Here is a 114,815-nt window from a genome sequence, read left to right as displayed (position 1 = left end):
CCACTGAGCAAGGCCAGGGATAGAACCCGCCACCTCATGGTTCCTAGTTGGATTTGTTAACCACTGAGCCACGACGGGAACTCCTGGTTTCAGATGTTTTTAATTATTAAATATATTTAATTATTTCAGAATTTATGTGACATTTATAACTGTCAGCTTTTAAAAATAATTAAAGTGTTCCCATGTGGCTCAGTGGAAATGAATCCAACTAGTATCCATGAGGATGCAGGATCGATCCCTGGCCCTGTTCAGTGGGTTGGGGAGCTGGTGCTGCTGTGAGCTGTGTTGTAAGTCACAGACTCGGCTCGGATCCCACATTGCTGTGGCTGTGGTGTTGGCCAGAAGCTGTAGCTCTGATTTCACCCCTAGCCTGGGAATGTCCACATGCCTCAAGTGCAACTCTAAAAAGCAAAATAAATAAATAAATAAGCTCACTCTTGGCCTGACACTATGCTTAGTACTTTTCATAAGTGATTCAACTTGGATGGGAGAAGCCACCATATGTTCTTCTAGACCAGTGGTCCCTGAAGTCTCCCCACAAACAAAGACGAGTTGGCCTCAGCAGGATAGTGGGCAGCAGTGGTGTAGAGAGAGAGCACAGGCCACTGGGCTCAAAAGAATCCAAGGAAAACAGAACCTGGTGGAGGAGAGTGTGGGGCAAGGCCAGCAACAGAAGAACAAGATGAAGCTCAGTATCAGAAACCAGGCTGCAGGAGTTCCCATCGTGGCTCAGTGATTAACGAATCTGACTAGGAACCATGAGGTTGCTTAGTGGGTTAAGGATCCAGCGTTGCCGTGAGCTGTGGTGTAGGTCGCAGACGCGGCTCAGATCCTGCGTTGCTGTGGCTCTGGCGTAGGCTGGCAGCTACAGCTCCGATTAGACCCCTAGCCTGGGAACCTCCATATGCTGCGGGAGCGACACTAGAAAAGGCAAAAAGACAAGAAAAAAAAAAGAAGAAGAAGAAACCAGGCTGCAGACTGGGATGGGAAAAGCAATCAGAGTAGGAGGTGGGTTCCCCAAAGGGGACCAGGTTCAGCACCCCACTAAGAGGCTAGTGCTACAATACCTAATCCCAGTAAAGCATGTTGTGTGATTTAATCCACATCAGCATCAAGGGTTCTTGAGGCTACACATGAGCTAAGATTGGGGACAGAGGTGTGGAGCTTGAGGCATAGATCTGGAAGTGGATCAGGGATAAGGCCAGTATGATTTACCCATGAGGTTTTGTTTGTTTTTTCTTTTTTCTTTTTTTTCCTTTTTTAGGGCCTCACGTGCAGCAAATGAAAGTTCCCAAGCTAGGGGTTGAATCAGAGCCGAAGCTGCCAGCCTACACCACAGCCACAGAAACACATGATCCGAGCTGCATCTGTGACCTATACCATATCTTGTGGCAACTCACTGAGTGAGGCCAGGGATCAAACCCACATCTTCATGGATACTAGTCAGGCTTTTAACCCTCTGAGCACAACGGGAACTCCCTTCCCATGACTTCTAATAGGGCAGTGCCTGGAAGAATAAGGATAGGATCCAATGCCCTGGGTGATGCTGAGTCAAAGATCTCATCCACAGAGAGGATACGAAAGAGAGCAAGATGGAACAATAGGACTCAAAAAAAGGCCGAGCCCAGGGAAGGGTATCATGGGCAGGGCGAGCAATAATTGCAGAAACAACATATAGGCTCAGTGACTATCCCTGGGCCAGAGACTCCTGGGGCCAGAGCATAAAGCAAAGGCCTGGGAGACAGCAACACAGGAGCTCGGGGAACAGCCCGGGGCCAAAAGAACTTGAACTGCTCCCAATGGGCTCCCTCAAATGAAAGGTGAGTTCCTGTGGGCTGCAGAACAGGATGCTGAGAAAGGCATCCCAAGGTGTCAGTCTGGGAAGTTCCTGTTGTGGCTCAGCGGTAATGAGCCCAGCTAGTATCCATGAGGATGTAAGTATGATCCCTGGCCTCACTCAGTGGGGTTAAGGATCCGGCATTGCCAGGAGCTGTGGTGTAGGCCATAGACATGGCTTGGATCCAGCGTTGCTATGGCTGTGGTGTCAGCCTGCGGCTACAGCTCTGATTGGACCCCTAGCCTGGGAACCTCCATATTCTGTGGGTGCAGCCCTTAAAAAAAATGGTATCAGTCTTAAGGGTCCTGGGCAGAAACCAGATATCTGGAGGCAGGGCAAGAGATGTCAGGACAGAGCAAATGACTTCAGAGTGGAAAGAGGAGACAAGCCTGGAGAAACTCCCCAGTGCCGTGTGGGGCAAGTCACACAAGATTTTATGCCCCCTGGGAAGAGGGTACTAATGACACCACAGCATTCGCTGGTTCAGACAGACTTGGTCCTTCTCCCTCCTCACTCAACCCCACCACCCGCCTTGGGAAGGACCAGCTCAGGATCTGGACGAGGGAGAGTAGCAGTGGGCCTGCTGTAAGGCGCCTATGGGCATGACTCTTTTGCTACAATTCATCCACCCAGGTAGACTTTCCATTTTTCTTCCTTACATGAAATCATCCCTTTATAATTATTGATCAACCACCACAACCTCTACAAGAGCCTTTGTTTTGGGAAAAATGATAAGTGTCTGGGTTTTTTTTTTTTTTTTTTTTGCAGGAGGGGGTTGGCCTTGCCTTTGGCATATGGACATTCCCCAGCCAGGGATCAAACCTGCACCACAGCAGCAACCCAAGCTGCTGCAGTAACAATGCCAGATCCTTAGGTAACCTGTGGTGTCACCAGAAAACTCCCAACAAGGATATATTAATAAAATAGTCATTGTGTGCTCTATTAACAACAACAATAAGAAGGACTAGGCTGATTTTTTTTTCTATTCTTGGCAGGAAAAAAAAAATCATAGCGAGTTCTCTGGTGGCACACTGGGTTAAGGATCTGGTGTTGTCACTTCTGTGGTTTGGGTCACTGCTGTGGCTCAGGTTTGATCCCTAGCCTGGAAACTTCCACATGCCACAGGCATAGCCAAACATTAAAAAAAAAAAAAAAAAAAGATGCATGTTGAGTCCTCCAGGAGTGGGGCCCTTGTATATCTGTTATTCTTTGTTCGATTTTTTTGTCTTTTTAAGTAACTGAGATTTGGGGGTCGTTTGTTACAGCAGCATAATTTACCTTATCCTGGTTGAGCCAACAGAATAGAAGAAAGAAATCAGGACAGGGTTCGAAGATGAAGCCGATTGGAGCAGCAGAGAACAGAGAAAAGGATGCTCTAGAGAATGGATGAGATGCAGAGCCACAGAACCGTACAAGCCTCCGAGCGGCTCTGGTGTCTGATGCGACCATCTTATAGGACACAGAGAGGAGAGCAGGTGAGATGAGACAGAGACAAGGCTGCAGGGAAAGATCAGGGCCAGATGGTGACAAATCTTGAAAATATACTAAGGAGCTGCAGAAAATGAGGAACGAACAAAGGTTTTCCTGAGTAAAACCCTAATGGCATATAGGTTTTAGGAAAACAATTAGCTACAGAGTAGAGAGAGAACAGAGTGAGAGGCTAGGAGAGGACCAGTGAGGAGGTGACAAGTTGAGAGTAAAGTGATGAAAGTGTCAGAGACTAACAATGTTTTTCTGTGAAGGACTAGATGGGAAATAGTTTCAGTTTGATTCACCATGCAGTCTCTGTCCCAGCTACTTAACTCTTCCATTGTAGCATATAAGCAGCCACAGACAATGTGTTCCAATAAAACTCTATTTACCAAAAAAAAAAAAAAAAAAAAAAAAGGCAATGGGAGCCAGATTTGACTCAGGGGCCACTGTTTGCCTTGACTGGACCTAAAGTTATAATAAGAGAGCTACCATTTTTTGAGACCTATCCTGTCCTAGGCACTTTTCAGACAGTATTGCTGATTCCTACGACCTTGCAAGGAGGGATCCTTGGCTCCAATTTACAGATAAGGAAACTGAGGCTGAGAGGTGTTGCTCAGGGTCATATGGCTAGTGTGTGGCAAAGTCAGGTCTGACTCTAGGGCTCAGGCTCTTATCTCAGGCCATCTCCTGGAGGCGGTTAAGAAGGAAGGGATGAGGATATAGAGGGCTGTCAGTTCTCAGGTCCTGAGAGAATTCATTCGTTTATTCATTCATTCATGCCTTCATCCATTCATCCCTTCAACAGATATTCTATCTTATGCTATTTCTGAAGTACTAGGGATTTGAAAAAGAATGAGATGTGATTCCTTGAGTAGCTCAAGGTCTAGCATTTAAACCTATAACTGGATGGGGAAGGTGAAGAAAGGGATGTGTGATTTATTAATAATATCAAGGAAATAAGATGTTGAATTCACTTTCTTCCCTGCCTCTCTCTGTCCTCTAAGCATCCAGAGAGAGCTTCAATTCTTTGGGATCAGAGATACCCAATATTATGACTTTCCTGGTGGCTTAGTGGGTTAAGTTTCTGGCAGAGTTACTGCTGTGGCTTGGGTTAGATCCCTGGCCCAGGAATTTGCACATGCCTTGGGTGCAACAGGAAGGAAGGAAGGAAGGAAAGAAAGAAAGAAAGAAAGAAAGAAAGAAAGAAAGAAAGAACGAGGTAGGGAGGGAGGTTCTTATTGACGGGGAAGGTATTGCGTTCGGGAGGGATTTGAGGGCGGACTTCAGTAAGGAAGTACGGAAGGAAATAAAAGCCAAACAAGACAACGAACGAAAAAATAAAACAGAAAGAAGAAGAAAGAAGAAAGGAGGGCGTTCTTTCTTTCTTTCCTTTCTTCCTTCCTTCCTTCCTTCCTTCCTTTCCCTCCCTCCCTCCCTCCCTCCCTAACCCGCACTAACGCAATGAAAGAAGAAAGTAAGAGAGAGAGGAAAACCGATATTTTTAACTTCCAGCATCAACTTGGATAGGTAGGTGGTTTGCTATGAAACTAGCGAAGCTGGAGTTCCCGTCGTGGTGCAGTGGTTAACGAATCCGACTAGGAACCATGAGGTTGCGGGTTCGGTCCCTGCCCTTGCTCAGTGGGTTAAGGATCCAACGTTGCCGTGAGCTGTGGTGTAGGTTGCAGACTCGGCTTAGATCCGGTGTTGCTGTGGCTCTGGCGTAGGCCGGTGGCTGCAGCTCCGATTCAACCCCTAGCCTGGGAACCTCCATATGCTGCGGGAGGGGCCCAAGAAAGACAAAAAAAAAAAAAGAAACTAGTGAGGCTTAAGCTTCAGGGTCTCGCGCGTCCTTAAAGGAGAGCTTCTAAGGCCCTGTGTCTAATTCTGTATTTTTCTTAAGCGTCACGCCTCAGAAATATGTAGACCTCAGGCTCCCAAATCTGGATCTGCCCTCGAGTGAAGGTTTTCCAAAGCTAAGACTGTGAAATGCAGTTTTTAGGAATTATCAGGGGCTAAGGATCCTGGTTTGGGCTCTGAGGGTTTCTCTCAGGGAACCTAGGTTCCTTGCAGGTTCCAAGTTGTTCCCATTCTGTCCACTTAACATCGGCTGGTCCCACTCCATTTTCCTTTAAAATCAGCCCTGGGCCCAGTGGTTTCTGCTGACTCAACTCCTTGGAATTTAAGACACCCAGGAATTCGAAAATCCTCCCAACAACTTCTGAACAACCTCTTAGTGGGCCATTAGGGCAAGAAAGGACAGGGCAATCCCAGTGGCTCTGGGGGCAGACCCGAGGCCTTGGAGGAACTGAGTGAGAGCCGATGAAGGCAGGCTGAGGACCATCGCAGGGCCTCCTGGGCCAGGGTGTCTGTGGAGCTCATCAGCAGGCTCGTCAGGCACAGGAAATCAAACTCTTCGGAACTGGCTGTTTTACACTCACCCCAGTCATAAGTGACTCAAAACTAGAGGTCTAATTGGTGAAATAATTGGCTCTGGCCATTTGCTCAGAGTCCCAGGCTTTGCCAGGCAAATCCACACATCGTCCCAAATTACAGGCTGGGAATTGGGGTGACCAAGAATGATGCTGAGATCTGTGAAGGGCAGGTCCTATGCCTGAGTGGCCCACTGATGCATCTTCCGCAGCTGGTACAGCCCCTGACCCATGGGAGATGCTCAGTAAAGACTCAGATTGGAGTTCCCTGGTGGCTCAGTAGGTTAAGGACCCGACATTGTCACTGCAGCAGCTAGGGTACCTCTGTATCGAGGGTTCAATTCCTGGACCAGGAACTTCCACATGCCTCAGGTGCAGCCAAAAAAATTTTTTTATTTTTTTATTTTTAAAAAAATCCTCTTGTGGCTCAGTGGTAACGAACTTGACTATTATCCATAAGGACAAGGATTCAATCCCTGGCCTTGCTCAGTGGCTTAAGGATCTGGCAATGCCGTGAGCTGTGGTGAGGTCGCAGATGAGGCTTGGATCTGGCGTTGCTGTGGCTGTGGTGTAGAAGGGCAGCTGCAGTTCCGATTCAACCCCGACCCTAACCCTGGAACTTCTATATGCCACTGGTGTGGTCCTAAAAAAGACAAAAAGCAATAAAATAAAACATTTTATCTCTTTGTTTTTATTTTTAGGTCCTAAAAAGACAAAAAAATAAACTAAAAAAAATTTATTTTTAAATTTTTATTGTTTTTCTTTTTTAGGGCTGCACCCGCAGCATATGAAAGTTTCCAGGCTAGGGGTGGATTTGGAGCTGCAGCTGCCAACCTAAGCCACAGCCGCAACAATACCAGATCTGAGCCGCATCTTCAACCCACACCACAGTTCACAGCAACTCTGGATCCTTAATCCACTGAGCGAAGCCAGGGATAGAAACTTCGTCCTCATGGATAATAGTTGGGCTTGTTACCACTGAGTCACAACAGGAACTTCAAAAAACAAATTTTTTTAAAAAAAGACTCGGAGTTCCTGTTGTGGCTCAGTGGCTAATGAATCCAACTAGGAGCCATGAGGTTGTGGGTTCGATCCCTGGCCTTGCTCAGTGGGTTAAAGATCCAGCGTTGCCGTGAACTGTGGTGTAGGTTGCAGATGCGGCTCGGATCCTGAGTTGCTGTAGCTGTGATGTAGCCCAGGGCTACAGCTCTGATTTGACCCCTAGCCTGGGAACCTCCATATGCCACAAGTGCGGCCCTAGAAAAGGCAAAAAGACAAAAAATAAAAATTATAATTAAAAAAAAAGACTCAAGTTAAAGAAAGGGGATTAGCTGTTCCTGGAAGAAATACCCATTTCTCCTAAGAGGAATCAGCCATCGTTTGGACAGTTCTCTCTAAATGTACAGCTCTGGCCAATAGTAACAGAGCATCTCTGTCCTTGGTCAGTGTGGGAAACACAATGTAATTTCTAACCTTGTGGCCTCCCCTTTTCCGGATTCCATGCAAGCCGAGCACAAGCCTTTTGTTATGACTCAGCACCCACCTTATTAACCCTGACATTCCTGAGCTCTTTTCCAGAGCATCTTTTAACTCCTTGATGTGTGAGGAAGGTGGGTGACACACAGTCCACACCACCTGCAGGGGCTGGCTCATCCACTCTGTGTGGATTCCATTTACTTCACTTTTAAGGGACCTCATTTTCTGATCTTCTGTAGAGCAACCCACCAATCTTCCTCAAGTCCCATTCTTCCCAGGACTTTCCTATGTGGGTTTGTGAGGTTTTTAGTTAGCATATGGTTTTGAGGCTGAGTTGAAGTAGGAAATGCTTCCATGAAGAATTCAGGGGCTGGTGGAGATGAAACATGGTGTGAGGGGGAAAATTTCGGAGTTAGGAGGGTCAGGACCCCTGGGCTCATTTTGAACAAATCGTTCATTTCACAAATTAGCAAAGCACACGAAGCCCTCCATAGCAGCCAAGTTCAGGGCTGTTTGTAAATGAAGAGATGCTCCTTCCCAAGGGCAGCACCTAGCAGAAGGGGGAAGCCTTTAATAGCGATGTTGGCAAATTGTAAAATGAATTGGAAGTATTTAGTGTGGTGATTCTACAACTTTGCATGGCCAGGATCTGCTTGGGTGTTCTTTCAAATGCAGATCCTTGGGCTAGGAAGATTTTCACAGGCAAGGACTCCCCATCAACCCCCCACAAAGGTGATGCTTCTGGAAATATCCCCAGCTAGCTTGAAGGAAGGGATGGGAAAATAGTTCACAAAGGCTGGGGTCTACGGTTTTTTTTGGGGGGGGGGCTGCAGTCTGGGCTAGTTGTGGAATCTCAGGTCCCGGATCAGGGATTGAACCCAGGCCAGAACGGTGAAAGCACCAAATCATAACCCTTAGGCTACCAGGGAACTCCCTACTGTTGGTTTTTAAAGGAGAAAGGAATAGAAATTTACTAGGCACAGAGGCATGATCTCACCTTCCGATTTGAGAAAATGAAGGCCAAGGGGCACAACTGCCAAAGCTCTACCCAAAGTGACAACGTGATCTCTGCTGATGAGACGTCCTACCTCCTGGAGAAAGCTTACTTCACCTGGATTCCCCCTCTCTCCTCCACCCTCCTCCCTGCCCCACCCAGACAGACACAGACACACCCCTTCCTCTAGGCCTCTGACCACACTGGAGTCTTCCCAATTCCCCAAACCATCAGAACCATCCCCTTCACCCTGGGTCCCTCCACTTACCACCTTCTAGTTCCCATTTATTTCTTTTCTTCTTCTTCTTTTTTTTTTTTTGCTTTATAGGGTTGCACTCCCACCATATGGAGGTTCCCAGGCTAGGGGTCTAATCAGAGCTGTAGCTGCCAGCCTACACCAGAGCCACAGCAACAGGGGACCCGAGCCGCATCTGCAATCTACACCACAGCTCACAGCAACGCCAGATCCTTAACTCACTGAGCAAGGCCAGGGATCAAACCCGCAACCTCGTGGTTCCTACTCAGATTCATTAACCATTGAGCCACGACGGGAACGCCCTTTTTTCTTTTTAGGGCCACACCCGAGGCATATGGCAATTTCTAGGCTAGGGTTTGAATCGGAGCTACAGCCTCCAGCCTATGCCACAGCCATAGCAACACCAGATCCGAGCCATATCTGCCACCTATATCACAGCTTGTGGCAATGCCAGATCCTCAACTCACTGAGAGAGGCCAGGGATTGAACCGCATCCTCCTGGATACTAGTCAGATTCTTAACCCACTAAGCCACAACACAAACTCCTAGTTCCCATTTATTTCAATGAGCATCTTCCTTAATCATGAAAAAAAGAAAAGAAACAAAAAGGCTTTGAAACTAATACATGTTCATTATAGAAAATTTCAAAAGGGGGAAATGGCCCTTCATGTCCGCATCATAAGCTCTCTAGACACTCATAACAGTTATCAGAATAGCAATTCAATTAATTTTGTCACAAGAATGTAAATGCCTTGAGGATGAGGACATGATTTTCTTTTTCATCTTTGTATCCTTGGTGAACACAGAGGACTCCCGATAAATATGTATAAGTTGAACAAATAACGTAAATCATTCATATTATACACTGAAGAGTCTGAAATCCATTCAGTCTTTATGTATTTGCTTTATTAGAAAACAAAAATGGCATCATACTGTAGATACATCATTTAGAAAAGACCAATATACGACTGAAGTCTGATTTTCTTTTTTTTTTTTTGTCTTTTTGGGCCGCACCACCCACGGCATATGGAGGTTCCCAGGCTAGGGGTCCAATTGGAGCTGCAGCTGCTGACCCACACCACAGACACAGCAGCGAGGGATCTGAGCTGCATCTGCAACCAACAACATGGTTCACAGCAACACCAGATCCTTAACCCACTGAGCAAGGGCAGGTATCAAACCTGCGTCATCATGGATACTAATCAGATTCGTTTTCACTGAGCCATCTTGGGGACTCCTGAAACCAATGTTCATATTGAAAACATACCACAAGTGTATTTCTAGCTGCTTTGGGTTTGGATAAACCATAATTTATTTAGGTTGTCTTCAAACTTAAATATTAAAAAGAACATTGTGATAAATGTCCTTGTATCTAAAATCTTTGCATGTATTTAAATAGAGCAGGTGAGATGAGATGGCTGTGTCAGAGACTGGGCAAAATTCTATGGGCCTTCAAAATCTTGTTTGGGAATAGTTGTGACAATTCATGTGAATTGTTATTAATAAAATAAACAGATTAAAAAAAAATCAGGGAGTTCTTGGAGTTCCCATTGCGGTTCAGTGGTTAACGAATCTGACTAGGAACCATGAGATCACGGGTTCAATCCCTGGCCTTGCTCAGTGGGTTAAGGATCCAGTGTTGCCATAAGCTGTGGTGTAGGTCGCAGAAGCGGCTCAGATCTGGCATTGCTGTGGCTGTGGCATAGGCTAGCAGCTGCAGCTCCGATTAGATCCCTAGCCTGGGAACCTCCATATGCCATGGGAGCGGCCCTAGAAAAGGCAAAAAAGACCAAAAAAAAAAAAAAAATCAGGGAGTTCCCATGTGGCTCAGATTGTTGTCATTGCTGTGGCTCTGGTTACAGCTGTGGCTTGGGTTCGAGCCCTGGCCTGGGAACATCCACATGCTGTGGACACAGCCAAAACAAACAATCAAACCAGTGGTGGGGGAGGGCCTTAGATAACGTGGTCAGGAAAATCTCTGAGGAAATGGATGATTTTAGGTTAAGGCTGTTAAAGGAAGAATCAGGTACAGACATTCCAGAGACAGAAAAGAAAGGAAACCCCTCTGCAGCCTGGGCAGCCCATCACATGCACTACACAGTGGGGGCAGAAAAAGTAGAGGCAGACCCTGCCAGGATTTGGTAGGACCTTGAGTGACAATCTAGAAGATGGGAAGCATTGAAGGTGAACTTAGAAAGCTCTAAGCAGTGGAATATATGATCCATTTGTAACTCTGAACAATAGCTCCAGGAAAGAAATACATTAGAATATAACAATGTTTACTTCTGGTGGTAAGTTGGGTCCCCCCCCCCACCGCCCCCGTCTTTCCAGGGCCATACCCACAGCATATGGCAGTTCCCAGGCTAGGGGTCAAATCAGAGCTGCATCTGCTAGCCTACGCCACAGCCACAGCAATGCAGGAACCAAGCCGCATCTGTGACCTACACCACAGCTCGGGCAACTTCGGATCCTTAACCCACTGAGCAAGGCCAGGGATGGGACCTAGGTCCTCATAGATGCTGGTCAGAATCATTTCTGATGAGCCACTATGGGGACTCCTGGGTGATAAGTTTTTAAATGATTTTTATTTTATTTTTTTACACTTTTCTATACTTTCCAAAACATCTCCAATAAGTATGTATCACTTTTAAGTTTTAGAAATTTAGCCAAAAAAGGAAAAAAGCTAAGTAGAAGTGGTAAAAAAAAAAAAAAAAACAAGGTGGGGAAGAGTCAGGAGTTGTCACCCTAAGTCTCAAGGAGGGGAGCAGCCTAGAATGGTTTGGTTGCCATGGGGATGGAGAGATAGGGTGAACTTGACCACTGTTTAATGGGTGAAATCCAGTGGTGACTGGCCATGGGAGATAAATAGAAGAGAAGTCTAGGTAACTGCTAGGTTTCATCTTGGGTAATTGACTAGGTCGATGGTAACTCTGCTCAACCCAACAGGGATTACAGGAAGAGCACAACCACGGAGGGAAGAGAGAGTGCTTTCATAGCAAATGAGGATGGCCTACAGCATCGAAAGCCCGGCAATCAGATGAATCATGTTATAAAGCCAAAGGAAAGGAATGACAGTTATTGTAAGAAGCTCGACTATGAAGAATATGAAATAATAGGGCAGTAACCAGAGGGAGTGCAGGTTGGGGTGTTTCTCAGCCAAGGGAAAGGAATGCATAGAGGCTGAGTGGTTGGAAATGTAGATGTTAAGGTGGCTGAAAGAGCATAATGCAAGATACGAGATGAAATAAAGTGGGATCCTAAGCAGAGGTGGGCCTGAACTGGCAAAAGGACATCCCGGTTCTTCTGGGCTGAGGATGATGGCGAGGGCACGAGGTAGTGGGATACACGTGGACAGATGCCCTGGAGATTCAGAGTGGGAAGGGGAAGAAGTTCTTCCTTTTTGAACTTTATTCCCTCTGTGAAATAGAAGGTGAGATTATCTACTGGGGTTGTGGACAGGCACAAGGAGCTAAGTGGTGAAGGTCTATAAAATTCTGAGAATGGTAGAGGCTGCTAGTGGGACAAAAATTGCTTGATGGTACTAGCTCCAAACGCAGTTGGATCCACCAGATTTTGCAACAGCGCCCCCCAACCCCCACTGAATCTATATTTCCATGTTCCATCTTTTTTTTTTTTTTTTTTTTTTTTTTGCTTTTTAGGGCCACACCTGCAGCATACGGAGGTTCTCAGACTAAGGGCCCAACCGGAGCTACAGCTGCCAGCCTATGCCACAGCCACAGCAACAACAGATCTGAGCCATGTCTGCAACCTACACCACAGCTTGCAGCAATGCCGGATCCTTAACCCACCGAGCCAGGCCAGGGATCAAACCTGAAAACTCATGGTTCCTAGTTGGATTCATTTTCACTGTACCACATAGGGAACTCCCTCCATTATTTTTATTTATTTATTTTTTGTCTTTTTGCCTTTTTCTAGGGCCGCTCCCTTGGCATATGGAGATTCCCAGGCTAGGGGTCGAATCGAAGCTGGAGCCACTGGCCTACACCAGAGCCACAGCAATGCAGGATCCGAGCCGTGTCTGCAACCTACACAATTCACAGCAACGCCGGATCCCCAACTCACTAAGCAAGGCCAGGGAACGAACCCACAACCTCATGGCTCCTAGTCGGATTCGTTGACCACTGCGCTACAATAGAAACTCCAGCTCCATTATTTTTTTACATTGTGTCCTGCACCCCAAGCAGATATAGGTGGAGGGAGATTGTCATGCAATTGGTTCAGGAGTGGGGGTTTGCAGAGGTGGTGCAGCTTGAGAATGAGGGGGTCTAGAGAGTTGAAGGTCATGAATGAGAATAATTTTAGTTGACCATTGGGCCAGGAAGAGAATGGGGTTAAAATTAAAAAAAGGAGTTCCTGTTCTGGCACAGCAGAAATGAATCTGACTAGTATCCATGAGGATGTGGGTTCCATCCCTGGCTCGCTCAGTGGGTTAAGGATCTGGCGTTGCCGTGAGCTGTGGTGTAGGTGGCCAAGGAGGCTCAGGTCCCGAGTTACTGTGGCTGTGACCAGCAGCTGTAGCTCTGATTTGACCGCTAGCCTGGGAAACTCTATATGCCAAGGGTGCAGCCCCCCCCAAAAAAAAGAAAAAAGAAAGAAGAAAAAGGTCAAATGGAAGGATCAAGGGATTGAGGTCCTGAAGAAGTAAAAGATTGGGTTAATGGCAGAGCAAGCAAACTGGAGAAGTTGGCAGTTACAATAAAACAGGAAGTCGTGAATTAAGAGCTCTGGGTGTGGTCAGGAGAGGGGACTGGGTGGCTGAAGTGCAGGTGCAGGTGGTTAGGCTTTTAGAAATCAAGGCATGCAAGGCTGTTCTTGAAAATACTCAGGGTGGCAGAATTGGAAAGTTGGAGGCCTTAGTGACCCTGGCCTAGTGACTGTGAAGCACCAGACAGCATAAGCCTTTCTGACCCTTTCCAGGCCTCTAGGAAGGTGGCAGAAAACTTAATTTTGGTTTGCAAAAGGGCCTCTGAAACCCATGGGGGCCCAAATCCTGCTCCACCAATGAGGTATGTGGCCAAGTCAATTAACTTGTGTGTGCCTCACTTGCCTTTACCAGTACAGTGAAGAGATACACACACCCACAAGTAAGGTGCTCATCACAAGGCTCATCACTACTTACGTGTCAACATCATTACTGTTTTTTATTGGAACAAAGGGGCTGTCTCTTAAGGCAAAGATTCTCGAATTTTGGGCCTCAGAATCCCTTTGTGCTCTCAAAAACCATCGGAGATGCCAAAGAACTTTTCAAGAAATGTGGTTATATGTTACTGTTGGGCTTTTTTTTTTTTTTTTTGGCTTTTTGCCATTTCTTGGGTCGCTCTTATGGCATATGGAGGTTCCCGGGCTAGGGGTGCAATTGGAGCTGTAGCCACCAGCCTACGCCAGAGCCACAGCAACATGGGATCCGAGCCAAGTCTGCAACCTACACCACAGCTCACAGCAACGCCAGATCCTTAACCCACTGAGCAAGGCCAGGGATCGAACCCGCAACCTCATGGTTCCTAGTCAGATTCGTTAACCACTGCACCACGACGGGAACTCCCGGTTTTTTTAAATATTAAAATTAAAACTGAGGGAATTCTCTGGTGGCCTAGCAGGTTAAGGTGTTGTCACCGCGGTGGTGCGGGTTTGATCCCTGGCCTGTGAAGTTCCGCATGCCCTGGGTGTGACCAAAAAAATAAAATGGAGGAAATCTTAAAAAATAAATAAATAAATGAAATAATAATAATAACCCATTTCCCAGTAATACAAATATTTTTAAGAAAAATAACTTTTCGCAATACAAAATATTTAGAAGCATGACATTGTCTCATATTTCTGCGAACAGTACACTTAATACTTGGTTGAAGATGGCTTGATTCTCCCACTGCTTCTATATTCTATCTATTGAGATGAGCTATCTCAAGGATATAAGAAAACCCCAATCCTTCAATGACACCCTGAAAGGATCTTGAGGACCCCAGACCACAATTTGAGGATGGTTACTTTAAGCTTTCTTTCAGTTTTTTTTTGTTTGTTTTTTTAGGGCCTCACCATGGCATATGGAGGTTCCCAAGCTAGCACGCTAGGGGTTGAATTGGAGTTACAGCTGCTGGCCTGCACCACAGCCACAGCAAGTGGCTGACCTACACCACAGCTCTTGGTAATGCCGGATTCTTAACCCACTAAGCAAGGCCAGGGATCGAACCTGCATCCTCATGGATGCTAGTCAGATTTGTTTCCCCTGAGCCACAACAGGTACTCCTCTTCCAGCTTTAAATCATTCACGTATTTACCCATTCAATATTACTGGATCCCAGACACAAAAAGGAATCATGTGGTTGCCTGGCTTGGGGGAGTTTAGGCAAGAAAAGAGATAAAAATTTTTAATTATGCACAGCAAATGGAGTTCCCACTGTAGCAATTCAGGTCACTGTGGAGGCACAGGTTCAATCCCCTGCCCAGCACAGTGGGTTAAAGGATTCTGTGTTGCCACAGCTGTGGCTCAGACTCAGTCCCTGGCCTGGAAACTTCCATATGCCAAAGATTTGGCCATTAAAAAAAAAAAGCACAGAATGTGAGCACAGAGAAGTTTACCAGTGTGCCTGAGGGGCAGGAAGGCTTAACAGAGTACAAGGAAGAGCTAGTGCAAAGGCCCAGAGGCAGGAATCAAGACTACAAGAAAGCACAGAGTAAACTGGCAGAGGAAGTCAAAAGTCCTTATGCTGGAAAAGACTGCTGGGCCTTATACGAGAAGTTAAATGTCACCCTCTAAATCACAGGAGGCTGGGGTTACAGACAGGAGCTTGCTTTTTTTTTAAGTCAGGTTCACTGAGGTATAATTTACACAGAAGTGAAATATAATCTTTTAGGTTTACAGGTCTTTAACTTGTGACAGAAGTTACAGTAGACACTAACACCATCAAGACAGAATATTCTCAAAAAGTTCTCTGTAGTCCATTCCCATCTCCCACCCTCTCAGCTGCAGGTAACTACTGAGCTGATTTCTGTCCCCAGTATAAGCTTGTTTGTGTGTGTGTGTTTGTGTGTCTTTTTAGGGCCACACTCTTGGCATGTGTAGGTTCCCAGGCTAGGGGTCCAATCGGAGCTACAGCCACAGCCATGCCAGATCCAAGCTGCATCTGCAACCTACACCACAGCTCAATCCAAAATCTCATGGTTCCTAGTTGGCTTCGTTTCCGCTGAGCCAAGATGGGAACTGCAGATTTTACTTTATAATTATACACTCACAAGAAGTTGCAAAGAGGGTCCATGTCCACTTCCTTCCACAGGTAACATCTTACGGAACTATAGAAAAATACCAAAGCCAGGAAACTGACAATGGTGCAATTAACTGGACTAGACTTTATTCTGATTTCACCTAGGTTTACATGCATTAGCTTGTTTTAAGGAACATAACTAGGCCATAGTATGGAATTGGGGTTGGCAAGGCAAGGGCATAGAAGGAGGAGGACTCAAGGAAGTGCAGGGAAAGGACACGAGGAAGCATTTCTGGAGAAGAGAAATCATTTAATGGACAATTTAGTATGAGTAATCCTTTTTTTTTGGAAATGCAATCTCCTATATGGCAGGATGGCAAGCAGAAGGCAGTTTTAATTGCAGGGCCTGACCTCTAGATGAACTGAGTAATGTTTCCTCCAGTCATGAAAAACCCCAAAACAGGAGTTCCCGTCATGGCTCAGTGGTTAACAAATCTGACTAGGAACCATGAGGTTGCGGGTTCGATCCCTGACCTTGCTCAGTGGGTTAGAGACCAGCATTGCTGTGAGCTGTGCTGTAGGTGGCAGATGCGGCTCAGATCTGGCATTGCTGTGGCTCTGGCCTAGGCTGGTAGCAACAGCTCCATTTAGACCCCTAGCCTGGGAACCTCCATATACCGAGGGTGAGGCCCTGGAAAAGACAAAAAAAAACCCAAAAAACCCCAAAATACAATACGGCTTACTCTTGTTATAACAGGAGAAAATATTTATGGAGTTCAGCTCAGCTAGTTATGGATCTGGCATTGTCACTGCTGTGGCAAGGGTTGAATCTCTGGCCTGAGAATTTGCAAATGTTGCCGGGTTTGGCCAAAAAAAAAGAAAAACAAAGAAAAAAAATTTATTTTCTAGTCAGTGTCTTCATTTTCTTACTTTTGCCTGACTGAAAACAAAACTGTCAAAGTTCTGAGATTTCCTTCAGCTTTAGACAGTCACCTGTATGCTCTTCACAGGATTAGCTAACAATTCCCCAAACCTGAACAAACTGAACTTCTTTGCTTTTTAGGGCACCGGCAGCATATGGAGGTTCCCAGGCTAGCTAGGAGTACAATCAAAGCTACAGCTCAGCCAGCCACAGCCTACGCCACAGCCATGCCAGATCCAAGCCGCGTCTGCGAACTACACCACAGCTCACAGCAATGCCAGATCCTTAACCGACTGAGAAAGGCCAGGGATCGAACCTGAAACCTCAGGTCAGATTCGTTTCTGCTGCGCCACAAGGGGAACTTCACAACTAAACTCTGTACTTACTCTTGTTCCTTCCAGGAGTTGAGCAGTCAGCTCTCCTACCTGCCCCAGCATTTTGTCTGACTGCATTAATGATAATGCCTTAATCTCTGTAATTTAATAGATTGACAGACATCATGTACTCATCACAAAACTATGAAAGGTTGTCTTCTTCACTTTTACAGGCCAAGAAATTAAAGGTCCCCGGATCACACACACACACAATACCGTAAAATGCTTAGAAAGATGCTGGACAAGCATGGAGTAGAAGTCAGCTAGCCTTGTTTGAAGCCCTATTCCACCAGACCCCAATCGTGGCCTGGACGAACATCAACAACTGTGCTGGCTTGAATTCAGGCAAAAGCTCCATATCTGCATTGGAAATATATCTTGTGACAGTCCTCGCTCAAATCCCAGTTTGTTTAAACCTTAGTTTGGCTGATACCTTGTTTATCATTAGTTACTACCAAATACAGCCCTTCTGTAGAGCTGAGCTACCTCATACCTCTTTCCTTGTCTTTAAGAGTTTCTAATATCTCTGAAATCAAGGAGCTTCTTAAAATCAGATTTAATGAAATATGGTAACAAACTGCTTTTACTGTGCTAGATATTTTATACACATTTTAGCACTTAACCCTCCAAATACCTGTTATTTTATTATTAATATTATCATCTGTAATCCTGCTCATTTTAAAATGGGGAAGTCAAGGCACAAAGAGGCTAAACCATTTGCTCCAGGTCACACAGCTAGTAATGGTGGACAGGAATAGAGTGATATCAAAGAAGCAGTACTTTAGAATGCAATTTCAGTAGACTTAGCCTAGGGGCACAGTTCTAGTTTATGCAATAATAATAATAATACACATATACGTATTTTCAAATGAAGGGTAAATTAAAACAACAGCCCAAGTCCTACTGTACAGCACAGGGAACTATATCCACTCTCTTGGGATATTACATGATGGAAGACAGGATGAGAAAAAGTATATATATGAACAGTTGGGTCACTATGCTGTACAGCAGAAACTGACACAACACTGTAAATCAACTACACACTTTAATAAAAATCAGCCCCAAACCAAACAAAAGACAAAGAAAAGGAGACTTGGAAAGATTAAAAAAGCTTGTCCAAGGTTACACAGAGGATATGAAAACCAAAATCCACGGCAAATCTGTCGTGACTCCAAAATGAATCTTTCCACCAAACCACACTACCGACTGCCACGTGGTAAGGGGCAGTATAAGTATCTGATGAATAATGCCTGAAACAAAGTTGACAGGGAAGAGGGTAATAATGTAAAAGAAAAGTGTAAAAGAGATAAAAACGGTTAAGTCGTTTACAGACAGGAAAAAAGCTATAGCACACATTAAACACACACACACACCAACAGTTTTCAGAACAGTGCACTGAGGGTGAGCCAAGCTGCTGGAACAAACTTTGCGTGGGTCCTGCCCGACAGCCGGGCTGGCGGGAGAGAAGTCTTCGAAAGAGGGTACCCGAGGAGCTGGCCTTGAGGCACAGCAGCCAAGCCCGGCCTCCTCCAGGCTGGCCTCCCGCGCCCATACCCTCTCGACCGCGAGTCGCCGGGCCGAGCAAGACCGGACAACGCCCGGAGGCCAGCCGCTTTTTCCTTCAAGACTCCTGCCTTAAAAAGAAACACACACACATGGCCCCAGCCGGACCGCAGTCTCTCCTCGGCGTCGGGGACTGCAGGGCCCTGCCCGCTGTCGACACGGCAGCCAAGCGCCCGAAGGCGGGAGCCCCTCGGGGTCGCAGCTCGCCGCCGAGAAGCATTCGCCGCCGTGGTCGGCCCGGCCCAACAGCGGGGCGGCCACGACCCGGGCCCGGTTAAGCCCCAGGCTGGGCTGGGGGCGGTCCGGCGGCCCTTGGACCACGCAGGCCGGCCGTACCGGCAAGCCACGGACGCAGGCAGCCGGGCATTTCCTCTTCCTCCCTACGCGCTGCGCGGCGGCGCGGCGGCTGCCAGGCGGAGGCCCGGCTCGGGAGCCCGACCGCGGCCTGCCGGCGAGCGCGGGCAAACGCTGCACCCCGAGCCGCCGCCGCCGCGCCGCCTCCACGCCCTCCGACCGCGGGACTCCGGGCGGCTGGGCCCGGCGCGGGCAGCGAGAGGCGGGGCCGGCGTGCGGGCGGCGGAAGGAGGCGGAGGAGGAGGAAGAGGAGGAGGAGGCGGCGGCCGGGAGCCGGGGGAGAGGGGCGGGGGGTGGGCCGGGGGAGGGGAGGAGCGGGATTTGCGGAGCGCGGCGCCGCAGCCGGGAGCCTGCGGGCCGGAGAGTGACCGAGTCACGGCGGGCGCCGGCGGAGCCGCGGCGTCGGACCCGCCTCCTGGAGGAGCTCAGCCCCGGCCAGGCCCGGCCCCATTCCCGCCCCGCGCCGCCTCCCCGCCGCCGCCGCCGCCGCCGCCGCGGGAGCGCTCCCTTGCCCACCCCGCCCCCGCGGCCGAGCCTGGGAGTCGAGTGGGAGTCGGCCGGCCGGCGCGGTCAGCGCCGGGACCCCGCGGGGGACACTGCAGCCGGAGCCCGGGAGGGGCCGCGCCGCCACCGTCTGAACTAGGATGTCCCGACATGAAGGTGAGAGGAGCCCCCGCCCCCACCCCCACCGCCCGGGCCTCGGCCTACCCCGCCCGGGCCGGGCGCCGCAGAGGGCGGCCGGGAAGCGGCGGAGACTTCGGCCGAGCCCGAGCCGGGCCCGAGGGGCGCCGGGCCCGTGTGCGAGCGAGCGAGCGAGGGCGGAGAACCGCGGCGCCGCCGCCGCCGCCACGGCCGCTGCCGCCGCCACGGCCGCGGCCCTGAGCTGGGCCTGGTGCCGGAGGCGGGGCGGCCGGGCTGGCCGGAGGGTTTGCACTGTCATGGGGCGGGGGAGGGGGAGGGGAGGCGGCGGGGCCCGTTACCGGCGGGAGCCCGGCCCTCGGGACTGATACCGGACGCCACGGCCCGCCCGGCCGGCCCCGGAGCCTCGGGGCCCCGGCGCGGCCTAGTGCTCCCTCCGTCCCGGAAGGGCTCGGCGCGGCCGCCGAGCGGGGCCGCGAACGGCGGCAGGAGACAGAGGAGCCGGCCCGGGACCCGGCGGGCGCGTCCCGTCGCCGGGAGACAACGGCGAGTGCCCCTGCCTGCTGGCGACCGCGGGCCGGGCGGGAAGGTTCTGCGGCCGGGGAACGGGAAGCCCCCGCTGCCTGGAGCCCGCCCCGGCCTCGCGGGTAGGCCTCGGTGCGTCCCTGGGCTCGGGTAACCAAGTTCCCGGGGCGGATCCGGCCCGGCCGGGCGAGCAAACTCCCTACTCGGTCACCACGTCGGAGGGAGACGCGCTCCCGGCCCGCCAAGGGCCTCTCGCCCGGCGTGCGCGATCTACCCAAGCCAGGTTTTGGTACATGACCACGGTGAGGTGTATTCGTGGTCAGGGGTCGTTTTGGACTTTGTTTTGCTATTTAAGAACATGATGGGGGTACAGTCGCAAATAAGCGGACAGCTCTAGCCTGGTCCTAGGACACAAAGAGAAAAAATGTTTAGGGCCAGTGTATAGGCGTTGAGCTGGGAAAAAAATAAGTTAACTTCAATTTGCTGCCATATGGTTTAAGGGGGGGGGTTTCTTTGTTTCACTACCACAGGTCTTTAAATAAAAAGTACTAGGAGACTTGGAGAAAAGTTTATCCTGGTAAGGTTAATGCAAGATCTTAGAAGTTGCTTGAAGATATTGTGTACTCTTGATGTTAAAATCCTGTATAGGTGATGTAGGAGTGAAGAAAGTTTAGTGAGTCAGATTCGTGTGTGCATCACACCGTTGGAAGGGAATTCTTAGGGAAATACAGGCCTTAGAATTTCTAGATTGAAAAACTCAGACTGATCAAAATTATATTTAGAGCAAATATCAAGATTTGGATTACTAATTGTAATGTTTAGATTGACTCAGTATGTTGTGTCCAAGGATTCTGTATTTTAAAGTCATGAAACTAATAGGAAACATGCTGTATTTTCTTCACTTACTGTGTCCAAGTGTTGGACCTTTTTAATAAGGTACATAGGCTCATAGAAATATTTAGAAGTCATGCCTCTTTTCCCATTTTTTCCTATTTAATGGAAATACATTTCCTGTCTTGTAATTTAAAATAAGTTGTAGTTAAAGTTATAATCAGAATTTAATTTGGGATATCAAAGTTTATCTTAGACTGTAGTTGTGTGTACATTGACTACCTTCCAGACAAAATGAAAGTGAGCAATGGCTGCAGGCTCTCTTACTCATAAGAACTGGGAGAGTTAAAAATTATAGAATCATAGCAATGGAAGAAGAGTGTTTCAGACTCATTCTCCCTGTTTCAAGAAAGTATCCAGGTACACCCAAACTAAGTATTTTAATTGAATGATGTCCCGGGAAGATTTTTTTTTACACTCAGTAATCTTCTAGAGTAGTTAAAATCCCATTCTTGAATGTAACACAAATTCTGTAATTTAAGCCCCTTTCCCCTTATTTGGTCATATGGAAAGCCATGTGGTCAAGAAACTTACTTTTAGTTACTTATATATTAGGGAGCCTCAGCGCATGAATAGCACACCTTTTCTGATAACTTACAAAGTGACAGATGTTTCTGGAAAAGGAATGTCCCTATAATATATCAGTTTAAGTCTTATAGCCCAGTATTTAACAAGGGATTACTTTTTAAGGGTCTAGTTTATGGCCTGAGGCAGGAACAGCAATCTCATTAAGAATCACATTTAATTCATTAGATAAATATTTTGTGCAAATTTAGTTTAAGTTGCCAATTATTTTCATCAGTAGGAATTTAGCCTATCAACAAATGTAGAGTTGGACTCCCTCGGTACTGTAGTTCTTTTCTCATCCTTTCTTCTTTGGGCCAGCTAATCCTATTTCTTTAGTGGTATGATTTGTGAGCTCTTTTAATCATCTGTCCATCTCCAAATTCTCTGTAGTTCTCATTTTTCTCAGTAGTGTCACCCAGAACTGTTCTGCCTGTAATGTTGTGCTTGCGTTGTGCTTCCTTTTCAGTGCCTTCTTTGTGCATGCAATTTGTTACTTTGTCTTTGGCCCTATCCTAATGAGTTGCACTGTGTTATATACATTGATGTAACTTTGGACAGAACAGCCCCAAGATGGACATCTCTCAAGCTTAGAGTCTGTACCTTATGAAGCAGTGGACTAACTCTCAGAAATCAGATGCAGGTGGGAGCACGGAGAAATCTTCTAGCCCAGAGGTCACCATGCTTTTTACTGTTAAGGGCCAGGTAGTAACTATCTTAGGCTTGGCAAGCTATAAGGTCTCTGTCTGCTCTGCCGTTGTAGTGAAAAAGCAGCTGCAGACAACATGTAATGAATGAGCACAACCGTATTCCAATGAAAACTTTATGGAATGGACATTTGAATTTCATAAAATTTTCATGTGTTATGAAACATGATTCTTCGTCTTAACATTTAAAAAGTAAAAACCCATTCCTAGCTTGCAGGTTGTACAAACACAGGAGGGGGTCAGATCTGGCCCATTTTGGCCTGTAGCCTGTAATTTGCCTACTTTTTTTTTGGTCTTTTGTCTTTTTAGGGCCACACCCGAGGCATATGGAGGTTCCCAGGCTAGGGGTCAAATCGGAGCTGTAGCTGCTGGCCTACACCACAGCCACAGCCACAGCCACAGCAGCAGCAAGGTGGGATCTGAGCTACGTCTGTTACCTACACCACAGCTCGTGGCAATGCCAGATCCTTAACCCACTGAGCAACACCAGGGATCAAACTGTCATCCTCATGGATACTCTTTGGGTTTTGTTAACCACTGAGCCACGATGGGAACTCCTAATTTGCCTACTTTTGCTATGGACTAGAGCTTTAGAGATGATGGAACTGAGATTGTTGGGGGTCCAGAGAGGGCCCTCTCTCCTTGGTATCACGTTATTTCCTTTGGGCAGTGGAGGGTGAGTCGCTGGGCTGAATCAGTTCTGTACCTGTTTCCAGCCGCACCATGTAGATTGGGGTAGAAGTCATTGTTCCCGAGGGATGGGAAACTCCCCACCTTCTCAAACCCTGTCTGAATGGAGATGGCAGTACTTTACACTAATTAAGCCTCCTATTTGCCAGCCAGACTTTTCCAACCAGAATTCCAGGGTCTCTTTTAATTCACTCTATAAGGTTCCTGTCATGTCATTTTACAACATCTGTGCCTGGTCACTTTACATTCACCATACCAACACCGTCTGGTTCCATTTTACACACAGTGAAGTCAATCATTTTCTACTTTATTTATTATTATTTTTACTTTTTGCCTATTTAGGGCTGCAGCTGTAGCTTATGGAGGTTTCCAGGCTAGGGGTTGAATCAGCTATAGCTGCTGGCCTACACCACAGCCACAGCAAAGCAAGAACCGAGCTGAATCTGCGACCTACAACCAAGGCTCATGGCAACGCCAGATCCTTAACCCACTGAGCAGGCCCAGGGATGGAAACTGTGTCCTCCTGGATGCTAGTCAGATTTGTTTCCGCTGAGCCATGATGGGAACTCCCTTCAACTTTATTTGTGAGAGTGTTTTTTAAATGTTTCACTATGTATTTCTTTTAAATATGTTTAAAATATAACTATGTTATTTAGAGCTTAAAATCCATTTCATAGCTTTGTGGATTAAAAAAAACCCATCAAATTACTCACTGCTTATTAGCTAAAATGAAATTATGAATGTCCTTACATGAATTGGAGCATAACTGATTATCTCCAGTTAGGAATACATGTATTACCTTAAATTATTCAACCTTTTTTCTTTCGCTACTGTGTATAATGCACTGGACTTGGTGTGAAGAATGTGGGCATGAATGAATGAGACACAGCTCCTCACCTTAAATCTGGTGGGGAAAACACCTGGGTACACAGATTCTCCAGTATGGTTGGTGTCACAGCAATGCCAGATCCTTAACCCCCTGAGACAGGCCATAAGGAAGGGATCAACAAATTGATGACAAAATAATTACCAACTTTTTTCTTACTAACGTTGCCCAGTTTCAGAGAGGGTGATTTCTAACTTTGTTTCTTGAATGCTCTCCTAGGTTTTTTGTGGCTACTCTTAATTTTAGATTAAATGATTTGAAATTTTGGATTAAATGGTTTGAGATTTCAAGTCGAGTTCTTATCTCTACCTGCTTTTTGAAGATTTCCTATGTAAACATAAATGGACAAGTGATCATAGGATGTTATTCCCTGAAGCATCTGATACTGTTTACTTTCAAAATGTAAATACAAGAGTAGGCAGGTCATTACTCTACTTTTTGAAAGTTGTACAATCTTTTGAAATTGTACCACTCTTTTGTTAGTAAAATTGAAATTCTGTCTTCTCTAAAAAATGTTATTTGATGCTAAAAATGTACACGTAGACAGTCCCAGAGTGAACTGCAATAATTTCGTTTTCAAGATTTGGGGACTGCAAAGCCAGGATTGGCAGTTAGCATGTGATTTTAATGTGGTGACTTTTGCCTTCCTGTGGCAGAGTAAATTGACTCCCACTGAAAAGATTTTTGCCATCATGTCAGTTTTATGATCTGTTAAAAGATTATGACATTCTTACTTAAGACTTTGTCAATTTCAATAAAGGATAGATAAGAATGTAAATATTTTCATTTCTGGGGTCTTGGATTTCATGATTTTGTATGGTGTTGATTTTAAATCCCATTTTCCACGTATATTGACATTATACATGGAAATGTATAAAGCAAGACTACAGCTTGCTTCTCTTTTTAAACTAGAAATTTAATTTGGAAGAAATTCCTTTTAGTCTTGGAATTTTAAGATGTATTAGCAGTAGTCTTGTTTAAAGATTGAAAACTTTTTCACAGTGGAAAATTAGGAAATTTCTGATGTGAAGTGACCAAACAAATCCTTCGCATTAGGCTTGCAGCATTTCAGAGGAGAAATCCATGCCCTTCTGAGTCATAACTTCATTTTCAAAAACATTTTATAACATCTATCATATACATTTGCTGCAGTTTGGATTTTTTTTTAGACTGGGGGTTCCAAAAGTTTTTGTGATTATTAAAGGATCCTTGGGTTATCCTAAAAATAGTGTTTTTTATTTCATTATAAATATTGCTGTGGGGCTACATTCATGAATATGGAAACATTTCCTATCTTTCATACTCATAAATTCTAAAAGTAATGGTATCTGTAATTAATACCTTTGTTAATAAAAGTTTAATTTCATGTTAATTTTATTTTATTTTTTGTTGCTTTTTAGGGCGCACCCACGCTGCATATGGAAGTTCTCAGGCTAGGGGTTGAATCGGAGATGCAATTGCTGGCCTACATCACAGCCACAGCAATACCAGATCCTTAACCCACTGAGCAGGGTAAGGATAGAACCCATGTCCTCATGGATACTAGTAGGATTCGTTTCCGCTGCACCACAATGGAAACTCCTCATGTTAATTTTAGTGTTGTGCTAGGAGCCATGATGTTTCATTTCCTTAAAACGATAAGCTACTCTTTTTTTTCAGTCACTGAAGTTATTTATCTATTTATTTATTGTCTTTTTCCCTTTTCTAGGGCCACTCCCATGGCATATGGAGGTTCCCAGGCTAGGGGTCTAATCAGAGCTGTAGCTGCAGGCCTACACCACAGTCATAGCAATGCCAGATCCTTAACCCACTGAGCAAGGCCATGGATCAAACCCCCAACCTCATGGTTCCCAGTCAGATTTGTTAACCACTGAGCCATGACGGGAACTCCTGGAGTTATTTATTAAAACTGAGGAAAGAGCCCCTAAAAGATATCCAGATCAGAGCACTTTTTAAATGTGGTAATTTTTATATATTATCTGTGTCCTGACTCATGTTGGTGATAATGGATAAGGCAGAAGTTTCCCGAGGGAACACATTACCTAGATTCCATGGGGAGGAAGTGAGTGGTCAAGAAAAGAGAGGGTGTTTGGGGGATGGTAAGCTCAAGACCAGGAGGGTGATGGCAGAAGAAAGTGAGGCAGGAGTAGACATGAAGCTTGGAAATGATCTGTAGCCACAGGGAGTCAGAAACAAAAAACCAACACTCATGCTGATGAAATGTCTTAGGACTTGGGTACCAGGAGGTGAAAACTCAGTGTCCTTGGAAACTAGCAAGAGGTGAATTGCCTTGTTAGGCACTTTCCAGGGTGCCCTGCTGCCTTTCTCACCGCCCTCCCAAGGTATTGTTAATCGGTGTTTTTAGCTAGTGACAAAGCAGAGTGTGAGTCCATCTAGCTCATGTATGTGGTCCTTTTCTCTCTTCATGGCTGCAATATCAACCAGCAGTCCAGCAGACTTTGCCAGAAGCCACAAGGGGTATCAGGGAGAGAGTATGGGTGGATCCTTGCAGATGTATCACTGCTGTGAGAAAGAACCAATAGAGTAAGCAGTGAGATCCCGCTGTATAGCACAGAGAACTGTATCTAGTCACTTGTGATGGAACATGATGGAAGATAATGTGAGAGAAAGAATATATGTATGTATGATTGCATCACTTCGCTGTCCAGAAGAGATTGACAGAACACTGTAAGTCACCTATAATGGAAAAGATAAAAATAATTAAAAAAAAAAAAAAAGAACCAACTGAAATTACAAGAATGGGTCAGTCAAGTCACCTTGAGCTTGGAGGGACCCACAGTAAGTGGGTGAAGCCTCTTGACGTCATGACTAAGTAGGTTTGTACATTGTGTATGTGTATGTATATTTTCCTTCTCTTGCTAGTCTCAGTGCCAGTGTCATGAACATTAGATTTTTCCATGGTCAGAGGATCTTCATTCAGAGAGCCACTTTAGATGCTAACTTGGTGAATTGACTATTAGAACAGTCACGAGGTATATTCGACTGTAATTTAGTTTTTGGCTTTGACTTTTGTTTCTTTTGTTCCTTAAGACTCTCCCGCCCTCCCTGCCCACTCAGCAAAGTTAAGTTCCTTCAGTAGCAGTCCTGCCTCATTCTCCAGGCATTTTTTTATGCTGTAATTGTTTACTTGTCTGTCTGCCCCACAAACTACCTGAGGGGTAGGTGTTGTGTCGCACTTATTTGTACCCTCCCACCTAGCCAAGTGTCTGGCCTTTGGGAGGCCCAGGGAACATCTGTGGGTGATTGTTAGAGATGTTATTAATACTTGTCTTAAAAATTGTGAGACTGGAAGACGATCTTCTGTTTTTATCTGGGGGAGCTGGTTAAGAGGGAGAGAGATTGTAGGAAAGACAACTGGGAACTTTCATAGAAGTAAGAGGGGATGAATAAACTATGTACATAGAATGAAAGTAGGGTAGCCGACTCTGGGGGGAATGGCCTGGGATTTAGACTCCAGGTACTGTTTTGTTCTTCTGGCGCTGGTTTCAGATTAGCTGGTTATGGGTTCTGCGTAGAAATTGTGTGTGAGTTTTCTGGCTCATCAGTCATTCATTCGGCGAGTATGTATGGCCTACCTACTCAGGTTCCACTCAGAGTCACTCCAGAACTTGCCGCAGGTTGTTGACCCTTGCTGTAGGATGCCAATATTCAGTAGGTTAGACACACATTTGGGAATTAAATGCTTTCCTGTTGGATAGGTTGTGGCTCTTTTCCAGTGTGCTCAAATTAGTCCTTGAAGTTTATATTTTATGACAGGGTAACTAATCATGCAAATGTTTCAATGTTTTGGCAATGTTTGCACCCTCTCCCCCTTTTTAAGCTTATTTTCATTCGGGTTTCACAATCACTTCTAATTCTGTCCAGCAGTACATTTCTTTCTTTAACACTGTTATCCTTAGACTGAAACACACATCTGCATAGGTAAGTATCTTTTTAATCCTTAGAAAAGAGCTCAAGGGATTAAACATTTACTTTTTGTCTTCAGTATAATTTTTTGCAAAGTCCTAATGGTTGTATAGCAAGTATTGGAGTATCTAGACTCAACTTTTCTTCAGTTATTCTTCCTCAGCCAGCATTCTCCTTTGGCGTTCTCTGTGATTGTAGAGGTTTGGCAGCACAAGCAAATGAGAAGCTTTCCAAATCAGGAGTTAGGGCATTGAAGTCAAATGGGCAGGGATTATATAAAGGAGTGTTACAGATGCATCCCTTCTCTGCAAGATGAAAGACTTACATGCTGGGAGCTAGGGGGTGGTTGGGTGTTGGGAACCAGGTAGTTTTCATCATCAGAGAGCTTATGTTCATCCCTGTTAACACTGCTGGGGATACTGACACGGTTAACTGCAATTGGAAATGAATGTAAACTGTTGATATGTTTGTATAGCTGTAGATATGGATATACATAGTAGTCACAAGAGATGGGACCAGTCTTACTTTCCTTAGGAAGAATGGTGATTAGAACCTTGAGGTTACAGTGGATGGGCAGCTGCCCTATGGTGATCCTGTATTAGGCCAAGATCCAAGGATATTTACTCCTGTCAGACATACTGCATATCTTCATGCCATTCATTGTTCCATGTCATTTTCTGCAAGCATTTTAGAAATCACCCAAAGGAAGAGGAGATAAGCTGATCTACTTGCCAGAGTTGGGGTACACTATCACACTGTCTTGATAGAAATCTAATACAAGTGACATGTAATTTTAAATTCTCTGGTAGGTACAGTAACAAAATTAAGGAGGTCAAATTAATTTTAGTAATTTAATGTTTTAACCCAATGGACAAAATAACATTTCAGCATATAATCAATATACAAATTAATGAGATACTTTTACACTCTTTCTTGCTTTCAAAGCTGTAAAAATCTAGTGTATATTTCACCCATAACACATTGAATGCTAAATGTTCATTAAAAATACCTGGTCTTAGTTGAGAAGCACTTTAGATTCCTACCTGGGGTGTCTGCTAATTCATCTTTTGATTATATACGTCTCTTTTTGTAAGTACTTGTCGATGGAGTATTGCCATCATCTACTTACCAGACTATTCATTAACATTCTGGATTTGTGCTTTCTGAATTTCTCTCCTGAGCCAGATTTTACCTTACTTTTTCACCCTAAAATTATTTTTAACCTACTTTAGCTGCATATTACCATCACAATAGAAACCCACTTTATAAACAGCTACAAATGTATATAAACTCTAATCCCTTTGTGGGCTGTTCAGGTTGATGAGGTGTAAGTAATGGCTTGGGGGTGATTTTAATGTGACTTTGGGGGGTTATTTTAAAGTCCCCTGTGTTGACAAGTGTAGAATTTGTAAAAACTGTTACTAGTCCATTGCAGGTTCTATTATGGTGAATCCTTCATTTGTAGAAAGTGACCCCTAGGCTTGGTAATTTATTGTAGATGTATTTCATTGTAATGAGATTAGATCTCTAGCATCCATCTTCAAAAGCCTCCTGGCATCTAACAATACAAAGACAGGTGGTTATGATTCTTCTTTAAAGTATTTTTAAGGAAACTGATAATGGAGCTAATACTCAGCCCAACATCAAGGTTAGCCACCCATTGGTGACTTCTCTCTTTTACCTGTTTGGCTTATTGTTTGAGCCAGTTAAAACTAGATAGGCAAGTAAAATTAGAGTGTTTGAAAGACAGTCTGTTAAAAATTAAAGACCTAATGTTTTTCTGTCTTCATTTTACTGGAGCAGCAGTTCTACTGAGCAGTCAGTTTTATGGCTCTCCCCCCCACCCCCTTAAGTCCTTCTCTAGGCAGATCACTGGAACGTCGGGAATTTGTGGCTCTTTTTTTTTTTTTTTTTTTAAGATAGTAAAAAAAAAATGCTGGTACTGTCGTTTTGGGGTGCTCTTATCTGTGGTTCTTAATGTATGGTTCAGGACCAGTGGTATCAGCATCACCTGGGAACTTACTGGAAATGCAGATTCTTGGACTCTACCTTAGACCTACTGAATCAGAACTTCTAGGAGTGGGGCCCAGGGTGTTTTAACAGGCTCCTACCTGAACCCATGTATAACCAAAAACATGTTTTTGTGTGTGAGGTGGTTATTCCTGGAGATAGGCACACAGTGGTTGTGGGACTGTTTTTCATGGTATGATGCTAACTAAATGGAAATGAAACTGATGACCTTGGCCTTATTCTTCTTGAATATCATGCTCTTGTCACCTGAGAAGGTGTAGAAGGAGCATAGCTCCCCACTCCAGACTAATTCTATTTGTTTAACTTACTCAACACATATTTATTGACTGTGTGCCTGGGGTTGGGCACTATTCTGGCCACAGGAAAACCATATGAACAAAACAGAGAGGCTTCCCATCCCTCTGACACTCACACTCTATTTAGATGGAACATCGCAGGGGTGTATGGCCGTGGAGGCAAACCTGGCCCACAACCTGTTTTGGTAAATAAAGTTTTGTTGGAACACAACACATGTCCTCATTTCCCAATTGTCTAAGCTGCTTTGTGCTACAGTAGCAGAGTTGAGTAGTTGTGACAGAAAGCTGAACATATTTACTATGCGGGCTTTTGGCAGAAAAAGTTTGTGGATCCCTGGGAAAGACTATAAAAGAATAAATAGGTGATAGAGTGTTAGGAGGTGACAAGTGTTGTGAGAACCCATAGGGCAGGTAAGGGAATAGAGGGTGGAGCCTGTTTTAGATACTGTGCTCAGGGAGAGCCTTTCTGAAGATGGAACTTTAAAAACAAAACAAAACAAAAAACTTGAATTAAATGAAGGACACATAAAGGAGGGAACAGCAGGTACAGAGTTCCTGGAGTGTTCTGGGCACAGTGGTAAGGCCACAATGGCTGGAGGAGAGTGACTGGGAGGAAGGAGTGGGAAGTGAAGTCTGTGTAGCCGGGGCCAACTCTTGCATACCTTGTGTTGTGGGCTGAGGTGAGGACTGTTGAACCGTGAGCGCTCTGAGAAATTTGTTGTGGAAGCCCTTCTGTAGAGAGGTCTTTTGGGCTGTCTATGACAGAGACTGGAAACTAAATACCTAATATAGCACATTCCAGCATTTCCAAGAAACATTTCTTTACCACCTTTCCCCTACAGTCATCACTCTAGGGGTGTCCACTGGGTGAGAGAATGGTAGGATGTAGAGTGCAAAGCTAAGAAAACCTGAGAGTGTTGGAGAGGAGTAGGTGGGACAGCCCCAAGGAGGTCAGGGTTTCTAGAGCAGAAGACCTCCATATGTAAGGTTTGACTTTCCATTCGGTGTGAGAAGTCTGTTTTCTGTAAAAGAAGGATGCTAATTAATGCCTCTTTGGCCTCTTTCCAAGGGTGGTTGTGGAGACAAAAAGCCAGCACATACAAGAATGTTTTCTAAGTTAGATAAAGCACTACACAGATGTAGGGTGATGGTATTTTTATTATGGGGGATAAGATTAGAAAGGAAGACTGGGGCAAGGTGGACAGGAGAGAATTTTGATTGCCACACTAAGGATGGTCTTTTCCTTATTCCATATAGATTATGGGATGGAAGAGTGGGTAGCACATTAGAAGTTTTAAGCAGAGAAAGGGCATGAAGAAGAGTTGTGTGTTTTAGGAAGATTAGTGTGTGTGTGTGTGTATGTGTGTGTGTGTGTGTGTGTGTGTGTGTCGCGGGGGAGGGGGGGTAGGTTGGTGTCTGTGGCAGGGACCAGTTAGAGGCTCTTTGGCAAAATGAGCTTGAAGTTAAAAAGGACCTGAATCAGTCAGTGACAGTAGGAACAAAAAGGAAAAGGATAACTTGAGGTAAAATCTCATTACAAGAGAGCAAGGACTAAAATATCATTTCAGGAAAACCATCCAGGGTGCTGGAAGGATCACAGGTTCTTCTAGTAAGTGGGGAAAATGGGAAGGGAGCGGCAAGGAAAAGATGGGGAAAAGAATAATTTTCAGTTTTGACATTTTGAATTTAAGGTGATGGTAGGCCACTGGGTATAAATCAGGAGTTGAGAAATACCACAGTGAGGCTCAGGAGAGAGATGCTGGCTAGAAAACAGAATTTTATAGCCCCTACACTGAAGCCTGGAGGTTGGCTAGATTTCTAAGGAAGAAAGCATCTAGAGAAGGGAGGATCAGAGGGCTCAGAAAGAACCAGGATTGTGATGTGACTTGGAAGCCACAGAGACCCGTTCTTGCCATTCTTGTCATGCAAGTGCTGACTCCTTTAGATGTAGGCTTCTTTGAATAGGGGTGATGAAGAGGTGGGAAGGGGAAGAAACTAATACTAACCAAGCATCTGCTATAGTAATAGTAGTATTTATTGAGTGCTTACTATCTGTGAGGCACTGTGCTCAGCATTTCACATGTACCAAGTCGTTTATTTCTCATTAACAGTCCTGAGAGGTGTATATTATTATCCCAGTTTTATGGATAAGGAAATTGACATACTGACAAGTTGAGTACCTTGCCTAAGGTCACGTAGTCTGTGATGGAGCTGGAATTCACATCAGCCTGGGACTGATCATTAAGTCCTTGGGGTTCTTAACATTAAGCTATGCTTTGTACCAGGCACTTTACAAACTGGTTCCTACAGCAAAGACCTCAATTGAAAGGCTTAGTAAAATTTCCTAACAACCCAGCAAGATGTTATTCTGTTTTACAAATTAAGAATTTCAGAGAGATTAGCTTATTTGTCCTGGGTCATGCAGGCAGTAACTCAGTTCTCTCAGAAACCAAACATTTCATTCAGAGGTTCGTAAACTTTCTGTACAGGGCTAGATGGCAAGTATGACTTTGCAGGCCATATGGTCTCTACTGCAGCTACTCCATTCTGCTGTCATGGTATGAAAGCAGCTGTAAGACTAAAGATAAACAGATGAGCATGGGTGATCCAATAAATCTTTATTTGTGGACACTGAAATTTGAATTTCATATAATTTTCAGGCATCCCTGAATATTATTCTTTTTAATTTTTTCTTTTCTAAACTTTTTTAAAATGTAAAAACTATTCTTAGCTTGCAGGCTCCACAAAAACAGGTGGTGAGCCAGATTTGGCCCGTGAGCCATGGTTTGCTGACTCCTGCATTAATCCATTCATTCAATAAATATGTATTGAATACCTTCTCTATATGGAAACATTGTGTTGGGAACTGGGAAAGAAAAACAAAGGGAGTTCCAGCCTTCTGAGATGAGACCAGTAGTTAGATGTAATACAGTGTAGGATGAACTCTAATGCATTTATACTTAGAAGGTATAGTGAAGGAACAGATATGACAGGCTTCTCAGTTTCATGAATGAATTTGTGAAGTCATCTTGAAAAGAGTCATATATTTGAGCTGTGTGTGATGTTGGGGAGAGTATCCCATGGAAAGAGACATGAGCAGAAAGAGTTTTACTTTGAGGGGAGGAATAATAATAAAAACAAATTTAGCATTATTTGAGCAGGAGGGGAGGAGCTAATGCCAGGAGATGAATCTTGTCAATAGAGTAATGGAGAGTGAGTTTGTAGGAAATTTTATTTTATTTTTTTTTATAATTTTTTTAATTTTCCCACTGTACAGCAAGGGGGTCAGGTTATCCTTACATGTATACATTACAATTACATTTTTCCCCCAGCCTTTCTTCTGTTGCAACATGAGTATCTAGACAAAGTTCTCAATGCTATTCAGCAGGATCTCCTGGTAAATCTATTCTAAGTTGTGTCTGATAAGCCCAAGCTCCCGATCCCTCCCACTCCCTCCCCCTCCCATCAGGCAGCCACAAGTCTTTTCTCCAAGTCCATGATTTTCTTTTCTGAGGAGATGTTCATTTGTGCTGGATATTAGATTCCAGTTATAAGTGATATCATATGGTGTTTGTCTTTGTCTTTCTGGCTCATTTCACTCAGTATGAGATTCTCTAGTTCCATCCATGTTGCTGCCAATGGCATTATGTCATTCTTTTTTATGGCTGAGTAGTATTCCATTGTGTATATATACCACATCTTCCGAATCCAGTCACCTGTCGATGGACATTTGGGTTGTTTCCATGTCTTGGCTATTGTGAATAGTGCTGCAATGAACATGCGGGTGCACATGTCTCTTTTAAGTAGAGTTTTGTCCGGATAGATTCCCAAGAGTGGGATTGGGGGGTCATATGGAAGTTCTATGTATAGATTTCTAAGGTATCTCCAAACTGTTCTCCATAGTGGCTGTACCAGTTTACATTCCCACCAACCGTGCAGGAGGGTTCCCTTTTCTTCACAGCCCCTCCAGCACTTGTTATTTGTGGATTTATTAATGATGGCCATTCTGACTGGTGTGAGGTGATATCTCATGGTAGTTTTGATTTGCATTTCTCTTATAATCAGCGATGTTGAGCATTTTTTCATGTGTTTGCTGGCCATCTGTATATCTTCTTTGGAGAACAGTCTATTCAGGTCTTTTGCCCATTTTTCCATTGATTGATTGGCTTTTTTGCTGTTGGGTTGCATAAGTTGTTTATATATTCTAGAGATTAAGCCCTTGTCAGTTGCATCATTTGAAACTGTTTTCTCCCATTCTGTAAGTTGTCTTTTTGTTTTCTTTTGGGTTTCCTTTGCTGTGCAAAAGCTTTTCAGTTTGATGAGGTCCCATGGGTTTATTTTTGCTCTAATTTCGATTGCTTTGGGAGACTGACCTGAGAAAATATTCATGATGTTGATGTCAGAGAGTGTTTTGCCTATGTTTTCTTCTAGGAGTTTGATGGTGTCCTGTCGTATATTTAAGTCTTTCAGCCATTTGGAGTTTATTTTTGTGCATGGTGTGAGGGTGTGTTCTCGTTTCATTGCTTGTAGGAAATTTTAAACCTGTATGATTTTCGTATTCTAGAAGGATGGATTTGCCGCATGGAGGGGCTGGGGGGTGTGGACAAATTAGTTACCACAGGATAAAATAATTGCCATACCAAGTACAAATAGGAGACCTATTTGGTGATTGGTTAGGCGTGGTGATTTTGGAATAATGAAAAGTCTAGGAAAACTCTGGTTTTTGGCTTGATCATTTGGGCAGTGCTGTTCATCAAGATGCATATCTAGGACAGAGAAGCATGCTTTGAGGGTGAAGGGTGGGAAGCAAGGAAAAGAGAAGTGACTTCCATTTGTAGCATGTTGGGTTTGAGGTACCTGCTGGATAGCCAAGTGAAGAGGTCCAGGGGCAATCGAACATGTGGGTCTGGAGTGCAAGAGGAAGAGAACTGAGCTGGGATACATCCATAGTAGTGGAGTTGATTGCTCAGTGACAGTGACTACATAGAGATTAAGAAGATGAGGACACAACAACAACAAAAAGACAAAAGACAAAAAAAAAAAAAAAAAGGGAGTTCCCGTCATGGCGTAGTGGTTAACGAATCCGACTAGGAACCATGAGGTTGCGGGTTCGGTCCCTGCCCTTGCTCAGTGGGTTAACGATCCGGCGTTGCCGTGAGCTGTGGTGTAGGTTGCAGACGCGGCTCGGATCCCGCGTTGCTGTGGCTCTGGCGTAGGCTGGTGGCTACAGCTCCAATTCAACCCCTAGCCTGGGAACCTCCATATGCCGCGGGAGCGGCCCAAGAAATAGCAACAACAACAACAACAACAAAAAGACAAAAGACCAAAAAAAAAAAAAAAGATGAGGACACTGCTCATTAAGTCTTTGGGAACACTTATGTTTAAGGAGTAGGAGACTGAAGGGAAGAGCCTGGAGAGTATGAGAATCAGGAGAGAGAGCATTGTTGCTGAAACTTAGGAAGGTGATTTTCTGGAAGGAGCATATGTCCAGTATTGCTGCAGAAAAGTCAGAAAGGAATGAAGTGTTCTTTGGCTGGGACTGTTGGAGTGAGGAAGGTTATGGAACTTAATGAGCCCTTTCCAAGGCATAGGCTAGAGCCCACATTGCAGTGTGTTCAGCCCTGAATGAATAGGAAGAACTGGGAACACCACCTAAAGATTCAGCTATGAAAGAAGAGAGAGATGTCTGTAGCTAAAAGGTAGATACTAAAAACTGGAAAAAGCCACTCATTCACCAAACACTGTGCCAACTACTGGTGTTGAAACTGAGGATGGAGTAATGAAAGAGGAGATTCTCGCTGTAGAACTTATGTTTTTTTAATGCGGAGAGGGTACAGAAAAATATAATTTAATTTTGGTTATGATGAGCATTCTGAAGAAAATATAGCAGGGTATGGGGTTAAAGGTTGAATATGATGGGAGGTGAATGTGTGGTCTGTGTGTCTTAGTTTTTATTTTTTAGTTTTTGGCTGCACTCATGGCATGCAGAAGTTGCTGGTCCGGGAACTGAGCCCATGCCACAGTAGTAACAACACCGGATCCTTTAATTGCTAGGCCACCAGGGAACTCTTTGTGTTTATTTTTAAAAGAGTGGTCAAGAAAGCCTTTGAGAGGAGGTGACTCCTCTCAAGCAGAGACCTGAGGTGTAAAAGCCCTGGGGTTAGAATAGCGTAGGTTATGTGGGGAACAGGGTAGCTGGAGCTGACTAGGAGTAGAGTAGTTGAGGTGGGATAGACTGGGTCCAGACTGAATGAGGTGAGGCCCTTCTTTCCAGTTTATTGTGGTTCATTCCCCAAACCTTTTCTAGGTAAATGTTTATCTGGGGACTTGGGAACCATGTTGTTTTCCTTGCAAAGTAGCAGGAGAAAAGGAGCATAGAGGTAGAAAACCCAATGTGTCTCCTGCTCCAGTGTTGCAGTGATGCAGGTCCGGACCAGGACGGCTCATTGAGGGAATTAGGCCAGTTTGGCAGCTGGATAATGAATTAGTTTATTTTAGTCTTCTTCTCTCCAATAAAATCAAGAGAAGATAGAATAATAGACTTTTGGGTCCAGAAGAAAATCAACCTTCTTCTTTTTTTTTTTTTTTTTTTCCCCAAATGAAATTGCAGTCCAGAAAGGCTGTGTCATACTACTTGAGATCACATTCAGGAGCAGCTTTCACATCACATGACTTTTATTCCGGGCTCCTTTTGTACTGTATATGTTACTGGGATGAAGTTACCCCAAACTATGCTCAGAGTGAGATTATTTATTTATAGATACTCCAAGGCTAGACTTCACTGGATAAAATTTTCTGTTTACTCGAGTTTTTTTCTGATATGCTGAGTAATAAATTTGTCATTGGGATTTTGGGGCCAGATTGCCAGGGTTCAGACCTCAGCTTGGTCACTTTCTTTACTCTGACCTTCGCTAAGTTGTTTATCTCTGTGTATATCATTTCATGAAGTAGACATAATGCTCAAGGTGGTTGTATTTGATGGTTATTATATATAAAATGTTTAGAATTGGCATTCTCGGAGTTCCCGTCGTGGCGCAGTGGTTAACGAATCTGACTAGGAACCATGAGGTTGCTGGTTCGATCCCTGCCCTTGCTCAGTGGGTTAACGATCCAGTGTTGCCGTGAGCTGTGGTGTAGGTTGCAGACGTGGCTCGGATCCCGCGTTGCTGTGGCTCTGGCGTAGGCTGGCGGCTACAGCTCCAATTGGACCCCTAGCCTGGGAACCTCCATATACCGTGGGAGCGGCCCAAGAAATGGCAAAAAGACAAAAAAAAAAAAAAGAATTGACATTCCCTGGCTTGGCATGCCCCGGTGGTGCACCAGGTTGAGGATCTGGCATTGTCACTTCAGCAGCTGGGGTTGTTGCTATGATGAGGATTCAGTCCCTGGCCCAGGAATTTCTGTATGCCATGGGTGCAGCAAAAAAAAGAAAGAAAGAAGGAAGGAAGGAAGGAAGGAAGAAAAAAGTAGTGCCTGACTTATAGTGAGCACTTACTGTTTGAGCCATCTTTATCATTTTCATGTTGGATGTACAAAACAGTTGTCTACCATACTTCTAAATTCTGTGCCTATAATTTATGAGTGTTAGCATTATACAAAGTATATAGGAGAAGATATTGTAAGGCAAGATAAGGTATATAAGGTAAGATATAGTTCCTGCCCTCAAGGAATTTTCATTATAATGGAGAAAGACGTAGGAAAATATAGGAGATACTAAAAGGCTTACCTATTTAAAATTATAGGATAGTGAGAGCTGTGAATAATCCCTTTTCGGACATTCCGTGAATCTGAGTATTCAGATGAAGGCACAGGGAGTAAGGAGAAGAGGTTTGAGCAAGTTTCGTGGATAAAGGACTTGCCTGGAAGCAGATAGACATTCTAGACTAATAGGATAGGCAGAGATGAGTTTGTAATAAGAAGACCAGGGCAGGGAAACACAAGGGAGAATTTGTGAACAGTGAAATGAACGGTTTTGCTAGGGAAAAGGCCCATGAAGGGTATACCAAAACCAAACTTACCTCTTTTTGATTGGGCTTCTAAATTGGTATATTGCAGTGTCACCCTGGATAGTAGCTTTCCTTCATTGGGATGTATGAGACTGTCATTGTCCTTATGGACAGGATAGCTGTATTAGATGATGATGTCAGAGAAATTCATTGCTGATTGAGTAGCTGTCAGAGTGCTGATTCATAGGTTAGTGGCAACCTAAAGAGACGACTAAGGAGCTCACTCTGTGTCTCTTTTTTTCTGTTCTTTTTTTTTTTTTTTGTCTTTTTGCCATTTCTGGGGCCGCTCTCGTGGCATATGGAGGTTCCCAGGCTAGGGGTCTAATCGGAGCTGTAGCCACCGGCCTACACCACAGCCACAGCAAGGTGGGATCCGAGCTGCGTCTGCAACCTACGCCACAGCTCACGGCAGCACCAGATCCTTAACCCACTGAGCAAGGCCAGGGATCGAACTCGAAACCTCATGGTTCCTAGTCAGATTCGTTAACCACTGCGCCATGACAGGAACTCCCTGTTCTAAGATTTTTTTAAAGATGGAGATGAACACTTTGGTAAGACACACACACGCACACACGCACGCACGCACGTGCATCTGTGCACATCCGTGCCATATCATCACACCTCACAAAGTTAATAGTAATTCTTTAGTATTATCTGATACCTGGTTCGTGTTTAGCTTTCCTACTTGTCTCAAAAATGTATTTTTAGGAATTCGAGTTGTGGTGCAGCAGAAACGAATCCAACTAGTGTCCATGAGGATATGGGTTTGATCCCTGGTCTCACTCAGTGGGTTGAGGATATGGTGTTGCTGTGAACTGTGACATAGGATGGCAGCTGCAGCTCTGATTCAGCCCCTAGCCTGGAAACCTCCATATGCTGTGGATGTGGCCCTAAAAAGCAAATAAATAAATAAATAAATAAATAAATAAATTTAAGTTTGGTAAAATCATGGTCCAAACAAGGCCCACATAAGTACATTTGGTTACGTCCTTTAAAATCTCTCTTAATTTGTAACAGCCCTCCCCCCTTTAAAAATGCTATTTATTTGTTGAAGAAGCTGAGTCATTTCTTTGATAGTATTTCTTAAATTCTGGTTTGCATTTTTTTTTTTTTTTCTTTTTTGGCCACACCCACAGCATATGGAAATTCCTGGGTCAGGGATCAAATCCAAGCCGCAGCCCTTATCTACGCCACAGCTGCAGCAACTCTGAATTCTTAACCCACTACTCTTGCCTGGGGATTGAGTCTGTGCCTCCAAAGAGATAACTGCTGGTTCTATAACCTACTGTACCACAGTGGCAACTACCTGGTTTGTATTTTTATGATGCCATTTTAGCATATTCTTCATTTTTCATGTTTAAGTGGTAATCAGTTCTAGAGGGTAGGTTCAGATGTTTATTTCATGGAATATTTCATAGGTGATGTATATTTCATAATACTTCTTACTGTATCACATTAAGAGGCCCATAATGACTGGTGTCTCAGTGGGTTCAAATGTCAGCTGTTCCTCTTTTGGCACTTACTGATGTAAACTGCCTGGATCTGTTGTTTCATAGTGGTTGCAAGATGCTGATTTTTCCATTTTTATTTTTCCTGTTTATTGGAATTTTTTAATAGAGGACTCTGGTTCATATACTTTGAAGAAATCACTATAATGCTCTAATAAAGGAGCATTAAATAAAATGAAATCATGTATAATAAAGTATCTTGCAGGATGTAAATGCTGAAGCATTAGAGGAAATAATGAAGAGGTTAGGTGCTTGTATTTATGTAAGACTCACTGTGAAATATGATAGCTTCAAATGTAGATCCATCCTGGACCTGTTGTTGGCAGTTCACCTTAAACAATGTTACCATCAGTGATGTTTCTTTTGAACACGCTTGGTGTCAAGTTTTAAACAGTTTACTCAAACAGTTGTATTACTAGTGATTTCAGTGTATGTTAAAATCTTACAAAAGATACTTAGTATTTATATGTAAAATTGAGTTAGCTTCTAAGTTAATTATAAAGATGTTTTTCTGTTGCAACCTTTGTTGAGGTAGGTGAAAGGCAGAACAGTTCTTCATTGCTTAGTGTTGTCCATCACTTTGCAGGTTTCTAGAATCCCTGGCATTGACCTCCCAGATGCCAAGATGACACCCAAATTTCAAAATCCCTCTCTGAAATAATATCACACTCTTTAAAAACTGCTAGTCAGGTGAAAATTTTATTAAGACAGGAAGTTAAATAACCACTATGAAAAAAGATTTTCACTTTTTTTTTTTGTCTTTTTGCCATTTCTTGGGCCGCTCCCATGGCATATGGAGGCTCCCAGGCTAGGGGTCCAATTGGAGCTGCAGTCGCCGGCCTTCGCCAGATCCACAGCAACGTGGGATCCGAGCCACATCTGTGGCCTACACCACAGCTCACGGCAACACCGGATCCTTAACCCACTGAGCAAGGCCAGGGATCAAACCCTCAACCTCATGGTTCCTAGTCGGATTTGTTAACCACTGAGCCACGACGAGAACTCCTCACTTTTATTGTAGACGTATCTCTGCTTTTTCTTTATTGGTTTCATCTTGCCTAAAAAGGCTACTTTTTGCCTTTTGACATGCTCAGAGTTTTGTTTTTTGTTTTTGCTTTTAAGACAGAGAAGGTAAAAAAGAAATTGAGAGAATGACTTGAAGGCATATCTGTGGGGAGTAGGGAAGGTGAAAGCATCTGCTTTAGAGAGAGAAGGAGGACTCAGGTGGGAAGTAGATCTCAGAATAAGTCTGAGAGCCCAGGAGAGGCAGGCAGCTAGCATGAGGGACCTGGTAGGAGAGTTGTTGGTCTCTGATGTGTTCAGTTACTGGGGGACCACTTAACAGTGGCCTGCACACTCATTTGACCATGATTTATAGCAAGAAATATGGAGTTCTCATCATGGCTCAGCAGTAACAAGCCTGACTAGTATTCATGAGGATGCAGGATTGATCCCCGGCCTTGCTCAGTGTGTTAGGAATCAGGTGTTGCCATGGCTGTGGTATAGGCTGGCAGCTGAAGCTCTGAATAGACCCCTAGCCTGGGAACTTCTATATAATGCAGATACAACCCTAAAAAAAAAAAAGAAGAAGAAGAAAGAAATGTATTTTTTACAGCACCCAGAAAACACACACACACACAGTGGAAACAAGTTTTATGAAGCAGTACTCTATTTGTAGTGTACTCTGATAATATTCAATTCTATCTTCTTTTCAAGAAATTTTTTTTCTTTTTACTTTCCTTTTTTTTTTTCCTTGCTTTTTAGGGCCACATCTGTGGCATATGAAAGTTCCCAACCTAGGGGTCAAATTGGAGCTACAGCTGCCAGCCTACGCCATAGCCACAGCCACGTAAGATCCGAGCCACATCTGTGACCTACACCACAGCTCATGGAAAGGCGGGATCCTTAACCCACTGAGCGAGGCCAGGCCAGTGATTGAACCTGCAACCTGGTGGTTCCTAGTTGGAGTCATTTCCTCTGGGCCACAACAGGAACTCCTCCAAGGAAAATTTTTAAGAGACAGAAAATAAGAGAGATTTTACTTGATGTGAAGATAACATAAGGAATTAGACCATTATCATGAAAAAATAAAAGTAGTATCACATACTCACTAGTGAGTTTGACCTTGTTTATAAGTGTGGTGTCAAAATAATTTCCTGTGAAATAACCTGGTCTGAAATGAGGAAGAGAAGTCTCATAGAAAACCTGAGACTCCATCATTAGCAACCTGCTTTCAGACTCTGGTACTTAACACCCTGGAGAGCATACCTTTTGATGTGCTTTTGATACTTGATATGCCTTCTATAGGTAATGGGGAGTAGGGGATAGATTAGAAAAAGAAACAGTAACAGCCATGTGGTAAACTTGGAGAGACATTCTTAGAGTAAAAAAGAAAAAGAATAGCAGCCCCCAAATTAATAAGTTTAATATTTAATCTTCACAACATTGATTTCTAATATAGGATAACGTATAGGATGACCTTGATGTGAAATTTTTTAATTTTTAAATTAGAAAAAAAATTTTTTTCAGCCACCCCCACAACATGCAGAAGTTCCCAGGCCAGGGCTGGAACCCATGTCGCAGCAGCAACACAGGCTGCTGCAGTGACAGTGCTGGATCCTTAATCTGCTGTGCCACAAGGGAACTCCATGGTGTTAGTAAAATTTAGAACTCTGTGTTTCATAAGCACTTAATAACAAGACTGTTTGGAAATAAATCTATTCAGAGAAATCTATTACATACTATTGAAAGTTACAGCTATGAAAGCAGTCTGATACAGGTATGCTGTACGGAAAACTCAGCTACTACAAACAGCTTTGTCATCAAATTTTCTGAAATGCTAAAAGTCTTAGTTCTAAATGAAGCAAAATAATCTTTTCTTAGTTTATGGGATAGTAGCATACTTGAAAAGTGTTTACTATAGGAGCAAGAAATATTTTGTGTCGGGGAAAAAATGGAGTTTGGTAGTATGCTGAGATAATTTTCATGGTTTTTTATTTTTAAAAAATTTCCTGCATGAATATCTGGTGGGAGATTTGGAAAAGTCTTGTTGGGATGCTGGGCAGTTCTTTTTGTATTTCCAGACACCTAGCATCTTTGGCATCTTTCTCCAAAAAATGACCCCCATAAATCCCCCCTGAGAATGGTATCTCCCAGGTGAGAGATCTGTGATTAAACTGATTTTAGTGGGTCATGAGCTATAGTTTGAAAAACACCGAGTCCTTTGGGATCCTCCTCAAAACTGGAAGAATAGTCACTTGCAACATTATTGCAAATATAAGACTATTATTTCCCTAATGTTGATAGATCACTTCAGTTAGTTTTGCTTGTTTTTCTTTCTTCATTTTATTTTTCTTTCTACACCTCACTTCAGTTTTCATTCTGGCTTTCAGACTCCAAGATAGGTGTTGATGGCCCTAATAAATTCGTTTGACCTCCAATTTAGTTGGTCACAGTATCCTGTGAAATAATGCAGAAATCCTTTCAAAGGCACATAGTTTGTCTAATCTCCAAACACTGTCCATGCATTGACAGAGCACTCACATTATTTGAGTGTCATTCATTGAACCATCTGCCTCCTTGTTTTTTTCTTTTCTTTTTCTTTTCTTTTTTTAAAAATAGACCTTTTACTCTATAGTAATTTTAGCTTTATAGAAAATTTGCGAAGATGGTCTAGAGACTTCCCATATACCCTTTGCCCAGTTTTCCCAAATGTTAACATGTTACCTTGACACATTTGTCATACCTAAGAAACCAATATTGGTATATGTTATTACTCACCAAACTATATAGATTTACTCAGATTTTACCGGTTTTTCCCACTTATATCCCTTTCCTGTTGCAGATCCAGTCCAGGATACCATGTTGCATGTAGTGCCTCCTGGTTTTGACCTGGATTGCTGCACAGAGAGCAGGTGCCTCCTTCTCTACTGGCTCTGGGTAGAGCCACAACCTCTCCACAGTGCCCCCTCTCTGCCCTTCTGCCCATTTGTCTTTTAGTAGTTTCTCTTGACTTATTTTTTAGATCCTTTCCCATTCTTTCAGTATGCTGTTTAGTTTTTTTTTTTTTCTTGTTTTAAAACAAAACACCCAGAACTGAGTGCAGTTCTTCACATATGGTCTGACGAGAGCAAAATGTTGTGAAAACATCTCACATGACAGTTAATGTAGCCTAAACTTGTTTATTTGCTGGCTTGTGTAGCAACTGCATCCCATATTGGGCTAATACTGAAGCTGAAGCTCTACTTAGTTAATTCACCCAGAGTTTGTTTTTATCACATGAATTGGTCTTTAATTCAAAGGAGAGATTTTTTTTGTGACTCTTTTTAAAAATTCATCATGTTTATTTTGGCACACCCATTTGCCTCTTTGAATTTCTATTTTATCATCCAATGTTTTAACTGTTTCTTTTATGCAAAGCTTATAAGTATGTATTGTGTCATTTTCTAAGATGCTAATAAAAACATGGAATAGAATAGGGTCAAGTACAGGACCTTGCTTACCCTGGCACAAGATGGCAAGTGAAAAGAAGCTGTAGCAAGTATGTAGCTATATAAGGAAGCTTAAAAGTGTTGTTAGCATGGGATGAAGGTCCAATTCGGTCTTACTTCTGTGTTAGCTAGAACTCTCGCAGAATGAGAACAGATGAATTTTTTTGGAGGAGGACTGGTAGGTGAGGGGTCATTCTTGCCTAAGAACAGAACCAGCTGTGATTCATAAGATTGTTAGTTTATCTTTCATCTAACTGATCATGCCTGAACCTTCTACTTTTATGAGCCTTATTTGAATTAGGCCTTTTTATGAATGGCATTGAAAATTTTGGAGGGCTTTAGACACACTGCTTTTTATTACCAAAGTTGTATTTGTGTGTCTTTGTTTTAGTTTACTTTATTGAAGTTTAGTTGATTTACAATGTTGTGTAATTTCTGCTATGCAGCAAAGCTATATACACACATGTGTATATCCACATACGTATACATTCTTTTTCTTATTTTTTTCCATTATGGTTTTTATGATAGTGATCAAGGATTTTTTTTTAATGATATTTCCTTTTCAGTAGTGACTGTTAATGTATTGTTTCCCATTTGCCTTTTTTTTTGTTTTTCCTGTTGGTTTTTTTTCTGTCTTTTCTTTTCCTTTCTCTCGTGTGTGTGTGTGTGTGTGTGTGTGTGTGTGTTTGTGTGTGTGTGTTTAGAGCCACACCCAAGGCATATGGAGATCCCCAGATGCCAGCCTATGCCAGAGCCACAGCAACACCAGATCTGAGCCGCATCTGCAACCTATACCACAGCTCACGACAATGCCAGATCCTTAACCCACTGAGCCAGGAGGCCAGGGATTGAACCCACAACCTCATGGTTCCTAGTCGGATTCGTTACTGCTGTGCCACAACGGGAACTCCCTAGGTTTTTTTTCCTTAATCTTAAGAGCCCGGATATTGTTTGTTATATTTGTTGCAAGTATATATCTCTCTATCTATTGTCATTTGACTTTTTATTGTGGCTGTTTTGCCAATATTAAAGTTTTATACTTACCTATTATCAAATTTACATTGTGCTTCCTTGCCCTCTTTATGGTTTTGAGTTCCTTATATTGTTTAGAAAGTTCTCATACACAAAGAGGTAATAAAAATAGCCTCTTATAGTTTCTTTTAAGTTTACAGCTTAAAAAAAGCCCTAAACATATTTGCCAATTTTAAGATAGATGTCACTCAGTCTTTTTCTTTGAGAATGGAATTTTTATGTATGTGTGAGACCTGTGTCATAGATTCATAAGTGTGAAAGTTGTCTGTATTCAGTAAAAAGATAATAAAATAAAAGACCTTGTATCCATCTATATTAAAAATAGACCATCTCATAGACATGTCCATAACCACTTTCTGAACCTTTGCCTGGTTCACCCTCTTGCTTTTCTTTATAGTTTTACCCCCTGTCATTCTCTCTCTAAGCAGCATATAGTTAGTTGTGAAGCATGGAGTAGTAACTTCCTAGGAGTGGAGGGACTGAACAAAGCCTGCCTTCAACTCCCTCAGAGTTTCCCAGAGCCCTTCTGTAGAAGTCACTGGGTGATGTTATGAGTGAACCTTGTAAAGAATCAGGGCCACCACAGAGGGGGGCCTGGGCTGGACCGTCATCATGTGGATGCAGGTGGATCTCCAGCAGAGATGTGTGTGCTGCTCACCGTGGCCCACCCCAGCCCCCAGGAACAGGTCAGAGCAGAGCACTGGTGGCGTGAAATGAGGGTCCTTAGCTGAGCCCGCCTCCTGGAGGGGAGAGTGTGAACTTCATGAGCCAAGGCCAGGCAAGCAGCTGAGCCTGGCCAGACTCCCTGGGCATTGTTCGGTGCTCAGGTCAAAAAGAAAAAGAATATGATTGTGTTGTGTTGAGGGGATGTTATTCTTGGTAGTTGTGTTCTATAAAGTTGCCCTGAACACTGAATTAGCAAATACTGAACCAGTGCTCCTAGTGGAAATATAGGGTTAGGGTCCCGTGAGTCTTGGGTCACACTTTCATTTACACATCAATGCATGACCTTGTTTTCTGTGTGTTTCTATTGAAAGACATCTTTTTAAATATACAGTTGATTCCTAAACATAGAACTCATAGCTAATTGCACTATGACTCATGCCTGAACACAGTTTATCTAAGACACATTTTCTCTGTAAGACACAGCCTTGTGGTGCTTAGAAACACTAGGCAGCATTTCAGCCCTGCACTAGGGGCTGTTTTAAACAGTGGGATCACCTACAAATAGTACAAAAAGTTGAAAAACATGACCATGAAAAGTACACTTGTTTACAGGATGAACTGAAACAGGAAGGCAGAGAGGCCACTCTTTTGAGCTCAGCTAGGAGTGTGCACATTGGCGACTTGTGTATGAGTGACTGTGAAAGTACCACAAGCATTTCTGTATATGAGTGTGTGTTTATGTCTGTATACACAAGCAAAACAGGGGAAATTAATCCAGGACATTAAGAGTCAGGATAGTAACTTGGGGTAGTTACCAGAAAAAGTTCTGGTAATGTTCCATTACTTGGTCTGGGTGTTGGTTACACAGGATGTGTTCACTCTATAATAACCAATCTGTGTTTATGATTTGTGTGCTTTTCTTTCTTTCTTCCTTTCTTCCTTCCTCTCTTTCTTTCTCCCTCCCTCTCTTCCACACCTGCAGCATGCAGAAATTCCCACAGAGATCTCCTTGTGTGCTTTTTAAAATGGTGCGATACTTCAGTAAACAGTGCAAAACAATTAATACCATGGCCTCAGGATCTGGGTGATGACCATTCAGTGCGTGTGGCTCTTGAGTGTCACTGCTCCAGTGTGGACCAGTCCTCAGCTACTCCACAGCTGTCATTCCAGGGGTTCCCACCTCATATCTTCCTAGTGAATTTAGTTGCATCTCTTATATTGAATCTCCTGTTTCCTGGATTCCATCTCCTTGTTATTTCTTCATCTCACTTGTCTCTAATTTTTGAAGAAAGGGTGCACAAGAATTAATTTTTAAGAACTTAATACATCTGAAAGTATTAATACTGCCCTCATACTTAAATGATAAATTTCCAAAGTATTTTTTTTGTCTTTTTTTTTTTTTTTTAGGGCCACACCTGCAGCATATGGAGGTTCCCAGGCTAGGGGTCCAATCAGAGCTGTAGCCACTGGCCTATACCACAGCCACAGCAACGCAGGATCCGAGCCCTGTCTGCGACCTACACCACAGCTCACGGCAATGCAGGATCTTTAACCCGCTGAGTGAGACCAGGGATCAAACCCACAGCCTCATTGTTCATAGTCAGATTTGTTTCCGCTGAGCCACGACGGGAACTCCTCAAAGTATATAATTTTAATTTGGAAATTCTTTCCTTCAAAATTGTGATGACATTAGTGCATTATCTTTTAGAGTCCAGTGTTCTTGTTGAAAACAACTGATTCTTGACCTTTGTATGGACCTCTCTCTCTTCCCTCCTTCCCCCTTACTTCCTCTCCTGGAGGGTAGTAGAATCTCATTAAGCCTGCTCTTTTGAAATGTGGTTGGTTGCTCTCCTTTTATCCATTGGTTACATTGTGGGTTTTTTCAGTCTGAAGTTCATAACCTCTTTTCTGGGAGGTTTTCTTGAATTGTTCTTTTGATTATTTTCTCCTCTCCGTTTTCTTCCTTTCAGGATTTTTTATTTTAAGAATGCTCAGGATTTATTCTCTCCACTTTGATATATAACATACAGCAGTGTTAATTCTGTTTCTCATGTTAATGCATTTCACCCCTAGTACTTACTGTAACTGGAAGTTTGGACCTTTTGACTGCCTTCATCCATTCCTCTCCCCCACCCCCATCTCTGGTGACCACACATCTGATCTCTTTTTTCTTGATTTATTTGTTTGTTTTTGAAGTATAATTAACCTACAACACTGTGGGTTACACAGTGTTCCTTTTATACAACATAGTGACCCAGTATTTCTCTACATTTCAAAATGATCACCACAGTAAGTCTAGTTACTGTCACCGTATAAAAGTATTACATAGCTATCCACTGTATTCCCTACACTGTATGTTTCATACCTGTGACTTTTTTTTTTGGCAACTGGAAAGTTGTACCTCTTAATCTCCCTCACCTATTTCTTTACTCCCCCCACCACTTCCCCTCTGGCAACCACCTATTTGTTCTCTGTATCTATAACTGTTTCTATTTAGATTTCAGATATAAATGAAACAAAACATTTGTCTTTCTCTGACTTATTTCATTTAGCATAATACTAAGTCCATCTATTTGTCGCAAATGGCAATATTTCATTGTTTTTAGTGGCTGAGTAATATTCCTCTGTGTGTGTGTGTGTGCGTGCAAGTTTGCACACATGTCCCCTCACATCTTTTCTTAATCCATTCTTTTTTTTTTAAAGGGCTGCACCTGTGGCATATGGAAGTTCCCAGGTCAGGGGTCAAATCAGAGCTACAGCTGCTGGCCTGTGTATGCCATAACCATTGCAGTGTGGGATCCCAGCTGCTTCTGTGACCTATACCACAGCTCACGGCAACACCAGATCCTCGACCAACTGAGTGAGGCCAGGGATTGAACCCACAACCTCATGGATACTAGTCGGGTTCATTACCGCTGAGCCACAACAGGAACTCCTTTTATCCGTTCTTGATAATCACTTGGGTTGCTTCCATATCCAGGCTATTATAAATAATGCTATAGTGAACATAGGGGTGCCTGTATCTTTCCTACTTGTTGTTTTCATTTTCTTCGGATAAATACCTTTGAGTGGAATTGCTGAATCGTATGGCAGTAGTGTAGGTTTTAATTTTTTGAGGAATTCCATACTTTTCCACAGGAGCTCTACCAGTTTACATTCCCACCCACAGTGCATGGGGATTTCCTTTTCTCTGTATCCTCGCCAGCACTTATTTGTTGTCTTTTTGATAATAGCTGTAGTGACAGATATGGAGTGTTATCTCCTTGTGGTTTTGATTTGCATTTCCCTGATTATTAGTGCTGGTGGCTATCTGTATGTCTTTGGGAAATTGTCTATTCAGGTTTTAATCAGGTGTTTTTTTTGTTTGTTTTTTGTTTGCTGTTGAGTTGTATAAGGTTTTTTTTTTTTAAATATTTTGGATATTAACCCTTTATGAGATATATACTTTGCAAATATCTTCTCTTATTCAATAGGCAACTTTTTTGTTTCATTGCGCAGAAGCTTTTTAGTTTGCTGTTGTCCCGTTTGTTTTTTTGTGTGTGTTTGTTTCACCTTCGTGAAGAGACAAAGAAACACTGTTAAGACAGTAACAAAGAGCTTACTATTTATGTTTTCATGTAGATGTTTCATGGTTTCAGGTCTTAACATTTAATTCTCTAATCCATTTGATTTTTTTTTTTTTTTTTTTTTTTTTTGCCATGCCCACTGCCTACGCAAGTTCCCAGGTCAGGGATCCAGCCTATGCCATAGCAGTGCCTTGAGCCATGACAGTGACAACGCTGGATCCTTTAACTGATAGACCACCAGGGAACTTCATTAAGTTTATTTTTGTGTATGTTTTGAGAGAATAGTCAGTTTGATTCTTTTGAATGTAACTGTTTAGTTTTCCTAACACCTTTACTGAAGAGACCATCTTTTCCCCATTGTATATTCTTGCCTCTTTTGTGATAGATTAACTGCCCACATAAGTGTGGGTTCATTTCTGGACTCTCTTCTGCTCCATTGATCTATGTGTCTGTTTTTGTCCCTGTGCCATACTATTTTGATTATTGAGCTTTGTAGTATAGTCTGAAGTCAGGGAGCATGAGTCCTCCAGTTTTGTTCTTCTTTCTCAAAATTCTTTTGGCTATTCATGGTCATTTGTGTTTCCATACAAATTTTAAAATCGTTTGCTCTAGTTCCGTGAAAAATAACAAAGGTTGTTTTTTGTTGTTGTTGTTGTTTTGCTTTTTAGGGCCACATAGGCAGCATGTGGAAGTTCCCAGGAAAGGGGTCAAATCAGAGCTGTAGCTGCCGGACTACACAACAGCCACAGCAGTGCGGGATCTGAGCTGTATCTGACCTACACCATAGTTCATGGCAATGCTGGATCCTTAACCCACTGACTGAGGCCGGGGATCAAACCCGAATCCTCATGGATATTAGTCAGATTAGTTTCCACTGTGCCACACAAGAACTTCCCCAAATGTATTTTTTTTTGTCTTTTGTCTTTTTTTGTTGTTGTTGTTGTTGCTATTTCTTGGGCCGCTCCCGCGGCATATGGAGGTTCCCAGGCTAGGGGTTGAATCGGAGCTGTAGCCACCGGCCTACGCCAGAGCCACAGCAATGTGGGATCCGAGCCGCGTCTGCAACCTACACCACAGCTCACGGCAACGCTGGATCGTTAACCCACCGAGCAAGGGCAGGGACCGAACCCGCAACCTCATGGTTCCTAGTCAGATTCGTTAACCACTGCGCCACGACGGGAACTCCCCAAATGTATTTTTGATAAAGATTATATCGAATCTGTAGATAGCCTTGGTTAATATGGTCATTTTAACAATATTAACTCTTCCAGTCCATGAACACAGCATATCTTTCCATCTGTTTGTGGTATCCTAAATTTCCTCCATTAGTGTCTTATAGCTTTCTGAGTACAGGTCTTTTACCTCCTTGGTTAGACTATCCAAGAGGTTTTATTCTTTTTGATACGGTTAAGTGGGATTGCTTTTTAAATTTCTCTTTATGATAGTTGTTAGTGTATAGAAACACGATTGATTTCTGTATGTTAACTTTGTCTCCTGCAGCTTCACTGAAATCATTGATGAGTTCTAATAGTTTTCTCATAGTGTTTTTAGGGCTTTCTATGCATAGTATCATGTCATCTGCAAGAAGGACAGTTTTACTTCTTTCTTTTCAATTTAGAAATCTTTTATTTCTTGTCTGATTGCTGTGGCTAGACTTCCAATGCTATGTTGAATAAAAGTGGTGAGAGTGGGCATCTTTGTCTTATTCCTGATCTTAAAAGAAATGCTTTCAGCTTTCACCACTGACTATGATGTTAGCCGTGGGCTTGTCACATGTGGCCTTTATTGTGTTGATGTCTGTTCCCTCTCTATCCACTTTCTTGAGTATTTTATTATTACTATTTTTAGTTTTATTGGGGTATAGTTGATTTTATTTATTTTTGTCTTTTTAGGGCCACCCCTCGACATATGGAGGTTCCCAGTCTAGGGGTCCAATTGTAGCTGCCGGCCTATGCCAGAGCCACAGCAACATGGGATCCAAACCGCGTCTGTGACCTACACCACAGCCCACGGCAATGCCAGATCCTTAACCCACTGAGCGAGGCCAGGGATTGAACCCGAAACCTCATGGTTCCCAGTCAGATTCATTTCCACTGTGCTACAACAGGAACTCCTGCTATAGTTGATTTTAAATGTTGTGTTAAGTTTACAGCAAAGTAAATCAGTTATACATATTATAAATATATCTATTTTGTTCTTACAAGTTATTACAGAACATGAGTAGACCTCCCTGTACCATACAGTAGGTCCTTGTTAGTTATCTTTTATATAGAGTACTGTGTATGTGTTAATCCCATCCTCCCAATTTATCCCACCCACACACCATCACAGTTTCCCTTTTGGAAACCCTAAGTCTTGTTTTGAAATCTGTGAGTTTGTTTCTGTTTTATAAATAAGTTCTTTTGGGTCATTTTTAATTAGATTCCACATGTAAGTGATATCATATGATAGTTGTCTTTGACTTACTTCACTTAATATGATAATCTCTAGGTCCATCCTTTATTGAGTTTTTATCACAGATGACTGCTGGGTTTTATCAAAAGCTTCTTCTATATCTATTGATAATGATCATATGATTTTTATTCTTCATTTTCTTAATGTGTAACACATTGATTGATTTGTGGATATTGAACCATCCTTAGAGTTCCTGTCATGGCGCAGAGGAAATGAATCCAACTAGGAATCATGAGGTTGTGGGTTCAATCCCTGGCGTTGCTCAGTGGGTTGGGGATCTGGTGTTGCTGTGAGCTGTGGTGTAGGTTGTAGATGTGGCTCAGATCTGGCGTTGCTGTGGCTGTGGTGTAGGCTGGCAGCTGTAGTTCCAATTAGACCCCTAGCCTGGGAACCTCCATGTGCTGCAAGTGTGGCCCTAAAAAGCAACAAACAAACAAACAAAAAAACCCTCCTTGGGATAAATCCCACTTAAACCTAATGTATGATCTTTTTTAATGTATTGTTGAATTTGGTTTGCAAATATTTTGTTGAATTTTGCATCCATGTTTACCAGTGATACTGGCCTGTAATTTTCTGTTTTGTGTGTGATATCCTTGTTTGGTTTTGGTATTAGGATGATGCTGGTCTTGTAGAGTGAGTTCAAAAGTGTTTTTTTCTCTGTAGTTTTTTTGAATAGTTTGAGAAAGATAGATATTAATGTTTGATAGATTTCTCCTGCAAAGCTGCCTGGTCCTAGCTTTTTGCTTGTTGAGAGTTTTATGATTGATTCAGTTTCATTACTGGTAATTGGTCTGTTCATATTTTTTATTTCTTCCTGATTCAGTCTTTGCAGATTATACATTTCTAGGAATTTGTCCATTTATTCTAGGTTGTCCATTTTCTTAGGGCATAATTTTTGTGGTAATCTCTTACGATTCTTTGTATTTCTGTGGTGTCAGTTGTAATCTCTCCTTTTTCATTTCCAATTTTATCGATTTAGGCCCTCTCTTCTTTCCTTGATGAGCCTGACTAAAGTTTTATCAATTTTGTTTATCTTTCCAAAAAAAAGGCCATTAGTTTTATTGATCTTTTTAATTATTAAGTCCCTATTTCATTTATTTCTGCTCTGATCTTTATGACATCTTTTCTTACTAACTGTGGGTTTTGTTTGTTCCTCTTTTTCTAGTTCCTCTAAGTGTAAGGTGATTTTCAGGATATTGAAACTTGTAGATTTGCGTTTCTCTTTAATGCTCTATTCTCTTTCCCTTCTCCACCTTCTTTGTCTAGAAATAATTTAGTTAAGACTTAACTCCAACTCCTCTTTTCAGTAAAATGTGCACATTACTGTGGTTGTCAATAGTTCCTTGAGTTCCCTAGGTCAGAAGCCCTCTATTTTACCCCCCCCCTTTTTTTTTTTGGCTTTTTAGGGCCACACCCACTGCACATGGAAGTTTCCTGGCTAGGGGTCAAATTGGAGCTGCAGCTGCCAGCCTACGCCACAGCCACAGCAACTCAGGATCCAAGCCACGGCAGTGCAGGATCCTTAACCCACTGAGTGAGGCCAGAGATTGAACCTGCATCCTCATGGATACTAGTCGGGCTCATTTCTTCTGAGCTATAACAGGAACTCCATATTTTACCCTCTTTAATGAATAAGCTTCCCCTTTCTACTTGGACTATAGTATCAAAGAGGCAACTTACAAATTTAATTGCTTCTCAAAGAGCTTTTACATCTTTCATTTTTAGGTAGTTCTCCACCCTAACCTAAGTTCCAGTGATACCCGATGCCACCAGTCCTAGACATTGTGTTGAATCTGCTTTGTAGATTGGGTGGTTTCTTTGCCTTCCCCTTTACCCATTCTAGGATTTGGCTTTCTTCAACCTTCTGGCTCAGCTACCACCCATCCTTCTGCTTTCCCACCTCCAAAATTGTGTTGCTCTGCTTATCTTTGTGGAATCGTCTTTTTAAAAATATTAGAACTAAAATTTAAGATTTTCAAAGAAGAATAAAATGAGATCTTACCTTATTATCTGTTCTAGACCTTATTATCACAGAAATCAGGTTCAGTGTCGGATGACGTTGTCCAGTGCACTGTTGTCCAATGCAGTAGTCACTAGCCATGTGAGCCCTTGAAATACAGCTAGTGTGGAATGGAATTTTTAGTTTTATTTTAATAAATTACATTTAAATAATCACATGTGGCTAAGTGGCTACCCTACTGGACAGTGCAGGTCCAGTGCTGGTGAAATAGGAGTGGGAATGTAAGTTCTAGTCAAGGAATCTACTATGTGGAAATTTTTTTCCTGTTTCCTTCTTCTTGATTTATTTACCTATTCATTTACATCATTATGGACGTGTGGATTTCTGTATTATTCAATGGGATTTATTTATTTATTGTGGCTGTGCCTGTGGCATGTGGAAATTCTTCGGTCAGGGATCGAACACATACCACTGCAGTGACAATGCTAGATCCTTAACCCACTGTGCCACAAGGAAACTCCATGGGCATTATTTTTTTATTACGGATTTTATTTAAAAAAAAATTTATTGCCTCGAGTTGTTTTAGTGTCAGGTATACAGCAAAGTGATTCGGCTTTCTTTAATACTCTATTCAGTTATACATATGCATATATCCATTCTCTTTCAGATTCTCTTCCCATATAGGTTATTAGAGAAGGCTGAGTAGAGTTCCCTATATTTCTAGGACCTTATTGGTTTTTATTATTGATTTAGATGATCAAATTGTCCCAGGTTTGAAGAATGGAAACCCCATCAAGCTTTCTTCAGTATCCATTGTTCTTTCTGCAGTATTAATTTTAGAACTAGATATTGCAGGCTCCTCATGAACACACCCTGCCCTACCTCTGGAATCATCCATTTCTCCAAAGAGCTTTAGTTCTTCTTAGTGGAGGATGCTGTTTGGAAACCAAGATCTGATTGCTTCTGGAACAGTGCTGCTTCTAGGCACTGTTGGCTAACAAGGGATTTTAAAGACTAGTAGCTGTTATATTGGACAGTATAAATAAATATATTTCTATCATTGCATAAAGGGAAAAGATGGGGTTACTAGAATTTAAGAGTTCACAGCCCCCTACTTCCCTAGGCCTTTTTTTTTTTTTTTTGTCTTTTTGACATTTCTTGGGCCATTCTTGCGGCATATGGAGATTCTCAGGCTAGGGGTCGAATCGGAGCTGTAGCCACCAGCCTACGGCAGAACCACAGCAACGCGGGATCCAAGCCGCGTCTGCAACCTACACCACAGCTCACGGCAACACCAGATCCTTCACCCACTGAGCAAGGCCAGGGATTGAACCCGAAACCTCATGGTTCCTAGTTGGATTCGTTAACCACTGCGCCACGGCGGGAACTCCCCTAGGCCTTTTTGTACACAGTTGGTACTTGGCCTTCAAGTGGGATACAGCTGGTTAGTGATGAGAGGCCAGAAGAAGTTGATGCTGGAATCCCTCTACTACCAGAGGGATGCCTTCTCTCTCCCTCCATGACCTCGCATCGGCAGAACTTGAGCTAGAAGCCAGCTGCCAAGGGAGTATAAATAATTGAATTTGTAGACCCTACACTGTGGTTTCTCAACCTCAGCACCGTTGATATTTTGGGCCAGGTGCCTGCCCTGTGCTTTGTAGGATATTTAGTAACATCCCTGGCCTCTACCCACTTGATTTGTGTACCCACCCCCCTCCCGAATGTTTCCATACATGGCTGCCTGGACCCTTGGTGGGAGTGGGGGACAAAATGGCCCCTGATTGAGGACAATGTCCTAGGCCAGCATTGTAGAAAAGAATAAGCTTGGAGCTGAGAAACAATGGTAATAACCAGAAACCAGCTTTACTTCACATAGCCTTGAAATGGGAACGAAGGGAGGAGAAATTAACATTCACATGCTTGTTACAGCCCTGCAGTATAGAGATTAGCATATTCTTTTTTTTTTTTTTTTTCCTTCTGGGGCCACACATGCAGCATATGGACATTCCCAGGCTGGGGGTCTAATTGGAGCTGTAGCTGCCAGTCTGCACCACAGCTCACAGCAACACCAGATACTTAACCCACTGAGTGAGGCCAGGGATAGAACCCGCATCCTCAGGGATTCTAGTCGGGTTCATTACCACTGAGCCACAATGGGAACTCCCCCCCCCCTTTTTAAATTTAAATTAGTTGGTGAGGAAAGCAAAAACCAATTAAGTAATTTCTTTGCAGTCAGGTAGAATTCAGATCCTTGATGATAAAGTTATTGTTTATGTGCTGCTCTTGAAGTTTGTTCTTTTAGGTTATTCCCATACTCCTTTTTTAAGTAGGGGCACTGTTCTTTTGAGTGTTGCGTTTTCAAGTCCTTATGGCTACATCGTTATCCTAGATGCATTTGCTGGCTGGTGCCCTACCAGAGACTCACTGCTCAGAATCATGGCGAAAAATGTTCACATATGGGGGGAAGAAGAAACATGAATAATATTTATATTAAAGCCAATGTTTTGTTTTGTTTTTTAGCTTTGGATACTTATACTTGAGAACTAGTTAGTTTGATTTCCTAGTGATTTGCTTCAAACTCTACAAGCGTTGCCTATTTTTCTCATTTTGCCTGTATGTTTAGTCCTTTATGTCTTTCTGTCCCATACTGTTGTGTATGACTCTCCGTGTGATGGAAAGACCTGTCCTCCCTCAGAAGAAGTCTCCCAAAGATCAGCCTGACAGCTTACTGTTCAACTAGCATGTCTCATAATCACCCCAGACCCAACAACTAAAGGTAGGGTAGGTAGCGTGCTTCCTAGCATATGCTCTGCACTTTGAGTTCATTATTCCTTGTCTTCTCCAGAGTTTTCTATCAGTGTGGGTCCCTTTAGTTTAAAACCAGTGAAGGCACTGGAGTAGACATAAAAATAATGTTACAGTTGAAGACCTGTTAGATTTTTAAATTGGTTTGCCTAGAAAAGAGGAGGAAGCAACTTGATTCTCATTTTAAGCTGTGTGGTTGCGTTTCTGAGGGTGGATTTAGAGTAACAGCTCTATGTGAAGGAAACATGGAACAGAAGGGCCTGAAGTTGAATTTCAGTGTTTTGAAGAGAAAGGTGCCTCAGGGACTGCTTAGTATGAAGAGTTGTGTCCGGGTAAGACTAACTGTGGGGCTCTGTTGTACCTTCCCAACTAGAATGAGTCATCTCATATTGCTTTTGCTTGTGGGCGTGTTCCCACAAGTCTCTGCCACTCACTTGTCTATTGTATTTTAATTGCTTGTTTACTTATCTTTATTCCCTATTAAACTTTAAACACTAAGTGGGCATTGTAGGTGCTGGAAAATTGTCATTGAGGTAATGTTTTTAAGGTAGGTTAATGAGAAATTATTTCCTAATATCAATGCAGACAAATCCTTTACACTGTAATAGAAAGGGCTGTCATGTGCAAACTGGGAATTTATCACAAATAAATGTGCAGGCATTTCTGGCTCAAATAAGCATCAAATAGTATGCTTTCTTCTTGTTCCCTATTCATCTTGTTGTTTCTTCCCCTTTCACTCAGATAGTGGCAGAAAGTCAGTTTAAAAGTGGTCAAACCGTAGGCAGAATGTTCCAAGGGGGGCAGACCCCATGAGGTATGTTTCACCCTTGTTTAAAATAACAGTCTTCTGACAAATATATGTAAGTGTTTTTCCAGGCCAGAAGTCCCCTACTGCCCTCTGAACTGTACTCACCAAATACATGATGGGAAGGCATCTAAACAGCAAATTGAGCCTCTTGTCAGTGCCCATTAGTCGCTCTTCACATCTTCTGAGCATCGTCTAGCGTGCCCAGATTGTGACTATGTTTGGGGGTAGTCATTCTGTTAATGCTTACCTTTTTTCTTTTTTTTTTTCCTTCTTTGCTTTTTAGGTTAGCACCAGCGGCATATTGTTGGTTCCCAGGGTAGGGGTCGAATCCTAGGGGGAGCTGTAGCTGCCGGCCTACACCACAGCCACAGCAATGTGAGATCCTTAACCCACTGAGTGAGGCCAGGGATCGAACCTGCAACCTCATGGTTACTAGTTGGATTCGTTTCTGCTGCACCACAACGGGATCTACAGTGAATGCTTACCTCGAAACTCAGTGACTAGTTTATACCTTAGAAAGACATAACAAATAGGGATGTAGAATCTATCTTTGGGGCCAAAAAATGTTAGTTTTAAGTGAAATATTTTAAATGTATAGAAAGAAATAAGACTTTGCAGATATAGATGAATTCTACTTTATACCCTTTTTCCTTTCCTTTCTGTTTCCTTCCTTATCTCTGTACATCCCAGAGGCCATCACTTCTTGGGAGTTGGTATGTATCCTTCCTGTCCACATTTCAATATGCTTTCTATAAATGTATGTATATATCGATAAACTATAATTATAGAGTGTTGCATTGTGTATTTTTATTATTTATTTATTTATTTTGTCTTTTAGGGCCGCACTAGTGGCATATGGAGGTTCCCAGGCTAGGGGTCAAATCAGAGCTGTAGCCGCTGAACTACACCACAGCTCATGGCAACGCCAGATCCTTAACCCATTGAGCGAGGCCAGGGATTGAACGCGTGTCCTCATGGATGCTGGTCAGATTCACCTGCACCACAGTAGCGACAACACCAGATCCTTAACCCACTGAGCCTGATCCACCAGGGAACTCTTGTGTTGCATATTTTTAAATTAACATAAATGATTCCATGTGATATGTATTCTTTTACAACTTGTTTTTGTGGAGACTTAGATGTGATAATAGCAGTTTATTGGAGCTCATAATGTTCTAGAATTTCATTAGGGGATTATGTCATGTGTAATAGGTTATTGATTCCCATGTTCGAGGATGTATGTGTGCCAGATTTCCTTATGTTTGCGAAGACCAAAAATGAAAAATTATATATTTGAGGGTCATACTGATATTCTACTGTGATTTGAAAGAGTGAGATGTGACATATAACTAAAATTATCAGTAGAGGAGGTGGTGATGTTTCTAAACATTTACCAATATATGGATAAATGGATTTTCAGAAAGTTAAGAAAACACGACTATGGAGTAAGAACTTACAAAATAGTGCCTTTAGGTAGAGCTGTGTTTGACTGATCATCAACCTCGGGAAATAAATAAATGTATATTAACATCCACCTTGAAAGTAATTCTTCAACCTCAGGGTTTCATTTTAGAGGGGTTTTGTCCCTTAGAAAATAAAGAATTAAGGGAAGAGCAATAAACATGATATTAAATGTATATCTCCATGCCATAGTATATAAAACATTCTAAAGACATCCCCTTCTGAAATAAACAAAAGCAGACTTCCTGTTCTCAGATGATCTGCATCAATAGGTTCATCTTAATCACTATTTGTCACTTAATGGCTGTGTGCCTTTGGAGCATGTAGCTTGTGCTCCTGTGCCTCAATTTGTTCATCAGGTACCTGGAGCATCAAGATCAGTTAAACACTAATTAATTGGTTATTGAGAGAACATTGCTATGTAGATGATCTGAGGGAGAGTCTCCTCTGTTTTTTCATACCTATTTAAAGTGTTTTAATTTTTCAGACCAGCTCCTGTAGTTTTGAAGTGTGCTAGTATTGGAATGTACTAGTATTCTCCTTTACAAGTCTCTGCAAAATGTTCATGGAATCACTCAATATTTTCATAAAAATGATCACCTTTTCTGGAGTTTCCTGGTGGACTAGCAGTTAAGGATCTGGTTTTGTCACCACTGTGGCTCAGGTCACTGCTGTGGCACAGGTTCAATCCTTGGCCTGGGATCTTCCCAGTATTGCGGGTGTGGCCAAAAAAAAAAAAAGGTAACCTACTCCAAGGGACACTGGCCTTTTGGGAGGACTGGAGCTCTCTGCTTGGCCTGTAGACCTGCCTAGAAAGGTCTGTCTTTCTTTCTTTATTTTGCTTTTTAGCGCCGTACCTGTGGCATATGGTTGTTCTCAGGCTAGGGGTCTAATCGGAACTGTAGCCGCCAGCCTATGCCACAGCCACAGCTAGGGGTCGAATCAGAGCCATAGCTGCTGGCCTGCACCACAGCCACAGTCACGCGGGATCCGAGCCGTGTCTGCCACCTACACCACAACTCACAGCAATGCCAGATCCTTAACCCACTGAGTGAGGCCGGGGATCAAACCCCCATCCTTGTGGTTCCTAGTCGGATGCATTAACCACTGAGCCTCGAAGGGAACTCCCTAGAAAGGTCTTTAAAACAGCAGTAGTTTCTGTTTAGTTGGCATTGTTCAAAGCAACTAAATGGAATTGCACACATATTTTAAAATACTGAGATTTTATTTTTGGTTTTTACCTATAAAATTGTTAACACAAAACTGTGGCTAATAAAAAAAACCCTCTTTACTGAAATTCCCTTGATGGTGCAACAGGTTAGGGATCCAACATCGTCGCTGCTTTTGCTCAGGCTGCAGCTGTGGCATGGGCTGGATCCCTGGCCCCAGAATTTCTCTGCTTGCACCAAATGTGGCCGAAAGCAAAAACAAAACAAAACAAAAAAAACCCCTGTTTCCCAATAACAATAAACATCGTTTATACAGCTGGCAACTAAGCTCACTTAGGCTGATGTTGCTGAACGTTAGCTCATGCCTAGAAGTATTTGGTGCAGCATTTCTACTGACTTAATTTTCTTTTCTCCTACGGGAAACAGGTACCTGTTCAGTCTCTTCCCCCCGCTACTTTCATCATTCACTCGTTCTTACATCAGGAAGTCTATTATAGACACACATTAATCCCTGTTTCCTTCCTCTCTTTCAAGCTCTTATCTAATTACTCCATGAAAATGTCCCTTCCTCTTTTCATCCACTTCATTCATTCAGCAGATACTCACTGAATTCCTGCTTTGTCCCAGGCATTCCTTACACAACTCTTCTTCCTTCATTTAATGTGAGTTGGAAAATAGCTCTAATTATGGCTGAATATGATAGTACACTGAGTAATTTAGAAGCTTCTCCATGTCCAGATAAGAGATTCTGAAAGACTATTGCTAACTAAGGTCCCTCACGAGCAGGTCCATTGTTACTCAGGTGAGTGTCTGTTTGCAGGCCAGGGATGCATTTTCTGCGAAGCAAGAGCAGAGAAACTGTTCTTTTTTTTGCTTTTTAGGGCCACATCTGCAGCATATGGAAGTTCCCAGGCCAGGGGTCTGATCAGAGCTGCAGCTGCCAGCCTACAGCACAGCCACAGCAACTTGGGATCCAAGCTGCATCTGCGACCTACACCAGAGCTCACAGTAACACCAGATCCTTAACCCACTGAGCCTGCTAGGGATCAAACCTGCATCCTCGTGGATGCTAGTCAGATTCGTTAACCTCTGAGCCACAATGGGAACTCCAGAAACAGTTCTTTAAAACCAAGCAAAACAACCAGTTGTTCCAAAATAGACCAAATTCCTCTAAGCTTAAACTTTTAGAGGTGAATTAAACTTTCCTCTTTGACAAGATCCATAAGGAACTCCTTAAGTAAAATGTCTAACCCCTGCCTTTCTGTCCACTTTGTTGGGCAGATATGAGCTGGCTTTGAGTCATCCATAGCCATGAAAGAAGTTTTATTATATTTTCCAACTACCTCATGACTTTGTTGTGAAGATTAATAAAGTAATTTTGAAAATTGTCTGGGACACAGTAAATAATAATGGGAGTTGCTGCTAATACCCACTGGAGTATTAGCTGTACATAGCAAAGACCTTTACTCACTGCTCTTATCTTTGCACACAGTGGATACTCAGTAGGGAAAGACTACTGAGTCTTATTACATATCACCAAACTCGTAGAATTCTACCTGAAAGTAATAAAGTCAAGGTTAGAAAGCTGAGTCCCAGTACAGAAAGGATTGTTTTAAACTGCCAGGTGAGTGTATCACACTTTCAAGTCTACCAAGTGTGAAGAGCACACATAGTTCAAAATCTATTTACCAGGCAGCTCCATGCTTTCCCCTGCTCTAATGTTCCTCTCTGTCTCCCAGTCCTCTTTCCCAAATAGTGCTCTCCCAGCATTCCCTCATTCTCATTTCTCTTTCTCTGCCCCTGGCATCTCTTCAAGTAGAGGTCTTCTCCTGAATGGTATGTATATGTGGCTTTCTGTACCCAGTTTTCTCTCCTCATGAGCCTCTCCTTTTACCAAATGGCATAGATTTAAAAGATAATAAACATGTATAGGCGTTCACTGGTGGCTCAGTAGGTTCAGGATCCAGCTTTGTCACTGCTGTGGCTCATTGTCACTGCTATGGCATGGTTTTCATCCCTGGCCTGGGGACCTCTGCATGCTGCCGTCACAGCCTAAATAAACAAATAAATAAGCAGGCAAGCAAGTATAGAATTACATGTGTATTTCATGGGGGGGGGGGTGTTCTGATCCTAATTCTAAAGATAATTAAGTAGGGCTTTTTTTTTTTCCTTCTTCTTTTTAAGGAAATGAACTCCTAGAGTTACTTTACTATTGGAAGGCATGATTGCTTCTATTTCCCCCTGTGTTTCTTTAAGAGAAGGGGGGAAAGTTTTCTATTCCTGATCTAGGAGTCACAGCTTGTGAAGCATTAGAGTTTATCTCAGATTCCAGCAATTTTGCTTCTAGAAAGATCCCTTCACCATCTTCTTTTTATTTATTTATTTATTTATTTATTGACTTTTTAGGGCCGCAACTGCAGCATATGGAGGTTCCCAGGCTAGGGGATGAATTGGAACTGCAGCTGCTGGCCTATGCCACAGCCACAGCAACTCAGGATCTGAGTCACGTCTGCAGCCTGCACCACAGCTCACGGCAATGCCAGATCCTTAACCCACTGAGTGAGGCCATGGGTTGAACCCGCAACCTCATGGTTCCTAGTCGGGTTCATTTCCGCTGCGCCACAACCGGAACTCCTTACCATCTTCTTTAATTCTGGCTACTTTCACTTTTCACTGAGTGGCAGTACATTTCTTTAATTGCTTCCATGTTCATCTGAGATCCTCTTCAAAAGGCTGCATGTTTTTTCAACTATCTCAATTCAGAGAGCCTCTTTGGGAGTTATCTTTATTATTGTAAAGTTATTTTAGTGTGCAGTTCTCAGTATTGTTCTATAGCATATAACATACATACACACGTACATTTTTTTTTTTAAGTCACACTTATTTAGAGATGTATGGGCCCTGAAGAGAGAGTTTCGTGAAGTAAAAAAGAAGGCCTTCTCTCCAGATTACGTGGTATCTAGGGGTTAAAATAGATTGTCATTGGCTAATGCTGAACAATTCCTGGGCTTATATTCCAGATGGAGTCTTTTCTTTTCACTGTGTATCTTGACAGATAGCTTTCCCTTTACTGACCTTCCCTCCTGCCACCTCTCTGTTCCCTAGTAAAAATTCATTCAAATTAAAAATCTGTGTCAACCTTGGGTTTTTCTTTAAATGATGTATAAATGTATTTATAATATACATATAGTAGTGTATATAGGTTAACAAACCTTTATTTTAGAAAATTAAGAAAGAAAAAAAGACATTTTACTTATTATTTCAGTGGCTTTCTTTTTTTTTGTCTTTTGTCTTTTGTCCTTTTTAGGGCCGTACCCGCGGCATATGGAGGTTCCCAAGCTAGGGGTCTAATCGGAGCTGTAGCTGCCGGCCTACACCACAGCCACAGCAACGCCAGATCCGAGCCTGGTCTGCAACCACGCCAGATCCTTAACCCACTGAGGGAGGCCAGGGATTAAACCCGAAACCTCATGGTTCCTAGTCGGATTCATTTCTGCTGCACCACGATGGCAACTCCTCCAGTGGCTTTTTAAACATCTGTTCCCACTAGGGGGCATTCTTTCCTCTGATTTTAGTTCTTAGCCTTTATGTATTAATTTTACAAAATTCCTAAATACAAAAGTAAGTGTTGTGGATGTGAATGTGTTCAGATACAGTTTTTATAGTTAAGTGTTGTCAGATATATACCATTCTTTTTATGTTAGTTTCACATGTATCAGTGTCAAAATTGAGGTTAAACTATATTTCTTAGCATTTTTGTTTATCTTGTTAGATGAACTTGATCAGATGGGGAATCACAAATATCCCACTATAACTTTTAAGATACAACTTGTAAGAGAACATGGGCAAAACATTCTGACATAAATCATTAGAAATGTCCTCTAAGGTCAGTCTCCCAGGGCAATAAAAATAAAAACAAAAATAAATAAATGAGAGCTAATCAAACTTATAAGCTTTTGCACAGCCAAGAAAACCATTTTTTTTTTTTTTAAGAAATGAAAAGACAGCCTACAGAGTGGGAGAAGATAGTTGCAAATAATGCAACCAACAAGGGCTTAATCTCAGATAATACAAACAACTCATACAACTCAACAACAACAACAACAACAACAACAAAAGAACCCAATTGAAAAAATGGACAGAAGACCTAAACAGACATTTCTCCAAAGACATACAGATGGCCAGTAGGCACATGAAAGACTGCTCAATCTACATCACTAATTATCAGAGAAATGCAAATCAAAGCTACAGTGAGGTATCACCCCACACTCATCAGAATGTCTACAGACATTAGACACTCGTCATTAGTAAGTCTACAGATAACAGATGCTGGAGAGGATGTGGAGAAGAGGGAACCCTCCTACACTGTTGGTGGAAATGTAAATTGATACAACCACCGTGCAAAACAGTATGGAAATTCCTCGGAAAACTAAACATGGAACTACTATATGATCTGTCAGTCCTACTCCTGGGCATATATCTGGACCAAAAAAAAAAACTACAATTCAAAAGGATACATGCACCCATATGTTCATGGCAGCACTATTTACAGTATCCAAGACATGGAAACAACCTAAATGTCTTATTGACAGGTGAATGGATTACACTGGTACCTGTACGCAGTGGAATATTACTTAGCCATAAAAAATAATGCCATTTGCAGCAATATGGATGCAACTAGAGATCCTCATACTAAGTAAAGTCAGAAAGAGAAAGACAAATATCTTATGATATCACTATATGTGGAATTTAAAATATGGTAAAAACGAACCTATCTACAAAACAGAAATAGATTCACAGAACTAGAGAACAGATTTCCACTTGCCAAGGGACATGGGGAAGGGAGCAGGATGGATTAGAAGTTTGGGGTTAGCAGATGCAAACTATTACATTTAGAATGGATAAGCAATGAGGTCCTACTGTGCAGCACAGGGAGCTATATCCAGTCTCTTGGGATAGAACATGATAGAAGAGTTCCCGTTGTGGCTAAGAGGAAACGAACCCTACTAATATCCATGATGATGCGGGTTTGATCCCTGGCTTCACTCTATGGGTTAAGAATCTAGTGTTGCTCTGAGCTATGGTGTAGGTCACAGACATGGCTCAGATCTCCTGTGGCTGTGGCTGTGGCTGGCAGCTATAGCTCCAATTTGACCCCTAGCCCAGGAACTTCCATATACTGCGAAGTGCAGCTCTAAAAAAAAAAAAGCGTGATGGAAGATAATATGAGAAAGAGAATATATATATATGTATGACTGGGTCACTTTGCTCTTCAGGAGAAATTGGCACATTGTAAATCAACTGTACTTTAATACAAAACAAGTTTTGTAAAGATGTAATGTATAGTACAGGGAATATAATATTTTACAATAATTTTGGGGCATAATCTGTAAAAATACCAAGTTACTATGTTGTATACTTGAAACCCTCATAATATTGTAAGCTATACATAATTAAAAATAGTAAATACAATTTTTAAAAAGATGTAGCTTGTGCTTTTTGCCATTTTATAAAGTAGTCATTGAATTTATTTGTGACACAGTATGGCTAAAACCTAGGTTATACAAGGATGAGTTGCATATTTTATTATTTGGTTAACACAGTGTTTGCAGGCTGTATATAATGTAGGGTAAAGGAAACCTAACTTTTTCTTTTTGTCTTTTTTCTAGGGCCGTACCCACGGCATATGGAGCTTCCCAGGCTAGGGGTCTAATCGGGCTGTAGCCGCCGGCCTACACCATAGCCACAGCAACATGGGATCCAAGTCGAGTCTGCGACCTACACCACAGCTCACGGCAACGCCGGGTCCTTAACCCACTGATCGAGGCCAGGGATCGAACCCGCAACCTCATGGTTCCTAGTCAGATTTGTTAATACTGAACCACGACAGGAGCTCCAAGGAAACCATGTTTTTAATCCAGGATATCTCAGTGCTAACTAACGTCTCGTGGTTCTTTAGCCTTGCATCTCAAGGCAGTATTTTTATTTGACAATTTGAACTCTTTATTTCTATTACAACATAGCACTTTTCTCTAGAAATTTTAGTTGTTAAATATATCTTATATCCCATCAGAAGCAATTCCATTCTTCCTATTAAGCAGTTGATACTTTTACATATGCCACATGTATATTCTGTTTCAGATTTTCCTGAGCTTCCTGGTACCAGGTAGAACAACTGTTGTTAACCAAGGGACTGTGCACGTGAAGGAAGAGCTGCTTGTTTTCCCTCATTGGAATTGTAGATCACCTGTAGTGGAAACTAAGGGAGCAGATTTTGTTAGTCTGGGTTATAAAATGAATTCTGACAGATATACTTGGAAGAGATTCTGTTTTAAGTTCCCAGAAGGGAAATCGGGGGGTCCTTCGCAAAGCTAAATGAGATTTAGTAATTCCAAGTGGAAATGGGGGAAGTGGGGTGCTTTTGAGAAACTCTGGCAGCCTATGCATGTTTCCATGCTTTTATTTTGAGACTTTGAGCTACTATCAAAAAAAACAAAAAAAAAACCAAAAAAGGTGGTTTGAAATCTACAAAATAAGATCTTGACTTAAGCTTATGATGACAGATTAGAAGTATTAAATTGGCAAAACTGTTACAATGAGGAGAACTATGTGTGAGAATATATTTTTACTTCCCTGACTTCTTACTCATAGTACATTTATCACCAAAACAAATCTTCTGTAACATACTTGCCACCGTAGATTGTTATAAAGTTACTCTTACTTATAAGAAACCCTGCTGAGAACTTACCTATTATAATGTTTAATGGTAGCACTGATACAGATATGTATTTGAAATAAAGACCTTGAATCACAAAAATTGTTAAATGTCTTTCAGTGTTAAGAAGTTAAAAAAAAAAACATTTTAGAAATGATTCCATCAAAAATAGTTAATAATTTTTTAAAGAGCCCCAATTTCCCTATTTTTGGCCACACCCACAGCGTGTTGTAGTTTCTGGGCCAAGGATGGAACTCCTTGCCACAGCTGTGGCCTGAGCTGCTGCAGTGACAGTGGCAGATCCTGAACCCCCTGTACCATAAGAGAACTCCCAAGAAGCCCAATTTTTTCTTTCTTTTTTTTTTTCTTTTTTGGCCACCCTGCAGCATATAGAGTTCCCAGGTCAGGGATCAGGTGCTAGCCACAGTCTTGACCTTAACCCTGTGCCAGCCTGGGGATCAAACCTGTGTCCCAGCGCCCCCAAGATGCCCCTGATCCTATTGGGTCACAGGAGAAACTCCAAAAGAAGTCCAATTTCTTTTTTTCTTTCTTTCTTTCTTTTTTTTTTTTTTTTTTTGGTCTTTTTGCCTTTACTTGAGCCACTCCCTCAGCATATGGAGGTTCCCAGGGGTCTAATCAGAGCTATAGCTGCCAGCCTACACCAGAGTCACAGCAACACAGGATCCGAGCCGCGTCTGCGACCCACACCACAGCTCATGGCAACGCCAGATCCTTAATCCACTGAGCAAGACTAAGGATTGAACCCGCAACCTCATGGTTCCTAGTCGGATTCGTTAGCCACTGCGCCACGATGGGAACTCCAGAAGTCCAATTTCTTAAAGGGCTAACAGTTACTGAACTCTAGCTGGATTGTAGGTGAAGTCTGATACCGCACCCTATCCTTACCTCTTAGGAGAGCATTTAGATTTAGAATACTTTGAATTTCATCAGAAGAGTAGAACAGGCAACGGGCAGAAATCATTAGCATGTCTCTCCTGAAAATGATGCAGTGTTTGGCAGTGTCACCACCCACAGTCGCCTTAAGCTTTGTTCATTTACATTTGTTGGAGGATAGAAAGAAAGAAAAGTGGGGCCCGCAGGGTAATGTCAGATGGGATATGCCAGAAAGTTAGTGTTCAAAACTGAGCTTCCTTTTCTGGCACCTTTTTAGCTGAGTTCACACTACATTTTGTTTGATAACAGTTATTGTACCATGTCACATTAAACTTTCGTTTGTGAATCTAAGTAGATAGTTACCCCCTTTCAATGTTATTATAGTGCCTGGAAGCTTTTTTCTTTTTTTTGCTTTTTAAGGCCTCACTCGAGGCATATGGAAGTTCCCAGGCTAGGGGTCAAATCAGAGGTACAGCTGCCGGCCTGCAAGCTCACGGCAACACCAGATCCTTAATCCACTCACTGATTGAGGCCAGGGATTGAACCTGCATCCTCATGGATGCTAGTGGAATTCACTTCCGCTGCGCCACAACGGGAACTCCTTTTGTTGTTGTTGTTCTGGTTTTTTTGTTGGAAAGCTATTTTGAATAAGGAAATTTTGCCGTATTATATTGTTTTGCTGATCATTTTTTCAGGGAAGCTTTCTTAGGCCACACCATGTATTTTTTGCTTTATTTTTCTCCATAGCACTTATCTTCTAACTTGCTTATAGCTTTGTTTTAAATACCCATCCTCACTCACTATTTAAGGCTAGCATTCATTCTCTTTTAATTCATTCTGTAATGGGCCTTTGGGTTGTTAAAAGCCCCCCCACCCCTTTTTCTTTTTTCTTTTTTTTGTTTGCAAAACCTGTGAACATTCTTCTGGTGTGCACAGGCACCAGAGGATTCCCCAGGGCATATATTTAAGAGCGAAACTGCAAAATCCTGGGAATTGCACATGTTTAATGTGACTAGAATATGAAGAAAATTTTAGAGTGGTTGTGCTGATTCCTGTTGCCACCAGCAGAGCAGAGTGTTTCTGTTGTTCCTTGTCTTTACCAGCACTTGATATCAACAGACTGCCTAATTGTTAGATGTAAAATGACAGCTCATGATGGTTTTATTTGTACTTCTTTGATGACTAAGGAGATTGAGCATCTTTTCATATATTGATTGGTCATATATGTTTATTATTCTTTGCCCATTGATGTCTTTGTCCATTTTTCCATTAGATGTTCATCATTTTCGTACTGATATGTAAGAGTTCCTTAATGTGTTCTGTATACCTAACTTTGGTCTGTCATGTATGTTGCATTTATCACCAGTTTCTGAGCCTTGTCAGTTCCATCTCTAGGATATTAAAAAATGAAGAAAGTCTTAATTTTAATGTGGTTTAATATATATCTTTATGATTTGGGCCCTGTGTGTGTGTTGTAAGAAATTGTTTCCTAGAGTTACTTTATCCAGCGGGTTAAGGGCATGGCCAGAAAAAAAGAAATTGTTTCCTACTCTGAGCTCATAAAAATATTACCCTCTATTGTCTTCAGAGATTTTTTTTTTTTTTTTTTTTACTTTTCCTTTCACTTTTGTCTTTAAACCGTCTGGAATTGATGGGGGTGGTGGAAATCCGTGGAAGAGATCCAGTTTTATTTTCCCCCTCTATGGATGATCACCTGTTCTGGTACCATTTACTGTCTACTCCTTTCCTCACTGATCTCTAATGACCTTTTACTATCATGAAACAGATTGCAACGTGGGGCTTTCTATTCTGTTCCTTTGGTCAGTTCATCTGTCTCTATGCCAAGACATTTTATCTTAATTACTGTAGCTTTGTATTAGTAGCTCTTGATTTGTTAAGCAGATCCCTCCATCTTGTTATTCTTTTTTTTTTTTTTTTTGCTTTTTAGGGCCGCACCCTCAGCACATGGAGGTTCCCAGACTAGGGGTCCAGTCAGAGCTACAGCTCCCAGCCTGCAACACCAGCTCTTTAATCTGCTGAGTGAGGCCAGGGATCGAACCCACAACTCATGGTTCCTAGTTGGATTCGTTTCCACTGCGCCACAACGGGAACTCCATCAAATGGCATTTTTTTTTGTGTGTGTGGTAAAATATGCATGACCTAAAATCTGTCATTTTAATGCTTTTTACATGTACATTTTGGTGGCATTGGTACCTTTGCATTGTACAACTATTACCATTATCCATTTCCAGAATTTTTCATCATCGCAAACTGAAACCCAGTAAACAGTACCCCCCTTCCACCCACCTCTAGTAAACCACTCTTCTGCTTTGTTTTTTTTCTGTGAATTTGACTAGTCTAAGTACCTCATGTAAGTAGAATCATAAATGGCGTTTTAAAAAATACTTTTATCTCATTTGGAATGAAGAAACCAATTTTATTTAATTGGTTTTTTTATTTAAGCAACCTTGCTTAAAATGCTTTATTCTAAACACTTAGCTGTATTCGGGAGTCCCTATTGTGGTGCAGCAGAAACGAATCCAACTGGGAATCATGGAGTTTCGGGTTTGATCCCTGGCCTCACTCAGTGGGTTGAGGATCTGGCCTTGCCATGGGCTGTGGTGTAGGTCTCAGACGAAGCTCTGATCTGGCGTTGATGTGACTGGCCTAGGCCAGCAGCTGCAGCTCCAATTGGACCCTAGCCTGGGAACTTCCATATGCCACAAGTGTGGCCCTAAAAGGCAAAAAAAATAAAAAAAATAGCTGTATTGGGGTTTTCTGTATAGAAATAAGCATGTCATATATGAATAAAAGGCTTTCCTACCATTAAACCTGCCCATTGAGATTTAAATTGTAATTAATTTTTTTCTTTTTACATTTAGACATTTGGTTCATTTTGTTTTCTTTCCTTTTATTCTGGGCTGCACCAGTGGCATTCAGAAGTCCCTGGGCCAGGGATTGAACCTGAGCCACAGCAGTGACAACTTGAGTCCTTAACTGCTAGGCCATCAGGGAACTCCTTGGCTCATTTTCATATCTGTTCGTTGCCTCTTTTTTTTCAAGCTCCTTTTAACTGTTAAGTATATTTGGTATTCAGTTCTGATACAAACCTTTGCCAGTCTGATTCCACTCTGTTTCTGCTACTTCTTTCTGATGGTGTCTTTTGGTTGGTGGTGGTATCTCGTGTATGAACTCTTATTCCTTGGAATTTTGTTTCTGCCAGATGCTTGGCGGCAGTTCTAGTTCAGGATCACATTAAGTTAAATTCTTGGAAGTTCCCTTGTGGTGCAGTGGGTTAAAGATCTGGTGTTGCCACAGCTGTGGCACAGGCCACAACTTCAACATGCTTTCACTTCCCTGACCTGGGAACTTCTGTATGCTATGGCCAAAATAATAATAATAATAATAATAATAATAATAAAATAAATTCTTCACCAGAGAACCCTTTGGAAGTCTGAATTTAGGCTCTTTACTTATAACCACAAACCAGCCCAGACTTCTTATAAGTCTTTTGTTGTTTTTTGTTTTTTGTTGTTGTTTCATACCTAGTGGGAGGAGAATTTCACAGGCGAGTTTTGTAATCCCTAAGGAGGATTTTTAGCTCACCTGTATACTGAGGGTATATTAGCATCTAAGCTTTGTAAGGAATTGCCTATCAGACACCCCACCATGGTAGACGTTGGTCTTTGCTTCCTATGCTTTGTTTTTCCTGCAATACTGTGAAAATCTAAGCTCAGATTTTTCCAGATAGATGCCCACCTCCTTTAGTGATTCCAGTTACCTGTTCCTCTTTTACTTGGTTTTTTATCCTCTTCCTAGTTCATCAAGACATTTGAAAAGTTGTTCTACATTTTGTCGGACATGAAGTTATTTTCATTAGGAATGTAAATCCAGTAACAAATCCACTATATTGTTGGAAGTTCCCATATCATTTTACTATGTTGTTTCTAGTCATTTTGGAAAGGAAATATGGGGTTAGAAGTGCAGCTTTATAAAAATGAAATGGAGAATGGCCTTTTATGACTGCTAATTAATACTATTTCTTTTTCCTTATAGGTGTCAGCTGTGATGCATGTTTAAAAGGAAATTTTCGAGGTCGCAGATATAAGTGCTTAATTTGCTACGATTACGATCTTTGTGCATCTTGTTATGAAAGTGGTGCAACAACAACAAGGCATACAACTGACCACCCAATGCAGTGCATATTAACAAGGGTAGATTTTGGTACGTATTTATTTAAAATTCTGAATTATCATTTAGAATTGTGTGTATGTGTGAAGAAGTAAAGGCACAGTATTCTAACTCATTCCCAGTAGCATATGTGAGGCACCAAATTCTCTAAAAATAACATGAATCTTACTTTCATATTCCAAGTAATTATTTATCTTAATCATAGTTTATTTATGAAAGCCATTCGGAAATAAATACAACTGGCAAAGTATGAAATAGAAGAGTGCCTCAGTAAAGAAGGAATAAAGCTTAAACTGATTGTTCTTGCTAACAGTACACAAGTATTATTGCTGTAGTTTTCAGGAAGCAGGTTATTTCTGCTGTTGATGCACTGTCAGCTCATAAGAAAAGCTTTAAATATTACCATGCTGTAATTTCTTACTTAGCACTTGTTACTCTCTGTCTTTTTTCAATTTAGATACACCTGTGGCATGTGGAAGTTTCTGGGCCAGGGATCACACATGCTGCTGCAGTGACAGTGCCAGATCCTTAACCCACTGCACCACAATAGAACTCCTATTATCTGTCTTCTTTGATTTGATTATAGCCATCCTAGTGGATGTGAAGTTGTGGTGTCTCATGTAGTTTTGATGCTTGGTTATATTGACCATCTTTCCCTGTGCTGATTAGTTATGTGTATAAATGTCTGTTCAGATCCTCGGCCCATTTTTTAATGGGGCAATATATCTTTTATTATTGAGATATCATTGTTCTTTGTATATTCTGTATACAAGTTCCTTACAGATGGATGGTTTGCAGAAATTTTCTCGCATTCTGTGGCTTATCTTTTCCCTTTCTTGATGGTATGTTTTGAAGCACAAAAGTTTTAATTTTGATGTTAATTTTGTGGGGGGGGTGTCGTATCTAGGAAACCATTGCCTAATCCAAGATCATGAAGAATTAAAACTGTGTTTTCATGTAAGAGTTTTATAATTTTAGTATTTACATTTAGATTTTGATACATTTTGAATTAATTTTTATGTGTAGAATGAAGTAGAAGTCCACCTTCATTCTTTCACACATAGATGTTCAGTTGTCCTAGAATCATTTGTTGAAAAGACTATTCTTTTTTTTATATATTTTTTTGTTTTGGTTTTTTTGTCTTTTGTCTTTTTAGGGCCACACCCACAGCATGTGGAGGTTCCCAGGCTAGGGGTCCAATCAGAGCTGCAGCCACTGACCTACTGTGCCACAGCCACAGCAACACCAGATCCTTAACCCACTCAGCAAAGCCAGGGATCAAACCCAAGTCCTCATGGATGCTAGTTGGGTTTATTAACCACTGAGCCACAATGGGAACTCCAGAAAAGACTATTCTTTATCCAGGGAATTGTCTTGGCACTCTTATTAAAAGTCAGTTGAGGAGTTCCCGTCGTGGCGCAGTGGTTAACGAATCCGACTAGGAACCATGAGGTTGCGGGTTCCGTCCCTGCCCTTGCTCAGTGGGTTAATGATCCGGCGTTGCCGTGAGCTGTGGTGTAGGTTGCAGACGCGGCTCGGATCCCTCGTTGCTGTGGCTCTGGCATAGGCCGGTGGCTACAGCTCCGATTCAACCCCTAGCCTGGGAACCTCCATATGCCGTGGGAGCGGCCCAAGAAATAGCAACAACAACAACAACAACAACAACAACAACAAAAGACAAAAAAAAAAAAAGTCAGTTGACTGCAGAGAAGAGGAAAATTGGGGTGATGTTGGTGAAAGGATACAAAGTTTTGTTATGAAGATGAATAAGTTCTAGAGATCTAATGCACAGCATGTTGATGACCACAGAACAGTATTGTATAGTGTACTTAAAATTTTCCAGGAGGATAGACTTTTTTTCCTTTACCCGTGGCATGCATAAATTTCTGGGCCAGGAACCGAACCTGAGCCACAGCAGTGACAATGCTGGATCCTTAATCTCTAGGCCACTAGGGAACTCTAGGAGGATAGATCTTACATGAAATCTCTCCACACTTATACACACAGTGATAACTATCTAGAGGGAGAGATGGTAATTAGCTTGACTGGTAATCTTTTCACAATGTATACAAGTTTTATAACATGAATATATATAATTTTTATGTCGAAGATACATTATAAAGCTGTTAAAAATGAATTGACCATAAATGTCAATTTTTATTTCTGGACTCCCAATCTATTCCATTGATTTAAATGCCTCTCTGCCAGTACCACAGTGTCTCAATTGCGTAGTAATAATCTTTGAAATTTAAAAAGTGCAAGTCTTCCAACTTTGTTCTTTTTCAAGAGTGTTTGTTTGGGTATTCTAGATCCCTTGAATTTGGGGTGAATTTTAGGATCAACTTGTCGAATTTCTGCAAAGGAGCCAACTGAGATTTTGATAGGAATTGTTTTGTATCTGTAGAGGAGTTTGAAAGTAATGATATTAAACCTGCCAACCCATGAATGTGGTCTTTCTTTTATTTAGGTTATCTTTAATTTCTTTCAACAACATTTTCTATTATTAGAGGATGAATGTTATACTTCTTTTATTAAATGTATCCTAAATGTTTTATTCTTTTCTTATTGTAAATGGAATTTTTTTTTTTTAATTTTATTTTGAGAGTTCCCTGGTGTCTCAGCGGGTTAAGGATCCAGTGTTGTCACTTCTGTGGCTCAGGTTCAGTCTCTGGCCTGGGAACTTCTGCATGCCATGGGCACAGCCAAAAAAGAAAAATAGATTAAAAAATAAAGGTTCCCACATGTTCCCTCTCAGCCAGTATTCCTGATCTTAGGGGGAAGGCACCTAGTCTTTCACCAGTAAGTACAATGTTAGCTGTGTGTTTTCTTGTAGATGCACTTTATCAGATGAGGAAGTGCTATTCTTTAATATAATTATCCCGGAGTTCCCGTCGTGGCGCAATGGTTAACGAATCCGACTAGGAACCATGAGGTTGCGGGTTCCGTCCCTGCCCTTGCTCAGTGGGTTAAAGATCCGGCGTTGCCGTGAGCTGTGGTGTAGGTTGCAGATGCGGCTCGGATCCCGCGTTGCTGTGGCTCTGGCGTAGGCTGGTGGCTGCAGCTCCGATTAGACCCCTAGCCTGGGAACCTCCATGTGCCGCAGGAACGGCCCAAGAAATAGCAACAACAACAACAACAACAAAAAATATATATATATATAATTATCCCCACCAACCCCAAATTTACCTGGCAAGTCTTGTGGACATAATAAATGTCAATATATACATAATGGGTAAATATTTTTGATAGTCTAAATTTCCCTAGAAGTGAATGTGAACGTATCTATCATATAGTAAACACTTTCGTTTTCTCTTCTCACAAAAATAATCATATCCTCTTGAATTAGTTGCTTCTTTCACATTAAATAATGAGATCTTTGTGATGAGGTGGCAAAACATAGTAAGTATACTTAAATTGCATTTCCTTCTGTGGAGAAAATTAGACCTATTCCTTGAGATGTGTTAATCAGGCAAACAAATTATTCCCACAGACTCTTACCAGTTGATCAGTTCTTCAGTAACCAAGTTGGGCAGAGTATGTTGTGGTAGTATACCCTTCAGGTTAGCAATTTCAGGAACTGAATGCTTAGTGTTCTTCCTGCTATATGAACGGTATGTTCTGTGGATGACAGCTCGTCTAGGAGTTAGCATGATGATCATTGTCATCTGTTGTTTTCCTCTGCTTACTCATGTTCCTGTATATGATACATGCTGCTGATTCTTTGCGTTGACATTGGCATTGTCACAGTGTAGACAAATGTAAAGGAAAAAATAAATTACAATAAAATTAGAACCAGATGTGAACTTAGATATGTTTCAGAATTAAATGAAGGGATAAAAAGCTGTTTGCTATAAGGCTACAGTAGCAAGTGGAGAAGAAATTTTGGAAGAGCCTCACAGAGTCTTTGGGAGAGTGAGGATGTTAGTGATGTAATAGAGGTGGTACCTAAGCCCATCTTGACAGAGTGATGTTGGTAGAGATTTCAGGCACACTTTTCTTTTACATTACTATACCATATGATTACATTTTTATATATTTCTTAAAACTAATAATAATTATTTTTCAATGGAACCCCACTCTACTTTTCAGATTTGTACTATGGTGGGGAAGCTTTCTCTGTAGAGCAGCCACAGTCTTTTACTTGTCCCTATTGTGGAAAAATGGGCTATACGGAGACATCTCTTCAAGAACACGTTACTTCTGAACATGCGGAAACATCAACAGAAGTGGTAAGTGAAGCAGCCTTGTGCCTAAACGATGTGGTAAAGCACATGATTTCTAACCTAAATAAAGCCATGTCACTACCATCTACCTCCTGCCCACTGAACTGATGTTATTTGCATGATAATTCTTAAAACGATCTTCTGGCAGCAAATTTTACACATCCTGAGAGACTGTATGTGTACAAGATAAGGCTCCCCATTTGTCCACACCAGCCTTTCTTCCCTTGTTTCTAAAAGCACAATGTGGGGAGTTCCCGTTGTGGCGCAGTGGTTAACGAATCCAACTAGGAACCATGAGGTTGCGGGTTCGGTCCCTGCCCTTGCTCAGTGGGTTAACGATCCGGCGTTGCCATGAGCTGTGGTGTAGGTTGCAGACGTGGCTCGGATCCCTCGTTGCTGTGGCTCTGGCGTAGGCCGGTGGCTACAGCTCCGATTGGACCCCTAGCCTGGGAATCTCCATATGCCGCGGGAGCAGCCCAAGAAATAGCAAAAAGACCGAAAAAAATAAATAAATAAATAAAAGAAAAAAAAATAAAAGCACAATGTGGAATCTTGACCAAACTTAGGAACCTTCTGTAAACATGTTTTGAACCTTCTGTAAACAGGTTTAAAGCACTTCAACCTGCGGCACATCTCTGTTTATAGTATTCTTTTTTTTTTTTTTTGTCTTTTTGCTATTTCTTGGGCTGCTCCTGTGGCATATGGAGGTTCCCAGGCTAGGGGTCGAATTGGAGCTGTAGCCACCGGCCTACGCCAGAGCCACAGCAACGCGGGATCCGAGCCGCATCTGCAGCCTACACCACAGCTCACGGCAACGCCAGATCATTAACCCACTGAGCAAGGGCAGGGACGGAACCCGCAACCTCATGGTTCCTAGTCGGATTCGTTAACCACTGCGCCACGACGGGAACTCCTGTTTATAGTATTCTTGCTCCCTGCTTGATTTTTCTTCTATAAGGAAGCTTACACCAGGAAAATTTAAATCTTTGGTCATATATGAGGTAGTAATTCGTTGCCACATCTCATTGTAACATACCACTAACCTTACTTGATTTTCATCAGATCATATCTCTTGCTTCAAAGGTCAAAGTTTTGAGGTCCCTATAAGTTTTCTCCTGCTCTGATATTTTCCAGTGGCTAGAAGCCAGGGATTCAGAATAATATACAAACAGTCTTGCCTTAAAAGCTTTTTGGATATTTTACTTGACATCTGAGCCAGCATATATCCAACTTGGAGAAATGATGAATGTACCCTGAAGAGTGCCCCCCCACCCCCACCCCTGATTTGGTAACAGTAGATAAAGTGAGCCAGGAGGGCTGGAACTGTGGCTGTGGAACCTGGAGAGTGTGGACACAGGCAGTCAGTCACACATGGCTTCAACTCGTCAGTCCCTAAACGTACTCAAAACAAACTAAGGAGTTCCCATTGTAGTGCAGTGGAAACGGATCTGACTAGGAACCATGAGGTTGCGGGTTCGATCCCTGGCCTCGGTGGGTTAAGAATCTGGTATTGCCATGAACTGTGGTGTAGGCCGCAGATGCGGCTCAGATCTGGTGTTGCTGTGGCTGTGGCTGTGGCGTAGGCCAGCGGCTATAGCTCCGATTAGACCCCTAGCCTAGGAACCTCTATATACCTTGAGGGTGGCCCTGGAAAAAAAAGAACTTACTGAAACTCCAGAGGAACAAAGTAGTATGTCCAAGGATGTACAACTCAAAAGGGGCAGAACAGGTGTTTGAACTCAGCCAGAGTTCCTCTGGGCTGTAGAATCCCTGCTTAACCTCAGACCCATTCTGTCTCCACTATAGCCCTGCTGTTAGAGTTGTGAGGAATACAGGTTCACTTTCAGTCCCACTCACACTGCCAGTTTGATGTTAAAGTTGTTATAAGATTTATAGTTCAAATAGTTGGTAAATTTACATTATGTAGTCCTCAAGTCAAATGCTACCATCTAACGGCTCAGAAATGCTCTGATCTTGCCACTTGGGGAACCTCAGAACACTACCATCATACTTCACAAGTGTTCTTAACTGTTCTTTTTATTCTGCAGAGGTGATTTTGTTGCATTTTGGAACAGTCACAAAAAACGGTGTGGAGAATGCTGATTTGATTACCTTTCTATCCTGGTTCTTGTGGAAAAGTTGAAATAATTTCTCTTTGATTTAATTTCTAAGTTGGGGTATTTATTTACCTAGCTGTAATACCAGGCATTCTTGTATTGTAAACCAGGGATTCTTAAGTCATTATTATATTAGTCAATAGGCCTGAGTATAATATGTGCTTTCATCACCCCATTGGACAACAGCTTAGGTTTCCACATCCAAAATTGGAGAACCCAGTGGAAATTTAAGTGTTCTCCATGACTGAAAAGCCATTCCTTTTTTTCAAATAAGAATCAACCACCAGCAGCCTTGCTTTTTTTTTTCCAGAAAGTAAATACAATGTATTTATACTTTTTTTTTTTTTTTTTTTTCCTGGCCACACGCATGGCATGTGGAAGTTCCCAGGTCAGGGATGGAACCCAAGCCACAACGGTGACAGTGCCAATCCTTAACCTACTGAACCACCAAGGACCTCCTCACAATTTATTTATACTCCATATATAGTTTAAAAATTAAATGCCATCTACAAATGGCTTTGTGGTCTGTCTCTCATAAGTTGTGTTCAGTTATGTGCCTTCATTTAGTTCCCCAACTCTTGGAACATAGATCAAGGCAGAAGCCATACTGTTGTTTTGTTTTGTTTTGTTTCTTTGTCTTTTTAGGGCCACACCCATGGCAAATGGAGGTTCCCAGGCCAGAGATCGAATTGGAGCTGTAGCCACTGGCCTATGCCACAGCAACGTTAAATTTGAGCTGCATCTGCAACCTACGCTACAGCTCATGGCAATGTCAGATCCTTAACCCACTCAGTGAGGCCAGGGATCAGAACCTGAATCCTCATGGATAGTAGTCAGGTTCATTTCCACTGAGCTACGACAGGAACTCCCCATACTGTTTTTTCATATTAGTGTCTGTGGAAATTTTTAAGGATTTCTCCCTCTTGACCAGCTCTTAGTCTGCATGACCACTGCATCTGCCTCTGTTCCCACCTGTAACACACCCAGACCTCTGAAAGTGAAAAATAGCAAGCAGACAAGAATCTTTGATGTGAAAGTACATGATTCTTTGAATCATATAGGTCATGTCCTAGGTCTGGGGCTGGCATTTAGCAGGTGCACCACATATGGCACACTGATTAGTGTCCATGCTGAGGGATTGATGCCTCTTCCATACCAGTTGTTAAATATTTTGAATTCCTCTCAGTGTATATGTGAAGCGTGTTGTCACCTGTGATGTGTTATAGGTATACATAATGTCCAGGTGATGTATTACTACTATGTGTCCCCACTCAACACCCTCCCTGCTGTGTTTTGCCGAGTTATGGTAATTGAAATATTTTTTTAATTCTAGAGTTCAAGAGGGACTCATGTCATTTTGGTAGAGAAGATTCACATAATAAGTGACTGTATCTCCTTTTTTATCTCTGTTTATATTTTTCTTTCTAAATACTCAGTTTGCTCTCTTGCCTTTGACCCTGTGATTCCTGCATGTGCCATCTGTACCTTCCTTTAGGACATAAGGATGTCACTCCTCTCACCAGCATCTCTTTGGAACATTTAAGGGCGAGAGGATATATCACTGCTGATATTACTGTCACTGCTAGTAAGCATTTACTGATACCTGACACAGCCAGAAGACAGCTGTGGAAGGTTAATTTTTAAAACAACTTCGTAGCCCTTGTCTATATTTTTGTCTCCTTTTTCAACTTGTGGACTCTAAGGCCTCAACCTAAGATTTGCTTCTATTTTTAATATTAATTTAAGATTACTCAAGAGGCTTTTGATTTTGAGGTTACAGAGGACCCTTTTAAAACTAGATATTAGGAAAAACAACATCTGATAGAATGCATAGTTAAGCTGATTAAAAATTTTAAAAGCAGGTTGGGTATAGTCTCAGGAGTGTTTTTGTAAACACTAAATCTAATAAAGAGTGTGATTTTTGAAGTTAAGTACAAGTTCTTACAAACCCTCATGGTTATAAAATCTGGTCTTTTGGGACAACTAACTAGATTTTGGTTGTGAGAAGAATTAAGTGGGGAGGTAGCACAGTATATACTTATCCAGATCCATCTACCAGGTAGTACTAGTGAACACTAGAGCTCTGATGGGATTGCAGACATGAAGGATCCTAACATTAAGGAAATGTCAGGAATGTGGAGAATCATTGGGAAGAGCTTTTCTTCTAACATAAAAACATTAAGCAAAACTCCTGAAATTTTTCTTAAATTTTATTTGAGCTGACTTGCCCTGCAGCTAATTAGAAAGCCTTCAGGGATTTTGTTGTTTTTACTTTTTTATTTTATTATTTATTTATTTAGACTTTTTAGGACCTGCACCCACAGCATATGGAGGTTCCCAGGCTAGGTGTCAAATCGGAGCTGTAGCTGCTGGCCTACGCCACAGCCACAGCAACACCAGATCTGAGCCGTGCCTGTGACCTACACCACAGCTCATGGCAACACCAGATCCTTAACCCACTGAGCGAGGCCGGGGATCAAACCCGAGTCCTCATGGATACAGTCCGGCTCGTTTCCTCTGAGCCACGATGGGAACTCCTGAATTTCATTTTTAAAAGACTTTGTTGTGGGGTGGGGGGTGATGGTCATGCCTGTGGCATACAGAGGTTCCTGGGTCAAGGGTCAAATCTGAGCCATGGCAATAACCAATGCCAGATCCTTAATCTTAGGAGCCACCAGGGAACTGAAAAGCCTATTTTAATTCATAGATATGTAGAGCTAACTTCCCAACACATTTATTTCCTTACTAGGAGCAGTAATAGTGGAGTGAACTATAATTTTTTGCAAATTTTCTCATCGAATTTTGTACATTTTCTTAAATATAATGATCTGTTTATCCTTATAACCAGGTAATCCAAAAAGGTAAGCCTTTAAAAGCCAAATACACATTTTTTTTAAATTAGGCTTTAATTGACGTAATGTTTGTATCCTTCTTCAGTAAAGAATGCAGCTGGGATATTCCCACTATGGTGGGTTAACGGATCCATGCCGGAAGTTCCCATTATGGCACAGCAGAAACAAACCCAGCTAGTATCCATGAGAATGCCGGTTTGATCCCTGGCCTCACTCAGTGGGTAAGGGATCCGGCGTTTCTGTGAGCTGTGGTGTAGATCACAGACTCAGTTCGTATCCCACGTTTCTGAGGCTGTGGCGTAGGCCAGCAGCCCCAGCTCCAATTCAACCCCTAGCCTGGAAATTCTGTATTCCACAGATGTGGCCATTTAAACAAAAGAAAAAAAAAAGAGTGCAGTTGGATCTATCTACCTTTTTGTGAACTAACCAATGGTGTTTTATTTAATAATAGTGGAGGAAAACATAGGATTTGAAAAATACAGGTACTACAGGCAACCACATTGCTGCTACTCAACTGCATTTAGCTAGAGAGGTTATAGAAGTTCAGGATTTGGTACTTGCACCATTTGTGCTTTTCATTACTTTTGACTGAGAACACTTTCTATTTTTTAAATCTCTTTTTCTATCTTTGGTATTTGGCTATCTTTGCACATCTTTAATAATAATTATTTTGAACATATTTGCTTGTTTAAAATCAGATAGTAATACTTTTGATTTTAAGACTGATCTAGAGCTTTTGGTATCCCAGAAGATATATATATATATATTTTTGTCTTTTTAGGGGTGCACCCATGGCATATGGAGGTTCCCAGGCTAGGGGTCTAATCCGAGCTACAGCTGCCGGCTTACACCACAGCCACAGCAACGCCAGATCTGAGCCACGTCTGTGACCTATACCACAGCACACGGCAACGCCAGATCCTTAACCCACTGAGCATGGCCAGGGATCAAGCCTGCAACCTCATGGTTCCTAGTCAGATTTGTTTCCACCCAGCAGATTTTTGAGTTGATAGCAGGGAAAAGAATGATAAGAGATACTTTGGGGATTCCAGATTGTTCTAGGATAATCTATAATGTATATGATTGTCCTGATATCTTAAAAGACATTTCTCTAAGAAATCAGTTCCTTAAGGTGATAGGAAGACCGGAGGAGGCTCGCTTGAAATATAATGAAAATGAGATGATAAAACTTTGCGTGAAAGGTCTCATGCCTGGTAATTCAGAGTATATTGTTATCTCTGGGTGGAGTTTTCATTGCTCTGTACTTCGCTGTTGAATTAAACTTCTGTGGGAGAAGGTGAATGGGCCATTTTCAGAATGGGAAGAACTAATGTGAGGGGTAAGAGAGCAGCAGGTGTTAGAGACATTCATTTTGAATTCTTTTTTCCTTTGGCTACTGGTGTGGTTTCTTCTTTGTCCTTTGAAATACCGGTTTGTCCAGTTCAGTGTCCACACAGCTAATTTTTAGTGCATAGAAATGTTTTGCAGGGCTAGCAGAAAAATTTGTAGAAAGAGTGCTATAAAGATAGGAGCTCTCTGATAGCTCTTGGCAAATTACAAGGTAGCTCAGAAGTTCTTCACGTACTTTTCAGCCTTGTCTCTTCCCCTCCTACCACCTCTTTTCCCATCGTGTCCCTCAGGTTAGAAAAACTGGTTAAGAAAATTATTTGAAGGTGCTAATCTCAGTATTCGTAGCTGAGGTTATTTTTTCTAGGAAGTTCTACCAAACTCAGCCTCACTTGACAAACTGGTTATGCTCTTAGAAGAAGAGGATCCAAAGCTTCTGTCATTGCCAGACTCTAAGCTCATTATAAACAACATAAAACCATTAAAGTAGGTAGAGTCATTTCTCATTTTTCACTGAGGTGCTTGCTGGCTTGCCGTTCCTCCCCACACCTCTTCCCCTGCGGCTCACAGAGCTTACTGACAGCATTCAGAGTAAGGGGTTCCTGTTTCCTTTCCTTGCTCTATTTGAAAGTGAGATAAGCTCACCCCAGGAGAGGTGCAAAAAGTAAAGCTTCCATCAGGGTTTTTCTTTTGGTAAGAATGGATATGAATGCTCATATCCAGAGTGAATTGTGGACAGGATAAAGAAATGGGGCAGCTCTGGAGTTCCCGTCGTGGCACAGTGGTTAACGAATCCGACTAGGAACCATGAGGTTGCAGGTTCGATCCCTGCCCTTGCTCAGCGAGTTAACGATCCGGCGTTGCCGTGAGCTGTGGTGTAGGTTACATATGCAGCTCGGATCCCTAGTTGCTGTGGCTCTGGCGTAGGCTGGTGGCTACAGCTCCGATTGGACCCCTAGCCTGGGAACCTCCACATGCCGCAGGAGCGGCCCAAGAAGTGGCAAAAAGACAAAGAAAAAGAAAAAAAGAAATGGGGCAGCTCTGACCCCTTTGCAGATGTTTTTCATTGTAGCTAAGTTATGGTTTTCAAGTTTTATGAATTCTCAGGACATCAGTATAAACATGTAATTTAAATTTCTGTCCAGGAAGCATGTTTAAAACCAAAACTTGGAGTTCCTGTTGTGGCGCAGTGGAAATGAATCTGACTAGGAACCATGAGATTGCGGGTTCGATCCCTGGCCTTGCTCATTGGGTTAAGGATCTGGCATTGCTGTGGCTGTGGCATAGGCCGGCAGCTGTAGCTCCAGTGAGACCCCTAGCCTGGGAACCTCCATATGCCTCCGGTGCAACCCTAAAAAAGCAAAAAAAGACAAAAAAAAACAAAAAAAACTACCAAAACTTTTAATTATTTAGTACTTTTAAATCTTATATAAAAATGTAAGGAAAACTGCAATTTTTGTATTTAACAAAAACTCCCTAACATTCTTTATGCTGCTGTCGGTGTGCTCACTTAAATCATAAAGGAACCTGTATCTGTATTGGCAAAATGGCCAAGTTACATGTAGCTCCAACTTAGATTGTTGTAAAGAAGGCCCAAAAGGAGTTTATTGAAAATGTGGCCTGTGCTTTTTGTATGTTCTCAAGGCAAAACTTTACTTTTATCTTATTTTCATTATATCTGCAGATTTTATTAAACAAATTACTGTTAATTGGCAAGGGATCCAAAAACCTGGACTTATCAATTAGCCTTGGCAGTTGTTAGTTCAGTAGCATGTCGGCTCTTTTTTAGTATAAGGATTAAAATATATCTCGTGTAAAAGGGATTTTTTTTTTTTTTTTTTGGCCAAACCACAGCATGTGGAAGTTCCTGGGCCAGGAATCAAACCCACACCATAGCAGTGACCTAAGCCACAGCAGTGACAGTGCTCGATCCTCAACCCTCTAGGCCACCAGGGAACTCCACTAAGGGGTAAGTTATTAAGAAGAGCTTGAACAGAGAAATATTTCCTGGTCTTTCTCAAGACTTCATACATTCATGGCTTCTCACTGTGTCTCTCGGAGTATTAACTAAGAACATTACACTTATTACGTGAAGTGTGGGGTAGTGCTTTCTGAAGTCATCAAATCCTTGGAGTCAGACATGGTGGCCATGAGCATGACAGATTTAAAACATGGCCTCTACCTGCACTAAAAACCAAACTAGCTCTTCTGACACAGCTGGATAAAAATGTAAGAAGAAGGAGTTCCCGTCGTGGCGCAGTGGTTAATGAATCCGACTAGGAACCATGAGGTTGCGGGTTCGGTCCCTGCCCTTACTCAGTGGGTTAACGATCCGGCGTTGCCGTGAGCTGTGGTGTAGGTTGCAGATGCGGCTCGGATCCCTCGTTGCTGTGGCTCTGGCGTAGGCCAGTGGCTACAGCTCCGATTCAACCCCTAGCCTGGGAACCTCCACATGCCGCGGGAGCGGCCCAAGAAATAGCAACAACAACAACAAAAAAGACAAAAAAAAATGTAAGAAGGAGTCAGGGCTTTGTGACTTGAGGTAGGCCTTGAAAGGGGGGTGTTATTTTGAAAAGTGGACCGAATGAGAAGAGACATGAACCCAAATTCGTTGTTGAAAAAGAACATAGTAGGTGGAGAGGATGGTACAGGATTGATTTGTTATGGAAGTAGTAGGAAATAAAATTGAATGAGCCAAGTGAGGTCAGATAATAGAGAACCTTTAAACTAGACTTGGCTTGGTGGTCAGTCGAGAAGTTAACCCCTATACAGGGGACTGACATTTTCTCCATCATTATGCCACCGAGGCTTTCACTTGGGAAGGGAAGGATGGTAGGGCTTGAGTGATTCTGTGGGACTTTTGAAACGGGATGAACCTTATCATAATAACTATGTGGATGAGCATGGGTCAAAAAAGGATAGAAATTACAAAGAAGCTTTTGCTGCCTGTAATAAGATTACGATTGTCAGAGAAATGATGCCTCAGACATTTAGTGTCACAGAAAGTAACAATAAAAATGGTATAGGGAAATCTACAGCTTTTGTACAGATATTCGTGTTAAAAAAAAGTTTCTTGTAGTTCCCTGGTGGCTCAGTGAGTTAAGGATCTGACATTGTCACTGCTGTGGCTTGGGTCACTGCCATGGTAAAGGTTCAGTCCTTGGCCTGGGAACTTCTGCATGCCATAGGTACAGGGGGAAAAAAAAGTTTCTCATGGATCTAAAATTAGATCAAAGAAATAAATGAATTTATCAAGTTTGTGATCCAGAAGCCTGGTCAAGAAATGCCAGTTGCCAAGGCAGTTATTTCACTTAAGGTGTTGACTGTTAAGAACAAGCATGGTGGGAGTTCCCTTTGTGGTTCAGCAGTTAACGAACCTGACTAGGATCCATGAGGATGTGGGTTCAACCCCTGACCTCGCTCACACCATGAGCTGTGGTGTAGGTCGCAGACACAGCTCAGATCCAGCATTGCTGTGGCTGTGGTGTAGGCCGGTGGCTGTAGCTCTGATTCGACCCCTAGCCTGGGAACTTCCATATGCTGTGAGTGGGGCCCTAAAAAGCCAAAAAAAAAAAAAAAGATAAGAAAAAGAAGAAGCATGGTGTCCCAGAGTCTGAGTTCAAGGGCAGTTTCAAGTCGTCTGAGAAGATGATGCAATGAAGTAAATCCTCATGGTGAGGAACCAGCCTAGCTCAGCAGCATCTGCCTGATGATTTGGTGAAAGGCTAGCCTCTATAATAATGCTGCAGTCCTGTTTCAGTTAAAATCAGGTTCTATGCTGGATCAGATAGACAGTTTTTTTAAATGCATTTTTTAAAATACCAGTGAACAAAATGGGCAAGAAAGGCATTATGAAGCCTATCCCAAAAAGGGGGTGGGAGGAGAGTGAGAGTGAGGAGAAAAGAACTCATCATGTCATGGGAACTTAACTCTCCCTTGTTTTTAAAGCACTCTAGGAGTTCTCTCATGGCAGAGTGGGTTAGATTAAGGATCTAGTATTGTCGCTATAGCCGCTCGGGTTGCTGCTGTGGCATGGGTTCGATCCCTGGCCTGGAACTTCTTTATGGCGCAGACCCAGCTCCCAAAAATTAATAAAATAAAGCACCATGCAGTAGCCAGACAGAGGATGCCATCTGTAGTGGGTGTTCAAGAAAGAGGCTGGGGGAAATCTGAACTTGCTTTAGACTACTTGATAGTTGTATGGCGTTCTTGCTTAAAAACAAAAGCCTAGCATGCTGATTTTAAGTTATTTTTGTATGGACATAACCTGTCACAGGAAAAACGGTTTTGCAAGTTCAGTAGTGCCTTGGTATTTACATGTGAAACGATGACTTGAGAAGGTGTGTTCTAGACGCTGGTGACCACTTATGTTAAGACTCTGCCCTGACTGGTTGCCCGCTGGCCATCGTGCACTGGGACCATGTGGGGAATCGGAAGCCCCGTTGTTTTGGCGTGGGGCTCACCTCACCACATTGGTTTAGGCTTCCCAAAGGGCTGCAGGTAGAAAGCAGGACTGATGTGCTCTGATGTGCTCCCCTGTGGCAGATGAAGCGGGCCGGCCGGGCTCGGGGGTGGAGGGGAGGGAGCTCTGAAGCAAGGGCAAAGATGGCTAAGACTGAGAATGGCAAGGACACTTGTGAATAGGCTGTAGGGGGTAGTACGTAACTCCATCTGCCGTCTGGTGTTTCGTACAATGGGGTAAGTATTTTTCAATACCATGGTCTGTTTAAGCTAGATTTATCAGACTTTCTAATTATAAAAAACACCTGAGACCCTTGTCAAACTCCACATTCCACAAACCTTTCAGAGTCGCTTTCCAGGCAGGGATTAGGAAACTATATTTTTAACAAATACTCGAGATAAATTATATCCTTAGCCAAGTTGAGGGAACATTTGACTTAAGCTAATTCAGTGAGCCTTAATGTTGACAAATTGTTTAAGTTAAGCTAATGTGTTAGCTAAAATCAATGGAATTTTCCTGTTTGAGTGGTAGGTATTTCTGTACCATTGTGGCAGTGGAGGTGTGATAACTATTAAAATTGACAAACTCATAATTTTAGGGTTAATAGTTTATCCTCTGTGTGGAACTTCCCTGTCCTGTAAAAGGTATCAGGTACCATCCTGTGGAGGTAGATGCCTTCAGAGCATGGCCGTATTTGTTCCACGGGGGGCCAGAGTGGTGTCTCGCCCTCTCTCCACTCCCCCCTCTTCCCTTTTGCTCCTGCCCCACTTTGCTCTTGTTTTTCTCTCTTCCTCTTGTTCCCTCCATTATCCCTCAGAAAGTACAGCCTTGAGTTACCAAAGTTTTTATCCTAAAACATGAGTTAGCTCGCTAAGTGTAACATGTAAAAACTTGCAAGGTGACCAGGCCTCTGGTGCCATCAGCACTTGGTTTTCCCTTCCTGGTCCTCATCTGGATTAACTCCAGGTGGCCCAAGGGTGCAACGTCTTCCACTTGGTTCTAATCTTGTCTCTTAATTTTTCTGCACCAGTTGCCAAAATAGAGGACCCTCCCACTCTGTAATTCCTCGTCCTTGGTAGTTTTGTCCCTAGTCACTAGGGAAGTGTTTGTTGTGGTGTTACTTCTCTTGAATGAGGCAGTTTGAATACCTTCATCCTGCCATCAGCTGTCTTACCTCTACAATGAAATCTAAAAGATTTTGAGTTACAGAACTGAAATTAACATAGAGTATTGAAGGGTCTTGATTTTTTTTTTTTTTCCTATTTTACCTCTCTGAGAAAGAGAGGGACATTCTTTGTCTGGTATCCGTATTTCTCTGTTCTGTCCTTCTGGGAATGCATGTTCTCAGTGAGACTTTTTTCATTTACACACATCTTCAGAGAACTGCAACCGCTGCAGCACTTTTATGCACTTCAGGTTATGCATAGAGTTTATCCAAAGGCCCTTCTGAAAGGAAATATCCTAGAAGGAAGATGACTTTTCCTTTTGGTGGTTATTTTCTCTTTGGATAAAAATCTTATGCATGATCTGGAAGTTGTTTCTGCTTCTTTAAACCTTACCGGTCTTTTTGCTTTAAGCAAATATGGTCACAAATCCCAAACAAGAAAGAAATCACACTGTCCTGCATTTCTCAAAAAGAGTTTACAAGACTGACACATGTGAAAAGTAAAATAAGTATATCAGACTCTGCCCCACAGTGTCACAGCACAGAAATGGTACCAAACTCTAAGTTCCTTGTAAAGAGAGAGTTGATAATCTGTAAACTTGTGAACAGATCAAATTACTTTTCTCTCTGACAGAGAAAAAAGTATCTGACCACCTTTCTGGCATTTTCTCAAAAAGGCACAAGCCTGTCTATCTACTTCTTTCTCTCACAGGTTTGTCCCATCCGGGCCTCCTTACTTTCTTTGCACATTGTCATGCTTAAATGTTATTTTTCATGAGAATTTTTAGGTTTTCTTAAGGCTGTTTCCCCGAGTCCTGGGGCAGATGATCAGCACAGCTGACTGACTGCACATAGAGGAACTGGGATCACATCGCTTCTGCTTTCTTGTCATTAGAAAATGGGGATTTGTGTTCGCTTTGGCTCGAGGCATCAGAGTAGTTTGTTCTCCCTCCATATCCCAGGGTTGTCCTTCTGTTCTGCCACTCTCTTCTGCTCTGCTGTGAACTGGCAGTAAGGTCACCCAAAGGCCCAGCTTTACTCCCAGTGAAAGAACCCAGGCAGTGGCACATGTATTGGCCAGATAACTCTTGTATCCTACCTCGGCTCTCCCACCCCTGGAGGGACACAGCTGAAACCTTTAACTGTCCATGTCCTGGGGCTCCATCGTTGTGCTCCTTTGCATCAGACCTCACTTCTTGGCTCTGTTCCTTAAGGTTGAAGTGCTTCATACTTCAAGGCTTGGCTACCACTCTTAGTCCATCATCTGCCCAGCTGGATTTCTGGAAGACCTTTCCTCTGAAAATTCCTGTGCTTTTTTACCCTCTCTCCTGCCTTCTGTTTCACCACTTCTGATGAAACTGCTGTTTCCAAAACCACATTCCCAACCTACCAAGTCTCTTCTGCCTATGGACACATTGTAGTTCTACATCCTCCTTCTCTCCCTGGCCCACAGGGAGGTTACCTTCTACTCCTTGACCTTGCTCTGATCACATGCTTTTGTCCTACTTCCCATCCCTCTGAGAAATGAAGTTTTAAAAATGGTCTCCCTCCCCCCCTGCCCCGCCCCGCCCCTGGTTCCCCCTTGGAAGTTCCATTCATGAATTGATAGAACATATTTGCCTATTATTAATAATCATTGACTTTCTTACTGTACCACATTCAGAATATTTTAAATTTATGCAATTGAATTTTTAATGGGAGTTTTGCTGTCTTGTTTGGCTATTGGTCCTTAAGTCTAGCTTCCTTTGGGGAAGCTTATGTCTCAGCCTTTACCATTCAAGACTGAACTTAGTCAGACATGAATGTGCAGTAAATAGCACATTAAAAACTTCTTTTTATGGAAACTGATTTACTAGACCATGCAGATGAATCAGCCAGAATGTTAGAAGTCTTTGCCGGAGCTCAGGTTTGACCTGTGTGTTTAGTTGTCTGTATGACACTGCCAGATGGTTTGCTTAGTGGAGAGTCACAGCATCGGTGCCTGCGGGTCTTGTTCAGCTTCCACTGCTGTTCACTAGCTCAGGATCTGCTATGGTTTTGCCTGGTTACAACCTGGTCAAGGTAACATTTACAGTAAAATATTCATCCAGAAAGATGTCTGATCAATGTTCATCTGTAAGTAAATCTGCTTTCTTTACTTTCATTTCAGATTTGTCCAATATGTGCAGCATTACCTGGAGGCGATCCTAATCATGTCACGGATGACTTTGCAGCTCATCTTACACTTGAACACAGAGCCCCTAGAGATTTAATATCCTTTTGAGAGGCAACAAGGGAAAAAGTTGTTTGTAACATTTGTTACTTTGATTATTTTTAAGGACAGTATCCCCAAAGAGAAAAACTAACCTCCATGTTGTCCTAGTTGATTTGACCTTTTCCCAAAAGTAACTCAGTGTTGAGATGCAGTTTCTTATCGTTCTTTTTCTGTGCTGTGACTGTTACATGAACCTTGCTCAGTAAGTGAAAGCTCACTTGCTCATCATCTTTAGTTCATTACCGTCAGATTTTTTAAAGACAGTTTGACCAGGTTATGAGTCTTCAGGAGGGTGTTTGCAAACAAGAGAGGAAAATGAAAATGCTCATCCACATTAGGATCGCAATCATTAACTGTACAGAGGATGTGTTTGCTTGCTGCCCCGGTGTCTGCTGCCCTTCCCTAAATGGGCAGGATGGAGGCAGGTGTGCCTCGTGGGGCTTCCTTCCCTTCTGGAGTCTACTTCTCCACGGAGAGCCATCTCCTGCCCAGTCTCTGAGCAGGGTCCAGCTCTAGATTCCTTCCCACTTTCACTTCTGCTTCCCCTCCCAAGCTAATCTCATGACAGTTCCTGGCAGTATTCCCTAGAATCTCCACCAGATGACTGTTCCACCAGGGTAATTAATTTTGTAGACTTAGTGCTTCTGGTTTCAAGTTATGAACTATTACGAACTGTTTTTCTAAAACTGTCACCTATTAACTGAGGGTTCTGTTCTCCTGTAGAGGTTTCAGTGTTCATTGCAACTTGAAACAGTTCAAGAGCTGATCACAACTTTTCTCCCTGACAGACTTCATTCTGATTCTTTGCCTCCTGGCAATCATAATTCAACCTTAGACTTATTTGAGGAAGAAATGTCTGGTGGGGTTTTTGTCCTACAGCTCCCATCCACTCCTCACAGTTCCTAATTTTCTAATGAGAAATATGGCCCTATAGTCAGGGGAAGATAAGTGGAAACTAATGGAAGGATAAAGATATGGAACCTTCCTGAGAAATTAGAATATCATCCTGGCCTGAGCCAGTCTAGGGTGAGTACTGAATGAACCCACGCTCTCCGCAATGCAGGGGACACTGAAAGCAAAATGACAGAAGCGGTGCTTGCTTTCTTTGTTGTTGTTTTTTCCAAGAGAATATGAAAACCCAAACGGGCCATGAATACTTTAGCCTTTGAGTCCTTGTGCATGTTGTATGAAAGAATCCAATAACAGTACCCTGAGGAGTCACACTTGATCCGTGCTTTACTCCATCTTCATGGAGAAGCGAGTCAAAAAATTTAAAACCATGCTGTTATCCTGCACTTTTTCAGCAAGTTCAAGGGCCTCTAGTGAAATTAGTGTCCATTCAGTCAAATATCCCATATTGTCTACATCCATTTTTGTACATTTTTATGAGTCTTTTGTTATTTGGTGGAAGATTAAATTATGTAAAATATAGGAATAAGAGAGGGTATATATTGCATTTTAGATTCCTAACAAGTATGTCCACGAAGTTCTAGAAAGTAGAATGTTGGCATAGCAGTTATCCTGGACATATAACTTATTTTTCAGGTACTTCAAGTGCTGCTATGTGGTAATTTTGATGTGAGTGTCTAGCTTCTAAGCAACCAAACTTTTTTTTTTAACTACTATGATAGAACTCTTCCTAAAGTGCACTTTTTAAAAACAAAATGTTTAGGAGTTTGGGATTAACATACACACACTACTAAATATAAAATAGTAAATTAACAAGGACTTAACTGTATAGCATAGCAAACTCTACTCAATATTCTGTAATAACCTATATGGGAAAAGAATCTGAAAAAGAATGGTTATATGTATAACTAAAATCACTTTGCTGTATATCTGAAACTAACTGTTGTAGATCAACTATATTCCAAAAATTTTAAAGCACTTAATCTAGAAAAAAAAACAAAAATTGAGAAAAACAACAACAAAAATAAAACAAAACAAAATGTGTTGATCATAACATCACTTTCTGTAGAAGCCATGCCACCGTCAAGAATACAGCCAAGAAATAGTGTGCATTATGGTGGTGCCTGAGGGCTTCCTGGAGCTGCTCACCCTGTCCCCATCTGCTGAAGAGCTAGGAGGCCAGCACCAAACTTAACATTTTATAGCTGTTCTGTTGGCTGCTTTTAAAGAAAGTTTCTTCTGCTACAGTGTCTGGCTCCCCCTCCCTCCTCCTTGCACACTCACACTTGCCTGTGTGGAAACACCGTGTTGTCTTCATGAGTTTTGGCAGCTGTTTGCTCCTCAGGACCTTCTTCAGTTTAACTCACACGCAGGTATATAAGGTGGTCGAGGCTGCTAGAAATTTGACTTCTTGATAAATGTGCTGCTACTCTCTGTGTGTCCACTTGACAAGAAATTCAACTGGTTTTCTGTTTAGCAGCAGCACTGAAGAAAAAACAAAACTTGAGGACAGATTAAAGCTAATAGCCAAAAGGAGTCTTTCATTCCTGAATTTATGTTATTTTTACTGTTCCTTTCTCATTACAGATGGTCATTGAGGTTTGATTAGTCTATATATCAGATATAAAACTTGATGGTAATTTTTTGTGGTTACTTTGGTATGAACATATATGGAGTTCAATACTGAGGTCAGGGTAAGGGACTGTCTCACCTTTCACCATGTTAGGCAGTGTTACTCTGGTCCTTGTAGCTATCATCTAGGGAAAAAACTTCTTCCCACATGGAGATATGTTTTTTCCTCATCGAATACACATACACAGTATACACACAGTCACACGTTGCTTTATATTTGAACGTCAGTTTTAGAATTAATGGTCTTCATAGGAGTTCCTGCTGTGGCACAGTGAGATCAGCGGCATCTCTGGAGCACTGGGTCAAAGTTTCAATCCCTGGCCAGGCACAATGGGTTAAAGGATCTGGCATTGCCACAGCTATGTTGTAGGCTGCAACTGTCTCAGATCTGATCCCTGGCCTGGGAACTCCATATGCCACCAGGCAGCCATAAAAGAGAGAAAAAAGAAATAGTCCTCTCATAGAGTTGTGACATTTGTATGCTAAATGAAATGTGCCATTTTTTTTTTTTATCAGCAGATGTGCCTCTTATAAGATTTTTATTTTTTTCTGTTATAGTTGATTTACAATGCCCTGTCACTTTCTCCTGTGTAGCAAGAAATGTGCTATTTTTAAATGCTTAAAATTTAGGAAATCTGCATGTCTATTTTTCAAGGGCTCAAGTGATATTTTTTTTTTTCTTTCTGTGAAATACTTGGGTCCTTTTCTTAACTTTGGAGTTATGATGAATCGAGTGGTGTTCGACATGTACGTAGAATGTTTCACCCCGGCCGAGGATTAGGAGGTCCTCGTGCTCGTAGATCAAACATGCACTTTACTAGCAGTTCTACTGGTGGACTTTCTTCTTCTCAGAGTTCATATTCTCCAAGCAATAGGGAAGCCATGGATCCTATAGCTGGTAAGTTAGTTTCACATTAATAAAGGAAATGGCTGGGGATCGGGGTCTACCTTTAAAATTTCTTGGTAGGATTTGTATTCTTAGCCTCTCAGCACGTTCCTAGGTTCCTTGACAAAATTCCCCTAAATTTTTTAAAATATAAAGTATGTTTACAGTAGACCACATAAAGTAGTTCTTATTATTCCAGTGTTTCTTTAAGTACTTAGAGGTGTAAGATAACAAGGAATTTATGGCCTCCAATGAAACCCAAGAAAATCCTAGATGATTTCAGAGTCAAAAGACCTCCAAAGTTCCAGGGTTTGACCTCCACAGGTACACAGTTAAGAGAACTAATTGACAAGACTAAAGACTTAAGCTCTTCTCCTGGAAGTCAGGTAGGACTTTCTTGTCCTTGCCTTGATTTGAGAACTGTTTTGTTATGGAACACGCATGTTTTAGTAGCTTGAGAAAATCTGACTTTAAAAAAACAATATTTGGGCAGTTCCCATGTGCCTCAGTGGGTTAAGAATCTGGCATTGCTGTAGCTGTGGTACAGGCTGCAACTGCAGTGTGGGTTCTGTCCCTGGCCCGGGAACTTCCACATGCTGTGAGTGCAGCCAAAAAAAAAAAAAAAACCCACCAATATTTGAACATGTGGTCCATAGCCAAGGCACTGGTCTAGTGCATGGCCAACCTGGAAGCCAGCACAGACTTGAGAGCCAAAATTTCAGAAATCACTGTAGCCCGAGATCCTGAAAGACCCCCCAAGCACAGGTGGAAGCCTGTACCCACGGTAGAACATGTCCCTATAATGCTAATATGTGTAAATCTGTGATGAAAGTGGGAACAGTTTTAACTCAGAAAATCTTAAAATGTGAGATATACAGTGTAAAATTTTAATTCCAAATGTACTTTGGGCATTTGGATATGTAGTAAGCCCAAAAAAACTGAGTTTGGGGGATTTTTAAAAATACTTCTTCATCCAAAGGCTCTAAAAGTTATATTCTGGGAACAGAATTCAAAATTGAGACATTTTCTCCACTCGGTTTTTTTCCTGTCAATGAAAAGTAGTTTATGTTAGTGATGGATTATATGAAAATGGTGTTAAGAATCCCTGGGATCCCTTAAAAAAAAAAAAAAAAAGAATCCCTGGGATAAAACAACAATGAGCAATAAAACAGAAATGTGCTCTGTTAATGAGTTTTAATGATAAAGAGCATTTGCCAGCCTGGGAATGTGGAAAAGGCAATTCGTGTGAGCGAAGCAGACCCTCCACTTAGGAGAAGACAATTACTGCACCTCTCTTAGAGGAGAAGGCCGACACACTTGAGCTGAGCATTGTTCAAACAAGAGTCTGGATCAAAACATGCCCCTAAATAGGCTGTATGGTCAGAAGCTAACCTTCTTCACTGGGTGTCACCAGTGGCCCTCACTGCAGTGGTATCCAGGGCTCTCAAACAACAGTACCAGAAGGTTCCAGAGAAAGAAGCCAAAGGCAAGTGTGCGGAGGTCATGGTTAGAAATGGTGCAGGTCTCTTGGATGTAATTCTGATAGTCATTCAATCATTAAATAAATATTTGAGTGCCTGCTGTGTGTCAGGCACTGTTCTAAGATCTGGGAGTATCAGAAACAGTAGACTTAATCCCTGCTTTTCATGGAGCTCACATTGAAAGGGTTTATATTATGATTGGACCGGGAGATGAACCACTTTAATGTGCTAAACTGCTACGAGAAGGCATAACTAAATTAGCCCAGTAAGCAAACAACTTAAAAAACAATTTGCTGCATTTTGCTTAAAAATAATTGTATGTGAGTTGATATTCATATGTATTCACATTCCCCATTCACAGCAACTCCTGCCTCCTGGAGGCATCCTAAAAGGTATTGAGCTCCCAGCTGAAACTGTTGCCACAGGTTGCTTTCCTGTTGATGGTCATTGTTAGTGTTCCTCTTGTAAAAGAATGATCTGTAGCATTTGTTTTCCTCATATTTAAGTGGACGTTAACTGTCTTCATTTCCATTGGCAGAGCTTTTATCTCAGTTATCAGGAGTGAGACGTTCTGCAGGAGGACAGCTTAATTCCTCTGGCCCTTCCGCTTCTCAGTTACAACAACTGCAGATGCAGCTGCAGCTAGAACGGCAGCATGCCCAGGCAGCACGGCAACAACTGGAGACTGCACGCAACGCAACCCGGCGTACTAACACAAGCAGTGTCACCACTACAATCACACAATCCACAGCAACAACCAACACAGCTAACACAGAAAGCAGTCAGCAAACTGTCCAGAATTCCCAGTTTCTTTTAACAAGGTAGTTGGTTTGTTAATGTAACTTTGAGAAGTATGTTTTATTAGCACTATGTAGTCTGAGATGATCTTTTTCTTTTGTGCTTATGTATCGTCTTAAAGCCTCTGCTTTTGAGCAGATTCTTAAAACTCACAGACCTCTAATCAAAACTGCATATCCAGGGAGCTCCCGTTGTGACTCAGTGGTTAACGAACCCGACTAGCATCCACAAGGATGCAGGTTCGATCCCTGCCCTTGCTCAGTGGGTTAAGGATAGGGCATTGCTGTGAGCTGTGGTGTAGGTCACCGATGGGGCTCAGAACCAGCATTGCTGTGGCTCTGGCTTAGGCTGACAGCTACAGCTCCAGTTGGACCCTTGGCCGGGGAACCTCCATATGCCACGGATATGGCCCTAAAAAGCTAAAAGAAAAACAAAAACTGCATATTCAGTATTTCCTTAAAAATATGAAAAACAATAATTTATTTTACGTAAAGTAGGAAAGTTCAAGGTCTTGTTCTAACAAGTGTATCATCAGATATGAATTTCTTTTCCCATGTTGCCCATAAAGCATAACTGCCGTATCATTATATATATGGACATAGGATACATTTAGTATCATAATTAACATTACTGTCTTTTATATTTTTTTTGTCTTTTTTTTTGTTGTTGTTGTTGTTGTTGTTGTTGTTGCTATTTCTTGGGCCGCTCCCATGGCATATGGAGGTTCCCAGGCTAGGGGTCGAATCGGAGCTGTAGCCACCAGCCTACGCCAGAGCCACAGCAACTCGGGATCCGAGCCGCGTCTGCAACCTATACCACAGCTCACGGCAACGTCGGATCGTTAACCCACTGAGCAAGGGCAGGGACCGAACCCGCAACCTCATGGTTCCTAGTCGGATTCGTTAACCACTGCGCCACGACGGGAACTCCATATTACTGTCTTTTTATTGCCAATTTCAATCTCATAAAATATTCAAAGGTACAAGAGAAGATCCTATAAAATAGTGATGGTTTTCTCCTGAGAATTTCTTTCTTTTTTTTTTTTTTTTTGGTCTTTTTTCTAGGGCCGCACCCACGGCATATGGAGATTCCCAGGCTAGGAGTCTAATCAGAGCTGTAGCTGCCGACCTACACCACAGCTCATGGCAACACCGGATCCTTAAACCACCGAACGAGGCCAGGGATCAAACCTGCAACCTCATGGTTCCTAGTCGGATTCGTTAACCACTGCACCATGACTGGAACTCCTCTCCTGAGAATTTCTAAAGAAGTGGGATTTAAATTCTAATTAAAGAATAAAATTACTTAGGAGTTCCCGTTGTGGCTCAGTGGGTTAAGGACCTGATGTTGTCTCTGTGAGAACACAGGTTCAATCCCTTGCCTGGCTCAGTGGGTTAAGGATCTGGTGTTGCCATAAGTTTAGGTCACAGATACAGCTCCAGTTGGACTCCCGGCCCAGGAATTTCCTTATGCCGCAGGTACGGCCATTTAAAAAGAGAGAAAATAAGAATATTTAGCATAGGGAGTTCCTGTCGTGGCTCAGTGGTTAACGAATCCAACTAGGAACCATGAGGTTGCGGGTTTGATCCCTGGCCTTGCTCAGTGGGTTAAGGATCCGGTGTTTCGGTGAGCTGTGGCATAGGTCACAGACGCAGCTCAGATCCCACGTTGCTGTGGCTCTGGCATAAGCTGCCGGCTATGGCTCTGATTGGACCCCTAGCCTGGGAACCTCCATATGCCGCAAGAGTAGCCCAAGAAATGGCAAAAAAAAAAAGACAAAAAAAAAGAATATTTAGCATAGAAAATTCCCATGTGTCACAGTGCATTAAGGATCTGGTGTTGCCGCAGTTGTGGCCTAGGTCACAACTGTGGCTCGGGTTTGATCCCTGGCCTGGGAACTTCCGCACACAGCGGGTATGGCCAAAAAAAAGAAAAGAAAGAATACTTAACACACAACAAAAGTAACTGTGTTAAAAAATGGTTTACTGCAGTGTAAAAAACATGTAGTACACAAGATAAATGACTCTGCTGGATGGAGCAGAGTTCTTATTTGCTTCTGAAAACTCCCATTAGCAGCTCTCCTCATAGGCATTTTCTGTGACTTTTAAAAATATAAGGATTTTAGAAAGCAGTGATGAGTAGACTGAGGCTCAGCAGATAATGAATCTGGACTCATTTGGGCTTTTAATGAAGTATAGAGGAATATAAAGTAAAAATTGTAAAATGGAGAAGAGAATTAGTGTCATATATCAGTTATCTCCAAAATGTGTGTGTGACAATTAGATGTTAGAAGAAAACATTATTTCTGTGTATATTTTATCTTGTACTGTTAAACATCTCTGTTAGTACAGTGGCACATATGTATAGTTGTAAATAACATATTGCAGACACAGAATTTTAAAAATGTTTTCAGAGCCCTGCAAACAGGACCCCTGTCGAGAGCCCCAGCTTTGCCACTTACTAGTTTGCACCTTAGGCCAGTTACTCACTTCTCCAAATCTCGGTTTTATCATAATATCCCATGAATTTTGCCCCATGAGAGTAAGAATTGTTTTGAGGATGAAATGGAATCGTATCTGGCACATAATAAAGGCTCAATTAATGGTTCTTATTATCATTTATTATGCATCTAAGGAGGAGTTTCAAGTGGGGGATTTATCTTTGGATTATCTCTGCAAAGGGAGTAACTGTGCCTCATTATTAACAGAAAATACTGCTTCAACATAAAGAAAGCACAGAACCGCAGATGGATCTGTCCTTCTGCCCTGTACCCTTACCTGTAGGGACTGACCAACAGCAGGCCTGTAATTTGCCAGATCTGGGTACCTGCCTCAGAAAGGAGCCCTGCCAGTGTGCGTCTCTGCTGCGGGCTCGCTGGGCTGGGGACCGAATGAATGTCTTACCCCACTGCCTTTTGGAAAGACATCCTCCCACCTTTGCCCCACTCTGGTTTAATTTTTGTTTCGTGAATTCCAGACTCAGTGAGCTTTTAAGTGGGACTTTTCTTGGTGTAATTATTCTCCACCAGACACCCAGGGCACAGTGTGGGTAGCCTCTGACTACCTTCCTTAGATTCTGGTTCTGGGGGCGCTTCTTGAAGGCCCCCTTCTGTCATCTCATACCATACGTCAAGTAATACCTTGCATTTTATAGACTGCTTCCCACATCTTTCATTGTGTCATTTGATCCTGACTCATAGGGTTTATCTAAGGCAATAGTCCCCTAAAATTTTCCCTGGAATTTTATATATTCTAAGGAATATAAACAGTTACTTGTGTTCAGTTTTTTCCTGAACAAATAAACTTGGACGAAACTAAGTAACAAAAATCGTTTATTATTTATTGTTGGGCTTCTCAGAAGTCCAGATACGTTAAAATGCACACTGTGCCTTCAGGGCACGAGAGAGGGCAGTGCTTCCAAAGGCAGACCCTTGTCCCTGGCCACACAGCTGCCATGTGATGTCATTAGGGCTCAAGCTTTATCTTTGGTCTCTTTGACCAGGGCAGTTCCCATTCCTCTTTTTTTTTTTTTTTTTAATTACTCAAATGAATTTATCACATCTGTAGTTGTATAATGATCATAACAATCTGATTTCACAGGATTTCCATCCCATACCCCAAGCACATCCCCCACCCCCCAAACTGTCTCCTCTGGAGACCATAAGTTTTTCAATGTCTGTGAGTCAGCATCTGTTCTGCAAAGAAGTTCAGTCTGTCCTTTTTTTCAGATTTCACATGTCAGTGAAAACATTTGATGTTGGTGTCTGTCTCATTGTATGGCTGACTTCACTTCGCATGATAGTTTCTAGGTCCATCCATGTTGCTAAGAATGCCGGTATTTCATTCTTTTTAATGGCTGAATAATATTCCATTGTCTATATGTACCACATCTTCTGGATCCACTCCTCTGTCGATGGACATTTAGGTTGTTTCCATGTCTTGGCTATTGTAAATAGTGCTGCAGTGAACATTGGAGTACATGTGTCTTTGCGAATCTTGGTTTTCTCTGGGTAGATGCCCAGGAGTGGGATGATTGGATCAAATGGTAGTTCTATGTTTAGTTTTCTGAGGCATCTCCATACTGCTTTCCACAGTGGTTGCACCAATTTACAATCCCACCAACAGTGTGGTAGGGTTCCTTTTTCTCCACACCCTCTCTAGCACTTACTGTTTGTAGACTTTTGGATGATGGCCATTCTGGCGGTGTAAGGTGGTACCTCATCATGGTTTTGATTTGCATTTCTCTGATAATGAGTGATGTTGAATATCTTTTCATGTGTTTATTGGCCATCTGTATGTCTTCTTTGGAGACTTGTCTGTTTAGACCTTCTGCCCATTTTTTGATGGGGTGGTTTGTTTTTTTGGTATGGAGCTGCAGAAGTTGTTTATAAATTTTGGAGATGTCTCCCTTGTCAGTTGATTCACTTGCAAAGATTTTCTACCATTCTGTGGGTTGTCTTCTCATTTTGTTTAGAGTTTCCTTTGCTGTGCAAAAACTTTTAAGTTTGATTAGGTCCCATTTGTTTATTTTTGTTTTTATTGTCAATACTCTTAAGAGGTGGATCTGAGAAGATGTTGCTGTAGTTTATGTCAGAGAGTGTCTGGCCTATGTTTTCCTCTAAGAGTTTTATAGTGTCTGGTCTTATATCTAGGTCTTTAATCCATTTGGAGCTTATTCTTGTGTTTGGTGTTAGGGAGTGAGTTCCCATTCCTCTTGTCCTGGAACTGATGATGGGACACAGTTTCTTTGGGATCCAAAAATGATTAACCTTTTAGAAAACAATTGTGTCAGTCAGATTTAGCCTTTTGGTAATGGAGCCAACTGATTTTGCTAGCCCCAATTTAAAGATCCTTTCAAGGGAGTTCCCATTGTGGCTCAGCAGTAACAGTATCCAGGAGGATGCAGGTTTGATCCTTGGCCTTGCTCAGTGGATTAAGGATCTGGTGTTGCCAAGAGCTGTGGTGTAGGTCACAGATGCAGCTCAGATCCCAAGTTGCTGTGGCATAGGCTGACAGCTCTAGTTCTGATTGGACCCCTAACCTGGGAATTTCCATTGCTAGTGCAGCCCTAAAAAGGGAAAAGGAAAAAAAAAAAAAATCCTCTTAAGCTTTGCAGTTACTTCTCTCTTTTTTTTTTAGGGCTGCACCTGCGGCATAGGGAGGTTCCCAGGCTGAGTGTTGAATCAGAGCTGTAGTTGCCAGCCTATACCACAGCCTCGGCAATGCCAAATCATAGCTGAGTCTGCCACCTACACCATAGCTCACAGCAACCCTGGATCCTTAACCCACTGAGCAAGACCAGGGATTGAACCTGCATCCTCATGGATGCTAGTCGGGTTCATTACTGCTGAGCCATGATGGGAACTCCTGAAGTTACTTCTAGATCTTCTAGTGAAATTTGGCCCATCAGGAAATTTAGCCCTAATCCAATTTTATTTATCCCTCAGGAAAGAAACATTTTTCTCAGTTATTTCCTAAAAGTTAACACGGTAATATTAGAACTACACCCTTGCCAAAGGTTTGGGTGCCTCGGCCTATAGGTTTCTAGTTTTCTCTCTTATTGTATAGATAATCTTTGCATCTTGTCTCTTCATAATAGGCTTGACTTTTTCTTTTTAAGGATTTCTCCAAATCTTAGGACTTAGAATGTATTTCATTTCTGAATGCTTTTAAATTTTTTGACTGAGACTATGTAGCCTATTGCTCAGTTTCCTCTTTCATTAAATACTCTCTTATATATTCTTAATTTGGTTTTAGTTATGTTGTCAGTCACTTCCTTTCAATGTGGATTTAATGGCTTTTATGTAGTTAACTCCCAGATCCCTTTGTGTTCTTTCTGTTCTGAAATTTAGATCTTGTAATTTGTTTTCTGAGCCTTAGATCTAATCATTGAGTGGTTTTGAACTTGTGGCTATAAGATTCTGAGCAAGTCACTTTACCTTTTCAGTTTCTTCCTCCTGTAAATCACTAGTAGTAATGAACCCTAACTCATAGGAGTTAAACGAAACGATACATACAGAAAACACGTAAAACAGAGCTTGACCCACATGAGTGCCAAGTACCAGTCCTCCATTGCTACCTTGGGACGCCCTGTGCCTTCCAGGATAGAGGGGGCAGCGGAGAACAGGGCCCGGTTGCAGACGAGCTGGGCTCCAGCACCCCTGGCTCCTCTGGGAGAGGCACCTGTCCACTGGCCTGCTGGGCCTCCTTTCACTGTCACCATCTTTTCCCCATTTGTTACTTTTCCTGACCCAGTGCTGCAGCCAGTTTCCCTTTCTCTCTCTGCCATTAAAAATATAGAGAAATACAGTTAGCACTGAAACTAAGCAGAGTTTTGCATGAATCATTTCACAGGTCAGTAATGTTAAATTCAGTTCTTAACATCTCTCCGGTCTCCGTGAAGGTGAACCAAGTTTCCCAGCATGACACAGGTCTCATAGATGCCTGGGCACATGAGCTGCCAGCCGTTAAACCCCGGGTCAGCCCAGCCTACGCGGTCCTGGTAGGAGGAGTGTGGGCACGTGCGCCCTCTCAGGCTTCTGGGCATGTCTTCATTTCAGGAAGAAATAGATGGAGATAATAGAGGAAAGTCAAGGGAACTTTTAGGATTTTTTCCTGTTGACTCCTCTAGTCACTAGATTTTGTTTTTGTGACCACGGTTGCTACTTTTCCTGTTTTCACGACCCACTAGTGACATTCTGGTTAGGGAATCCCTACCTCCCCAAGCATCTAATCTATTAGAAGTTGTGTTTTCCTTAGAAAAATTTCACCACAGTTTTCTCTAAATGAACTATGAGAAGTCTAAATGTATTTTTTCTCATTGAATCTAATTAAAGCACAGCCCTGCACCTCAGGATAACAGTACTACTGCTACCAGTGTGGGGAATTCATCGCAGCACAATTAAGGGGATACCTGAGAGCAAGGCGTGGCAGTGGTGTGACTCAGATTCTGAGTTTTGCTGCCTATAAAGCTTGCACAGCATAGGACATTATAGAAATGGGCCGGGCCGTTGTTCCTTGACTTTTTACCCATAGGATCTTTTCTTTTTCATTTACACAGGTTGAATGATCCTAAAATGTCTGAAACAGAGCGCCAGTCCATGGAAAGTGAGCGTGCAGATCGCAGCCTGTTTGTCCAAGAGCTCCTTCTGTCCACTTTAGTTCGAGAAGAGAGCTCGTCCTCAGACGAGGATGAACGGGGGGAGATGGCAGATTTTGGTGCTATGGGCTGTGTAGATATTATGCCTTTAGATGTTGCTTTAGAAAACCTAAATTTAAAAGAGAGTAATAAAGGAAATGAGCCTCCACCACCTCCTCTTTGATGACATCCCACTTCGCAGACAATGTCCTCTGTGCTGTATTTGCCAATGAAAGTGGACAACAACTATCTTGGGTTTGTTTGGTGATTGTAATTTCAGGTCTGTCACTCTTGTTACATTGTGTACATTCAAAAGGAAGAGAGAAAATATATATGATAATCATTTCCACTTAACTAATTTTTACTTCTAGCAGGTAAATGTAGGTAGCAGTGCAGGGGTGAGCTCTGCTTCCTGTACCTTGACATGCAAAAGGCTCTCCTAATACTCCACGTTCAAACTGAAGAGGAAAATTGAAATCTCTAATGAAGCTGCTGTGTGTATTTATGAATATTAATGAATAAAAACTGCTTGGATGGTTTACCTTAACTACTGCATGAGGTTTTTTGCAGCGTGCATGAGTTTTAGTGACCTTGTTATTTAAAAAATTAAATACAAGGAGTAAAACTTAAACAAAAATAAAAGCCCAAAGCTTTCCCAAACATTATTCAATGGTTACGCAGCAAAAGAGTTACTTGACGAAGTAGCTTTTGAATAATGTCTGCCTGAATCACCTTTCTTTGTGTGCCTCCTACGCACAAGCCAGCTCTGCAGTGGAACCTGGGGTCGCAGCCGGTGTCGTGCTCCGCCCTGTGTGACTGTCCTGTCGCCCTGTTAGTCATCTTACCGTGTGGAGCTCAGCCTGTCTAACGCATCCATAGAAGATACACCAGTTCAGCTACTGTGGGAATCTGCTGCAGGCATCTGTGTGCCCTAAAAACAAATCCTGTTCTCTTTGTTTCAAGTTTTTACTTTTTGTGGTTGTTTAAATTTTTTTCAATTGTTAAATATGTTTTATTCAGGTGTAGATGAATTTCATTTATTCACTGTTCAACAAAGTTAATCTGAATTATGTTGTCTTTGTTTTTGAAAATCTCACATTCTCAATCATATTTTGCGTTATTTATGTATTTGCTTCATAGTTTGCTGAGACAGATCAGTATCAGGGGAGCTTTGAGGATTTGCCTTCCCAGACTTTGTCAATATATTACAACCAAATTCTTAATGCTGATTTAGCACCTTTTATTTATTGGGTTTTTTTCCAGCATAAAAAGTAAAGCCTTTTAATTGAATCATGCCACCTATATGCCTATATTATTAATCCTATGTGTAAAAAAAAAAATGTACAGATTTTTGGGGTTTGTTTGGGGCTTTGGAGGGGCTGGGATATTTTTTTATTTTCTGTTTCAGTTTTTGTGCATAGACTTTCACAACAGCTCCAAGGCAGGGACAGCAGGTTTGGGGGTTGGGGGGCAGTTTTTGGAATGTAAATGTAGGACTTTTAAAAAAGGTGCGCACAGCTTCTGATAAATTTATAACTAGACTTAACCTAATCATGTCTTGTTCCAGTGCTCTCTTCTCTGAGCCCTTTCCTCGTCTCCCTCTTTCCCTCACAGTCCTTTCCTTCCCAGTCTGTGTTTCTCTGTTTCTTCAACACGACAAGCTTACAGACTCAAGCACCCTCCGGTGTTTCCCCAAGAACTGTGAAGTCCATGCTCATCCAGACGTAACCAAAAACGACGTCACCCCACACGTCTAAAAAAACTGTTGCTTCTCCTCCTCAGAAACTTCAGTCTCCAACAATTTCCAAATATCCTAGCTTCGTTTTCTTTAGTTTCTGTGATGGAAAATGTTTTAAAGGGAAATTTTACACCGGGCTTCTGGTTATGCTAGAAGTCCAGTCCAGTAGGATTTTTTTTTTTTCTTTTTTCAATTGGTTGTTGAGACGTTTCAGAAACCAGTTTTCAAGCTGTGGTCTTTTCACACACATCTTCTGCACATAAGTCACACATTTCAATAAAGCATTTTCAAGACTGTTGACCACTTGGATTTCTTTGCTATTGGTGAATTAGCCTAACCATTACTCAGAGAATGTAGATCTCTATTTCATAGAGTATTGTTTTCCTTTACATGCTAGAATTGGAGGTCCTGATTTTGTGTGAATGCTTTACTTTGGATGTGAGAAACAGAAATTGCCAATTATGTGCTTTCCCCTTTCTGCACAAATTCTGGGAAAATGTAAGATCCTTCCTTTTTAAACATGGTTTGAGGGAACAACTGTAAATCCAGTCAGGGCAGTTTAAAATGATCAGCTTGACACTTCAGAAGACCTAAAGGTTCATAAGATTCCATCTCATGTAGAATACTGTATATTAATTATTTTTATCAGATATTTTACAAATACCTCACCTCATCCTGTATGTAATCAATAATAATGTATTAGGGTAGAAAGACAGATTATCAATATAAAAATATATTTAAGTCCTTCAAATTTTTGTGTCCTTTTTCTTTAGTTTCTGAAGTAACATCATATTATTGGAATTACCGAATAAAAATAATTGCAAAGACTGTGATGTAGAGGAGAGAAAAATCAATATACCATTGATTGTTCTGGCTACAGCTTCAAATTTCCAAGGACCAGGTCCTGAGTTTTGAGAGGTTTTTGTTTGTTGAGTTTTGAATGTCTAGAGTATGTAAGTTTACAAGTGTTCTGCAGTGCTTGTCTTTACTTTCTGTTGAAAAATAATTTAAATCTTTCTCTTCAAGGTGTTCTGGAAGTGGTGTAATGTCATGACGCATAGAGAACCACCCCCCACCCCCAAAAAAATGTCTTAGTGAAGAGGAAGAGCTACAAGGGATGTTTGAAACTGTATCTGTTTCTATTTCTGTGTAACTGATGAACTAGAATGTGCTGTGTGTTTTCAGAATCCCAAAGTAATTCCTGCTAAACTGTAACTGTAGTGTATTCATGGGCTTCCCGCTCCTGGATGTTTAAGCACAGAGAACAATGGAATTTTGAAATTTGACTGAAATAGTGGACTCTACCTCATGATTTCCTTAGATTGTTTTTCACTCATTTAGTTTTCTAAAACATCTCAACTCTTTTGAACAAATAGAAATGCCTGTGCTTTTATGGCCATGGTTCTGAGATAACAATTTCTATGTTTGGCTACAGTGAAATACTTGGATTTGGATTTAGATTGTATTGTTTCTTTGTCTTACGCACAGAATTAGAGAATTAGAGCCTAGGCTTGTGTTATGTACTGGATTCTTATTTCATTTCTAATTAGACTCAGGCAATGCAAGAGAAATCCCCCTCCCTGTGACCCACAAAGAAATGGAGTTTAGGGTGGCAGGTTACATTATTAGAATCACAAAAGGCTCACAAAAATCCATCCCCGCTCCCAGTTTTTTCCCTCTCAATATTTGAATTTTTAATTCCATGCAAAGAGATTTTAATGGTCACTAAACCTATTGTATTTTTTCTGGTGTGGGCCACAGTTCACAACAAACAAAAAACAGTTCTAAAGAGTTCTCTTGATGGCCCCTCGCAGCAGGTATTTCGCTCCCCCTCTCTGTTTTACTTCTCACCTCCTGGGAGCCACAGAGACTTCAGTAACTCTTAGCTCTGTTTAATATTTAAGGCTATGTCAGGAAAGGTGGTCAAGAGGAGGGCTAGTGGAAGGAGGTGGTGGAAGAAAAGGGGTCTTCTGAATGAGAGCCCTGCCACTAACCATGTCCAGGAGAAAATAGGTAAGTTAACTGTAACTGCTAATGTGGTTAGCACAGCCCTGTGAAGCAGGAGTGTGTAAACCATCCAAATACAACAGAAGAGAAGGTGCTAGAAGCCCTTGGGAGATCTGTGTTTTCTCACTTGTCTGCACAGTTTCGGAGGCCCATGCAAAATTGATTTCATGTGCAGTAATAAGTAAAACACTAGGTAAAAGGTTTTCCCAGAATTATATGCTATAATTGGTGTTAGTGCTGGCACAAAGGTCGTGCTTTGCTATGTGCTTTTTAAAGTTCCATTAGACCCAATATAATTTAAAAACCCAAAATAATTCTCTCCCTGCTACTGAAGCCCTGCATCCAGGTTGAGGTAGAGAGAAGTTAAAGTTGGAAAGTAAATGGAGCAGCAGTTTGCAGACCTTCTGGTCACTTAGAACGGTGTTGTGAATTGTATGGCTTTAAACTTGGCCTTAATCTGAATAATTCCATCACAGTATTCCAAAGCCAAATTCAGGTGAATTTGTTTTTCAGAAGAGAGTGAAAACCTAATTCTTTGTGCCCATCAACTTCAACCCATGCTTATTCAATGTCTTTGTTTCTGATTAATACTCCTGCTGCTTCTACTTTTCAGCCCATCTCTGTCAAATATATATTATTAAATATATTGGGAAGTTCCTTATTTAAGGAAGCCTGCAGCAAACCTTGCTAACTTGGTTTCAGATCGGAAAGACTTCATCTCTCAGAGAGGCTAGGCTGGTCCAGAACCTTAAAATCCACATGACAGTTGCTATCAAGTGAGTTGTTCCTTAGCCTCCTCAAATTACAAAGTATGATTCTCCCCTCACCCTCATGTTCTGGGCTTTATAAAGTCAGTTGAACTTTACAGCAACTAGGAAAAAAGATTTAACAGTAGGAGTTCCCATTGTGGCTCAACCAGTTAAGAACCTGACCACTATCCATGAGAATGCAGGTTCGATCCCTGGCCTCAGTCAGTTGCTTAAGGATCTGGCGTTGCTGCAAGCTGTGGCATACATTGCAGATGTGGCTTAGATCCTATGTGGCTGTGGCTGTGGTGTAGGCCAGCAGCTGCAGCTCCAATTTGGCCCCAGCCCAAAAAAAAAAGAAAAAAAAAAATCTACGATTTTGTGTCCCTGGTAGCTTTGCTTGGTGTAGAGATTGTGCACAGATGTTGATGAATGTGTGTGTGTGATCCACAACCCCTGTGGGCCATACACCCTCAGGGGCTGTTCTCAGGCCTGGACCTAGGAGTTTTCTAGTCTGTGGTTTGTTGGCTTCTTTGTCTCCATCAACCACCATCACCCCTGTTCTCTCATTCATCCTGACTTTTCAAACTCTCAGTAGGTACAGAGCTTTGGTTTAAGCATCTTTACAACGTGCAGGGCTTACAGACATTCTCCCCATAAGAGAATTCTTCCAAAGTAATTCTAAGAAGAGCCTTTCCAGTTCCATCTGGTGAGAGCTATTCCTTTTAAATCTTGCTTTCAGATTGCAGTTGAGCTGTTTAGAATCCTGCCTTACCCACAAAACGTCAGTCTGCATCTGATAGCAAAGCTGGCACAAACACAGTTGGGACATCCTAGTCTGGAAGCTGGATGAAGTCCCACTCTCCCTTTAGATGTTCTGACCACACCCTGTATAAAAGGTTTAAACCCTTGAGGTAGAAGTGACAATATCCTCAAGGTAAGATTTTGTAATACCCCGAAGTCACACAGTGCATGACACCAACTAGGAAGCAGGCCTCAGCCATGGTCCCTACAGGCTGAAGTTTTCATGGATCTTCACCCTAGTCACATAAGCTATTCTGACCAGTCTCGAATGCCTATAGTTTTGTCTATGAGAGCCTCTCATGACACACTAGTTTCACCTACAAAAACCCTCTTCTGGATACAGAGTATGCTAGTTAAAGTCTGTTGATCTGCAAAAGAGCTCGTCACTGGAGTGTGACCCAGTTGGATGGCAGCCGCCTTGTTCACTGACCGCTGAATTAAAGCTCACCTTGAAAAATATCCCACTGACTACACAGCAGCTTTTTTAAATGAATTAGACATTGCAACAGGCTCCCAGACTTAGAATCCTCACATGGAATATCTTTTATAACGTTTTCACTTGGACACCCAGTTTATCTGTGTTTTCTGATTTTTTTTTTTTTTTTTTTGGTCTTTTTAGGTCCTCACCCCCAGCATATGGAGGTTCCCAGGCTAGGAGTCTAAAAGGAGCTGAAGCCACTGGCCTATGCCAGAGCCACAGCAACTCCAGATCCAAGCTGCGTCTGCGACCTACACCACAGCTCACGGCAATGCCAGATCCTTAACCCACTGATTGAGGCCAGGGATCGAACCCGCAACCTCACGGTTCCTAGTCGGATTCATTTCCACTGCACCACAGCAGGAACTCCTGTGTTTTCTGATTTGAATGTATTATTGGGTACACATATAGCAAACTGTTATACATATCACTTTAAATTTCACTCATGTGGTACTTCAGTGGCTGTATTGCATCATCTTAGAAGCAATGCTCAACAACAGACATTGTGGTACCAGTATCTTAGCTGTTCCACAAGAAATTTTCTGTAGCTTTCAATGCCCCGTGACTGTATTTCTGTCTCTCTCTGCTTCCTCTCCTATTCTCTTCCATCTGTGTGTGTTTCATTAGTGCTTCCAGTGACATCTGAGATTTTTTGTTTATTTTTTTTCTTTTTATGGCTGCACCAGTGGCATATGGAATTCCCAGGCTAGGGGTCAGATCAGAGCTGCAGCTGCCAGCCTACACCAATCACAGCCACAGCAACTTGGGATCTGAGCAGCATCTGTGACCCACACTGCAGCTTTTGGCAACGCCAGATTCTTCACCCACAGAGAGGCCAGGGATCAAACCCAAATCCTCACAGACACTTATGTTGGGTTCTTAATCCACTGAGTCATAATGGGAACTCCTAGGGCTCTAGGAGTTGAGTCTATGGGGCAGGGCGGGGGGGGGAATCTCCAGGAAGGAAGATGGAATGCATATTAAAACACATGACATGTGTTAGTGGAGTTCATGTTATGGCTCAGTGGGTTTAGAACCCCACTAGTACCCATGAGGATAAGGATTTGAACCCTGCCCTCGCTCCTTGGGTTAAGGATCCAGTGTTGCTGCCAGGTATAGGTCAGGGATGCAGCTTGGATCTGGTGTTGCTGTTGCTCTGTCATAGGCTGGCAGCTGAAGCTTCGATTTGACCTCTAGCCTGCGAACTTCCATATGCCACAGGTGTGGCCCTAAAAAAAAAAAATAATGAAAACACCGTTAGTATATTTCATTATCACTTAATTCCTTGTAGTGTTTTTTTCCCAAGTGTTCACCCTTCTGTGATTACAAGATCACCAGCAGGTCCATCTGATTAAACCAGAATCCACCCTGTAGACTTTCAGAAGCTTGCCCAGTGACAAGTGTCCTGATACCAGACATTCTTCTCACGCTGCCTCATTTCAAACTGCCTTCTGGGCTAAGATTTCTTAAAGGATGCAGCAAACATTCCTTTTCATGACTTATTATATATTTATGAGATAGACATTGTTATGGGACATTTCAACTAGAATTTAGGGCAGTATTTGATTAAGTATTTGGAAAATGCTCAACTTCTTGATATTCGTAAATTCTATAAGTGGCCATAACAGATGGTGATAGGAGAAAGGATGGCTAAGATTGGTGGAAAGGAGAAGCACAGGAAACATTACGATGAATGATAAGAATGGATATGAATGGGAGCTTCCTGGTGGCTTATCAAGTCAAGGATCCAGTGTCACTGCTGTGGTTCGGGTTGCTACTATGGCGCAGGTTCAGTCCCTGGCTCAGAAATTTCACATGCTACAGTCAAAGCCAAAAAAAAAAGAATGGATGTTAATGTTCAGTGTTAGAAATTAGGGTTCAGCTCATCACCTGAAGATTTGATCACCTCAAAAGTACCCAGACCATGCCTGGTCTAGATGACAAGTCCTGGGGTATAATTGGTCAAGAGTCTGAAATTTGTAGAATTCGCTGGATTACTGATGTCGCCCCAAGGGAGGAAGAGGAAAGTTGATGTTCCTTCATGATCAAAGGTTAGAATTTGAAATTCATGGCAAGAATGAAAAGGTGCACACTTTTGAATCAAGAGCGGTGGCTGGGGCTTGAAATCGAGTTAAAGGTGAAGTTTAAGACAAATCCAGAGAACAGACTTCTGGGATTAAATTCAGAGTTGGAAAAGTCTGATTGCCCTCTCCATGCAGGATTCCCACAGAAACACTCCTGAAAAGCAAACCTCCAGCCAGGACAGGGAGGAGATAAAGTGCAGTGTTTATAAGCACAGATGCGAGTTTCAGCCCTGGATCTACCGTGTACTAGCAATGCAATCTTGATAGAGTTAATTGACCTTAATGAAACAGTGTGCCTGGAGTTCCCATTGTGGCTTAGCTGTAACAATCCCTGGTCTTCCATATGCCGCAGGTTCGGCCCTAAAAAGACATAAAAGAGAGAAGCAAGCCTGACAGAGGGCCTGCTGAGGACCCTGCCACCTTTCCATCTTCCAGGCACTTGGGGTCCACAGGGAACAAAGCAGAGTCACACACCCCCAACCCCCACAGTAACTAGCCTGGTCTCCTTTCAGTTGCTCAGGGCAAAATCTGCTGTGATCACTTCCTGTTCCTCTCCTCACATTTCACATCCATTTAATCAGTGAATTCTGTTGGCTCTCATTCCATGACGTGTCCAGGAACTGATCCTCCCTTACCGTGTCGCCCACTGCCTGGTCCCAGGCTGCCACCGTCTTCTGCCAGGACCATAGCCATGGTCTCCCAACCCCACCCCTGTCTCCTTGGGATTGGTCCTTAGGCTGGGCCATCTTGTCAGAACCAAGAAAGATGCTGTCATAGCCCATTAGTCCCTGAAATCCACTCTCAGAGTGAAGGCCAGAGTTCTCACTGTGCCCCTGGGCCTTGCAGGGTGCAATACTTGTTACTTTTCAGTCCTTGTCCCCTGCTACTCTCTGCACGCTCCACCAAGCCTCACCGGCCACCTTGCTGTGCTCTAGCAGGTCTCCGCTTGGGGTCTGTGACCCTTTGGCAGTCCCTATTCTTGCAAGGGTCACGTTCCTTTGCCTCCTCCTCCTCTTTGTCAGTGAAGCCCACCTTGACTGTTCAGTTAAACATTGATCCCACCCACCCAGAATTCCCCAGTCCCCTTCCCCACTTTATTGTTTTCCAAAACATGGATCACTTTTGACTCCCCCCATAGACACACACACACACACAGGCACATGCATGCTCACACATGCACACATAAACACACATAGTCATACACACATACATATACACACATACACCCATATACATACACATATGCACGTGCACACACATAAACACACACAGGTGCAGTATACACACACATATACACAGCACATGTGCACATGTACACATATGCATACACATATGCACACAAATACGTGTGTGCACACACATACATATATACATGCATGTATGTGCACACACATGCACACACAATAACATAGGTCTCCCATCATCTTCTAACCTTTTACTCAACTGTGGTTGGAGTCAAGCCAGCAAGAACACAGCTAACCTAGCAGAGCACTTTTCAAGGAGCCTTGCAAGAGCCTCCTATTGAATATGAATTCTAAACATTTGCAGTTGAACTTGGCAGCTCATGCATTGTAGCAAAGGTGAGGCTGAGAGTTCCCTCCCTTTTTAGAAAGAAGGAAACAGAACTTGTGGGCACCATAGCTAATGTTCACTGGGCCTTTAGCGTGAACCAGAAATTTAGTTGTATTATTTCATCATTTCATTTAATTTGTTATCATTACCAAATTTTAGAAAGGACAAAATCAAGGCCCAGAAGGGTTAAGTAACCTGTTCCAGGTCACACAGTGCTGTCTGAGTCTGGGGCGAGGGGAGCGGTGTCTCCCAGCGGGGTAAGTTTGGAGGGTCTTCATGGTAGGGCTAGGACCTGAAGAGCCTGCCGGCATTCCAGAACAAACAAAGGTGAAGTTCAGGATGTGGCCACCTGGGGGCAGTGGGTCAACACCAAAAAGGAAAGGCAACTGCTTGCCGAGCCCTCTTGGAGGCCTCCAAGGGGTCCGGCCATTTGAACCTCTATTTTACACGTCTCCTGGGCAGTTGTGGGAATTGCATAAAAATGTGGTGTTGGGGCCCGACTTCCCAGGATGGAAGCTGCCTCCATCGTTTAGTGTCTGTGTGATCTCAGGGAAGTCCTTTACCTAGAAGCCCTTCACTCCTCTGCAAGGGCTCACTCGGCAGTGGGCTGGGTTGGACACCAGCGCAATAGAGGACAGGTGGCAGCGCTTACCTGCTTGAAGCCAGGTGTTTGCAATTGTCACAGCAAGCAGCGGGGTTGAAGTGGCAGCCAGCAATGGGTCAGAGCAGAAGGGGGTTACAAGTATGGTAATAGAAATATCTTGGCATAACCACAGGCAAAACAGTTGGTGAGCCAGCAAGAAAACCACTCAAACTGAACTGTCAAAAGAAATCAAGGAGGATGAAGAAGAGGCCATGCCCCCTTGCCTAATTTCTACATTTTTTTTTTTTTTAGTCTATTTGGGGTTGCACCTGTGACGTATTGAGATTCCCAGGCTAGGGGTCAAATCAGAGCCGTAGGCCTGGCCTATGCCACAGCCACAGCCAGGCCAGATCCGAGCCACATCTGTGACCTACAACACAGCTCACGGCAACACCAGATCCTTAACCTACTGAGCAAGGCCAGGGGTTGAACCTGCCTCCCTATGGATACTAGTCAGATTCGTTTCCGCTAAACCACGATGGGAACTCCTCTATGCTGTTTTTGAACCCGGAACCTATTTACTAAAAAAGAAGCTGGAACTCCAGGAGGAAGGACCTGGTGACACACGGCAACTGAACATGGTAATGATTCCTTCTGGCCTTCCCCCAAATGGGACCTATGGCATTTACTTGGGTGACTGGGCATCAGGAAAAGGAAAATACCTAAACATTTGGAGGCTGTTTGCCTACAGACTCCTAGCAGACTCTGATAACCTGAGACCCAGAGAGTAATCATGGCCCCTTGTTCGGACAGGAGCATGTAGAGCTGGGGAGTAAATGGTGATAAATGGCATTCAGAGTAGGTCCCCTGGGGTTTGTACTACCCTGTGGTCATTTCCCTAATCCCTGTCACGTGCGTTAGGGATAGACATACTTGAGAGTTGGCTTAGTCCATAGAGTTCTTTTAATTATAGTGATTTGAGTGGGTATATAATAGAATTTCAACGTGGGTTTTTTTGTTTGTTTGCTTGCTTTCTAGGGCTGCACCTGCAGCATGTGGAGGTTCCCGGGCTATGGGTCAAATTGGAGCTGCAGCAGCCGGCCTACACCACAGCCACAGCAATGCCAGATCTGAGCCATGTCTGTGACCTACACCACAGCTCATGGCAATGCCAGATCCTTAACCCACTGAGTGAGGTCAGGGATGCAACCCACATCCTCATGGATACTAGTTGGGTTTGTTCGCTGAGCCACGATGGGAACTCCTCAATGTGGTTTTAATTTTACTCTTCCAAATTGACTAATGATATTCAGCATCTTTCATATGCTTATTAGACATTCACATATCGCCTTTGCTAAAATGTCTATTTTGCCCTTTTAATTGGCTTGTTTGTCTTCTTACTGAGTTCAGTTCATTATCCTGGAAATGAGTCCTTATCACATATGTGGTGTGCAAATAATTTCTCTCAGTCTGTGATTTATCTTTTTGGAATTTTTTGTTTGTTTGTTTTGTTTTGTTTTGTTTTGTCTTTGCCACACCTGGGGCATGTGGAAACTAAACCTGCAGCACTGCAATGAGCCAAGCTGCTGCAATGATAACACTGGATCCTTAACCTGCTGCGCCACAAGAGAACTTCAATTTCTTTCTTTCCTTCCTTCTTTCTTTCCTTCCTTCCTTCCTTCTTTCTTTCTTTCTTTCTTTCTTTCTTTCTTTCTTTCTTTCTTTCTTTCTTTCTTTCTCTTTCTTTTTCTTTCTTCGTTC

General features: G+C 42.4%; 1 protein-coding gene across 1 annotated transcript; it reads left to right on the top strand.

Moving 5' to 3' along the window:
* Positions 1-19,394: 19,394 nt before the first annotated feature.
* Positions 19,395-105,078, top strand: KCMF1 (potassium channel modulatory factor 1). Its single transcript, XM_047781651.1, has 7 exons — positions 19,395-19,558; positions 71,645-71,812; positions 75,869-76,008; positions 90,095-90,196; positions 93,464-93,638; positions 95,646-95,928; positions 102,965-105,078. Exons 1-7 carry the CDS (start codon positions 19,543-19,545, stop codon positions 103,224-103,226), a joined length of 1,146 nt encoding a protein of 381 aa, XP_047637607.1. The 5' UTR covers positions 19,395-19,542; the 3' UTR covers positions 103,227-105,078.
* The last annotated feature ends 9,737 nt before the right edge of the window (positions 105,079-114,815 follow it).

Source organism: Phacochoerus africanus, chromosome 5, assembly GCF_016906955.1.
Source record: "Phacochoerus africanus isolate WHEZ1 chromosome 5, ROS_Pafr_v1, whole genome shotgun sequence".
Lineage (NCBI taxonomy): Eukaryota > Metazoa > Chordata > Mammalia > Artiodactyla > Suidae > Phacochoerus > Phacochoerus africanus.
The sequence above is the reverse complement of the archived record's forward strand: the minus strand, read 5'-3'. Positions and strand labels throughout refer to the sequence as shown.

Excerpts from the sequence above, each read along its gene's own strand:
- KCMF1 (XM_047781651.1), top strand. Across the intron at positions 71,813-75,868 it reads ATTAACAAGGGTAGATTTTG|ATTTGTACTATGGTGGGGAA; the intron begins GTACGTATTTAT and ends TCTACTTTTCAG. Across the intron at positions 76,009-90,094 it reads CGGAAACATCAACAGAAGTG|ATTTGTCCAATATGTGCAGC; the intron begins GTAAGTGAAGCA and ends CTTTCATTTCAG.